This window comes from Adiantum capillus-veneris, chromosome 3 (genome assembly GCF_014529385.1).
Source record: "Adiantum capillus-veneris isolate H3 chromosome 3, ASM1452938v2, whole genome shotgun sequence".
NCBI classification, from domain to species: Eukaryota; Viridiplantae; Streptophyta; class Polypodiopsida; order Polypodiales; family Pteridaceae; genus Adiantum; species Adiantum capillus-veneris.
Window position 1 is genome coordinate 146243077 of NC_140933.1, and position 144179 is coordinate 146387255.

At 42.4% G+C, this 144179-nt stretch overlaps 3 protein-coding genes across 3 annotated transcripts; 2 read left to right on the top strand and 1 right to left on the bottom strand.

The window, feature by feature from the left end:
• Window positions 1–13747: 13747 nt before the first annotated feature.
• On the bottom strand, window positions 13748–28541 carry LOC147461873 (protein DEHYDRATION-INDUCED 19-like). The gene is made up of 5 exons (XM_086509343.1): window positions 28149–28541; window positions 27438–27577; window positions 27200–27279; window positions 26594–26884; window positions 13748–14043 (listed from the first exon to the last, which is right to left on the bottom strand). The coding sequence occupies exons 1-5, from the start codon at window positions 28228–28230 to the stop codon at window positions 13929–13931; spliced, it is 708 nt and encodes a 235-aa protein (XP_086365469.1). The 5' UTR covers window positions 28231–28541; the 3' UTR covers window positions 13748–13928.
• Window positions 28542–57250: 28709 nt separating this feature from the next.
• LOC147461874 (magnesium transporter MRS2-4-like) lies at window positions 57251–96752 on the top strand. Its single transcript, XM_086509344.1, has 4 exons — window positions 57251–57659; window positions 94744–95174; window positions 95269–95535; window positions 96377–96752. The coding sequence occupies exons 1-4, from the start codon at window positions 57389–57391 to the stop codon at window positions 96653–96655; spliced, it is 1248 nt and encodes a 415-aa protein (XP_086365470.1). The 5' UTR covers window positions 57251–57388; the 3' UTR covers window positions 96656–96752.
• Window positions 89063–91063, top strand: LOC147461875 (uncharacterized). Its single transcript, XM_086509654.1, has 3 exons — window positions 89063–89652; window positions 89734–89956; window positions 90783–91063. The coding sequence occupies exons 1-3, from the start codon at window positions 89242–89244 to the stop codon at window positions 91061–91063; spliced, it is 915 nt and encodes a 304-aa protein (XP_086365780.1). The 5' UTR covers window positions 89063–89241.
• Window positions 96753–144179: the final 47427 nt, after the last annotated feature.

Genomic DNA, 144179 nt, shown 5'->3' on the forward strand with positions numbered 1-144179 from the left:
TGTAAGAAATCTTTGTATGGGTTGAAGCAATCTCCTCGTGCTTGATAGAAGATAGCTAACACTCATTTGGTCAAAGGAGGATTTTGTAACAGTCCAACAGAAAGCACATTGTATGTAAAGCGTGAGGGTGATGTACTTCTCATTGTGGTTCTTTATGTGGATGATTTGTTGATCATTGGACCAAATGAGAGACATATTGCTGAATTTAGAGCTGATTTGAATGCTACTTTCAAGATCAAAGATTTGGGGTATACAGTTTAAGAAGTGTGATGGTGGTATTACCTTGTGTAATAAAACTTACATAGAGACATTCTATGTAAGTTTGGACTTGAGGATTGCAAAACTATTGCCACTCCCATGGAAACAGGTTTGAAACTGAGTCTTCATAATGTTGATGATCCTGTTGATGTCACTCTTTACCAAACTGTTGTTGGTTGCCCCATTTATGTATGCAACACGAGGCTGGATATTCAGTTTGCAGTCTCACAGAGCTTAGTAGATTTATGCATAGCCCAAGGTCTAAGCATTGGAAGACTGCCAAGAGGATTTTCCAATACTTGAGTGGAACTTTACATCTTGGCTTGTTTTATCCCAAGGGGGGAACATTGCCACCAGACTTGCATGCTTTTCTGGACTGAGATTGGGCTGGTTGTTTTGACATGCAAGTGTCCACAAGTGGTGTTTGTTTCATCCTTGGCAGTTCATGTATATCATGGTTGAGCAAGAAGCAACCTACTGTGGCCAGTTCTAGTTATGAGGCTTAGTACGAGCAGTCTTCATAGCTACAGTTGAGTGTGTATGGCTCAAATGCCTTATGGCTTATTTGGGTGTTGGATAGGACACTGTCAACACTATCTACACTGACAGTCGCAGCGCATTGGTAGTTGCGAGGAACCCAATTTTTCATGCTCACGAAAAGCATATTGAGGTGCATTACCACTATGTCAGGGAGAGGCTCTCAGCAGGAGAAATCAGCTCAGCTTATGTGCCAGCACAGGACAACCTTGCAGATCTTTTCACAAAGGCATTGTCTCATGAGAAGTTCAAAGCTTTCCAAATAGCTTTAGGCCTACTCCCCTTTTTGAACTGATCATGTCCTCTAGGCATGGCACTTCCCTTTACTCTATGTGCCAGCAATTTTTCACCGCATCACTCTAGGGGGGATGTGTTACCATATACATGGGGTAGTGATGTGTGTGAACACATCACTACCACATGTCCTTAGTGTGTTCACACACTAAGGACCGCCAGGGCATTTTTTCCCTCACTATGAGTTTTTTCCCCCATGCATTGTATATATGCCCATCATTCTAGGGCTATCTATCTTTCCATTGCACACTAAGTAATACACTCTTTGTTGTGTGCCTTGAGCTTCCTTCATCTTCTCCAAGTTGTGTGTGTTTTCTTGCAGCCCTAATTCCAACATGAAGCCCTTTGTTTCCACAAACTAAAGGATCAATTTATATATTTCTATATCTATGATGTTCAAAAGATTTCTCTAAAGGTTGCAATAAATATGATGAGAGAGAGCAACCATGGGATACATGGTGCAAGCTGTAATTATGAGTGTCAAATATGCAAGCCTAAGATAGCCTCTCATACATGCAAAGCCACAAGCCATCCTAGTACTAGCACAATCACCACTTTATGGGAGTCAATGCTTTGCAAAAGCATCCACGTGCAATCTTTCATTTGGTAACATGTCTCGTAGAGGATTGTGATCAATGTAGGTCCAAAAAACTAATGATATGTCAAAAGGAAGTGACATCAAATAACATGCATACCTCAATCAAATTGTTTAAAGACATCCAAATAGGCAATGCCAATGACGAGAAAAGCATGAAGAAGTGCAAGGATATGGTGACAAAGCAACTCAGTTACAAGGGTTTTGCATCCTTGCCACAAAGACACCTAATATGTTTTAACAAACACAATTATTTTGCTAGATGGCCGTCTCAACAATTCAAGGACTACTTGGCAAAGTTTCCAAGTGATGTTATCATCTCTATTATTGACTTTGCTAAGAATTACAATTTCAAACAAGAGAATCAGTCCATGCAGTGGTACTCTTCCCAATTCAGTTCTTGTGCACATCGTATACATTTGATGGCCATTAGGTGAGATTGAAAATTTTACACACTTCTACGTTTTAAATGATAAGGAACATAAGACCCTATTTTTGCAACACTAATTTCTCTTGCATAATGCATAGTTGAAAGATCGATGGTTTAGCTTCTTGAAAAAACATTGGGTTTGTTTAGATGGTTGTGCTCCTCAATATCAAGGCGACCCTCTTACGTCCAAGCACTATTAACAACCTAGCCTTGATATCCAATGGAATTACTTCAATATGCAAAGGAAAGCATGGTGGTGTAGGAGCAGTCATACAGAGGATATTGATACATGAGAAATTAATGCCATGCATGGAGCATGAAGTGTGCATCAAATGTTGTAGAGTATGTGAGGCATCATTTTTAGAATGTTGATTCTTAGAACAATGTGGATAGAGTTTTTTGGGAAATTCAAGAGAAAGATGTGCAAAGAGAGAGAATATGAATCTATACACTCTCTTGCTTTTGTAATTTGTGCAGTATGCAACGTTGACATAGGTGCCCAAACAAGAACCATGTAGCAACATGGGCATAGTGTCCTCTTCACCCACTCGATGATAATGGTTCTAATTTTGATGTCCCAAGTGATGAAGAAGGGGATTTGATTCCAATGTATGCAAGCCATCATGATGCATTGAGTGATGCTCTCTGTGTGGGAGACAACTTTTCTAATTTTAACGAAGAGGGAGTAGATTTCTATTTGTTGTGTTGCTCTGTGGCCTAGTACAACACTAGCAAGGCATTGAAATATGCATGGGGAAATTGTGTGGCACGTGTTTTGTATCTGGTGGAAGGTTATTACTATAAACAAGTGGAAGGAAAGGGTGATGTCCACAATATTCCTACAACCAAGTCACGTGTTATTTTGGCATCACACTTAGTTAGGGCCATCAACTTCAGTTCGAGTCAGTACATGGAGAGAGTAACCAGCCTAGATTGTATTTAGAGTTCTATGAGAATATCTTCAAGAGCCTGCCATTGGAATTTTAGCTATGTACTCTATGTAAGTGCTATGAAGGATAAACCATTGTGGCATTCATGGTTGTGTAGACACCATAGCAATAGAATGTGTAGATTAGAGAGAGCTCAATACGCAATGTAGCCTAATGATAACTTGCTTGATTTATTGTAGAATGTAATAGGGATTACAAGCTTTAAATGGTGACTTTCTATAGATAGGCTCGAGGTAAAGGAATGGAAGAAATGAGTGGATGGATATGCACCATATATGGTAATGGCAAGGGTCATGTGAGCTACCTTCCAATAGCATGTTCTCTACTTTTGGCATGGCCCCCATGCTCAGTGTTGCCTCAATGGCCAAATCTTTAACCTAGAACCTGTTATAAGAAGCATGAAATGATAATGAGCCTAGCACTATGATTGTTGTAAAGTGCAAAAATCTTCTAAAATTAGCACACACATTCATGAAAGAAGCATGAACTTAGCATTGATGGCATACCAGTGGGGACAAGTAGCAAAGGGATGGACTCTAGCACAATCTCCCCAATTTCATTGTAAGCACATATCGAATCCACTTCCACCTAAAAGGCAAAACAAAGTGGACGGTAGTGATGACAGCATCCTAACATATGCATTTTGCATAGCGAGGAATAGACAAAGCTTCACAACATGCAACATAGGATCTTGGTGTCAGAGCTATGCCTTCCATATCATATGAGGATGCAAGAAAACCTTGCCTCCCTTCTTTACTTGTTGCACCATAGTTTCACAAAACAAGGTTTGTATAATGGTAACATTTTCTTAGAGCTACAAATTGGATATTTCACTATCTATGCAAAGATGAAAATACAGAGTCAGCCATGGTTGGAATCCATCAGCAAATGCAATCTAAATTACCACTTTATTCTTGCAAATAATGAATCAAATTGAAGTAGGCAATTTCCATTTATTGGTATACACTTCACATTAGCTGGCATGATGGCTTCACATACCATGCAACATACATTGGTTTAGCTAGCTCAAAGGCACGTTCATATCAACGTTTTGTAAACCCTAAACTTCATGTCAACAATTACTTAAAACTTGCAATAACAAGAAATATTTCACGAACCCGTATCAGCCAAGTCTCTTTCATAGATACAAATAACTTAGGTGAAGAGGGACACCATAGTTATATCTAAAGTATTTATGGATATAGCTCCTATAAAGTACGCAAGTACCTATGGAAATTCTATGCACTCCTAGAGTGCCTATGGAGATTAACAAACGTACCTATGGACATAGGCTCTCTTGGAGCACCTATGGATATTAACAAAAGTACATATGGAAATTATATGCCCTCATAGAGTACCTATGGATATCAAAAAGACCTCTTAAGTATACCTTGTAAAAGTACCTATGTAATTAAAGAGTACCTATGAAGGTAGAAAAGTTCTTTTGACACCACATTGTATTGCAGTAGCTATGGGCACCATGTGTACTTATACACATCATAGGTATCTGAGGATTATATAAAGTACACAAGTACTTATGGACATGATAGGAACTCTTGAAGTACATATGGAGATGAACAAAAGTACCTATAAACATTATAGGTTATCTTGGAGTACCTATGGATATCAACAAAAGTACCTATGGGCAGTATAGGCACTCTTGGGATACCTTGGAGATCAACAATTACTCTTAAGAACACCCTATAAAAGTATGTATGTACCTAAGGAGTACCTATGAAGGTAGAAAAGTACCTTTGACACCACATTGTACTGTGCAGTAGCTATGTCAACAAAAGTATTACCAATGAAAATTCCTTTCATAGTACACAAGTATCTAGAGACACTATAGGTATTCCTGAAATACCTATGGACATAATAAAAAATCATATCTTAGTACATAAGTACCTATGGACACCAAAGATACTTGTGGGCATCATTAGTAACAAATACTTCTTATGGACATCGTAGGTACTTCAAGGAACCTATGCACATCACAAGACTCCTACAAAGGAAAGTATGTATGCCAAGTCAAAAGTACCTATGAAGGCACCTCGTGTCCCTCAAAATGCAACTTATGTATTGCAAAATTTTCTCAAAACTTCCATCATCGTTAATCTAGGAGATGATATTCTTGATAGATTGATGTGTGTAGTTGTGAAAGCGCAAAAAGCCTTCTTTTGTGGATTTTTACATCCGTTGGATTTGTATGCCTTGCATAGTGCATGTAGCAGTAGTTGGTTGCAGTCGTAGATCCATTCGATAATGATTTATAGCAGTTATAGAGCTCTGCTTGATGCCTAGAATCCTCGTCGACTTGGTCACCCGCTTTGTTGGCAATCAATCCCTTCATGTAAACTGGCTCCTTTGAGAGGTCTAATGAAGCTAGAAAGTAGTTAGGCAATCCCTAACATTTAGAATGCACTTTGCATGGATATAGAGGATCGTAGATTGGCCTTGCCAAAAATTCATAATCTGAAGAACATCAACTTTGTCGATTCATAAGGATATAATTTTGTTTTGAATAAAAATCCAAACAAATTTTGAGTAAAAGTATAAATGTTTTGCAAGATTAATTCAAAACATCAAGATACTTGATAGAAGTTGTATCATCCATGTCATAGTAGCAGCAAAGAAAAAGTAATTGGCTCATAACCAAAGAGTCCTTGTATGCAAAAAGCTTGAATTACATACCATACCTTGCACCTACAACCATATTTTTCATGTACATGCACAAACTTGAAATTTCAGAAAAGATTAGCATTGTAGCTTAGGTACTAAAAGTTGCAAAACGTGAAAAATTACGTCATCCAAGCAAACTAGTCTTGCTTGGTGGGCCTCGCTATGTAACATCTATAGAATATAGCAGAGCATTTCAAAATTGGCATTTAACATCGCTCATTGAATGGAACAGAAGCATGACTAATTTGGCAATGGCGGCACTACGTGGAAGGCATTTATACATTTGGAAGATACTGTTGGTTTTTTTTTACAGGAGACAAAGTTTAGTGCTTAAATCAATAGAGATTTTTATTATTTTTTTTTTAATGGGAGGATACAAAATTTTTCTGTTCTGCACAGCAAAAGCAAAAAAAGAGGAAATAGGATTAGTGCAAGATTGCATGCTAGAACCTGAGAATATTAGACTATATATTTGAGTGAGATATTTGGTGAACTTTTTTGTCACACTGATCGATACAATTATAATGCTAAGCAATTGTGTATGTAGTTGTCGAGCAGAGAGAATACGTTGTATGTAGTCAGGTGCATGGATGACAATATATCTTTGATTGGAATTAGCTGTTTTACTAGAACTACAAGCCGTCCATGAGTATCTGACTTCTACATGTTCCAAAGCGCCCAATAATAATACTGAAGTGAGTTCAGCAGGACTGTCTATTTCATTTGGCTCATGACCTTGTTTGTCATTGTACATGAGATTTGCCACCGCGCAAGAGGGACACAATTCTAGATTGTGAGAAAAGATGTCACATTGCATGATCCAATCTTTATATAGTGAAGTAATTTCAAACCATGACCTAGCATACCGGTGAGCTATTTTCAACTTGTTGGTTGCAGTTCGCTCCCTGGATTTTTGACGCTTGGGGTGTAACCGTGTAAGCCTTGAGAACTTCATATTGATACCTAGTATGCGAGAAACGAGGACAAATATAGTATGACATCAACTGTTTAGGTCTAATTAGCATATACATATGTTGATTGACATCGAGTGCATAGTTCTGAAAGCATCATGCATGTAAAGCAAACTGAAGAAACACTGTACAAAATTATGAAACAAGCAAATTAATAAAGCATCAATGGATTACAAATTGAAATGAAGTGCTTTACTGACCTGAAATGTTGTACAGATGGTTTTGGATTGTCCAAGCTACATGCTGATCTTTGACTCAAGCTACAAAAAAGGAATGTGAATAGTTAAACATTTTATCTTGCAATGAAGCGCTAAAATTTGAAGATGCTAAGTATACAGTGTACGTCATGCAGAAGTGCCATACAAAAGTATGGTGGAGAGTTGGCACTGTGGTCTCTCCAAAAATTATAAGAAACGAAAGCCATGCCCTGCCCCGTAGCATTTATGTGTTGCGCCAAGCAAACACATAGTCATGGAGAGTTGGATAGAGATAACGAACCTCGCAGTGTAGTCGAGTGTGAGTTACGCTTGTGCAATCAAAACGTCCAGTGTTTTGAGTATATGATCTCCCTGCCATACACAAAATACGCATCAGGATAAATATAGGGCATGCAATATACTGATTAAGCTTAAAGAGAAATAGATCTAATTTTATTGCATGCTCAATAGCTGTCTGATAAGAACATTGCCAAAGAGAAACTCGAAAAAAAAACAACACTGATGAAAAACCGCTATCATTGAAGAGCGCTTCCAAGGTTTCACTTGTTGTTATCAACCCATCAATCTGTGGGGCTAGCATACTCGCCAATCATCCATAGATTTGTATACCTCAAGCTTGCCTTCAGATGGAGCAGGAGGCACTTCAAGTACGGTCGCTGTCACACAAGCAGCATGGTCACCTTGCCCGCATTCGAAGCACACATAGCTATGGACCACATTCTCCATCACGTCAACGACGTAAACCAGTGATTTTTGACGCTATCTCTATATAAACGGTACTGTGCATCTAGATTCCAATCAACCTCCTCTGCCTAGCGAGATAACCTCCTTGCAGAACGCACGGTTCTCAAGCTCCTCTCCCTATCAACATTATCTCCTTGCTTTAGTGTGCAACCATCCTTCCGACAGCAAATACGAGGCTTCTTTCTGATCTCTCTCTCTCTCTCTCTCTCTCTCTCTCTCTCTCTCTCTCTCTCTCTCTCTCTCTCTCTCTCTCTCTCTCCGATGGTCACCTTGCACCGTGCTCGACAACCACTCTCTCTCACACGCACTTCTCAAGTCTCTGATGGCCACCCTGCACCATGCTCTGACAGCCATTCTACACCATGCATTTCTCGGCGGTTGTTCGTCTTGCAGTGCCATGCTCCTCCACCCTGCAGCATGCCCTCATCGAGCTACTTCAACATCTGCAGCCCCAAATCTCGTTGCACCACCTTGCAGCAAGCCCGTCCTAATTTTCCAAATCTTTGATTCTCCCTTTGTCATTAAGATAGAAGGCCCGTGTTTCTCGATGCATGTCTGCAATCTTGCTTTTAGGGGGGAGAACAATTACATGAGTGCTGGTGAGCAAAACTTTCGAAGCACTCAGGAATCTTAGCGCCATCCTCGCTCATACTTTTGAAAAGCGTTTCATGCTTGATGAACGCTGCTAACACCTTGTCAAAATAGATGATATTGGCTTCAAACTATGTGCAGACCAAGGACAAGCACTTTCAATCAACCATAGAAAAAGTCTGGCACATGAAAATCTCTCACACTATTGAGATGGAGATTTCTTGCCCAAGCACGTGAGCTCTCTCTGTGCTATAGCTCTCTCCTCTCCCCTGACATGGTTGCCCGATTGAGCATGGTCTTTGCTTGGCACGACAAGGTAGTAGGGTCTCTCTCTCTCTCTCTCTCTCTCTCTCTCTCTCTCTCTCTCTCTCTCTCTCTCTCTCTCTCTCTCTCTCTCTCTCTCTCTCTCAAGTTCAAAGTAGCTATGGAACCAACCCTGCTCCTGCTACTGTCTGATCTCTTTCAATGCTGCAACAGAGGCACTCAAAAGCTACTAGGTGGCTGATAAGGCTTCAACTCTCTCTCTCTCTTCTCTCTCTCTCTCTCTCTCTCTCTCTCTCTCTCTCTCTCTCTCTCTCTCTCTCTCTCTCTCTCTCTCTCTCTCTCTCTCAGTAGCTATGGAAACAACACTACTCGTGCTACTGTCTGGTCTGTTTTAATGCTGCAACGGAGGCACTCAAAAGCTACTAGGTGACTGACAAGGCTCCAACTCTCTCTCTCTCTCTCTCTCTCTCTCTCTCTCTCTCTCTCTCTCTCTCTCTCTCTCTCTCTCTCTCAAGTTCAAAGTAGCTATGGAACCAACCCTGCTTGTGCTACTGTCTGATCTCTTTTAATGCTGCAACAGAGGCACTCAAAAGCTACTAGGTGGCTGACAAGGCTTCAACTCTCTCTCTCTCTCTCTCTCTCTCTCTCTCTCTCTCTCTCTCTCTCTCTCAGTAGCTATGGAACCAACCCTACTCGTGCTACTGTCTGGTCTGTTTTAATGCTGCAACGGAGGCACTCAAAAGCTACTAGGTGACTGACAAGGCTCCAACTCTCTCTCTCTCTCTCTCTCTCTCTCTCTCTCTCTCTCTCTCTCTCTCTCTCTCTCTCTCTCTCTCTCTCTCTCTCTCTCTCTCTCTCTCTCAAAGAGTACATAGAGTGAAACCTGCTGCGTCTGGGGAACCTACGAACTGCTTCTCAGCGCAATTCAGCAAAGCAGCAACGGAGAGATTTGAACTGCTTATGGCAAACCAGCGATGGCTGTCGATCTGCTTCTGAGCGCAATTGAGGAAAGTAGCAACCTTACGCTTTATTTAAATTCGATTAAGCTGGTAGAGCTTTTCATGGCAACGCAACGTTTTCTTTTTAAGAGTTTTTCAGGCGCGCATAGCCCTTTTTTTTTAGTTTCTATTTAAGTGAAATCTAATGCCACGTGGTGGCGTGTGCGTTCAGATACCGGAAAGAGGACCTTGGGCTCACCAAGTAAAAAGGAACAAAACATAAATTTGTCACCTAAACTTCGCTTGAAGAAGTTCGACATTGATGTACATATTGCAACCTTTCCATAAACATAGAGTTGCATGCGACGTGAATATTTTACAACCAGTCAGTCTACACTAAATAACTCAAACTAGGGTCCTAAGGAAAGGGCAACCATCCCATATGGCATAATGGCTAGCGGACTCCCACATAGGCAATGTATGGGCCAAATAGTGCCCCCGATTGTGATGCAATGGCCATGATAAGACCTTTCTGCACATGGGTTGGCTAACAATTACGTTGCAAGGGCTCTAAAATACTTGATGATGCTCCATAAAAGAAATCCAATAATTGAGACGTTTGACATCTAAACAAAGGCGATAAAATAAGGTTTGTAAGTATGTTACTTGTCCTCCAAAGGACTATGTAAGCATGCCAACAACAAACATTTCAACAAACAATGTTTTAGAGAAAAAGGGAGATAGGTGTAATCTAGGGACATTTTGAAGGCATGAGATCGTTAAGTACACACCAAGATGATGTGCCTAGGCTTTAGCTTGTTTGAAATAAAGCCTTCCTAGTCCTAGATTAAGCTGTTGAGAAGTACATTTTCACTTTTTTTGCAACATATGGGGCTTCTTTTAGGGACTAGGGATTCATACTTTTACTTTTGAGTTTTAGTATATATATAGCATTACTTTCAATACATGGCTTCAAAAAGGTGGATGCCTATGTCGTTTGAAAACCCTCGAAAATGTGATCAGGTTGAGCTACCAACATGTGAATTTTGTCCTCCATCAAGAGAGATCTATGTGAGCATCTCTAGTTTGTCTAGAATATTAGGCATAACACAATTGTAGGTGACCATAACAAGTTCCATGCAACACACACATGAGGGTAATGATTATAGCATAACTAAATTATGGATATTCAATAGTATACTTAATGTGCCTTGAACAAAAGAGTTAAAACATATTTGGAATCATATAATTTTGTTAATACAATGAAATGTACTAATGATTAAGCCCTGTTTTAAAACGACACTTCTTCATTGTGAAAATGAATGTTTCCATTTAATTACTTGTTTTGCAATTTGTTTGTCTTTTTGTTGATGCATGCATCCCAACTTGATGATAATTAAACTTTAAATCAATTTTATTGAAAAGAGTAGCTCTTCTAAGTTTATCAAGCTACTCAGCTATCCCCATTTTAAGGACGATGGAAGGAGATTGGAACATGTCTCATGTATGAAGCATCATTTTTTACGAACCCAGGTGCAAACAACAGGGCAACACCTCTAATTTTAGGCAATGTCGGCATGTATTTGTCTAGCAATCTGTTCACAAAACACAATTCACTTAATGTGATATTGTACAACATTATGTGGTGAAACACAATCTTGAATGTGGTGCTCCACAGTGTCAAATTGGTACTTGATAGTACCAAAATTGGTAGTGTACAAATTCTCCTCCTTAGAGGGGGATAAAACTAGACATTCAATACATGCTAAACGTCTTCAAGCATATGCAGTATGATTTTCCAACAGCTATATGTGAGAAGTGTGCTTTGATTGAACACAACCATTGCACGCATGCAACGCACAATATGACAGAGTACAATGCAATAAAATGGTACAATGCCCAGCAAAACCACAACGCTCATATTTTCTAACACCAGAACACAAGAGATTGCATGACATTGTGTGTGTTTCAAATGTTGAGAAGTGGCTACTTTCCAACCCCACCCAAAACCATTTCTAAACTAAAAAATATAATTAAAAAATGGATACTACCCACATGATCCACAAGATCATGACTTCTACATGAAGATTTGCATTGTTGAAACCCAATAACAGCACATGACAGAAACCCATGCCTAGCACCATATGCGAAGTGCAAGGAACTTCACTCAAGTGCTTTGTGCTGCTGATCATCAAAAAGGACAAAGGTTCTCTCATGGTGTTCCACAAAGACGCCCCCCCGTGGCAGTTGACCTCATGTTAGGTGAAATGTGGTTTATTCTCTCCCTCAGCCACGTTGTCTTGTTCATACTACGGTTCGATTTGGGCTGCTTCTCAAGTGCACATTAGCGGCAAGGTTTTGTATTGACGTCCTGACAGCCACAACAAACGATGCGAGAATCGCTCTCATGCCAATCTTAAGTTGTTACTCCTTTCCTCTCCATAATGCCTCCTAAAATCACATCTTTTCACAAGCATGGGCCATAGATTTTGAACTTGACCCAAGAAGTAACATCGAGGCAGAATTAAAAATTAATCCTTTTGTTTCACCACCAAACCGTGCTTTGAACCTATGATGACAATCACCATGCTTGCAATGCAACTCCGGAAAACAAGAGGATAATAAATTAATTCACTGTACGATCAAAATGGGCATGTCCAGAATAGATGCATATGAAGTAGCCTATTTCTCTGAGGAGAAAGTAAAGATGGTCTTGAACCCTAAGGTGTTTAGTCTAGGAGAGATCCTAATAAAAGCATGTGGGCAACGGAGATGCGGTTTATTCCTTGGCTTTCAATCTTTTCAATTTCTTACCAAAAAATGAATTGTAGCCGCCATTCTTTCATGTTAATGCTACTGGTAGATACCATGGTATGAATATATGCAGCAAAGCAAGAGGCATAACATAGCCCACTTGTCACAGACAATAGATGTTTGTGCAACGGTGGGGAGTGGAGATGTGAACAACAATTCCAAAAAAGCACCAAACTTTAGCCTTATCATACTCTTAAACAAATCCACTCCCGTCTTTCCTTCCCTCACACAATACTGCACACATTTGTCATCAGGCAAAAGCACAGTAATCACTTGTTTGTAGATCTGAAAATGCACCAAAACCTTACTTTTTACTTTCACGGGCTACAGCCAGCGAGCCAGCAAGGGGAGGAATCGAGTTTCCCACGGGGGGTAGTAAAAACTCTTTTCATTCCATGTCATTTATTCCATGCCCCCTTCTTAGTCACGCCACCTGGAGGCAGCAGCAGGGAATCATTGGAGTCACCCCACATAGTGATGAAAACGTGGCAAAAGACACTGATTCGCACCACTTGCCCGCAGTGACTTCCCTTGCACTAACTAGTTAACAACGAGTGTTCCTCTGCAGGTCCAAGTCAGAAAAACCTCATCCTGATTAGAGCTGAAGAAATTGTCCTAAATAGGATAAAGAGAACTAACATAAACATTTCTGTCACAGAGCCCCAAGAAACCATACTACCCCCATGAAATATCATAAGCGACTCTGCATTCATAGTAGCGATCAAAGAATCAGCATTGAGATGAGCTTAAGCTACAAAAGAGTAATCACCCGGCTGCACTCTAGCTACAAAAGACTTAACTGTGTAGCTTGAGCTCATTGCAATTCTTACTCTCTAATCGAGTCTGTAAGTCACAAACACACAGCCAAAGACAAAATAAGGACAAACGTATATACAATAGTTAAGCCATCAGTGAAGTAATTCAGACAAAAAATTCAAGGTGCATATTCAGGATATATTCAACCCTATTGTTTCAAAAGGTGACCACTGACATCTGCATGCTTTTTGTAGCTTCAACTTGACTGTACCAATCAAAAGTAGCCATTGTTCATATCATAGCTAATGCTTTTACCGTCACACAGACATAGATTAAACAAACATTGTTAGATGTCCAAATGTCATCAAGCATGCGCATGTTGCTTCAAAATCACTTGAAGAGCTATAGATAAGGCTTAAAATCAGCCATAGACATTCCCAAATATTGCCCATCAACTAGTTGAAGATGGAGGAGAATAAAGCACTCACAACAAAAGCATCACTGACATCATTTTCCAAGAGCTTCAATTCACCATTAACATCGACATTCTCATTAGCACAATATTTTCACATGTATGAAACTTAAGTTGCTGCATGTCCAGACACAAACTCAAGAATCATAACACTGAGCAAGTCACATACACAAATCAAATATCTAACTTAGTTTTCAATATAGAACCACAACACATTAACAGACTTCGCTAAAAACTTTTCCAGGAGAACATGTAGCGAAATTTTATTGCATTCCAGAATTTACATACTTTTGGAGAAATGTTATAAGGCATGATTCTACATGGACAACATTACTCCACATTTAAAACATAGGGCAGGAACTGCCATGTAAAAGTGTAGGCCCCTCCCTTGCCACATACAGATGCTTCCATAGCTAATCAATGGCTGTCCCCTAAAATGGTAGAAAGAACCAATTGTTGAGCGAACTTTGCCTGCAGAGTTGCGTGCTTTAGCTTTTGCTCTCGCTCCTCTGCTGTTAGACCCGTTTCAAGACTGGAAAAATAGCTCAGAAATCTCTCTCTCTCTCTCTCTCTCTCTCTCTCTCTCTCTCTCTCTCTATATATATATATATATATATATATATATATATATATATATATATATATATATATATATATATATATATATATATATATATATATAAAGAAAAGAGGCTGATTTCTATTACTTGAGAAATCCGTCAGAACGGTCGATGGTGCCAATTCTGACTGCAAGTACATCGTCAGTTACAAAGCAGGCCCGAAGACAATAATCTGAAAACTATTAAAACTGAAAGCCAGAGTAAAAATCCTCTCCTAAAGAGAATAAAAAGTGCCCTGGTATGCTAAGTGGAGAGCGGATGACGACAGCCTCTGAAAGATAGCCACTTCCACCAAAAGCGTACTCGTGCTAGGGTAAAGGGGCCATATTAAAGACATTTAACGAGCTCCAGGCACGTTTTGTGAGTACTGCTCTATTTTGAGCGTGGAGGGGCCCAATCGGTAGCTGCAAGCAAGAGCTATCTGCAGCATAAGCGATGGCGCAATTGTTAGTTCATAGGCTGAGATCGGCCTCACTCTTCCTCTTCCCGTGTATCAAAAACTAGGCCAGTACCGCTTCAGCACGGGGCCATTTCGCGAACGTTATTGCCAGCGTGCCTCGAGCACTGATCCTGCAGACACGATGCAGCCTCAGCCACTCTAACCACAAAACCTCTCCCTTTTCGCTGTCCGAGAAGTGGTGCTTTCAAATATCATTTTTTGGGGTCGATGGGTCCACAAACAGGGACCCGCCCCATTAATGGCCTATTTTACCCTACTGTATATCAAAAGTGTGAGCCACCAAAAGCCTCCAGCGGTGAAGGGGACAAGGAACCTCTGTAAGAGCTCGGACGTCAGGCATTGCCCGCCAACTAGGATAATCTGATAGCAAAAGGCAATAGATAACCAAGAGGTGTGTGTGTGTGTGTGTGTGTGTGTGTGTGTGTGGTGTGTGTGTGTGTGTGTGTGTGAGAGAGAGAGAGAGAGAGAGAGAGAGAGAGAGAGAGAGAGATGGAAAAGGCTGGCAAGCCCCAATAACTCCAGATGGCAAAAAACTGTTGTGTACAAGACAAGATATGAATGGGAGAGTGCATCCCCCCTCTCCTATATATAGGAGAATAGGGAGTAGGTAGGGTAGACCAGAAGCCCCAACGACAATGCACAAAAAACCCATAAATGAGGAAAAAATGGAAAAGGACCAGAATAAGTCCAGCCGGGCAAAGTGCTGAGCAAAACGCTAAATGTCCCTGAAGATCCATGTCGAGCAGGTGTCCGAGTGGCCAACCCACAACCAAGGGCCAGTGCACGTGATGTGTGTGAAGCCTGTAGGCAGGGTGGGAAGCATCTGGAGACGAAGAATCTAACACCCCCCCTCAACGACAGTCGCGGAGTTGCGTCGCGGAGGAAGAAGATGAAACACGCCTAGCAAATCTGGAGTGTGAAAAGAAGAATCGCCAACCAAACAAAAAACGACGAACCATCCAGCACCAATGTGATGTGATGACCGAAGCTAGGTCAAGCAGATCAAGTCGCACAAGGAAGCTGATGGAGAGGCTAAACAACAAAACAAGTCGCTGAAGAGGATATATATGAGGGAAAGATGGAAGACGAGCAGGGAGCTCATCGGTGGAGGTCGGCAGAAGAGAGAGGCGGAAGAGAGAGAACCCCCCCTGCAACAGAGCACTCTTAACACGAAAGGATAGAAGGCCAAGGTGGTAAACCGGCAAACTCCAAGCCAAAAAATGATCTCGATCATAAGAGGGAAGAAGGAGGTGGATGAAACTAGAGGGTGAAGCCATCGGCCTGTGAAGGGCTAGAGATGGCGGTGGCAAACGTCAGTCGAGAAGCCGTCCCATCCTCAGGATCTGAATCCTTCTTGCGGTCCCACCGTTGTTTATAACATTTTGCTGCATAATGACCTTTCTGACCACAAAAGGTACAAGTAATACCAAGGCGAGAAGGTGTACAACCCGGGTCCAGACTGTTCGGGAGTACTACCACCCCTACTGGATGTAGAAACCAATGCAATAGAACCCGCAGAGGCGTCTGAGGTGGCTCTGTCCTGAATGCACGAAGCTATCTGCTGCACAACGGGTAAGAACTCCTCCCAAGTGATAGGAGTAGGACGCGTAGAGGTAGTAAGTGACTGGAACAAGGAATCATAAGTGTTAAGAAGCTTGAGCAGCAATCGAGTTGCCATGCCCTTGAAGGCCGGGACACACGACATTTGCAGGATCGGTAAGCCAGTCGCAAAGGTCAAATTGCATAAGCATCACCATGATCTTCATCTTCCAAACGACAAAGTTGGAGCCGTCAAGCTTTTCGCCAAGAGGAAAGATGGGCATGGCTTGGCTGGGAGTGTTGCCATAGATACAGACAAAAAATCAACAGAGAAGTCTCGTGTGTAAAATCAGAAGCAAAGGTGAGGATAGGATCGGAAAACCACGCCAGATAGAACGCCAAAAGACCAAGGGGAAAGGAGGGGGGCTCCGGCTGTCTAGATCGGCAAGCAAGAAAACGCTGAAGCAGAGGGTAAAAAAAACTGGTCGAATGGTGTCCTGGCTGCCACAAAAAACACTAGGAATGTTGGCTGCTGTCCTGCCCAAAAACGCTAGGGATTAGGGCTGAAAAACACAGATCAGTGGGCTGCCATCCTGCAAAAAAGCTAGATCCACAGGCTAGCTGAAAAACGCAGATGCAAGGGAGTATCTCCTGCAAAAAACGCTAGGCCAAGGATGGGGAAAAACGCTGGAGCAAGGAGAGGGCAAGTGGTGGCGACGAGGCAAAGGGAGGGAGGGCACGAGCAGAGGGTGCAGAATTAGATGCACATCCACAAAACTCTAGGACTAAAGTAAAATCGTTGGTCCCCAAAAAAACGATGATGGAGATGAAACAGTTCTTCACGATGAAATTCTGTGTGTTGACCACCCAGGGATAGGCGATGGCTGATCCAAAATCCTCTGTGTTGACCTCCCAGGGATAGGCGATGGCTGATCCAAGCCTAGAGCTCTGATACCATGTCAGAGTGAGTAGCGGAAGAGAGAGAGAGAGAGAGAGAGAGAGAGAGAGAATGGGGATGGACACACAAGAGACAGATGGAAAAGGCTAGCAAGCCCCAATAACTCCAGATGGCAAAAAACGGTTGTGTACAAGACAAGATATGAAAGGGAGAGTGCATCCCCCCCTCCTATATATAGGAGAATAGGGAGTAGGTAGGGCAGACCAGAAGCCCCAACGACAAAGGCACAAAAAACCCATAAATGAGGAAAAAATGGAAAAGGACCAGAATAGGTCCGGTCGGGTAAAGTGTTGAGCAAAACCCTAAATGTGCCTGAAGATCCCTATCCAGCAGATGTACGGGTGGCCAACCCACAACCAAGGGCCAATGCACGTGGTGTGTGTGAAGCCTGTAGGCAGGGTGCGAAGCATCTTGAGATGAAGAATCTAACAAGAGGGAGAAAGCAATTGATGAGCGAGAAGAGGCAACTAACATCACTAAGAATCTACAGGAGGATGCCAGAAAATGAGCAACAAAGCACTGCACTCGAGCTAACAAGGAGCTCCAAAAGAGCTGCAGAGGGAACTCCAAGAAGACAATGAAGGAGGCTCTGATGGCAGACACCATTCGGAAACCTGATGTAGCAACCAACAAGCATTGGAGCTAACAAGGAGCTATCAGCCAGGATAGAAACAAGTCCACTTGCTGATGGTGGCTCCAAAAGACCACAGCAGTGGAGGGAATTCCAAGAAGACAATGAAGGAGGCTTTGATGGCAACCACCATTCAGAAACCTGATGTAGCAGCCAGTATGCCAACAAACAGCAAACAAAAGCACTGCACTTGAGCTAACAAGGAGCTATCAGCCAGGATAGAAACCAATCCACTTGTTGATGGTGGCTCCAAAATATCAGAGCTGCGGAGAGAACTCCAAGAAGACAATGAAGGAGGCTTTGATGGCAACCACCATTCAAAAAACTGATGTAGCAACCAGCAAGCCAACAAACAGCGAACCCCAACAACCAAAGTGGAGAACGGAGGGAATCAAGGAAGACAAGGAAACAAGGAAAGAAACAGAAAATAAGGAAACTAATGAAATCGAACGAAAAACATGCTCTCAAAATAGACTTCACCTACACCCCCCCATACCCCCGAAAGTCAGTTTAAAGAGCACAAGGGAATACAAAGCAAGTAAAACCACTCCACACACACCCCCTGCGCACACACACAAACTAGAGTAAGGAGATGCAAGCTTAAAGAAACCAGAAAACAAACAAACAAGGAGGAAAATAAAGAAAGGCAAACCCGTTAATTAACGAAGATCGGAGAATCGCCGGCTTGGTTGAAGCAAGACTCCAAGAGGTTTCATCTACACTGCACGGATAAGGCCATCGACGCAACCTAATGCATTGGATGTTCGGGCACCTACCAAAACGGTAGAGGCATGAGTTAGAGATGAAAGGCACCATTGCATGTGTTGAGGGACAAAGGCCACCCAAACGAGTTCGAAATTCGGGTAGCTAGAATGAGCAAGGGCGGGCAACGGCCAAGTGATGGGCGGTCCCACAAGGCAAGCACGCTACGGGTAGGCCAGGCAAAGCGGGCCAGGTTGCAGGCAAGCAGCCAAATCGTTCCTTAGCATGTTACATAAGTCTCTGAATAGAGGCGGCAGACTTCTGATTCAGACAATAGTCTTGAATCTATTTTGGCAAACCACAACAAAACCGCTCAATCCGGTCTTTCAAAGTAATCTTCCGAAACGAAGACACTGGCAAATAAGTATCCCAAAAGCTCTGACAATAGTCATCCAATGTATCTTTCTCAATCATTTTCAAGTGATGCCAAGCCATGATGACATCTGTTGCATATTCATCCGATATCCAAGTTAACATGAAAATTGTCTTGAATTATAATCACGTCGCAGGTGCTTCTTTGCGTAACAACAGAATAGACCACCATGTCTGTACAGTTCCTTTCAAGTAAGATGCCGCCTTTCGCACCCTGGAATGTGCTGAGAACCGTCCTCCAGAGAAGGCGACATCAAACTATTGTACAAACTCAAGGGCTCGATGGGTGTCCTGGTAGTCTAAAAACGTCTCAAATATGAGAGCTCGACTCCCTTCCTTGAACTCCTTGGTTTTTCTTGTTGATTTGGTCACTGTCAAAAGAGGACGAATTCTGCTCCTCTCAACGGCTACATGGCCTTCCATGCCTTCTAGACTTTTTTTTTCCAAAAAAATTTACTTCAAAAGATTCTCGTCTTTGGTGCTTAGAAATTGAGGAGCCTTCTTAACATCCTTAAATACTTCAAAATGGCGCCAACCCCAATGACTGTCCGTGGCGTACTGATCAACCATATCCTTGAAGCTTCTGTGATGAATCACGAAAATAGCCACAACCAAGCAAAGAAGGATCCGGACGTACGTACGGATCCGTACGGTACCGTACGTCCATACCATACGGTACAATACGGTACGGATCCGTAGTGTACGGAATTTTTTTGGCTTTTTTTTAAAAAACCTACGCGAGTGGCCTTTTATTTTCGCCTAACTGGGTTTAGTTTGGGCGCCTTATTTTACTGGGGATTGTCTGCAACAGCGACCTGCAACCTGCAAAGTCCCTGCAAAGTACATCTGTAGAGCCTTTTCGCGCGTGTTTACCAGTAAGAAAACAAATCTTCTGTCTCTCCCTCGCACATTTCTTTGTGATTCTCTCGCGATAGCACATGCGTTTTAGTCACAATATCGTGTTCCTACTGCATGTGTAGGTCTACCATGCCTCGCAAACCCAACCCAATCTGGAGCGCACACACCAATGTCATTGCGGTGGTAAATACAGGAGGGCAAGCAGGATCAGGAACACGCACTTGGACTTGCAAATATTGTGGAAAGCAAAAGACAAGTACGGTGACGGGTGTGTTGAGGCACCTTACTGGCATCGGCACTACTGGCCAATGCAGAGGATGCAAGCTTGTTCCGCGAGAGATCAAGGATGCTTTGATTCTAGAGCACTTTTCGGGAGGGGGTCTTCCCTCGTCCAAGGGTAAGAAAGCAGATGAGGCAACATAAGATGCCCTGCAAGATGCATTGTTTGCAGATTTTCCAGATGCACCTACTCAGCAGGAAAAGGGCTCGTTGTTCTCAGGATGTAGATGAGAATACGGATCAAGGGACACGCATGTATACGCAGTCTACTTTGCCTTCATGTGTCCATGCACAGTCCTAGGTAAAAGCGAGGCAAAAAATTGCAGAAACAGAGATTGCTCGCACTCTCATAAAGAGTGCAACATTGCATTTAATGTCTTGCAGACAGAGCAATGGAAGCGAATGGTCCGAGCCATTGCACAAGTCGGCGCCACGTATAATGGTCACTGGTTTTGCAGGTTGTTACGGACAATGCGTCCAACTGCAAGGCCATGGGGGAGATGGTTTAGCCTCGCATAGTTTGGACTCCATGTGCTGCACATTGCCTCGACTTACTCATGGAGGATATTGGCAAGTTGACTTGGGTACATCCTATTGTCTCTGATACGTCGAAGATGACTACTTTCTTTCGCAAGAAAATCAAGCACTTGCCATATTCAGGAGTCACAGCACACTAGACATGGTGCGTCCCTCGAAGACTAGGTTTGCATACATGTACCTAGTACTTCAGAGGCTTTACAGGTTGAGGGATCCACTGTTGCAGACAATTGTGGACCCTAAGTGGCGGTTGATGCACCATGCGCAGACGGAACCTACCAACTACATACACAGGAAAGTGCTTGATGAGAGCTTTTGGGTAGAGGTACACTCTTTGGCAGTGGCTCTCCAGCCTCTCTATGTTCTCTTGCGTGTGACAGACATGGAGGGGTCGACTCTTTGCCTTGTGTATCATCTATTCATGCAGATGAGGCAGCACATAGCAACATGTACCTCCGTGACATCAGGGCGGTAAGTCCTTAGTCAATGCATTTGAAAATTGGTATTGTATTTTGGTTTGGCCTTCTCGCTTGATCGGTGGAAAGTTGGATATTATATTTGTTTTAAGTCTTGACTATGCAGTCTTGTGAATTGCACGCGGGATGACATCCTCACTATTGTGGAGAGTAGATGGACGTATATGAGTCGTCCTATTCATAGGATGGTTGCTATACTCCATCCTCTCTACAAGACTCCAGAGCTTTTTGTAGAGAGCGGTTTGCTCAACTTGCGATCGGAGTACCTAGACAGGATGTTCACTAAGGATGAGCAACTGGACCTTGACAACGAGATGAGCAGCTACATGAAAAATCTGGGACCGTCTTTCTTGAGGAGTGTGTCTTTGAGGTAGGAAGCTACCAAGCTTCCCCTCACTTGGTGGCAGAACTATGGCAAAGCCGAGCTTCCAAATTTGTGCAATCTTCCACTACGTATTCTCTCACAGGTATTCTAATTTCTCGCATAAACCAAGCAGTGTGTACTACGCTCAGGGTGTTTCGTGGATCTCATTCATTCCTTTATCTTGTGTGCACTGTGTATGTCATATGACATATGTCTATAGGATTGCTCAACTGGTGCTTGTGAGCGCAATTGGAGCGCCTACTCTTTGATACACAAGAAGATTCGAAACCGCTTGAGTACTATGCAATTGGAGAAGTTGGTCTATTGTTGAGCGAACATGAAGCTCATGCGTAGTTTTCATGTTTTGGGGTCACCCAAGCAGGTAAGTCTTAATAATAGATCATTGCTACATGAGTCTTGGATATGAGAGACTCGATGTTGAAAATTAATACTTGGCTACTTAAACTTTTGAGTAGGTAGATCCGACTCAAGTGAAGATGGTTCCAGATCCTACTGCACAGGAGAGAGATTGTCGGATCAGAGATGAGCAGGAGAAGATTCTTCGAGAGCTTCATAGAGAGCTTGAGAGAGTGGATCGGCAAGTCACTAGATCACGAGCACGAGCCCTGGCCATCCCTCTTCGCCAAGAGGTTGCAGATCCAGAGGGAGCACGACGGGAGAGCATTCGCAGAGGCAAGTTGCATGTGTGCAGTAGTCGTGGTCGAGCGAATGAGGCAGTGCGTCTCATTCTGGCTGAGGAGGAGGATGACCCATTTGAGCTGCTGGGGCAGGTGCTTCAGGAGATCCCACCATCGTTGAGCCAGAGTTTGATGAGGAGGGCAATGTCTTTGACAGAAGGAGACATGGCCTCCTCATCTTCAGAGTCCGATAGGGATGTTTGAGTATCTTGATTGCCATGTAGTATGTAGTATGTACTTTGCGGCTGCTATCATCATAGCTTGCTTCCTAGTTTACTTTTTTATTGAGTAGGGACTCGTGCTTTCCACCTTTGTTTATTGTGGATGAATTATCATTGGATGTACCTTTTGTTTGATGAGATTATGGTTTACCATTTATGAAGTATGTCATGCAAGTACTTTAAACTTTTCGAGTCTCGTCTGTCGTGTAGTGTGCAATCATGCAATGTGTAAATCAAGATCACTATGAAGCTCTTTGTAGTTTGTTATACTTATGAATATGAATACACTATCAAGTACAGATTGTATTGTAGGTTTTTGGCTTTCAAAAAAAAAAACATTCGAATTTTACACACCTAACAACTTAATCCATTCGGTACTACGTACAGGACGTACCAAATACGTACCGTACCTTATGTACCTTTCCACCTTGCAACCAAGGGCTTCCAAGACAATGCATCTCCCACTAAATTCTTATGTCCTTGAACATAAACAATCTCAAAGTGAAACTGTGACAGGAGGGTAGTCTCAAAGGTTGGACTCTCTGTCAGTCCCCAAGTAAAACGAAACTCCTTTCTGAGTCAGCATATGCAAAGGAGAAGCTATCTCTGCAAATTTCCACATGAATCATCGTTAATATGAGCACAAGCCCAGATAAGCTTCAAATCAGGCCAATAACAAAGTGTGTCAATTTTGGCCGGGTCCATCTTCACCCCTGCAATTGAGACGATATGTCCCAGGAAGTGCATCTCAGGGTAGAAAAAAAAATTCGCTCTTTTTCGCATTTATAACCAATTTATGCTTCCGCAGTGTTTGTAAAACTCTCTAAAAATCCCAAAAGTCGTCTTGAAAGCTGTCTAGTAGACATCTCCAAGAGCAATTCAAATCTAATGATAGCCACTCTTCATATCAATTTGGCAAGTAGAACCTTGAAGTCTGTCGAGTATATCATCGATCCTTGTACTGTGGAAATTTGTTGTGATTCATTGTTTCCTTATTTTGGCCTCGGCTAACTCTATTAGGTGGCCGGTTCGTTGGTGTACTAACAAAAATCAATCATGTGATCTTCAGGACATGAAGGAGGCAACTCGCCTGGTACACCCTCAAAGAAACAATCAACCTCAGCTTGCAAAAAATCTTGTCGTTCCTTTTTTAAAACAAACATATTCGACCTTTCAGTTTTTTTTTTCCATAAGTACAATCTCTTTGCCCTTCTCATTCATCAAAGTCGCTTTCTTAGCCCGATAATCAACCACAGCGATGTTCTTGTAATTCCTAGGAGGACATCACACCCTTCCAAAGGCATGATATAAAGTCCTCGTGCCCTAAATACCCCTGACAATGCAAACGAAGTTTGCCAATGACAGGTGTAATGGCAACATCCCGTTTGGGTGCCCCTAGAACTGCCTTCGCCTGTGACCTTAGCCTATCAAGCGTAATTCCAAGTCGAGCTGCCAAAGAAGTTGGCCTTGGCTCCTCCATCAAAGAAAATGAGGGCATCCTGATCTTTCGCTTTGCCCCATGTGCGACAAAGTTTTGTGCTTCCGATCATCTGATTCGAGACGATCCGCACGCAATGTGGTGTCAATCCTGTTTTCATCTTTCCTTTTCTACACTCGACTGTTGCTTTGCAACTTTCTAACTTATCTTCTGGTGGTCCTATGGTTCGTCTTCTCCTCAAGACTTCGGCCCCCGGCTCTTCCTACGAGCACAGGTTCTGCTTTTCTACACTCGTCTGTCCTTTCAACTTTCCTCCCAACCTGAGAGGAGAAGCAATGGCCTTACACCATCTCGAGTAAATCTCATCAATCAGGTAATCCTTCAGGTGTTTCGCAAGTCTCTGGTCTCTGGAGTACTTGATCAATCTTTTCACACATGTCAACCTACAGTTGACGTTTGTACTCCGCTCAGGTAATATTTTCCACCAAGAATCTTTCCAAATCTTCATTCTTTTCTTCAGTTCCCGCACCAAATTTCAATTTTCTTTTGTCTGCCCACCTAAAGGTATTATCTCTGTTAGATTCTTCGAGAGAACCCATGAATAATCTGGAATTCTTTATGGCTTATGCCCTATAAGACAGAGCGATGAAGACGGGAACGCGCCCGATGCGCAATGTACAAAGGGCGGGAGTGGCTAATAAGTCCGAGGTCAAGGCACGAAGATTCTTTCAAAAAAACCTACAGGTGCTGCAAAAATTTATGTGCTCTAATACCACTATAAAAGATATTATCTCTGTCAGATCCTTCGAGAGAATCCATGAATAATCTGGAATTCTTTATGGCTTATGCCCTATAAGACAGAGCGATGAAGACGGGAACGCGCCCGATGCGCGATGTACGAAGGAGGGGGGTGGCTAATAAGTCCGAGGTCGGGGCACGAAGATTCTTTCAAAAAAACCTACGGGTGCTGCAAAAATTTATGTGCTCTGATACCACTGTAACATGCTTGGATACTCCAAGCGAGAAATCGATAGCAACACACGAACAAAAACTTCATAATCACTAAACTTTAATAGAGAGAGAGAGAGAGTCAACACGGCCCGACGGAATTCCGTGCCCATAGATATTGGCCCCATAGTCTGGCACCCCTTTCGATATTTCTTTTTCATTAATCATTGCAAAGTACAACTCCCGAGGGACCTTTGCTCTCAAACTTTGCATCCACATGCCCTTTCAGAGTAAGGCCCCAAGGACTCTTATAAAGTTTACAAGGGCAAAAGCAGTTAACTCAAAAGCATCTTGTCCAAAAATTGTCCAAAAAGCAGTCAGTGCGATTAGCGAAAATCCGTACAACTTGCCACGTCAGCAATTGTCAGCGCAAAAAGCGAAAATTAGTACTATCTGCTACGTCAGTATGCCAACGCAAATTCAAGAAAATTTGTACAACTTTCCACGTCACCCTGTCAATACAGCACACTGCCACGTCATCATTTTTTGTCTGCGGGTGGTCATGCCACATCATCAGGCTGTGTATTTGGGCAATACCGCCACATCATCAGTTTGTGACACACATGGGGATGTGAAGGTCACATGTATAGTATGCATCATGCGTTGGAGAATTATAAATGCACTTTAATTTGTGGTAAAGCTTAGTTAAAATGTTAACAAATATTGGCTAAAAGCTTTACTCCATGCACGTCACACTTGGTAAGAAGACACAAACTCCTCTCAACAACCTCCAGCAAATAAGGCCAGCCAATTTCAGCCGATACCACTCTCAACCCCCATCAGTTTTGAGTGTTGAAAACATCTCCTTGCTCCTCTCTTCCTCCTCTACCTGTTAGCACTAAGTGGGTTATCGTAATGGATTTTCAAACCCAACTACTTGTTTTTTTTTTAAATCTTTTCAAATCTTGGTGAGAAAGGAGTACATTGGATTTTCAAACCTAACTACCTTCTTTCAATTATTAAGCTCTGATCATACATGTAAGAGCATATTAATATGGCATGTAGAACCAAGCATGGGAATAGTTACTGTTAAGAGCAAAGAAAAATGAAATAGAAGCCTGGTGACATTTTGGGCTTGAAGGGGTCGCTTCCCTAGGCTACGACTAACTTGCCTGAGACTACTACCCAAGAGAGAATGAAGGTCAGGCGTGGTGAATAGTTTTTTGCTCTGCCAAGTTGCCAACAATGCACAAGAAAGGGAAGTGCTGTAAGGACTTGTCTACTGTTCTTGCACATGATATGCAAAAGAAAAGGGGGCACTCTTCAAAAACTCCCCTAGACAATCTTCTTCGCCACCTTCTTGCATATCATAATGTTACTGGAATCCTATTCGGAACTTGTAAAATAAATTCTGAGAGTTGGAAAATATTGATTATGTTAAATGCATCGGATGTCTGTGAGTCTACTTTACTTTGTAGCAGTTATATTTTCAGCATTTTTGTCCCTTTTTTTTTTATTACCTAGAGGCGACAAATGTACATAGTTTTGTCTCAAAGGCTGACTTCGCCTCTAGAAGCCATTTATAATCTTTCTTTTTTTTTCCTTGTCTGACTCATATAGGGCTAGAGATCTCACTTTGAAGCACTTTGGCATTGTCGTGAGTTACTCATCTAGTACTGAGGTCTTGAGCATTCCAAGTTGCTCGTAAACACTCACAACTCTCAATATGAGTTGGCCAAGATTGGGCCATATCTGAGGTTAAATGCAGCTGCTATGAAGAAGGATGATTTTAGTCCTATATAACTCTACGAGTGGAACATTATCATGATTTGAATTAAAGATCAGAATATACATGCCTTCAAAATTAACAGCAGAAGCAATGTCTACGATACAGCCAATAGAACGTGCAGAGTAATCTTACTTCAGCTTGTGCTGCTTTGAGGAAGCCGATACCACCTTGGGCACCGTGTCATCAATACATTGGGTTTGCTTTGCCAAATCATCACACTCTGCCGATGCTGGGAAGCTGTAAGCTAAACTGGAGAGAAGAGAGTCAGTGGTGTTGGTCAAAGAGCCAGAGGCACCGGTGGTGTTTCCAAATGCAACACCTCCAAGTAAAGCTTGCAGATGCGCTTCCCTTAGCTCCTTGCCCAATAAGGAAAAAGATGAGCCCGGTGGTACTCCAGACCTCCTATACCTGCGGCGACGCTGAATGTAACATGACGTCAAAGGTGAACATTCCGATCAAAGCTAGGGTAGAACATATGTTGTGCACCATTATCCGATCTAAATCACAAAGATGACTGCAAGCATAATCTAATATCTTTTTTGGCACAATGTACCAATCACACTCCAACTACAAGTGTAGCTCCAGCTCTTCTGAATTGTGCATCAAATGTTGATAAGTTGTCCTATAACAAACTAAGCAAATGTCTCTACAATTAAGCACAAATGCTACATAATGAAAACAAGTGTGCTGAGACCTGATAACTGCAAAAAGCATGCAAACGAAATTCACATTGAGGATATTTTAAACAGATGTGCATGCTGATAAGTCATGTGTCCCACCACATCCTTAGTGATCCTTGCAGCGCACACTGGGCAAGCCTGCAGAAATCAGAATCAGACATCATTCAAAGCCTCTTAACCAAATCATACAGAGAATTTCCTCTCACTAGCACTATATCCCTGGTGGCATTTGAAGCCAAAGGAATGGGCACATCCTTCTTCTAAAGAATCCATAATTAATAAGCAAAGATGCTTACCACGCCTCTGGACTCATACATGTGCTCCTCTTCCAAGTGACTGCATAAAGCCGATATCTCAAAGTCTTCATAACAGTAAGGACAAACGAACTCTGGTCGAACCTCGTCATCAACTTCAAAGTCATCCGCGCTCAAACGATCTGTATCAAAACTATCATTTGTATAAAATAAAACTCAAAGGAAACAGAAATAGGCAAGGGTCTAAAATGTTAAAATGGAAGTAAAATGCCTATGCATGCACCAATATAGTCGAACATCACGCCTCCAAATTGATATACCACACCGATGAAGGATACTTACCAGTTTTAGCATGTCTGTTTTACTTTCTGTAACTCAAGAAATGCAGCATGCAAAGGCTTACATTTTCAAAATGTTAGCTTGGGCATATGACTCCCCATGCTATGTAACAAGCTCATTGAGCAATGCATAAATGTACCAATAGTTCTCAGCACACATATTGTTATGTCAAATTGATCTTTGAGACAACAAGTGTCTATGTGAGTGCCAATAAGCCTGCATTCGCAATGAATGTGTGTGAAAAGCAAGTGCATGTCTGCCTGTGGGTGCATATATGTGTAAAAAGTAATGTGGATGTATGTGCACAATTGCTGCTGTAAATTTGTAGGTTAAAAAAAGGGTAAGTGAGCAAAAAGTGTCAGAAAATGAATGCTCTCCAAAATCGATATGAATGCTGAATGAGAAAGGGCTTACCCCACTGATAGTGCTGCGACTGCTGAAGAGCATGATGACGTTTAGCAGCAGCAAGACGGGATGACCACAGATCAGCGTCCATGTTAAAGGAAGATGGGGAAAAGGCCAATGCTCTCTCGCTCTGTCTCTCTCTCTCTCTTCTCGCGACTGTGCCGCCCACTAATCAAGGGGGAAGGTACAAAATGAGACAATGGATACAGAATGAGGCAGCTGAATACGCCTGAATGAACAGAGAGTACACGAACAAAGCGCCCACATACACACGCAGACGTACTTCCCCTGCTTCGATCCGACTCAGGTCGGCTACTCCTCTCCCCTATTCTCTCTCTCTCTCTCTCTCTCTCTCGGCTTCGTTGTTCTCCTCGTAAAATGTCAATTCTTGTGGTTCTTATGGGGAGAAGAGCATGGCTTAATTCGACTCAAGAGAGCTTGAAAATGAGACTGGCCACACTCGCAACAACAAAGTTGTTGTCTATTCTACTCTATTATGGGAAAGACAATTCCGACTCCCACGTGTCTATATATCCGGCCATGGGCTTGGAGGAGGTGGGAGAGGGCTATTATGGGAAAGACAATTCCGACTGCCACGTGTCTATATATCCGGCCATGGGCTTGGAGGAGGTGGGAGAGGGCGATGCAGTCGGAGATTACCAAGAAAAGGTTGCCGTCGTTATCGTGCGCATGTGGCATTGCCCATTGCCCACCCTAAAGGGTCGCCCCTTGCATGCAACAAGCCAACGTCTCTTTCCTCGTGCTCCCCTTTTTTGCCCTTTTCTGTTAATGAATCTGAGAGAGAGAGAGAGAGAGAGAGAGAGAGAAGGTAGGCTACAAGCAAGGGTGCTCTGGAGTGTGGAAGTCTCTCTCTCTCTCTCTCTCTCTCTCTCTCTCTCTCTCTCTCTCTCATGCACGCCCACACACAGTCTTGCACCAAAACATGCAACAATACACCCCTCTCCATCTTTCAACAGAAAAAGGGAAGTAAGTTGATAGTAGTTTGCTAATGTCCTCTCTCTCTCTCTCTCTCTCTCTCTCTCTCTCTCTCTCTCTCTCTCTCTCTCTCTCTCTCTCTCTCTGTGTGTGTGTGTGTGTGTGTGTGTGTGTGTGTGTGTGTGTGTGTGTGTGCACGCACACGTGCGTGCATGAGAGAGAGACATTTTAAGTATATTGGAGGTCTTGGTTTAGGAGCACTGTACGTGAACTAACTATGATTAGAGAAATTGAGGCTCAGGTTTATTTGCCCTTTGCTAGCGGCCTTGCAATTTTGCGCTATTCTTAATTGGTCTTTCTCTTTGGAGGTGTTTCATCGTGCACCGCTCACAGACAAGGCTTTGCATCCATTGTGGATTGAGATGTGATCGCCAGTTCTAAAGAGCATGAGGGGAGGAACTTCCAACATTGAAGCCAAAGGAGATAGAAGCTCGGATCTATAGCTATGTCAACTCTTCATCGTCCTCCTCACTTTTATTTGCTTAAGAGAGAGAAAGCTCTCACCTTCTATGTGTGTAGGGAACTTCTTCTTTCTTCCCTAACTTGCTCAAAAACATAGGGTATGGCCACGATGGGAAGGGTTGGAATAGCTTTTGTGCATCCAACGATAATTTGTGAGTCTTTGCATGTAACACTCAATCAAGACACATTTTGCAAATTGTTGTTTTGAAATAGGTTTCTGTGTCATGTACAATGACTCTCTTTTTTTTTGGTAGCAACATGAGCATTCCCGCTTGCAATGATACAATGAATATTCGTGAGCGATATCAAGGTCGTCTAGCCATACTTGAAACCGTGGGCCGAGTCACGGAAGATAACTACTCAACCAACCAAGCTAGCCTTTGGACTTCTCAATAAAAGGTGGTGCAACATGGTTTCCTTAGCATTATGAAAATACTCTTTGCAGCTATATATAGTTTGTTTGCTCCTTAAGCCTGTACCCTCTTCCTCTTCAAAGGGTCCTTTTGCAATGATTCAATCTGTTGCATACTGTTCTCCAAGCTTCTTCGGGTGAGAGCCTTGATAGGTGTTAAATGTGTTTGTAATGAGAATGTTATTGATCTCAGAACTCCAATTTGTTAAGTATGTAAGAGCTTTTCATTTAAAATACGATCTTTGCTGAAAACATTCTGAAAAGGTACATTGGAGCATAGTAGATAGGAGGGACGGCTATTCTTCTCATTTGAATGGTCCTTGCATGTATGGCAATGTCTCTCCCCCCCAATCTTAGCCCTATGTCAGACATGAGCATCTAACAACGCTCACTTTATCCATTTTGGGCATCGCCATGACTCGTTGAATAGTGGGCAGGGATGGCCGGGTGATTTTGTTGACCAACCGACCATCCTCAACCATGTCAGCATGTGAGGTGGGAACCGAAGAGCTATCCAAGAGATTAGAGAGGGAGAGATGCCAATCATGTATATTATCCTATAATGGAGAGCCATGATCCTATAATGGAGAGCCTTTATTAGGCTTGCCATGTGGCATTAAAAAAACCTTTGAGCCCTTTCAGAGTCAGCACCTCCTGCATGTCAGCTGCTAGGTGAATAGGGGGTGTGGGAGGTGAACCATCCATATTTGTCCATAGGATGCAATAGGTGAATCATGTATAGTGGAGAGCTAAGAAAGAGAGCCTCTAGGCACCCGGGTGCGGGGGGGAAGAAATATTTTTAACGCCTATGTGAGGCCAATCGGTCTATGAGACAAATTAAGTATACATGTGTGTATGTGTTGTATCTATTGAAAAAGATAAAATAGTTCAGACTGGTAGAGAGAGAGAGAGAGTGAGAGAGAGAGAGAGAGAGAGAGAGAGAGAGATGTCCATTACCAATGCCACATTGGCACCTTCACGGATGAGCATAGCCTGCAGCAGTTGAGAGGAGCGGACTAGCCTGTTATCCCGAGAGGAAGGGACATACCGGCGAGGAGAGCGGCCACATGACAGAAAATTCTAATGTCAGCAATGACTCTCTAGCTTGAATGCAGGCTACAATTGTGAGGGCGCGATTGAGAGCTTAAAGTGATGATGGGCTTGAACTATGAGAATAGCCTGCAGCAGTTAGAGGAGAGCGGACTACCTGTTATCCCCTGCAGCAGTTGAGAGGAGCGGACTAGCCTGTTTATCCGAGAGGAAGGGACATACCGGCGAGGAGAGCGGCCACATGACAGAAAATTCTAATGTCAGCAATGACTCTCTAGCTTGAATGCAGGCTACAATTGTGAGGGCGCGATTGAGAGCTTAAAGTGATGATGGGCTTGAACTATGAGATTCATGGCTTTCAACTCTCTCTCTCTCTCTCTCTCTCTCTCTCTCTCTCTCTCTCTCTCTCTCTCTCTCTCTCTCTCTCTCCTCTCATCTCTCCTCTCTCTCTCTCTCTCTCTCTCTCTCTCTCTCTCTCTCTCCCTAGATTGTGAGGTAAACGCTCATGGATGAGAGGATTGGTGCAAAAAATGTTGCTCGTTTGTCTGGACCCATAGTTCTTTGTGTGACATCTCCACCCTAGGACATACCATGTCCAGGCACCTTTGCAACACGAAATGCAAGGCATCCTTGATCTCACGACCACGGTATAGTAGCCATGCGATCTATCCAGGAAGCCTTTGTTGATTTGCTGCATGCACTATGTCAATTTCAATTTTTGATATGTTTTGTGCATCTATGATGTATTTTTAAAAGCACAAACAAATGACTGATTACCATTCTGTATAGCTTTTAATAGCTTCTTTTTTCTTGATGTTACAAGCAGTGTCGCCATCATGCAAGAAAAGAAGCAAGGAAAATCTTATTTAATTGTCAGGAGGGTGGCAAGGGTGGAGTAGAAGCGCATAGCATGCATACCACCACACCATGTAGAATCCGAGGTGGAAGTGACTACACATGCATTACTTAACAATATGAGTACCCTTTTGGCTATGATTATATCCGCTGAAGTCATCATATAGAGAGAAGCTATGGTAGACCTGTGTCAATGTTATTGATTGATTACATTACATGTTTGTATTTTTGTATTTTTAGGCTTGCCACATGGTTCAAATAGGGTAGCAGGACGGGAACTCGACGTGCAATAGGTTGAAGAGGATGGCAATTGGTGATTATACGGGTTGGAGAGCCGAAAGGCAAGTGAAGAGGCATCATAGAGAGAGGGAAGAGTTTTTAGGGATGGAACATGACTACAATGAATTCTTTCTTATTTTCACACTCACACACTCACAGATGGAAGCTTGTTGTGATAATCTCCTCTCACTGGCAAAACTCTCTCTCTCTCTCTCTCTCTCTCTCTCTCTCTCTCTCTCTCTCTCTCTCTCTCTCTCTCTCTCTCTCTCTCTCTCTCTCTCTCTCACACACACACACACACACACACACAACACTCCCAATTTGGAGTTAGTGGCAACTGTTTTGAACTTGCATGTTCGTGTGTTTCTTGATACAATAGGGCAACATACCAAGTAATAGTCACAATCACTAGGAAAATTTCCCTTTCAGGTTCCTCCCCCGCCCCTTCCCTCCTTGATTTAATGTAAGGTTACCGAGTCTCGCAGGATGCATCTTGCACGCATGTAAGGGTAATGATTCAACACTATCGGTAGGCCTCGCAACTCTACAAGGGGTTAGCGGCTCACACTAGCAATGCAGGTTGTAAAGAAACAGAGTAGGATTCAATGGTGGAAAGCGCCAAGGACGGTGAAGAACCGTTGCAAGATTAAACCCAAATTCACACCCATCAAGGATTAAACCCAAATTCAAGGTTTTTACTTGAGAAGCAAACCAAAATTTATCAAACTTAGCAAAAACATTCACTCTCTCTCGCGAAAGAATGCAAAATATATAAAAAATTTGTGCACATGCTATGTTTATGCAATGAATACCACTATCTGTGTGCAAGTTTACTATGATGGTATGCAAAAAGAAGTCGAGGAATGGAATGTGCATTTCTTAATTTATTGACTATTAGTTTGGAATATATATCGAGTCTTCATTCTTTTGTAAGTTTTTGACTATTTTATTTTCTAGGATAAGCTCACATGTGTAAACTCTCTCTCTCTCTCTCTCTCTCTCTCTCTCTCTCACACACACACACACACACACACACTCACACACACATATACGCCTACATGCATACATAGATACATTCAAAAGTGAAATAGAGAAATGAGAGAGACATAGTGTGTCTCTACGTGTGCTCATTAGAGAGCTAGAGAAAATGTATAACATTGTCGATTTGAAGCCATTGGTAAGAGCGAGCAAGACCCGCCGTAAGCGGGTCGCGCGAGCTCGTGAACTTACAAAGACTAGATGTTCTTTAGCTAGAGGGCTATTTCAACATCTAAGAGGGTCAGGTTACAAAAGCAATACTAGAGTTTGACATTTAAAAGCTACCAAGATTAACACGACTAACAAGAGTGCTTCGTTAGCTATGTCCGTTTGCATTGAAGAAGACAATTGAAGTTGAAAAGTATTAAGTAAATCATTACATTTTTCACTATTAAGAAGTCGCCATCTTTAATTGCTTTCTTTTCTAGACTTTAATCCAGTACTATATTTGTAATCATATCAAACTTAACGCATGTTTCTAATATCTCTGACACCCTTGCTTATTTAGGTTGGATACACACCCGAAACCCCCTTGTACATATCCTATTGAGATAGACGAGGGAGTTTACACACTAAGCAGTCCAACTATTTTGATATACTTGAAATCGGAACCACGGTTCATCAAAATGTAAACGTATTGGTTCAGTGCTCGCATTTTGGTGATTGGGATCATCGCTCAAACCGTGCCCATCTTTGGATAGGGAGCGAAGTTTTCCAAGGCAATGTCTAGCTGGAAATCTATGGAGCCTATCTCTTTTTTCCATGCAATCACCATGTTCAGTTGCGCACTTGTTGCCTTCTTTGGGCAATCGTTGTGTAAGCAACCTTACACATTTTTATGTTTCACAAAACAAAAAGAGAAAATTTGCAAGTTTTTTTAGCATGGGAGAGTTTGCACAAGCCCCTCCGGATAGGCATGGGAATCAACCATTGTTGAAAAAATAGGTCATGCTTGGCAATGATTTGATCATCAAAAATGTAAAATATAGGATATTTTTGAAATCGTCATGTTTTTTCCTAGAGTTTCCTATGTGGGATCATCTTGTGGATTGCATCGATCATAAGAAATATCAATAGGAGGAGAGCAAAAGGCTTTATACTATTTTTAGTAAATGTGAAGTGAGGAAGTGACTTTGATAGATACTCTCATCTGATCACATATGCTTGCATTTTGCAAGTATGTGGAATTATGCTAGGATTTGACATGGCCAAACAATTCTATGATTAGTTTTTTAGCCATGAATTATCAACAAAATAGTTTTGGTTATTAGCAATCCTTTGATCGACATGAATGCCAATTAGTGTGTACTTTTTATGGCACCAAAGATCTTGACAAGCTTATTGTCAAAGGGGCACTCTTGTTGGATACATTGATTGAAATATATAGTCAACGAGGGAAGAAGACTAGGAAGCCTTGGGCTGCGTTCAGCACAAATGCGAAGCATAGGTGTCCAGGGGTTACACTGTCATCACCTATCACATCTCATGATGAGATGGACCCGAGACTATAATGTCAATCCTAGGAAGCAAGTGACGGCATGCCAAGAGGTTGGCAATCTCTCGTCTGAACACAATTCACTCCATTAAAACTATCTATGTGCATTCTAATCACAAAAAACCCTGGCTTTTATCTCTATGATCCATTCACGCATCAACAAGCAAAATCAATAGCAATCCACTCCAAACAACACCAAACTTAATAGGCATTGTCCATGCATGGTTAGAAACACTTATAGGTCAGTAAACCTAAAATCTACACATTGAAAAAAAACGTGTTTTTTTATAGAAGCAAACTTGTAGGTCATCAAATCTGATGTCGGACACACTTACTAGGTGCTCCATAGTTCCAAGAATCTGATGCAATCGAGAGAATCTCAAAACAACACTCAGATAGTGAGATATGTCAAATGGAAGGTTGTGGGAGTCAACGTTCAGATCTTGTGAAACGCTTGCAATGCAAATATCCACGCGTAGAGCTCCTTGAGGCTACACAATGGTGCTCTCAGAAATTCGATACGATGATCGTGCAGTGAGGTGCAAAGAGATAAAGACACAATAGTAAGAGAAGACACATGACATACAAGGAAACCTTATCTTCTTACTTCCATTAATAATAATGATGATCAAAATTTTACAAAAGTTGCCTTCTATACCCCGGTTCGGGGTCTCATGTACAAGGGGTGGACTTGCTTCAAAAATAGCAAAAATCAAAACTTCAAGGCTCATAGTTCCGAATTCTTCATAATTGATGAGTGAACAAATAGCTATTGGTTTTCTAGCAAGATAATTACAACTATTTTTTGTTACAAGGGCTAAAAGATCTTCTTGAGCATCTCTTTTTCTGCAACAGGTTATGTTGTTGTTGTTACACTCCCCCCCTCCTATTTCATGTCGTCCTTGACATGAGTCAATGCCACGGTCGTTGTCAAAATGCAAGTTGACATTGCAAATGATGATTTGTTATCCACCTAAGTCCTCATCCATATTCTCTTGCTAGTTGGATATTTTATTGGGCATGAGGCTTGAAGGTGTTTTGATGATGGAGCTCTATGGCATGGTCACTGACAAAGCCCGCTCTTAGATCATTGAAATCTGGCCCAAAAATGGTTGTATCTAGCAAGAAAAATAATGTGTAAAAAGCCTCTTCAAAAGTCCTCGTGTAGTATGAAGGCATAAACATTAGATGTGCAAAGAATCCATGCAAAATATGCTCATCAGGCTGCTTTCTGAGATTGTATACAAGGACTTTATTCCCCTCCAAAAAGGACATCCATGGAGTCTATGTAACATGCACTTTGTGGTACATATATGATGCAGGCTGCTAACATTCAACATATTTTTGTAGCATTTGGCAGGACAGATCTACCAAGCCTTCATATTGCTTATTTACCATTGTGAGAGTGCATAGCATGTATTTTTCATCTAACCTTTTGTTATCATCCAGACCTGGTAATGCTTGATAATTTAGCCAATTGTGGTGTCTTCTTTGCATGATAGCTCTAGGTTCTCACTCTAGGCTGCCATTGTGGCATCTTGTCTCATGTGCTCCTGTACCGCGATAGCTTTTTCTTGGACTAGTATCTCTACAGTAACCACTCCTTTAATGTTTTCAATAGCTTGCTTTCCTTTCCATGTCACACCATAAATATGCATGATTTGCTCAATCTATGCTAGATGGGATCATGTTGGTTGAAGCATTGCCAAGTAGACATTTTGTTTCAACAATCCTTGACTAATAATTGTGATGCTTTGCTTATGAGAATACTTAGTGTAATGCCCTTGACATGCCAAACACATGCATGCAAGCATAGGTGGAGGCATTGGGAGGGAGGTCCTCCCTTTGCATTTGATGAAAACATCCTGCCTTTCCATTTCACCCCATAAATATGCATGATTTGCTCAACCTATGTTAGTTGGGTAGTATCGGGTTGTTTGAAGCATTGCCAAGTAAACATTTTCTTTCAACAATCCTTCACTAATAGTTGTGATGCTTTGAGAATACTTAGCGTAATGCCATTGACGTGCCAAACACATACATGCAAGCATAGGTGGAGGCATAGGGAGGGAGGCCCTCCCTTTGCATCTGATGAAAACAACATGCTTCTTTGTTCCATCCATCTTGGACATACCCTGCAAAATGCTATGTTTTTGTCTACCAGAGCATTTGAAGCCCAAAGACAATCCCTATGCATAATCATACATGTCATTGGTTGATGAGAAACTATAATTAAACATGTCATACACAACCCAAAATATAGTTGCAAACAAAAACTAACCATTACAATCTGATTTTTAGGCACAAATCAAACCCATAGTTAAAAAATGATTGCAACGTCAACAAAACCAAGGTGCAAATGAAGCGCCACACTAGCCAACAACACAAAGACACTTGAGAGATTTATCAAACTCGGATAGAGATAACACCTTAATAGCCAACAATGAAAGACTTCACAATGTATGCAAGAGACACTCGTGCCTACTATCGTGAATGTCAACATGTGTAGCTTGTGTCCTCTTTGTTTAGGCATCAATAGCTCAATCTTGCAAAATCTGGCATGTGTCTACTGTCTTGGCATCACATTGCATGCACCTTGGTTCAAGAGAACATAGGAGATGCCTAGATGCATGCATCACTTGCTTTTATGGCATTTAGCACCCTTACTCGCACAAGGGTGGGATTTCTTTCAATACGCCCTCATTAACAATGACAGATCTCATAGATTTTTATTGCGTGTCAATATCTTGTATAATGTCACATCCCTTCATGGTGCAAGCATGGTTGGATGCCTGGAGTAAAACCCATTGTTGGAACATTTCAATGACAACAAATGCCAACTTTGGAGAAGGAGATTCCCAAGAAGATCTTTTAGCCCTTGTAGCAAATAATATTTGTAATTATCTTGTCAAAAAACCATTAGCTCTTTGTTCCCTCTATAATTATGAAGAATTCGGGACTATGAACTCTCAATTTTTATTTTATGATAATTTTGAAGCAAGTCTAGCCCTTGTACATGAGACCCTGAGTCAGGATATAAAAGGAAACTTTTGTAAAGTTCTCATCATCATTAATATTAGTGGAAGTGAGCATATAAGGATTCTCTGTACATTGTGTGTCTTCTCTTACTATTGTGTCTTTATCTATTTGCACCACATTGCACAATCATCATATCAGAATTTTGAGAGCACTATTGTATTCGTCTCAAGGAGCTCTACGCATGGATATTTACATTGCAAGTGTTTCGTGAGATCTAAGTGCCGAATCCCACAACCTTCAAGGTGACATGTCTCACTATACCAGTGTTGTTTTGGTCACCTCGACAAATTTTTGTGACAAAAATGGTTTGGACTTGATTCCGTTTTGCATGATGAACGGAATTCAAGAACAAGACAATCATGAAGGAAAAATGGATAATGGTGTAGCACTCGAGTTAGAGTGTGCAGTGTCTGCGCGTACATGACGAGATTTCTATTAGGGATTTTACCATAAATAATGACACAGAAAGCATGAGCAAGATGATGAGTGTTTTTATGAAACGATGGATGCTCTAGAAAATATGGACTTTTGTGCGGATGATGAGATCAAACGGTTACGAAAGTGAGCCTGAAACAATATTTGAGAAATTTTTAGATTTTTCAAGACCTCAACAACAACAATGATACAAGGAAAAACGAACTAAAAGAGGAATAAGAAGAAACCAAATACCACGTATAGAAGAAAAGATTTCTTATTTGATGCTTGTTGCAATCTACGATTTCATAGAGGACAAGGTGTTAGGGAAACTCTCTACACTTCCTCAAAAGAATAGCTCAAAGCCAAAAAAAAAAAATGAAAGGCCGCTAGACCACCCACGGACCTATCTAAGATAGTTGATGACTTTGGTGAGCCTTGATGGACAAAATTTGAGCCAAGAAAGAAATATAGCAAGTATAAATAGACCTTGAAAGAGGCGTAGACAACGGAGATGGAAAGTGAGAACTAAAAAAAGTTAGAGAAGGATGGAATGAGTATACCCTCCCATTACAAAAAGTACACTATTCAGGACCGCAAGATTATTGTTGAGCAACCCATTAGGGAAAAGGCAGAGCAGCGAGGGAAATCTTATGATGGACATGAGGATGCTAAAACGTATAGATCTAGTAGAGCCAAGTAAGGAGCCCAAGCCGGCATATATTGCTATTGATCTATCTCTTGATGATAAAAATTATTGATCAAGGAGTATAAGGATGTATTCGCATGGTCTTATCAAGTTATCACGACTTGAAGGGGGTTGATCTACAATTTGTCAACACATAATTCCCCTTTAGCCAGATGGTAAGCCAAGCAGACAACGTCCATATACTTATGACGAAACCTTTGCAGAGAAGATCAAGGAAGAGATTGATAATGTGAAAGAAGTTGAGTTTATATATGAGATAGAGCACATTGATTGGGTATCTCCAATTATTGTAGTACCCAACAAGAATGGTAAGTTGAGAGTGTGTGTGAATCTCAAAGAAGTGAACGTGACAACTTTTGCAATCGAGTGGGGAGTTTTTGCATATCATGTGATGCCACTTGGGTTGACAAATGCACATGCCACTTTCTAAAGATTGATGGCTCATGCTTTGAGGGAATACTTGTGCGTATTTTTAGAAAGTCTATATGGATGATTTGTGTGTACATTTAATGTTGTGCAAAAACCATATAGGATATCTAAAAAAAGTATTTGAGAAATGTCACACCTATCAAATTTGTCTTAACCCAAAGAAGTGTGTTTTCATGGTTAGGTAGGGAAAGACCTTAGGACATAACGTATCAACGAACAAAATTTCCACGGATATGGATAAAATCAAGGTGATTAGTGGAAATGCCACGTCCAAAATCAATTAGAGAGTTTCAATCGTTTATGGGACATTGTGGATATTATAAAAAAAATTATCTACATGTATGCGATAATTGCCAAACGTCTTTATAGCTAGATAGTGGCCTTTGATTGAACAAAAGACTGTGAGGAACTATTTCAACACCTGTCCTTAAGGCACTATATTGGAATAAGATCTTCCTTGTGCATGCAGATGCCTTTGCTTTTGCCATTGGATGTATATTGGCACAACTTGGAGAAGGCAATATGGATTTCCCGATTTGCTATGCCAGTTGCCAACAATTAAATAGTGCTGAACAAAATTACACAACCACTGAAATGGAAGGATTGGGAATGGTTTATGCAGTGAATAAATTCAGGCCTTACCTCCTTGCAAATAATTTCATTTTCTTTATTGATCATAAAGCACTATTGTATCTTGCTAACAAGCCATGCAACACATGCAGAATATTAAGGTGGTTCATCATCTTACTAGAATTTGATTTTACACTCGTGATAAAGAAGGTTACTACCTATAAAAAGGGTCAATCACCTTTCTAGACTCGTAAACAATGAGAATCCTAAGGGAATTGAAGATGATTTGCTAGATGCATATCTCTTCAACATTGAGATGGTACTAAATGGAGTGAAAGCATAATCTAGATTTTATTGAAGATGATTTGTTGATGCATATCTCTTTAACATTGAGATGGTACCTAAATGGAGCGAAAGCATATTCTAGATTTTAACTAGAGGACAATTGACCATAAATCATGAAAAAATGGCTAACAAAAGAATGGTTGAGCAAAGCAGACCTTTTCAACTGCTTAGTGGGAGATTGTATCACAGAGGCTCTGATGGCATATTAAGGTTATGTATAGAAGCCTTTGATATCCCTTTATACTCAATGGATGCCATTATGGGCTGTATGCACCATAGGAAGACCCAAACCTATCAAAATTTGACGAGACTGGGAGTTTCCTTGCCTAGCACGAAGTTTGTTGCCCACATGTGCGTTAAGAATTTCATTTCATGTTTAGCTAGATCCCCTGTAGAACATGCTACATTGTTTTAAGTGATCATAGCACCCAAGTGGAGTAGGTACTTTGTAAATTGTTTGGACTAAATTCCCTTTCCATTAGATATGTAAAAAACAAGCATAAAATTGATCCAAATTGAACGTCAATCAATTGTACAAGTGATGTAAAGATAATCAGCTTAGACTCTATGTATCAAAAAGTGAATACTTGCCTATTTTGCAAGAAGCACATTTAGAGCAAGCGGGAGGTCATTTTTTGGCCAAAAAGAAGACTTAAGCTATAATGTTTGTCAAAATATGGTGGCCAACACTCTTCATAGATGTTGACACATACGTGAAGTGGTGCTTTTACTTTAGAAGGATGAAATGCATATGAGACCAATGATGGGAGCACGTGCGTTTTCCAAGTGGGTCTTATACTTTCTAGGTCCCATAGCAGTGTCGGCTTATAGCACTCATGCGTAATATATAATAGTAGCCATAGATTACCTAACCAATTGAGTTGAGGCAAAAGCTACACAAAACAATGATGCAAGAACCACAACACACTTCTTGTATTAAAGTGTTTTTACATGGTATGGCTTACCTATTGAAATTGTTAGTGATTGAGGAACTCATTTTGTCAATGAATTCATCAAGTATTTACTTGATGATTTCATGGTCATACATAGAAATTCCGCTCCTTATCACCCGTAGGCTAATGGTCAAGCCAAAAGTACTAACAAAGTTCTATGTATGATTTTCACCAAGACTGTGAACAACAATAGATCAGATTGGGATCAAAAGTTGCACTCTACAATTTGGGCCTATAGAGTTGCATACAAATATGTCTTAGGGACAACATTGTATAACATGGTGTTTGTGCTTAGCGCTATTTTACCCATAGATTTTTTAATTCCAACTTTGCGAGTAGCAAAAAAAACTTGATTGGACTAGACATGAACGGTATGACCGTTTGGATGACCTAGAAAAGGATGAGACTAGGCTAACAGTAGTAGCATTAATATATGCTCATGAAAGAGTTTCACGATAAGCACGTGAAATCCAAAGACTTTGCATCAGGAGATTATGTAATTGTTTATGCTTTTAACAAAAGACAAAGAAATTGGACAAGCATGAGGTATGGGACCATTTGTGATTCATTCTATATCACCAAGTGTGGACATAAAACTTGCTACATTGGATGGATAGGAAATTCCCAATTGGATTAGTGACTGCCAATTTAAAAAATATCACTTGCTAATGACTCAGAAGATGCTTGAAAGGGAACATACAGCTAAAAATAGAAAGGACAAGCATGACAAAGTTATCAACAAGCACAATAGGAAGCCAAAGAATGAGCTGCAAAGAGAAAACAAATGTTGGAGGACTTCAAGAAGCAAAAAGCTATTCGGATTTATCAGCTAACAAGCATAGATGAGGACAAAGAAAGTCTAGATCCTTACATTTCTACAGAGTTTGGAGCCAACATGTTACTTAATCATGTGTTAGTCGATTCCAGTGCGCATTTGAATGCAATTAGTTGGGATTTATATCAAAAAATACCATATTTGGTCCTACAACCATTGAAAAGAATGTTCACAGGATTCGATGGGAATGTTTGTATTGTCCCAGGTTACGTGGGCCTCATGCTATACATCAAAGGATTACCATGTTCTCATAACTTCTTCAAGCATCAAAGAAGGGAGCTGTATACAAGCATCAAAGAAGGGAGCTTTGCTGCAATTACCACATTGGACAATGATAAAATTCAAGTGCTAATCATCATAGGATGACAACTGAGGCATTACACTTGTCATACGAAGGTGCTTCCATGAAGGGCAAAAAAGAACTAGAAGTTGAAGTCTTTATAAGGAAAGGAGCAGCGGCCGCATTTGCTTGCATGATTATGCCGAGAAGCTAAGCTACCTACTCGAATGTTCATGCTATTATTCTTGATTAATGATAAGAGACCAAGACGCTACACAACGCCCAACCATACGGTGTCTATGACATATACATGGGCCTACGAGTAAACACAGCTAGTGATGATTAATTATGCCTAGTATATCCTAGAGCTACTAACCAAGAAGAAGAAGCATGCAAAGCTAACATATCTTGGAGCTCCAAAATACTTACAAGAATTGTGTATTAGGTTATTGCAACTGCCCAAAAACTGCTTGAAGCACCTACCCAAAACACCTAGATTTAATACTAGGGAGAGAGAAGTGACGAATATACCACAAAATTTGGATGTAATCAAACTAAAACTCACAAAGGTCAAAAAAGAAATTGCAAGCATTTGAGTCAACTGAAGAAAAACATACAAACAAGAAGGGTAAGAAGTTGATGATAGCTAGCAGATCCGCTAAGGAGGAGAAATCTTAGAAGCAAGTTGAACCCAAGACCGTCGATGCATTTTTTCCCTCACTAAGAATTTTTTTCCTCGTGAATTAAACATACGCCCATCATTCAAGGGCTAACTTATCTTTCATTTTTGGCAACTTAGGATGGCACAAAGGTTAGAGAATATGAAGGGTATATGTAGACAGCACACAAGAATAGTATCCATACTGCCATGTCTTATTTACACGCGGTCTACATTGTGCAAGGGTTGCTCACACATGCACACTAGCATACTCACATAATTAGCATAAGAAACGTAGTATAAGGACATCTTGGGAATATTAGTTTGCATGATCCATTCACCAGAGGTTTGTGCCATTCAAGGCTTCTAAACACGCAAAATGCAGAAGTTGAGGGTTTAGTGTAGACGTTGTCGTGAAATTGGAAAGTCCACTTTGTACTCTATATACATGGATTGTTTTTGGAGGGGGTGTGCAATGTGTTGTTCTTCACCTTTCCATCAAGTTCTTAGTCAACATGTTGACAAATGTTTTGGGAGAACTTGTAGAGCTCGGTCTATTCAAAATTTCCCTTCGCGCTCATTTCGGTCTCCGTTTTTGTAGAATTTTGTGTTTTTGTAGAATGTACGACCAAATTCTGTGGATACAGACTCTGTTGAGGATGTTGCAGGTTTTGGTGGTAGGATTGCTGCTACTAGAGCTGTTTTGCCTATGACTGAGTAGTCTTGTTGAGATGTTAGAGATGCACAAGATCATGCATTAATTGCATTATCTATGAAGTGCACTATTACTCCTCACATTCGCTCATCCAAATCAGCTAAACAGGCTTGGGATATTTTGGCTAGTCTTTATGCAAGTCTCAATGAGGCTAAAATTGCATTGTTGCATAAAGGAGAAAGAAAATGTTGTTTCTTACCTTGAAAATATGCGATCTTGCAAAGATGATCTCATCTTGTCCCTCAATTACATATGCAAAAGGATATTAGAATGACAATGTGCCATTTCTTGTAGCTAATGTTGGAGAGCAAGATCCCTTCTACATGATCAAGGGGATTTGTGAGGGAGGGAGGAAGAGAGAGGGAGAGATATTGCATGTAAAATATTTAGCTGGAGGTATATTAAAAGAGCACAATTTTTTTCGTTTGAAAAGAGTTTCCACGTGGATGAAGTAGTTGCAAGGGATTTGTTAAACAAGGATCGATAACTAGCGAAGTAAAAATTGAAGGGTAAAGAGAAGGAAACAAACACACAAGATGACATGGTAAACATTGGACATATTTGCCACCTTTCTTATCCATAGCTGGTGTTGAACCCATACCTAGTAGGTAGAATCCTCCCACATGCTCCCCCCCTAAGTTTCCTACTCCCTTAGATTTTACAACTTCTTCGCTTCCTTTATTCCCTCCTATAAACCTCATCTCTTTAGCCAAATCTTCATGTTTCCATTGCACCAACCCAAACACATATGTCCACATCATCATTTCAAGTTTATAGCCTCAATCTATGAATTATGGTAGCCACACCAACCTCCTCATCTTGCAATTCCCCTCTAGGTGGTGATATTGTCAACACGTCCTCTTACCACTATCATAGTTTTGTGATCCTTGTATTGCTCCATGTCCTCTATAGGTCCTAGCACCACCAATGCCATCAATGTCCTCTACAAGCTCTTACAAAAATGTCATCAATGGTGGAACTTCCATGTTACTGAATTGAGAGAGAATATGAATTCTTTGATTGCAAGAATAACCCCTTGAGGACACAACTTCAAGGTGCATCATTCACAAAGTTTTGTTGTTGTTTTTTGGCAATCTAAGAACGATTTTCTAAAAACTAGAGAATCCATATAATTTGTTCAAAAGGGTGTATGCTCTGAGCTAGAGATGTGTATGCCTACATTGTTCAACTCCACACTTCTACCTGAAACATGCACACACTATTTTTGTTGATGGAATCTCCTTCAATCATACCAATAAGGTGCAAGATCACTTCAATTAGGCAACCCGCCATGCCCTTTTTGTATTTCTAAATCTCCTTCAATCATACCACTAAGGTGCTATCTTACTTCAATTAGGAAACTAAGTCTCCTTCAACCACCCTTGCAAAGCCCTTCTCCTTCAATCATACCAATAAGGTGCAAACTCACTTCAATTAGGTAGCTATGTCTCCTTCAACCAACTCGCCAAGCCCTTTTTGTAGTTCTACCAATGCAAAGTTCTACATCCTATCGCTTGGTTTTTGCTATTATTGTGTTATTTTCAAGGTATTTGTGTTTATCTCCAATACCCCCTTGTTTGCATGAGTTAACATTAGCAAACTAAACCAATATCATTCCTTAGTATAGAGTTTTGGCACATCCATGCTTGTGTAAAGCTACATCAACTAGAGTTGGAAGATACATGAAAATTATGAAAGGCCCACCTTAAACAATGCTTTATTAAGTCCATTGTCTTAGTTACCATCCAAAAATTATATCCCATACTAGTTATTTACTTCAATAGCTTAACCTGGTACAATCACAACCACTCTTTGCATTGTGAGGGCCCAGTTTGTATGTTTATTGTGAGAAAAATAGAATCTTTTTCCTTTATGATGTCATTCTATCCATATTATATGGGTTGTGAGAGATCTCATAAATAAACGGTGTGCAACATTCACTCACCATTCATTCATTTTCACAAGTAGACAAAAACCTAGGCTCCATTGCTTAAAATGATGCAAAGTTAGAGGTTAGTGTTTGAAATGCTCAAAGATAATCCTCTACAAGTTCGTGCTCATGCTTGTGGGATACGCCCAACTTTTTTTCGAGAGCAAAGTGAAGGCTTCTCTTTGGATGTGACTACCTATGCTTTCATTTCGCGAGCATCAAGCATTATGAAAGAGGTTGACATAAGCAAACAAATTCCTAATAATATTGTTTCTTAGCGTGTTGAAGAAAGACCTCACAAGCATGGTATGCCTTTGACAAGAAGAATTTCCTAGCGAGCTTCTTATATGGGATGCATTTGCTTGGACTATATTGAGAGCATCATATGCTCAAGGAAGACTAGGAATCTCTAAGCTATTTTCAGCTATGGCAAAGATATAATAGTCTTTACTTATGCTTTGCATTTGGAAGGCATGTGCAATTATGCAAGGTGGTGGCATGGAACAAATGCATGATAATATTATTATTCAAGGTTGTTGAAAAAAGATATGGTGCTTGGCAAGTGTCATTTACTCACCAAATTATGATAAGTGCTAGACGATATTGTGGTCTCTTGGAATGCATTCATTACATGATATGCCAAGATGTTTATCTAAGAAGCTCTTAGCTTCTGTTAGGAGGAATTTTCTCCAAATGCAATCAAGAATGTTGAAGTTTGAAGTTATGTGGAACTTTGCAAGACATCGACGTGGCAAATAAATCAATCACATCCCATTTCTTTACCACATTGTCATTTGTTAGTGAAGAATTTAAAGATGTCTACCTACCTTCATGTTCTTGTAAACTAGAGTTTTAAAATAGAGATTGCATCTTTTGAACGACAACCTTATTTTGCACCAACAACTATATTTTTGACCGCGAGATCTTTATGAGAAGCTCTTGGATGCAAATACAACCTTTGATGAGTGGAGGTGAGCCAAGATGGAGACACGGATAGGGTAGGTGAGCCGAGATGGAGACATGTATGAGTAATGAAGTAGTTGTGGCCCATCGTAATGCACATCATGTACCATTAGTTATGCAAATTCTAAAAGCTCATTGGTATACATAACAACCTTTTTACCTTATTTTGGCACACAAGTGCTTCGTAGCGATACTTTCAAAATTTGGAAACAACTACTTGCACAAATTTTAAAATATATATCAAACTTGGTTTTGAAAAGCCGTCATGAGAGAGGTATCCAGCAATATCTTCATATGTCAACATTTCACGACTATACACTTTTGAACCGCCAATTCTTCTTCTATGCTTTCTAATTGCACTTTTGTAATTGCTAAGTTGCCTTCTAGTGTGTTTGAATGCTCTGTAATGTCATTGATCATTGCTTTTAGATCATCAATGAAATCTTTATGCAGATTGGTGGACATTTTAGCCTTTTATGAAAGCATGTTGGGTTTTTGTCAATTCCTGTTGTTGACGGATCATCTGGCTTTGGAGAGCTTCTGCATTCTGCCAAGCTATTTGAGCTTCGACCATGCCCCTCCTCATGCTTGTTTCTTAATGTGTGTAGCTCAGCATAGGCTTCTATTAAATCACTTTGTAGGGCTAAGACGATATTCTTATCCTGCATGTGTTCTTGCATTGCGACATTATACATATCTTCAGTAATCCATTGTAGTGTTTGATAGTAGGAGTTTGTCATACTCCATTATGGATTAGGGAAGCAGCTCTAATCTTTGGGACCGTCTTGTGCATGTGAGGCCTTCGGTTGACATACCTCTTCTTAAGCAACTCACTACTATGTACACCAAAAGAGTGTTCACTTTACGGGGAGTTTCAACTCTTTGACGTCTTGTCAGACCCTGGTCTTCCTTTTGTAGCTTTGGCAATTTTTGCCTCCTTAGTGTCCCTTTCCTCCTTTTCCTTCTCTATTTGAGCATAAAATTCTTCCAATTCTTCCGCCTTTATGATTGGACCATGGGATTCTTTGTCCATGTTGGAAATAGGGTTGCAAGAGAAACACACATAACTTGGAGAAGATGAAGAAGCTCAAGGCACACAATAGAGAGTATATTGCTTAGTGCACAAAATGAAAGATAGGTTAGCCCTAGAATGATGGGCATAAGGAGTCGTAGAGTGCAAAGCTTTTGTAGGACAACTATCAAGTACATAGGTAGCACACATGATGGCCTCAAACCAGAACAAATGTGGCAAAGCTTGACTCTTGACCATACACCATGCCATTTCTGTAAGAGACCTACTTTTTCTTTCAACAACACCATTTTGCTGAGGTGTATATGGCATTGTACATTGGTGTTTTATCCCACAACTAGCCAGAAATGCATTAAACTCATGAGACATATACTCCCCCCCTAGATCTGAATAGAGGGTGCCCATAGTACCTTTAGAGACATTTTTGGCCATAGCCAAAAATTATGTAAAGCACATAAACACTTTGGTCTTAGCTTCAACCGATACACCCATGCATGCATGGAGTAATCATCAATGAAAGCCATGAAGTAAAGGTAGCTTCCCGAGGATGGATTTTGCTTGGGCCCACAAACATCACTATGCACAAGTTTCAATCTGCACGTAGAGCTAACTGAACCGTCCTTTGAAAACTTTGAACGATGCATCTCACCCAAAATACAGCCTTCACAAATATGCTTCAAGAGGTGGAAAAGAAGCAACCATATCAGATTTCTCCAAACAAAGCTAACTGGAAAAATTTAGATGCCCAAAATGTGCATGCCAAAGTTTCGCATCTGAAACAACGTTTGAATCCACAGTTACAATGGAAAAATTTTGCCCACACTTATCATACAAGTGAGCTTATATAGCCCACATCACAAAATGCCAAATGCAACAATTTCATCACCAAAATTGAGATCATGGAGTGTACATCTGTCATACGCAAATTTCACAACAAGACCAAGTCTAACAAGTGTAGATATAGACAAAGGTTCTTTTTTATCCCAGGTGCATAAAGTGCATGATCGAGTGTGAAAGAACTATTATTCACAGCAGTCAACACAATCTTTCCAACTCCTTGGACCGGATAAGAGGCATTGAAGGCACAAGTGACTGTATTCCCAATGAGGGATAGTTTTGAGAGAGGTAAACAAGTCACGATATGAGGTAATGTGCTTTATGGCACCACTGTCAAAAGACCACATATGTGAATCTACAGCAACTGACATACATGCATCATGGACAAAAGGATCATAAGTGCATTCTGCACTAAATGGCCACTCTGCATCTCTTTTGCCTTCAATTTAGGGCACTGCTTGATCAAGTGATCATTAGCTTTGCAATAATGGCAATGCATCTTATTCTTGCCCTTTTCACCAAAATTCCCAGAGGAGGTGCTTCTAGAAGAAGCACTAGGAAAAGGTGATTTGCCACTCGTTGAAGAACCATGAGAAGTGGCCAATTACTATTACCACCTTTTCTTTGAGCAGCAATAAAAGCCTTTTCAACTCCACACTATTTAGCCTTGGTCTTTTTCAAAAGTGACTCTTGCAATAGCAATGTGCAGAATGCATCAAACTTGACAACATCAGGATCTCCTTGGGGCATAAGTTTCTAAGTACCAACAAAAGTCTGATAAGAATCTAGCAATGCATCAAAACATTCTGCACAAGTGAACAATCAGAAATGACTTCAACTGCAAAAATGAGTTGATCATTAATATCCTTGACACTAGCAAGGAAAATGTCCATGTCATCTTCCTCATGCACCCCTTATGCATAATGTTTGACTCTCTCTCTCTCTCTCACACACACACACACACACACACACACACACACACACACATTGCTACTTGTCTTTATGTTTATGGTTTAAACAAAACTAAACTACCCCCTACTGTTGTCATCTTGGCTATAAGAAAATGGCTTCTCTAAGATAAACCATGTTGGTATCCACCGTGGGAAGAAACCCCTAAAGGGTTAATGATGATTATAAGTCCTTAGCTGGATGCTATTAACATAGTAAAATTTTTGTCGCACTCTTTGACTAGGCCTCACCTAACCTACCTTGGACGCAGTGGCTGCTCTGCTATGACGGACAACATCAGAGGCGGCTACAATTTTTGGCTTCCCCAGAAGCAGTAGCACCTGGCATACTTAGTGCGTGGGGTGATACCGATTGTGCACGCAACTCATCATAAGTGATCGTGCTCTACCTTCTCCTATTTGAAGAGGTGAGGGTGCATTTTGCCCCTCACTTAGCCCTGTGTTTGTTTTTTACTTGCATAAAAAGTTAGGACTCTGTGTTTGTTCACTCGCTGTTGTACCAATCATGGAGCTTGCTACTCAACCAACATAGGTTGGCTATTGTTCACTGAGCTTGAAATTATGGTTTTTCTCTTTTTTTTTTAATAACTTGTCATAGGTTATTGAAAACAACCTAGCTTACTGGTTAGCATACCCTGTCGCTTAGCCTGGTAAGGACCACTATGTGGTTGGATTTGCGTGACGGTAAGAGGCACTATTGGGGAACCTTGATCCCCGGCGCTGAGCCTAGTAAGGCCCATGATTTGGGTTGGCTATGCTTGACATTATGTGGTGATGGTTGAATGGGCTAACTCTCTTGGGCAAAGCTATGAACCTGCAACTGGTTTTCGGTTTCTCTGCATAAACTATTCATTTGTTTGTTTGAAGTTATTACGGGGCGTTATAGCGACTGCTACCACTTGGCTTGACATTACAATACTTTGTTAATTATATGCATGGTCACATAACGTACTGTTGATGCATACTGTTCAAAAAAAATCTCTTGATGGGGGGTATACCCGGGTGTGTACTAGTTTTTTACTTATTACTGGTAAAAGTTGTTTTCTCTAAACTTGACACAAGTCGTGCAAAATACTGGCTAAATTGGAAATTGGGGGTTTAGCCCGACTGTGTACTAATGTTGGATTTTGGTACTAGTTGTTTGGGGCTATGCCACGATTGCATACTGACGTTGGACTTGTTTGTTACTGGTTATTTCAATGAGGTGATACAATACATTTCTTTTGCATTCATATGGTCAAGTATAGTTTGAAAAAATCCCGTAAAGGCATCTATTCCTTTTTTGGTGCGACATTTGGCCTGGCTGGGTACCGCGGCTACTTTAAGGATTCTCTGCCACTTGGTGTGCTTAGAGATGTATAAATGACATACAAACTTGGGAAGGTTGGATTCCATGAACCCTAAATGGGTGTAAACTATATCTGTCCTAAGTAAACAAAAACAAGTTTGATATTCTTGAACTATTAATGGAATCTTTTCTTAGGCTTCTTTACATGAAAAAAAGCATGAGGAATTAGAGATTCACTGATCTGACAAAAAGAAAAAACTCAAAAGACTAATAAAGTTGTTGATGATGGGATGAAACACTTGGTTTAGACGTGGTTTTGGCCTTCTAATCAGAATAGTATTTATGATAAAATATAAAAACTTTGGGATAATAAAACTTTTTAAAATATATATGGAAACATAAATACTTTGGAATAAGCTTGTAAGTTTTTTAAAAAGTTGTAAGTTGGACATGGACAACAACTGGTATAGTCCATTAATACCTATAAAACACATCCAAGGCTAACGTATCTATTGTCTTGTTTGGATGGATGCAGGTAAGGACTCTATCTTATCTTGGAAGTTTTTTTTTGGCTTAAAGCAATTGTCTACACATGATTACACTTACACCTACTAGTGGAGAAGTACTTCTGATATCTGTATACTGGAATGAAGCTTCATTCTTATAAGCATTGTACAAAGATAATTCTAAGACTGAGTTGTTTTTGTACTTATCGTTTTCCTTTCTCTAGAGCCAACTATCTTTTGAATGTAAAAGTTCAATTATGTCTTATTATTTATGTTAAAATAGCTACACACACACACACACACACACACACACACACACACACAAGACACACATAGCTCTTCTCTTGCTTGATGAATATCATGCAAGAGTCATTGGTATTGTGTACACAGAGCTGCAACATTTCCAAGGAAGAACCAATAATCGTTACACAAATCAAGCATAGATAAGAAGATCATGTGGAGGAGTTGAAAATGTGACTGCAATCAGGAAGCTCTAAGCCACTTTAACCAAATACAAAGGGAAGGCCTTTCTCCAAACGCATTTACCCATGCTTGCACCTTGAAGGAATGTGACCTTATGCACGACATTGACATGGGTGAGAAAATTCTCAACGAGATTGCTAGTTAGAGACTGTTGTTGTGCTTGGTAGTGCTTTGATTGATATGTATGCATAATGTCATTCCCTCACATGAAATCATGAAAAGTTGGTGACGGTCATCCTCTCCCCAATGTCATCACTTGTCCTATGTTGATTGCCATATATGCCCGCATGGGAATGGCACTAAAGCTTTGGGTTGTTTTAACCAAATGAGAAGGGAAGGCCTTTCTCTATTTGCATTCACATATGCTTGCACCTTGAAGGCATGTGACCTTACACAAGACCCTTTACATGGGTGTGAGCATCGAGATTTCTAGTCATGGATTTTTGGAGAAAGGTGTCATGCTTGGCGGTGCTTTGATTGATATGTATGCCAAATGTGGTGCCATCATAAAGCTGAAAAATTCTTGATGGGCATCTTTTCTAGGATGTTGCCTCTTGGAGCGCGTTGGTTGCAGTAGATGCCAAACATGGTTGTGGCAAGGAAGCTCTGGGTTGTTTAAACTAGATTGGAAGGGAAGGCCTTTCTCCAAATGCAAGCACCTATGCTTGCATTTTGAAAGCATATGGCCTTAGACAAGACCTTCACATGGGTGAGAGAATTTATGAATAAATTGCTAGTCAAGGGCAATTGGAGAAACATGTCAATGCTTTGATCAATATACATGCCAAGTAGGGCCCCCAATCTCAGAAAAATAAAAAATCTTTCAAGACATTTTAAATGCATAAGTGAAGGGTAAGTATAAAAAACAAAAAGCCCCATGAAAATGAAACTTCATAGGAAATGAAAAGCCCATTCAAATGGCAAGTCAAAAGACATTTCATCTCCATATAAAAGAAGTGGTCGAGTGCATTCCTTCTCCATTAACTTTCTTTTAGCATTTCCTTGCACTATGTAGGTAGAGTTTCCTTGGGCTATGTAAGGTCATAAAATCATATCATTAGGACTCTTCTATGTAGGTTTAGTGCGATCCCACCATTTGTAGGTGGGATTACACTAAATCTAGGTTTTTTGAATTTTTTGGAATCTTTGAGTATTTGACATTTTAATTTTTTAAAGCCATTAGGAATACCTTTTAATTGTGGTGCGCTTTCAAAACCTGTAAAAGTTCTTTTTGAGTTTTCTATGTGAAATGTTGTCTCTTGGAGCACGTTGATTGTAGGATATGCCTAATGTGGTCGTGGCAAGGAATCTCTAGCTGCTTTAAGCAAATGCAAATGGAGGGTTTCTTGCCAATTGTGGTGCGCTTTCAAAACCTCGAAAAGTTGTTTGTGGCTTTTTTGTGTGAAATGTTGTCTCTTGGAGCACATTGATTGTAGGATATGCCCAATGTGGTCGTGGGCAAGGAATCTCTAGCTGCTTTAATCACATGCAAATGGAGGGTTTCTTGCCAAGAAAAGTGTCTTGAAGTTCTCGTGAAGGCTATGACCAACAAGGGCTAGCTGTGAAAGCTCTAAATTATTTTTGTTCGTTGTTGCAACACAAGGACACCTCCCAAATTGCAGTCACTTTTGTTAGTATGCTCAATGCATGTAGTCACTCATGTCTATTGAATGCGGGTCAAATTATTTTTGATAGCTCGAGGGAATAATATGCACTTCACTTGCATGGTTGACATTTTCAGCCATGTAAGGCATTTTGACAAAGCTATGAGAGTAATCAAGATGATGCCATCATCTGATTATCCTCCATTGTGGTTGGCTCTTCTAGGAACTTGTTGGAAATGGGAGAATGTGGAGCTTGGATGATTGGTCTTTGAGCATGCAACAATTTTTGAGAAATGTAATGCTTCAACACATTTGTAAATAAGTACTGTTTATGCAGCTCTCGGTATACATGAGGCGGCACAAACATTGAATGCATGAGAATCAAAGCTACTGCTTAGAAGCAATCATGATGTAGCTGTTGGAAATACAAAGCATCTGCAAAGCAGCCAGATCTAGTTGAAGTTACAAGATCTTGAACTCAAATTATCCCTACGAGGTTCCGCAAAAGATTTGGATTAGGTCTCACGCAATGTCCCTTGATTTGAAGAAGATTTTTCTTTTTGTCGTTGTTGTGGGAACGGCTCCTTCCTACGTATTGTAAAAATTAGGGAGGATATGCAAACTCTCAAAACCTGCATGCTTTTTTTTTCTCAAATATAAAAAGGAAACAATGGAATTGGAGCTGATCTCTTGAGACAACTAATTCCAGTGTTGAAGGATTTCAGCTACTTAGAGTAGGAAGAGTTCAGACAACAGACTAGACAGAAATCAGTGATTAGACTGAAATATGAATACTGAAATGAGAATCAGACTTAAAGACTGGAATAAAGTTCAGATTCAGATTCCGAAGACTGTTGAGAAGTCACTATCACTGGAATATATATATATATATATATATATATCATGATTGAGATTACAGTGAATATGATTACAGAGAGAGAAAGTGTAGCCAATAATACTGCCACTGATGCTCAAGTGCAATTATAGCTCAAAGCGCTAATACAAGTGGTAACAATTGCCAACCCGATATCAAAGTAATGGGCCCTATTTATATGCTTCGGGTTTACCGTAGTAATTACTAAGTGATTCATTGCCCATCTTCTAAGAACACGTTCCCACATGGTGACGCGCCAGCCATCTACAAACAACATTCAAAAAGAAAATCATATGAGAAATGATCAAGATCATCAATTTAGATGAGTTCTAACCCTTCTTATGGTTCTTTTTTGAGATACACATATCAAAGTTGGGCATCACAATCACAATAGAATAGAGACGGTACCAAGTTAAAAAAGTAGCCCCCCTCCCATCCCCTGTCCTTTTTATACTTGATCACCTCAATATTTAAAGTTCACCTTGTTATTTTTGTTGAGGTTTTGTCTCACTTGATTGTTGTAAGGGCCACCAAAGTCAAGCAAAGAAGGGCAAAAACCACGCCTTTTTTATTATCACAAGCACACCTTATGGGAGTTCATGTGAAGGACTTGATTTCTCCCTCTCCCTTCCCCATCCTTCTTACCCCCTACTCCCTTTATTGAAGTGTTCACACATAACAAAACACATTTGGTGTTTTCCTAATCACACAATAACAAAACACCATAATCCTCTCCTTCCTTGTAACACACCTACAACCTCATAGTTAAGACACCCCCCCCCCCCCCCCCCCCCCCCCTTTCCCCCCTTTTAGAGAGCCATCTTGCATGCTTGCATTGTTTTTATTATTTAAGCTCTTAAGCTAGTGCTGTCACTCTCTCTCATTGCTATCTCTCTCTCTCTCTCTCTCTCTCTCTCTCTCTCTCTCTCTCTCTCTCTCTCTCTCTCTCTCTCTCTCTCTCTACTATTTTAAGTGTCGTCAAGAACGATAGCTAAGAGTGATATCATCGCTCAAAACTCTACTGCAATATCATGCAAAAATGCTCCAAACCACATCAATAACAATTTCTATGGCAAGAACAACCAAGCAAGACTAGTCAAAAGCAAATCTATTGCATGTTGAAAAGCAAAGTGCCATGTGGCAAGCTTGATTTTCTTGTTTTGAAAAATTCTCGAGTTTTTTTTTGGCAGCCAACTTGTGATGATAGTGAGGAGAGGGAAATTAATGCACTCTCCCCCCTCTCTCCTTGTGTCTTTGTTTGTGACTATGGTCCCTCACCAAGTTGTTGGACACTCTCTCTACCTCTCTCCCCACATCACCGCTTTGTCCACACCACTCTCCCCACGTGGTGCATTCATGGGCGTAAGTCCACCCTAGCCGTTATGCTACAAGACATGTGTGGTGATTATCAAGGTTGATGGCTTGATGCTCAAGATGATGTAGACCATTTAGACGTTGGCAAAAGGTGGCATCAAACGAAAAAAATTATATCCCTTCTCTTCTAAGCTTGGAAAAGTACATCTATATCCATTGGATGGATGGCATTGAGAAGTTGGGGATACTGGCATACGACTTTGACTCGGTGGATGAGAAGACACTGCAAGACTCACTCATCTAAGCAGTTCAAACCATGACATGCAACTATAGTTGTTGGGCAATGATATTTTTTGAGCGCTAGTGCTCACGTGGCACTAGGGGATGCCTTTCAAAATCCAAGATTAAGAATGTCAAGGGCAAGCGCTAGTGCCGCACAAGCACTAGAGCTCTAAATTTAATGATGTGGATAGTTGCTATGGCTCAATAACATGCTCGCCTTCTATTGGGAATGCCACAACATGACTATATCAGTCTGTTGGCCATGTTGCTAAGCTGGAGCAGTGCACTCCTTGAGGGGCATCCATCATTGGGTTGACTAGGCAGCTCAGAGAGGTGCTTGAAGGAGGGGTAAGGAACTGCAGTAGCATTCAGAAGCTCAGAGAGGTGCTTGAAGGAGGGGTAAGGACTGTAGAGGATTTACCAAGGGAGCTCGCCGTTTGCAGGGGCCAATAGTGTAGTAGGACACAAACAAAGGGGTTTAGAGGCAAACGAGCCCGACAACGAATGACATAAGGAGGTGTAGAAAAAGGCGATCACGACATTGAACGACAATGAAACACATAGTGATGTCCGAGACGATGCTCTTTGCGTGCACGAGGTGGTAGCAAACTACATTCACAATAGAGGGTCAAGATCGACAAAGGCTGCACCGGGTTGACCACTGAGTCTAGAAGTCCATGCCATACAAAGGGCGCACACGAGACGAGGCATACAATAGGCGGGGTGGAGATGCTAGGTAGCTCGAGGTTGGAACATGCGACAACGAAGGTGACGGTGGAAATTGAGGCTATGACAGGGGAAAGGTGCACAAGTGGAGAGAGAGAGAGAGAGAGAGAGAGAGAGAGAGAGAGAGAGAGAGAGAGAGAGAGAGAGATGGGATACAACTCACCAAAAACATTCTTCCTAGCCAAGAAAACAAGGGCACGCATAAAACTCTTCCAATTTTTAGGTCAAAATTTTAAGCATTTGTTGGACATTGAAACTTGTAAAACTTTGCCAATTTTCTCCAAGGCGATCATGAAATCTAGTCAGGATTGTGAAATTCTAGCTGGTAAAAAAATTACACTAAACATCGGTTTTTTTGTGAACACTCTACTTGGGATTTGAGGCATGTGGGTGAGCTATATTAATGGTCCTCTTAGAGATGTACATTGTTCTTACCACCATCAACCTAAGTCTTTGACTAGAAAGTTCCTCTAGGTGCACCACTCTTAGGCTATGGTCAGGCAAGGTTTAGTTATGCGTAAGCCTCGACAATTCCTTATAGGAGCTCAAAGTGTCACCGGGAGCAATAGGAGACACAAACAGGAGAGAGAAAGCTCGAGATGCCCGGCAATAGAAAGGATTACTTTTGCAATTATGCCTTTTTAGGCACAGTTACACTCCAAAGTCAGTGGAAAGCTGTCTGATGGTCGGCACTTCTAACGGGGAACTAAGCCTCGCGTGACCATAGCCTTACTCCATTATTTTTAGGGTCTCTGGTTACCCTACAGAAGAATCATGCAGGAGCTCTGGGCTTCTATTAAGGCCAGAACGTAATGTAATGCCATGCTACGCTGACGGTGTGACAGAGACTCTCGTGGGCTTTTGATTCTCATGTCGATCGTCGAGACCTGGCCTTCGAGAAACGTTAGAGATGGGCAAGGTTGGGGCTTTGCGCGATCGCATCACAGACAGGGCTCTACACCTGGTCCTTGATGGGAAGCCAGATTCTCAAGCTTTACAGATGAATTTGTTTGTCAAGAAAAAGAAGAAGCCAGACACCCGGCTATGGATGCGGCTTCGTTTAGATGGAGAATCCGAGCTTCTTGAGCTGGACAGGCACACCCTCACCCAGCTCGTCTCCATACCTGCCAGAGACCTTCGAATTTTGGGTCCTGTTTTCTCGCAATCTTCCACAATTCTAGGTGAGATGCTTGTGTGTGTGTGTGTGTGTGAGAGAGAGAGAGAGAGAGAGAGAGAGAGAGAGAGAGAGAGAGAGAGAGAGAGAGAGAGCACATGCAAGCCCCTGTCCGGCAACTTTATCCTGTGAATTGCCTCATCAAATAGCAACTGCCGCATATTCTGGATCAAACTCCCAGAACTTGTCCCCATGCTCTGCATAATTCTCGAGACTCGTCATGTGTAAGAGTACCATGTCAACATTAAGACCCACAGCTGGTTTATTGCGTGGAGGGTTTACTGGATTCGGGCAAATTAAACATTGATTATGTTGTCCTAAATATTTCCTTCGTACTGATGTAAGGTGAATAGATTGAAAGTCTTGCTGAAAGTTCCTTGTCTGGGGAGGACTCGCATCTACCATTGCGGTGTTTTGATGCCAACCCTCTACAACATGTAGTTTTTGCGGTATTCCAATCTTTTGGAGCTTAAGGTGCACCTAGCCCCAAATGGTACAAAATTATGTCTGTCTGTTTCTATATAGTTGTGCGAGCATGGTGTTAATCGGTTGGATAAGACCCTTTTCCAAAAGGTCTTTCACTTGGTTCTTAATCTCTTCATTTTGGGCTCGGCTAACATGGTAAGGTGACTAGTTCGATGATGTGCTTCCAGGTATCAGATCCATATTATGATCCTCGGGACGAGATGGTGGCAACTCGCCTGGTAGGCCCTCAAAAAAGCAATCGGCATGAGTGTGGAGAAAATCTTGGCATTCTTTATCTAGTTCATAAATATTCGTTCTGTGTTCATCATTCAACTCTTTCAAATAGATCGAGTAAACAAATAGACTCGATTTCATTAATTTGGAAACGGCCGAAGCCGATACAATAGGGACAGACTTGCCCTTCAGTTTTATATCAAGTACAATTTTTCGGCCCTTTTCATTTGTCAAAGTTGCTTTCTTCGCCCGATAATTGACTACGGCGTTGTTCTTATGGTACCAAAGGACTCCAAGGAGGACGTCACAACCTTCCAAGGGTATTATGTAAAAGTCCTCGTGTCCCAAATACCCCTGACAATGCAACCGAAGTTTGCCAATGACAGGTGTAATAGCTATGTGTCGTCTGGGTGCCTCTAGAACTGCCTCTGCGGGTGGTCCCATCCAATCGGGTGTAATCTCGAACCACGCCGCCAATTCAGGTGAAATGAAGTTGGCCTTGGCTACTCTATCAAAGAAAATCAAGGCTTCTTGATCTTTCACTTTGCCCCAAGCTCGGCAAAGTTCTGTACTTTCATCAATCGTGCTTGTGTCAGTATCCATGCAATGTGGAATCAATCTTGCTTTCATCTTGCCTTTTCTGCCACGTTCCTCAGCTTCTCTCGAACACTCTGGCTTGTCCTCATGTTGTTCTTGCTGTGCCTTTTTGGGGCACTTTGCGGAGACGTGCCCATGATCCCCACATCCAAAACACTTCCCTTCTTTGATGTAATTAGCTCTCTCTCAAAGAGTGAGCCGGGGTCGTGTATCCTTGTCTTTGTTTTCTTAAGAACTCTTTCTCTTTCTTCTTTCGTTGTTAGAAGTCTGTTGGGATCTCCGAGTCAAGATCTTATCAGCGAGATAAGTCAAATTTCTCGAATGTATCGCAAAACCCCGTTTCGCACGACCCATCAATTCTTGAATAGAATTTGACTTTTGTTCCAAGCAGTAGTCTCGGATCTTTGTAGGAAGTCCGCAACAAAACTGCTCAATCTGTTCCTTAAAAGAGACCTTCTTAAATGAAGAGGTTGATAGAAAAGAGTTCCAAAATCTCTCGCAATAAGCGTCTAGAGATTCTTCCTTGGTCATCCGAAGATGATTCCAAGCGGTTCGTATGTCTCTTTCATACTCCCGAGTCAGCGAGGAAGAAATAAATAGCCTTTTGAATTTCAACCATTTAACTAGAGCTTCCTGCCTCAGAAGAAGAGTGGACCACCATGTTCGAGCATTTTCCTTGAAGAAAGATGTAGCCCTCCTAATCTTGGAGTGCTCTGAGTAATTCCCTCCAGAGAAAGCTATATCAAACTGCTGAATGAAGGCCAAAGCCCTCGGTGTAACAGACTTGGACACTCCAAGTCAAGAATCAACCGCGACAGCACCAAATAACCACTTCAAAACAATTCACAGATCACAATAGATTTGCACTGGCCCGGCGGAGTTCCGTGCCTAGAGATATTGGCCCCAAAGACTGGCGCCCCTTTCGGTATTTCTTTTTATATTAATCAATCATTAAAGTACAAGAGAGCGGTTAGGGTTTCACTCTCAGACTCTGCGTCCAGATGCTCTGAGAAGTGAGGCCCTCACCACTAATTTAAAGGTTACAAGGGATGCCCAAAAGCAGAGCCCCAAAAGCTTCAAATCAAAAGCAATTGCTCTCTCTCTCTCTCTCTCATAGAGAGTCAAAACATGAAAGCAAAAGCATTCTCTCTCTCTTTCTCATTTAAGTAGAGAAAAAGCGAAATTTGCGTCGCTCATCATTTTCCAATTTTTATTTTTTTATTTTTTAATAATCCGCCTCCGCGATTTCCGGAAATTAGGGTTTTTGGCAAAATTTAGGGTTTGTAGGAATTTTAGGGTTTTTGGCAGAAATTAGGGTTTTTGCTGTCCGCCACGTCATCACTTTGTGACATACCCCCCTCTTGAAAGCATTGTAATCGACCGTGATTACGCTTGCAAAACCGACAAAAGCCATAAATCGTCTTAGCAGACACTGACTGTTAGTACCTACGTACTAGGAACACACATCTAGCACATGTACAAAATCGACAGTCACATCACACGACATCACAAGACATCACCAGACATCACAGGACATCACATGACATTCAACATTCATTCGGATCTTAGACCATGATTTATCGGCAATGTAGCTAGCAATCACATCTAGGTCCAATCGGGACCTCATCGATGTCCGATTGACTAACCCCTATTGCAACCATGTCTATTCGAGGTCAATCAGACCAAAATGCTGCAGTCATTTCGGCATTAGTTCCTGCACTCACAAGAAGTCAAGAACAAATCAGTATCATTATCAGGAATTCCATTTCATAAAGTCATCCAGCAGAATACTGTCAGCTCTCAGTATCCCTGAAGCTCAAAGAGACATCAGTGACTTTAGTATCAAAATCGAGGTATCTGTTGACAAAGGAGTGGAGTGACTCCCCTCTTGTGCATCCCACTGCACCAGATCTCCGGCCAAGCTGAATTCTGGGTTCCGTTTGGAGTAGACTATGCTAAACCAAAACATCGAGGTAAAGTTTCACAATCCGAGGAGTATCTGCTAGGTCCTCCTCCTTCATCCACTTCGCATCAAATGCAGGAAAGTTCTTGAACTTAACCAAGAACCGCCTTCGGACTTTACCTTTCTTCGTATCATTATGTGCCAAAATCTGTTCAGGAACAAGGATCTCCTCGTTTTCTTCCACTTTGGGTTGCTCATCAGGCTCCCCATCATCAGACACATCACCCTTAACAGGTTTCAAGAGACTCACATGCAATGCATTGTGAATCCTCCAAGTATCTGGCAGTTTCAATCGGAAGGAGACATCATTTATCTTGTCAGTAATCTGGAAAGGTCCGTAGTATCACATACTAAGCTTTGGAAAAAGCCTCTCCTTTCCCTTTTTCTTTCTTAGGCGTGCCTTCTCAAAAGTAAGAGCACCCAATCATCCTCCTTTAGTTTCAAGTCGCGACGATGGCGATCCGCTGTCTTTTTCTGTCGTTCTTGAGACTCCTGCAAAGTCTCGCGAACCTTGGCAAAAGCCGTATCCAAATCTCCCGAATATTCATCCGCTTCAAATTTCTAATCTTTCGTGCTCAAGAAGGATGGAACCTTCGCAGTAGTTTCAACAATCTCTCATGGCGTCTTCCCCGTCGAAGAGTGTATCGTGTTATTGTAGGCAAATTCCACCAAAGGTAAGTTCTTTTCCCATTGAGTCTTCTGATGCGAGATACAAGACTTCAATAAATCTAAAATCACTGAATTGGCAATCTCAGATTGCCCGTCAGTCTGCAAGTGGAACGATGACGAGAACTGCAACCGCGTGCCAATGTTCTCCCAAATTGCCTTCCAAAACAAACTCATAAATCTGGGGTCTCTGTCGGAGACAATCGTCTCAGGCGTGCCATGTAATCGGAAAATCATCGTGATCATTCTGTATTCTCGGGAGATAAAAAAAAATGAAATCCATTTCAATATTTTCCTAGGGGCGGGTGGGTATGGGTAAAGGCTGTAACAATCCCTGTGCCTTATGCCTGTCAAACTTGACCTTCTGGCATACCAAGCAATTGCGCACAAACTCTTCCACATCCTTCTTCAGTCTCCGCCAAAAGAAATCTCTCTCTACCCCTTTCATGGTGGTAGCAATGCCGCGGTGACCTGTAAAAGGTGGACAGTGGCAATCAGTCATAACCTTTTCCCTCAACGGCTGTGTAACGCACAACATAGTCTTTTTCATCAAGTAGCCTTCCCGAAGGGAGTATCCAGCTACTGTCTCCCCATCCCGTATCCGTGTGAAAATATCTGCAAAATCTGTATCTGTGGCATACTGATCGACCATATCCTTCAAGCTCCTATGATGTATCGCGGAAATAGCCAGAACCAACGGTTTTCGAGACAAAGCATCTGCCACCACATTCTTCTGTCCCTGCACATGGACAATCTGGAAGTGGAACTGTGACAAGATGTTCACCCACTGCATCTGCTTTTCCGAAAGCTGCTTCTGTGACAAGTAGCGCAAACTCTGATGGTTTGTAAAGACAGTAAAATCCGCTCCGAGTAGGTAATGCCGCCACTGAGTAAGAGCGTGGATAACCGCCAAAAGCTCTTTCCCATAGATCTGTGCTGTCATCTCCGGCCTAGAGAACAAACGGCTCTCGTAAGCTATGACATGGCCTTCTTGCATCAAGACCGTACCCACACTACGACCACAAGCATCACAAAATACTTCAAATGACTTCTGCAAGTCCGGCAAAGTCAAATCTGGTCCTGTAGTGAATTTCTCTTTCAATGTCTGAAAGGCAGTCACCTCTGTGGGTCCCCACGAAAAAGGTACTCCTTTCTGTGTCAAGGTATGCAAAGGGGAAGCAACCTCTGCAAACTTTCGTATGAACCTCCTGTAGTACGAACACAGTCCCAAGAAGCTTCTAACTTCATGGGCATTCCTCAAATCGGGCCAATCACGGATAGTCTCTATCTTGGCCGGGTTCATTTGCACTTCTGCTGTTGACACAATGTGTCCCAAAAAAATGTATCTCTGGTAGGAAAAATTCACTTTTCGTAGCATTAATCACTAATGTGTGATCTCGTAATGCCTGAAAGACTTGAAGCAGATGTTCTCTGTGTTTTGCCTCATTCTTGGAGAAAACAATGATGTCGTCAAAGAAAGTGCCAACAAATAGCCTGTACTCTCGAAAAATCCTATCCATCATCCGGTTAAATGTCGCAGGAGCATTGGTTAAGCCAAAAGGCATCACCCAAAACTCAAATAACCCAAAAGTCGTCCGAAAAGCTGTCTTGTAGACATCTCCTGGCGCTATCCTGATCTGATGATATCCACTCTTCAAGTCAATCCTGCTAAAGCATGAGGATCCCTGTAACTTTTCAAGTATATCATCGATCCTAGGAATCGAAAATCTGTTCTTGATGGTGATTTCGTTGAGAGTGCTATAATCGATGCACATTCTCCAAGATCCGTCTTTCTTCAAAACCAACAACACTGGAGAGCAATACGGTGAAGTACTAGGCTGGACAAGACCCTTTTCCAAGAGGTCTTTCACTGAGTTCATAATCTTTTCATTCTGTACTCGGCTCACACGATAAGGTGGCCGATTCGGTGGCGTGCTTCCAGATATCAGATCAATGGTATGATCTTCAGGCCCTCTCAAAAGCAATCGGCATGAGCGTGGAGAAAAAAAATCTTGGCGTTCTTTTCTTCAGGTCAAAACATATTCAACTTTTATCCATCGTTCAGTTCTCCCAAAAGAATGAGTAAGGAAACTGAAGTTCATCAAGTACAATCTCTAAGCCCTTCATTTATCAAAGTCGCTTTCTCGGCCCGGTAGTCAACCACGGCGTAGTTCTTGTGGTACCAAGGGATCCCGAGTAGAACGTCACTCGCGTGCCCTGAACACCCTTGTCATTGCAAACGAAGTTTGCCAATGCTCGGTGTAATGGCAACATCCCATCCGGGTGCCAGTCGAACTACCTCCGCCTGTGGCGTCAGTCTGTCGGGCGTAGTTCCAAATAGAGCCGCCAATTCCAAGTGAAAAGAAGTTGGCCTTGGCTCCTTCAAAAGAGCTTCCTGATCCTTCACTTTGCCCCGAGAGCAGCAAAGTTTGTACTTTCATTCATTAGATTCGGTGCAGGTCCCACGCCATGTGGTACCAGTTCTGCTTTTCTATCTGCCTTTTCTGCCACATTCCTCAGTTGCTCTCGAACTCTCAGACCTGTCGTCGTCTTTATCATTCTGTTCTTTCTGTGCCTTATCAGGGCACTTTGCGAAAATATGTCCATGTTCCCCGCATCCAAAGCACTTCCTCTCTCTGATGAAGCGAGCTCTCTCCTCAGAAGCAAGCTTTGGGTCGTGCATCCTTTTTTTTCTCTGGGTTGCTCTTTTTCATTCTACTTTCATTCCCAGAAGTTTGTTCGGCTCGTTGTGTCATGGCCTCATCTGTGGGGTAGGTCAGACTGCCAGAGTGAATGGCAAAGCCCCGCTTCGCATGACTCATCAACTCCTGAATAGAAGCTGACTTCTGTTCCAAGCAGTGATTTCGGATCTCTGCAGGCAGACCCAAGGTAAACCGCTCAATCTGTTCTCTGAACGAGATCTTCTTGAATGAAGAGGCGGGTAGAAAAGAGCTCCAGAATCTTTCACAATAAGAATTCACTGTATCGCTCTTGGTCATCCGGAGATGGTTCCAAGTAGCTCGTATATCTCGCTCAAACTCTTGAGTCAACCAAGAAGAAATAAAAAGCCTCTTGAATTTCAGCCATGTAATTGGCACAGTCTTGCTTAATAGAAGCGTGGACCACCAAGTACGAGCATTCCCCTTAAAGTAAGAGGCAGCTCTCCGAATCTTGGAGTGCTCTGAATAGCGTCCTCCCGCGAAAGCGATGTCAAACTGCTGTATAAAAGACAGAGTTTTCGAAGCATCTGAGTCTCCTGAAAAGTATCAAACTTGATCGAGTGGCCACCTTCCTTAAACTCTCGGACTTTCTTGCTTTTATCTTCGAGAAAGTCATACTGGTTGGCTTTGTAAAAATTCTTCTTGTTCGCATAAAACTTTCCGTCATCGGAATCTGAGCTGTCTGTAGACGAGTCCTCAGTAGAACTGTCAGTCTCTGGGCGAGATGTAGCCTTCTTTGCCTTTTTCTTGCCCTTTTCGAAGCTTTGTGTCTTGCTTCGCTTTTTGCTTTTTCTGTCTTCTTCGCTCTAATCCGAGGAGCTAGAAGAACTGTCAGAAGAAGAAGAAGAAGAATTGGGTACTCCTTCAAATCGAACACGCTTCTTCCGTTTCTTTGCCTTGTCAAATGTCAACCGACGACCCAAATATCCCGGGAAGTCAGTGCTTTTCTTTTGCTTTTTGCCGTGCTTTTTGGCTTTCTTTTGCATGTCAAAAAGCTGAGCAATCCGTGCATCAACCACGTTCTCCAGTTCCTTCTCCGTATATTTCTTGGAGGCAGAAGGTTTCTTGAGAGCGGGTTTCGGGAGTGGTGTTGTGGTTCTCTGCCACTCCGTCTGTACCTCTTCCAAAGAGATCTGGTTCATATATTTTGCCATCTTCGGGTCCTTGGCAAAATTGAGCATTATCTTTGTTGCATCGCTGATCAACTGGCGACGCTCTATCTCTCGCCGCTCCGCCTAAGTAGGCCAAGGCGGGCCATACTCTTATCCTGAATCTTCGTTGTGATCCCAGCCCGCATCTCCAGATGCAGAGGGAGTCGACTGATCATTGCCTGAAGCCATAGGTGCCGCGGAAAAAAAAAAATATTCGGGGATCGGATTTCCCGTAGAAGAGAAATCGGCCTTGCTCTGATACCACTGTAACAGACTTGGACACTCCAAGTCAAGAATCAACCGCGACAGCACCAAATAACCACTTCAAAACAATTCACAGATCACAATAGATTTGCACTGGCCCGGCGGAGTTCCGTGCCTAGAGATATTGGCCCCAAAGACTGGCGCCCCTTTCGGTATTTCTTTTTATATTAATCAATCATCAAAGTATAAGAGAGCGGTTAGGGTTTCACTCTCAGACTCTGCGTCCAGATGCTCTGAGAAGTGAGGCACTCACCACTAATTTAAAGGTTACAAGGGATGGCCAAAAGCAGAGTCCCAAAAGCTTCAAATCAAAAGCAATTGCTCTCTCTCTCTCTGTCTCATAGAGAGTCAAAACATGAAAGCAAAAGCATTCTCTCTCTCTTTCTCATTTAAGTAGAGAAAAAGCGAAATTTGCGTCGCTCATCATTTTCCAATTTTTATTTTTTTATTTTTTAATAATCCGCCTCCGCGATTTCCGAAAATTAGGGTTTTTGGCAAAATTTAGGGTTTGTAGGAATTTTAGGGTTTCTGGCAGAAATTAGGGTTTCTGCTGTCCGCCACGTCATCACTTTGTGACACTCGGAGCATCTTGGAACCAAGAAAAGAACTCAAACTTAATCAACTGTCCACCTTCTTTGAATTCTTTTACTTCCTTGCTTTTGTCTTCAAGAAAGTCATATTGGTTTGCTTTGTAAAAATGCTTCTTTGCATAAAACATGTGATCGTCGGAGTTTGAATTGACAGCGGACTACTCCTCTATTGAACTGTGAGAAATTGGGCGAAATCTGGCTTTCTTTGCCTTTTTCTTGCCCTTTCCGAAGCTTTGCTTTTGACTTCGCTTTTTACCTTTTCTGTCTTCCTCACTCTAGTCAGAAGTTCTAGAAGAACTGTCATAAGAAGAAGAAGAAGAAGAAGAAGAAGAAGAAGCAGAAGAACTGGGTAGTCCTTCAAATCGTACACGCTTCTTCTGCTTTCATGCCGATGCAAAAGAAGATTGACGACCCAAATGAAGTCAGTCCCTCTTGTGCTTTTTTTTCTCTTGCTTTTGGATTTGTTGTTAGCGTCCAAAAGCCTGCTGATCTATGTCTGAACCACCTCTTGTAATTCTTGCTGTGTAAATATCCTCGGAGAAGGAGGTTTTTTGATTGCCGGTTTGATGGGTGGTTCTGTGGCTTTCTGCCACTCGGTGTGCACTTCGGCGATGGATTGCTGAGATTTTTTTTTTGGCAAATTTTGGATCCTTCGCAATTTTAATCATCTGCTTTGTTGCCTCGTCAACGTGCTGTCGACATTCCATCTCTTCAAGTTCAAACTGAGTAGGCCAAGGTGGCTCGTACTCTTCCTCTGTTAAATCATGTAAATCTTCTCCGTGATCTCCTCCTGCATTAGCAGATGCAGAAGAAGTCGACCGAGTCTTGTTGGAATCTATAAGTGTCGCGAGAAAAGGATTGGATTTCGCGGTAGAAGAGAAATCGGCCGGGCTCTGATACCACTGTAACAAACTTGGACACCCCAAGTCAAGATTCTACCGTGACACAATAGAGATTGACTTCAAAACAGTTCACTAAGATGACATGGCTTGGCGTAGTTCCGTGCCTAGAGGTATTGGCCTTAAAGATTGGCGCCTCTTTCTGTATTTCTTTTTATATTAATCTTTGTTCAAAGTTCAAGAGAGTAGGCAAGCGCTCACTCTCAGACTCTACGTCCATATGCTCTGAGTAATGAGGCCTAGCCCACTTATTTATGGTACAAGGGATGCCCAAAAGCAGAGCCCTAAAAGCATTTAATTTAAAAGCTTCTCACTCAAAAGCAGAGGGCCCAAAATCAGTAGCGCGATCTGCAGAAATCCGTACAGCAGCTCTGCCAGCGGAAATCATGGAAAGCCGTACACTTTGCTACGTCAGCAGCCAACGTAAATTACGGCATGATTTCTGGGCTCACTTCTTGAGGAAAAAGTGATTCTGTCCAGACGATGGAGCCATTAAACCTGCCCGTAGGGCGGTGGACTTTGGCTTTCATGCGAAACTTTACTTTAAGCTTTAACACACAAAGAAACCTTGCAAAAGGAACCTATAACGGGAATTAACACTTTAAAGCCCACACAACTCGGAAGCTAGAATGCTACGAGCAAACGCCGACAACCTGTAGGCCCCAAAAACTGGCGCCCCTTTCGGTATTTCTTTATTCCTTTAGAGGGTAAAGTTACAAAACTAGAGTCCTGTGGATCTTCACCTGTATCCAACTAGATTACACCTATTCTGGCAAAATTTCGGCAGCATAACGGCCCCAAAACTCGCCCTAAACAAATCCCCCTGTTGGAATCCACTTCCAAGGACTTAAACCCTCTGTTTTCAGCCCAAAAACAGCAATTGCAGCTCGCTGTATTTACTGGTTTTTTGTCACAAACGGGAGCGCACACGAATAATCAACAAGATGAAAATAAATAATCTTTCAACTAAACAAAGTTGAGGGAGAAGTTCGACACAGTATTTGGGACCAGAAGATGGGCTGGTCCCCCCCCTTAGAGAGAATCCTTTATTAGGGAGAATCTTTTTACAAGCACAAGAAACGGAGAAAAACCCCTCTGTTCTATATCTCTGACTCAATGGTCGTTCCTTCCCGTAAGGGAAATCCGAGAGACGAGCTCTCAATCCTTTTTCCGTCGATACTCGGAGTCGAGACTCCGTAGACAATTTCCGAATTCCGTTCCCGGAATTCCCAAGCGTAGGGCCGAAGCCTTCTCGCTTCTCCTTCGCGATGAAGTACCTGCAAACACACACACAAACACGCGACAACAATTTGTATGGCGAATCCACAATACATACCTGTCGCTCTTGCACGGGAAAAGCGACTTCCGTGCTTCGTAGTCTCGCGATCTCTTGCGGTAGAGTCTTCTCTTGCTGATGTTGGTAACCTTCCTTTCACCCAAAATAGGGAGAGAGAATTCGCTGGCTGGTTTTGTTGCTTTATTTTCTAAGTGGCTGCCCACTTATTAAGTGGGCGGCCGGCATATTTTTAAAATTGTAATAAGTGGGCAGTCGGCATATTTTAAAAATTGGTCTGAACCTTTTCAAAAACTCAATAAAACCTTATAAGTTAAAAACAATGCCTTGCACAACATTTCCCAGGCGTCCCTGGATGCAACCACATGCACGAATGCAATGCAAACATAGATTCCTTGCGGGAAAGCGTTTGCTCTTCCCGGAAAACTCGTTAAAATATTCCGCTTTTTAAGAAAAGCTTCTCTGAACCCATCTTTATTCTTGTGCTTGGGTCTTTACGCGTATTCCTCTTTCCAGTTCGGGTTTCTTGCCAGACCCACGAGATATTCCCTTTCCGATGCTCCCGTCACCCCATCACGTGACGCATCAAGAATATTCGTTTCCCGGTCTCTCCCACCGAACTAACGGTAAAACCCCTTCGCGATGCTTAATGTCACCCATCATATGACGCATCAGAGTTTTCCGTTCCTGATGGCTTTTAATAATTCCAGTAGATCTACAGTTCCTAACCTTACGGTTCAAGTGCACATCTCTAAATATACTAATTTCAATAAAGAGAAATTACTCGAGAAAATAAGAAAATAAGAAAATAGTCTATTTAGCAACATCCCTCTGGCTTCTAAACAGTTGTCCTCAACTGTAGTGCTTGTACATATCCTTCTAGAACCTCGGGATAGGGTGCTAATTCTTGCTCGGTCATCCACTAAGCATCTAGAGTTGAATAATTCTTAAACTTTACCAAATACTTCCGTGTAATCTTCCCGGACTTAAGTGGCCGCTCCTGATGATGAATACTGTGTTCCGGTTGGAGTATTTCTTTCGTTTTCTCAACCTCAGGAGGTTTCTCAGCAATAGGCTGACTTGGAGGCGGTCCGACATATGGCCGGAGTAAACTAACATGGAAAGCATTGTGGATCTTCCAATTAGATGGTAAGTCTAATTGGAACGTCACATCGTTCACTTGGTCAATTATCTTAAACGGCCCATAATAGCGATTGGAAAGTTTTACCACTTTCCCTTTATGAGTCGCTTGTTTCTTTAGTCTTGCCTTCTCAAACTTGAATAAGACTAATTGATCGACTGTTAAGTCCAGATTCCTTCTGTGCTTGTCCGCAGCTTTCTTATGTTTTTCCTGAGAGCGTAAAAATGCTCTCTTAACTTGCCCGTAGGCCGTGTCCAAATCTCGGACAAACTTATCTGCTGCGAAAATCTTATCCTTAGTGACAAGGATCGGTGGAAGCAAAGGCTTACCATAAAGAATCTCAAAAGGTGCTTTTCCCGTAGACGAATGTACGGTATTGTTATACGCGTACTCAACAAGGGGCAAATTCTTCTCCCAGTCAAACTGTCTTTTTGACACATAAGATTTCAACATATCCAATACTGTGGAATTAGCGATCTCACTCTGCCCATCCGTTTGAGGATGATATGCAGAAGAAAAATTCAACTTTGTGTCAAGGTTATCAAACAAGGGACGCCAAAAGTTGCCTGTCATGCGAGGATCTCGATCACTCACAATAGACTTGGGCAGCCCATGATGCTTAAAGATCTGTGCTAGAAAAATTCTAGCCATATGGTCTGCTTTGATTGTTTTCTTAACTGGAATAAAGTGAGCTTGCTTGCTAAATCTGTCCACGATAGTCTAGATCGCATCATTTCCAGTTTGAGTCTTTGGGAGATCCATAATAAAATCCATGGCAATACTCTCCCAGGGTTGATCAGGCACAGGTAAAGGTTGGAGTAACCCAGGCGTCCTATGCCGATCATACTTTACTTTTTGGCAAACCAAGCATTCCCTGACATATTGATCAATGTCTGCTTTAAGGCTTGGCCAAAAGAAATATCTTTCCAATGCTAAGGTCGTAGGGAGAATTCCCCGATGACCTGCATATGGTGAAGCATTTGCTTCTTCCATGATGTTCTTTCGCAATGGTTCTGCCACGCAAATTGCTTGGTGGTGATAGAGGTAACCATCCCGAATAGAATAGGGATATTCATTCTCTCCGTTCTGTAATTTATTCCAAGTGGAGGAGAAGTCTGGGTCATTCGGATACAACTCTGGAAGTGATTCCAATTCTTGGTGATACACAGAAGTAACTGCGTTCACCCTAGGCCGTCTAGACAATGCGTCTGCAGCCACATTCTTACTCCCAGCCGTATGGAGGATCTGGAAGTGAAACATGGACAAAAAGTTGGCCCATCTCATTTGCTTCTCAGATAATTTCCGTTGCGTAAGAAAATACCGCAAGCTCTGGTGATCGGTTTTGATCACAAAATCCGCTCCTAGAAGATAATGCTTCTAGGTAGACAAGGCGTGGATCACAGCCATAAGTTCCTTCTCGTAGATCGAGGCATGCAATTCTGCATCCTTAAGTCGTCTACTTTCATAAGCCACTGCATGGGCTTCTTGGTTAAGCACTGCATCGATGCAATCACCTCAAGCATCGCAGTGAACCTCGAATGGTTTCCTTAAGTCTGGCACTATCAAAATAGGTCCATGGCTTAATAGGTACTTTAGCCTACCAAAGGCACCTTGTTGTCTCGATCCCCACCTGAAAGGGATCTTTTTCCTTGTTAGGCCATGAAGTGGTCCTGCTACTTCCGCAAAGCCTCGGATAAACCTTCGATAGTAAGAACACAATCCCAGAAAACTTCGTACATCATGTACCGTAGTGGGAGTTGGCCAATCTTGCACGACTTGGATCTTTGCGGGATCCATTTTCACTTGGTTGTGTGAGACTATATGGCCGAGATAGTGAATCTCAGTGAGGAAGAACTCACTCTTCTTTGCATTCACATGCAACTCATGCTTTCGCAATTCCTGAAACACTATATCCAAGTGCTTCCGATGTTCCTCCTCGGTCTTTGAAAAGACGAGTATGTCATCAAAGAACACTCCTGTGAAAGCTCGGTGTGGGCTGAAAATTCGGTCCATCATTCGATTGAATGTGGCAGGAGCATTGGTCAAGCCAAACGGCATTACCAAAAAGTCATAAAGTCCAAAAGTGGTGCGAAAGGAAGTCTTATGGACATCTTCAGGGGCTATGCGTATCTGATGATACCTGCTTTTTAAGTCAATGCGACTAAAGATACTTGCTCCCTGCAGCTTATTGAGAATATCATCAATCCGGGGTATTGGAAAGCGATTCTTGATAGTGATCTTGTTTAGAGATCGATAATCTATGCACATTCGAAACATGCGGTCTTTCTTTTGCACCAGTAGAACTGGAGAGCAGTAAGGCGAAGTACTTGGTCGTACTAGAACTTTTTCTAGAAGCTCGTTGACTTGCTTCAAAATTTCCTCTTGCTGAGCAAGACTAACCCGATATGGGGGTAGGTTTGGGGGAGAGTTACCTGGTACAAGATCAATGCGATGATCTTCCGGACGTTCCGGAGGTAGCTTGTCTGGTAGAGTATCCGTGAAACAATCTTTATACTTTTCAAGAAATTGAAAACGTTTAATTTCCAAACTAGAGAGCGAACCCTCATTAGTTTTATCTCTTTCACGTGCGAAAATCAAGTAAGCAAAAACACACTTCTTTATTTCCTTCTTAATGGAGATATGGCTTACAATAGGGAATAGCCAATCCCCTGCATCAGCAAAAATTTTAATTTTCTTGCCCTCATGCTCAAAAGCGAGGGTCTTTTCTACATAATCTGGGACCGGTTGCATATGGTAATGCCATGGCATATCCAAGATGACATCACATCCCTCGATAGGTGCCATCAAAAAGCATTCGCGGTCCTTGTATTCACCAATCCGGAGATTGAGTTGTCCTTGCACGGGAGTTGCATTGGTGGTCAACCCCTCAAATGCCGATCCGGAAGTGACTGGAGTTCCAAGCTGAGCCGGTGTAAGGCCCAAACGTTCTGCAGTTTCCAGTGAAATGAAGTTGTCCGTCGATCCAGGGTCGTAGAGGATCAACACCCGCTGGTTATTCACAGATCCCCAGCCTTTAAGGAGCTGACGCTTCCCTTTCTCGGTTTCTGTATTCCCTTGCACATCAGGAATGGAATTCAAGCTCGGTGGAGCGGGCTCCTTCTTCGATTGTTTCCTCTTCGAAGATGCTTGTTCCTGCCGTTGCTGCCGAACAAGGCAGTCGGGCTTCATATGTCCTTTTTCACCACAATAGAAGCACCTTCCTTGCTCTTTGAAGGTTTGTACTTGGTTTGGTGTGAGATACTTGAGCCGTTTTCCAGTACCCTCTGGCTACTTAGGCTCATCCGGATCCTCTGGGGAACGCTTTTTACCTTGGTTGCCATGGTCATCATAGACCGCTCTTTGCCTTGCACGGTATGTGCTATGTTCCATCCGTCTGGGGGTACCAGTGGAATGTAATACCTCGGCAATGATTGCCGACTCCATCATCCGCTAAAGGGTGTCATGTGGGTACACCTTCATGCTCTTCCGAAGTGGTGGTTGAAGACCTGCTTCAAACTTTCGCATCTTCTCTTCGTCGGAAATCTTCATAAAAGACGTAACTTTTAGAAGAACCGACCAAAACTTGTCAACATAAGCCGTGACTTTCTCTTGTTCCTTCTGGGCGAGCCAGTCCCATTCCTTCCGAATGTCCTTCTCGAAATCCGGTGGAAGAAATTGTTCATAGAATTCAGCTTCGAATTGAGCCCAGGTTCTAGCTTGAGTACCTTCCAGAATTTTGGCTAGCCACCAGTTGCTTGCAGTCTCCTTGAGATGTATCCCAACATGACGCAACTTGGATTTTTCTGTGAAGTTTCCGTTGGCAAAAGCAACTTCGAACTGCTTGATGAAAGACAGTGTCTTGGAGATATCTCTCCGTCCTGTGTAGTTATCAAACTTCACATCCTTGTCACCGGATTTGAAAATCCGCATCTTGCGGTGACGTCTGCGGTTATCCCTCTTGAACTAGGGCTTCTCTTTAGTAGCATGTAGGGAAGTAGTAGGAGTTTTCTTCTTGGGAGAAGATTTAGATACTATATGAGAAGTAGATGTAGTAGTATAATCAGGAGAGTATGATGGAGAAGAGAGAGAGAGATATCCTTGCTTTCATTAAGCAGAGAGAGTTGTTTTTCTTAGCCCTTGCTCTTAGAAGGCCGTTTGTCCTGATCCGGAGATCCCTTGTTCGTTTCGGCACCTTTTCTTGCACCATCCACCTGTTGGTTGCTTCCATTAACAGGATTTTCCTGACGCCCATCGGCATCCGTTCCTTGTGGCTTCTTGATTCCGTCCAAAGCCTTTTGGACAGCCGGCAACGAAATGAGTTGTTGCAATTCCGCGAGTTGGGGTCGCACTTGCTGAAGTTCGTCTTCAACGGTTCTTCCGTGGCTTGTCATGGTTCTTCCCGTTCCTTCCCGGAATCGTCCTTCTTTGCAGAGAAAGAGAGGAATCCGAGCTCTGATACCACTGTCACAAACGGGAGCGCACACGAATAATCAACAAGATGAAAATAAATAATCTTTCAACTAAACAAAGTTGAGGGAGAAGTTCGACACAGTATTTGGGACCAGAAGATGGGCTGGTCCCCCCCCTTAAAGAGAATCCTTTATTAGGGAGAATCTTTTTACAAGCACAAGAATCGGAGAAAAACCCCTTCGTTCTATATCTCTGACTCAATGGTCGTTCCTTAATCCGAGAGACGAGCTCTCAATCCTTTTTCCGTCTGTACTCGGAGTCGAGACTTCGCAGACAATTTCCGAATTCCGTTCCTGGAATTCCCAAGCGTAGGGCCGAAGCCTTCTCGCTTCTCCTTCGCGATGAAGTACCTGCAAACACACACACAAACATGCGACAACAATTTGTATGGCGAATCCATAATAGATACCTGTCGCTCTTGCACGGGAAAAGCGACTTCCGTGCTTCGTAGTCTCGCGATCTCTTGCGGTAGAGTCTTCTCTTGCTGACGTTGGTAACCTCCCTTTCAGTGAGGGCATGTGGTGCTTTTATAGCTCCTTGGCCACGGCACGAATAGCTGCTCGCGTAGAGATCGCGGCCGTTTTTTTTTTTTTTTTTGGTGCGCTGCTTTACCCGAAATAGGGAGAGAGAATTCGTTGGCTGGTTTTGTTGCTTTATTTTCTAAGTGGCTGCCCACTTATTAAGTGGGCGGCCGGCATATTTTTAAAATTGGTCGGAACCTGTTCAAAAACTCAATAAAACCTTATAAGTTAAAAACAATGCCTTGCACAACATTTCCCAGGCGTCCCTGGATGCAACCACATGCACGAATGCAATGCAAACATAGATTCCTTGCGGGAAAGCGTCTGCTCTTCCGAGAAAACTCGTTAAAATATTCCGCTTTTTAAGAAAAGCTTCTCTGAACCCATCTTTATTCTTGTGCTTGCGTCTTTACGCGTATTCCTCTTTCCAGTTCGGGTTTCTTGCCAGACCCACGAGATATTCCCTTTCCGATGCTCCCGTCACCCCATCACGTGACGCATCAGGAATATTCGTTTCCCGGTCTCTCCCACCGAACTAACGGTAAAACCCCTTCGCGATGCTTAATGTCACCCATCATATGACGCATCAGAGTTTTCCGTTCCTGATGGCTTTTAATAATTCCAGTAGATCTACAGTTCCTAACCTTACGGTTCAAGTGCACATCTCTAAATATCCTAATTTCAATAAAAAGAAATTACTCGAGAAAATAAGAAAATAGTCTATTTAGCAACATTTTTACCTTGTTTTCAGCCCTAAACAGTGCCGGAACTGTCTTCCATCAGTGGGGCACTGTTCCCAATGCTTCTGGCATCCATAGGGCAGCAAACCAGTGTTGAAAATGCACCTGTAAGGTGAGGTTATCACCCTCATCGGTGCCTGCTTTTGGAGTAGCAGAGTTAGCTACTCCTGTTCCTGCTCAAAGAGGCTCTTGCCTCGGCACAAAAGCATAAGACCACACAACTGTACATAGGTCAAATGAAGAGCCCTCTTGTGGGGCATCACGTTACTGCACGTAGAGGGGGGGGGGGAGAGCTGTGTAGAGTATGCAGGACATCACTTCTTGCACTACACTGTACATGAGAGGGAAAGCTTGCACACAATAGCTCTTAACCCGTGACAGGTTCTCAATGAAGCATCTCCCCAGCATAAATCGAGTGCCCCCTCTTTTGCGCTTGACCTGTAATGCATCTGTGAACATTTAAATAGATGCCAAAGGGGAAGAGTTCCATGGCTGCCAAAACTTGCGTATCATTGAAGCAAAACAGCTTTGTAAACACGCATTTGATGCCTTCCAATGTTGAAAATGAGCTCCTTGGTCCTAGGTAAAGTCATGGGAAGCTCAAAATTGTAGAGAAAATTGAAATGATTGAAAATCAGAGTTATTAGCCTCCAAAACTACTCCAAAAAGTCAGTTTCGAGTTCTGTTCTCCCAGACTTGGTAAATTGGCCAAAAAGTGGCACTTGGCACTCATGTATGCAATTTCCCCGCATTGGGCTTCTCGCTTAAAAATCTCTCACTTAATGCATCACTTGACTTTGCAACAAAGTAATAAAATGTTCTCCTTGTCATTTTGAAGCTAATGATGCAAACAAATTTCGTGGACCAAAATAGCAGTTCCCTAAATTTTAGGAAATGCTTCCATTGGACTTTTACTGGTCATCTGACCATATTTCACCATTGGGACCACGTCCATAAATGCAAATGTAGCCTAGTTCTCGGGTGATTTTCTCTGGGTGACCCCACCTTGTCACTGTGCCTCTATGGAGTTAATTTCCTAGTATCCACCAACTTATTAAGTGTGGCGAGTGGACTTAGATGACTTTGAACCAAGCCTAGATACCCTTTTACTATTGGAATTCCAGTGCCGACCAACTTCCCCTCTGCGGGTGAAACTACTATTTCAGACTGGCCATGCAATGTCCAGCCATTTGCAACTTCAAAAGGAGAGTCTCAACAATTAAACAAAAATCATCAGAAAGAAACCAATAACTCGAGTTAGCAATTGCCACGTCTTCGTGACACTAGAATACTTGCAATGCCAAACACATGAACAAGGCACACTTGTGGAGAGGAGAGATTTGAGGTAGAAAGAGACCGGACTTCTGAGAATGAGAGAGAGAGATTTTTGGGAAGGCTCTCCATGCTGATAACAATCCGCTCATACAAGTGACCAAGGGTGGTCCGGCATAGAACCGACATGCCAACTGGATAGACCCGAGGTACACGCAACTGCTGATACTGCCAACTACTCTTGCACACGAGACCAGTGACACGGTCTTTACATGGGTATCACCTCCAACATGCTCTTGAGAGCATAGATCCGGTGCACTTCTCGTGGCTAAATCTAGATGTGGATCTAGAGCTGGAGTGAGGAAGCCTGCCACTACATGGTCACAAGGCCTGTGAAAGGTTTCCCTGAGGAGGTATTGCACCGTAGAAAGGAAGTCCCGACACTCACCTGCTCCCCACCAAAAATGCTAGGGCTAATGTGAGAAAACGTGGATCAGTTGGCCAAAAATGCTAGGTGAAAGGCCTCCACTGACTGCAAGCCAAGTCGAGATCTGCCCCAAGGGCTGCCCCCTAGGGGCACTCCCTCCTGCAGGCTCAACTATTGTGTCTCTGAGGTGACCCCCTCCCCCCCCGCTAGATATATAGGTCCCTAGGTTGGCTACCCGACCCAACCCTTAGCCCCCACCACCATGCATAAATGGGAAAAAATTGGGAGGGTGGAAACTAGAAAGGGGCACCAGATGCCCATGGGACTTAGGAGAAAAATATCACAAGGCTTGGGAATAATAATCCCAGCGTGCAGGAGCACAAATGTCCATAGAATCAAGCCAAAACCCAAGACTAAACATGGCTAGACACAACCCGACATGAGAAACCTACCTCACACTAGCCGGGCACATCCACAAAAGAGCCCACTCCCTAACACGTCTCTCGGAGAAACTGGGACCGACTGTACGAATCCGAACTCTTAACATCCCTCCCAGCTCCTGGAGAGGACGTCGGATCAGGGAGCTGGAGTGAGCAATCTGCTATTGTAAATAGAGGGTTTCGTGGACGAGGATATTTGCTAATGAACTCCGAGGTTGAACAATACAATGCGCCATAGTATCATCCAACCACTACTCCCGAAAGGCGTCTGGGAAGTAACATGCTGTTCGCTGAAAGTGAATCAAGTTCTATCAAGAGTCTCCTCAAGCCAACCGACTCACAAGTCGCACAACCAGCATCTGCTCAAGGTATTGCTGCTGACCGCTCTAAGAGAATGTATCCCAACTCTAAAGTGCTCCACCCTCAAGGAAAGAGTCAGAAATCTGCAACCAGAGAAAAATCTGCACCTCTGGTTGTAATCGGCTTGGACACTCCAGACCTGAAAATCTAGCAACACACAAAGAGATACTTCAAAATTACTAAACTTCAATTGAGAGAGAGAGAGAGAGAGAGAGAGAGAGAGAGAGAGAGAGAGAGAGAGAGAGAGAGAGAGAGAGAGAGAGAGAGAGAGAGAGAGAGTCGACACGGCCTGGTGTAGTTCCGTGCCTAGAGGTATTGGCCCCAAAGTCTGGCGCCCCTTTCGGTATTTATTTTACATTAATCGTTGCAAAGTACAACTCCCGAGGGAGCTCTGCTCTCAGACTCTGCGTCCATTCCACCAGCAGACAGATGGCAATCTGAGATTGCAAATTCAGTCGTACTCGATTTATTAAAGTCTTACATTTTGGATCAGAAGGCTCAATGGGAAAAGTATTTGCCCTTGGTGGAAATTGCCTACAATAACACGATGCACTCTTCGACGGGGAAGGCGCCATTTGAGATTATTGAAGGTGCTCCGAAGGTTCCACCCTTCTAAAGTACGAACGATAAGATTTTTGAAGCCGACCAATACACGAGGGACTTGGACACAGCTTAAGGAAAAAACATCTTGCGGTAGATCGTCCTCTAAGTCCGGTTCATACCTCTCAAGTTATTTATGTTATTTATAATATTCACGATAGTTCTATGATGTATGTTGGCCAAACCTTTCGAACAGCTTTTGTTCGTTTTCAGGAACATGTAAGAGAAGCGAGAAAAGTTCAAAGTAAGAGCACCGTACGTGAAAGTGTGAAACCCTTGTATGCGGCAATAGAAAAACATGGGTTTGAGTCTTTCCGTTGTTTTCCCATTGAGCACATAGAAGGTAATTTTAGAAACTCTAAAGAGTTCTATAAATCAGCGTGGCCTCGAGAGTTGTTTTGGATGAGAACCTTGCATACTTTTTTCCCTAAAGGTTTCAACTTGGAAGGAAAGTCTTCTTTATGTAAAAATAAGACAATTTACCATAAGAAACCTATGCTTTGGTGAAGGCATCCCAAACCCGAGTTAGTTCTCCCTTCAAGTCAGTTTAAAAGAACTTGGATTCCTAAAGGTTCTCGTTCAGATCCGCCTTCTATCCCTGAAATCAATCCAGTTGTTTTGCACAACACTATTTCTAGTAGAGTACAAGGTCTCCCTAGGGCTTCAATCTTTAGAGCTGAGAGTGATGACCCTTCTAACCATAGAATTTTTGCTTATAGAGATTTCAAACGGAGATTGATTTACCTATCTAGAGCCATGGAATTGGGTTCTTTTTCTTATAAAATATTTGAAAGGTATAATATAAGGATCCTATTTAAGCTCTTGTATACCCTTGAGAACTACTCTTATGAAGATTTGGAGCTAAGAGAGTCTCATAGTACTCAACTTCGAGTACTGTTAGGCAAATTTTTGAAGTCCAAATGTCCTAGTATGAAAAATCCCTTGGTTGGAAAGAAAGATTTGTTGATAACTATCTTTACCTCCCCCGACTTAGACAAGATTGGATTAAGCTCTATTTTGAGATCTCAAGAAGCTTTGGATGCTCTCCCTCCTTGTGTGAGAAAGGTATGGAACCATCCTGTCGTAGCTTTCAAATATGTGAAAACTTTAGGACAAAAAGCTTTCAACTATAGTGACATAGGACGTAATCTTAAAAAGCAAGAGAGGCTTGCAATCTCAAGTATTGATTGCCCTTGTAGTAAATCTGCCTTTTCTTCTTACGTAAATGGAGCTTTGGGTCATGTAGTTACTGCCGATTGTTCTATCCTTCCTTCGGACGCGTATTGCGAGAGATTTTGGACGCGTATTGCGAGAGATGAAGGTACTGAGACTGAGAGATGGAGAGAGCAGAATACGACTCTAGACAAGTTGCCAAACCCTCCTCCGAAGGTCCCACTCTCTATGGCGAGAGCGGTCTACTTATGATTGCACAAATCTCTACAATGCTTGGACTTGCTGACTATGTCGACGACGACGAGACGGGCTGAAATCTGAAAATGCTAATGGCTGAAATCTGCAAATCTTTATCTGCTGAATTCTGACTCTTATGTCGGTGACGATGTCGATGGCGACGATGCGCCGACGACGCGCTGAAAATGCAGATGCTGAAATCTGCGTTTTCCGGGCTGAAACTGCAAACTTCGCGGGAATTGACCGTGCGGCGAGGATCTGCTGCGGGAAGGTGAGATATGCGAGGTTCGGGACTTGTTCTGCGGAGTGTCTATGCTGAAAACTGAAAACGTTGGTCTTCTTGTTGGTTTTGTCGCGAAGATCTGCAAAAACGCTGGTTGGTCTTGCTGATCCAAAAATGCTAGGCTGAATTCTGTGCTTGCAGTGGAAATCTTCTAATGCTAGGTCTGATTTGCTGTCATGCGGTGGAATCTGCTAACGCTGGGGCTGATCTGCAATGCAAAAACGCCGAGCCTTCTAATGGCTGAAAACGCTAGGTTTACCGCCGGAGGGGGATCTTGCTGAGAAGTTACCCGTTCAACGCGAAGTTCCTGCTGTCTCTTCTGCCAGAAAGTGCTAGTAGCTCTGATTTGCTTATATATTTCATTAGCAAAATTGCCCTACCTAGTTCCCAACAAAAGTCACTTACTAAATAAGTGAAAAATGTCAAAAATAGGGAAAATGCATTGGAAAATTCCCCCTGATGGATTTTGATGGATTCTGATGGTAATGCTGATGATCATGCTGTGTGCAACCAGAGGATATGCATCTAAATTAAGTGTCTGGACATGCACGGTCTGCGAATAGATTCACAAAAGTGCCAGAACACTTCTTATTCTAGACTGACTGAATTGGACTGAACCCTTGTCATGAAGTAGCTTGTCGACATACACATAGGGTTAGATGTGTCACGTGACAGTACAGTTCCTAACCTTATGGTTCAAGTGCGCGTCTTTAAATATCCTAATTTCAATAAAAAGAAATTACTCGAGAAAATAAGAAAGTAAGAAAATAGTCCATTTAGCAACATCTCTCTGACTTCTAAACAGTTGTCCTCAAGTGTAGTGCTTGTACATATCCTTCCAGAATCTCGGGATAGGATGCTAATTCTTGCTCGGCCATCCACTGAGCATCTAGAGTAGAATAATTCTTAAACTCATCCAAATACTTCCGTGTAATCTTCCCGGATGATGAATGATCTGCTCCGGTTGGAGTATTTTTTCCGTTTCCTCAACCTCAAGAGGTTCCTCAGCAATAGGCTTGGAGGCGGTGCCACATATGGCCGGAGTAAACTAAATGGAAAGCATTGTGGATTTTCCAATTAGATGGTAAGTATAATCGGAACGTCACATCGTTCACTTGGTCAAGTATCTTAAACGGCCCATAATAGCGATTGGAAAGTTTTACCACTTTCCCTTTATGAGTCACTTGTTTCTTTAGTCTCGCCTTCTCAAACTTGAGTAAGACTAATTGACTGACTGTTAAGTCCAAATTCTTTCTGTGCTCGTCTTCTGCTTTCTTACGTTTTTCCTGAGAGCGCAAAATTGCTCTCTTAACTTGCCTGCAGGCCGTGTCCAAATCCCGGACAAACTCATCTGCTGCGAAAATCTTATCCTTAGTGACAAGGATTGGTGGAAGAAAACTTAAAAGGCTTACCATAGAGAATCTCAAAAGGTGCTTTTCCCGTAGACGAATGCACGGTATTGTTATACGCGTACTCAGACTGTCTTTCTGACACAAAAGATTTCAGCATATCCAATACTGTGGAATTAGCGATCTCACTCTGCCCATCCGTTTGAGGATGATATGCAGAAGAAAAATTCAACTTTGTGCCAAGGTTATCAAACAAGGCACGCCAAAAGTTGCCTATCATGCGAGGATCTCGATCACTCACAATAGACTTGGACAACCCATGATGCTTAAAGATCTGTGTTAGAAAAATTCTAGCCATATGGTCTGCTTTGATTGTTTTCTTGACTGGAATAAAGTGAGCTTGCTTGCTAAATCTGTCCACGATGGTCCAGATCGCATCATTTCCAGTTTGAGTCTTTGGGAGATCCATAATAAAATCCATGGCAATACTCTCCAAGGGTTGATCAGGCACATGGAAAGGTTGGAGTAACCCAGGTGTCTTATGCCGATCATACTTTACTTTTTGGCAAACGAAGCATTCCTTGACATATTGATCAATGTCTGCTTTGAGGCTTGGCCAAAAGAAATATCTTTCCAATGCTAAGGTCGTAGGGAGAATTCCCCGATGACCTGCATATGGTGAAGCATGTGCTTCTTCCATGATTTTTTTTCTCGATGGTTTTGCCACGCAAATTGCTTGATGGTGATAGAGGTAACCATCCCGAATAGAATTCGTACATCATGTACTGTAGTGGGAGTTGGCCAATCTTGCACGACTTGGATCTTTGCGGGATCCATTTTCACTTGGTTTTGTGAGACTATATGGTTGAGATAGTGTATCTGAGTGAGTAAGAACTCACTCTTCTTTTCATTCACATGCAACTCATCCTTTCGTGATTCTTGAAACACTATATCCAAGTGCTTCCGATGTTTCTCCTTAGTCTTTGGAAAGACGAGTATGTCATCAAAGAACACTCCTGTGAAAGCTCGGTGTGGGCTGAAAATTCGATCCATCATTCGATTGAATGTGGGAGGAGCATTGGTCAAGCCAAACGGCATTACCAAAAATTATGAAGTCCAAAAGTTGTGTGAAAGGCAGTCTTATGGACATCTTTAGGGGCTATGCGTATTTGATGATACTCGCTTTTTAAGTCAATGCGACTAAAGATGCTTGCTCCCTGCAACTTATCGAGAATATCATCAATCCAGAGTATCGGAAAGCGATTCTTGATAGTGATCTTGTTTAAGGATGATAATCTATGCACATTCCAAATGTGCGGTCTTTCTTCTGCACCAGTGGAATTGGAGAGCAGTAAGGCGAAGTACTTGATCGTACTAGACCTTTTTCCAGAAGTTCGTTGACTTGCTTCATCTTCCGGACGTTCCGGAGGTAGCTTGTCTGGTAGTATATTCGTGAAACAATCTTTATACTTTTCAAGAAATTGAAAACGTTTAATTTCCAAACTAAAGAGCGAACCCTCATTAGTTTTATCTCTTTGACGTGCAAAAATCAAGTAAGCAGAAACGCACTTCTTTATTTCCTTCTTAATGGAGATATGGCTTACAATAGGGAATAGCCAATCCCCTGTTGTTGCTAAATTGGCTTTATCTGACAGGAAAATAATTCTAAATGATTTATTGGATTTATAAGTGAGAGGATTTTCTCGCTTGGAACACCAAGAAAAATAATTCTAAATGAATTATTGGAATTTTAAGTGAGAGGGTTTTCTCACTGGAGACATCCGAGCACAGAGCATTCCTAGTGCGTCATTCCGAGTAATGACGGTAGCACTGTGAACGGGAATATTTGTAAGGCCACTTGGAACGGGTACTTTTGATGCGTCACATCGGATGGTGGTACAAGCTGAAAGTGTACACCTCAGTGTACATAGAATCTAATCCTCACAGTGGGACGGGAACCATTGAACACAGAAACAATGAATTTTTGTTACCTCTCTTCAAAGGATACGTTGCTATCCGGAGAAAGTTTGGAGTAAGGGAATTCAATCTAACTCCTGAGTTTTGAATAGAAGACCCTCAAACGTCAAGTGAGAGGGCAGTTCTGATCAATGTTACATCTTTGAGGAAGTTACAAAGTTCGTTTTCTTTTTCGCACGAGGAAGGCATAAGTCTAACCAGGACTGATCACTCTTGAGTGCTTATGAGAGTAGGGTTGAGTCAGAACATTGTTTTATACGATTTAACCATCCGGAAGGTCCATGATTGATCTGGTATTCGGTAATTCTCGAACAAATTACGTGCTAGTGCGGGTAGGAAATTATGAAGGAACCATTCTGAGCTTACAAGCAAAGAAAAGCTTTCATTAAGCTTGAGTACTCTTTAAGCCTACACCCCTTACCCGATAATGGAAGATATGGTAGTGCTTTTTGCACAAGTGAAGGAATACGGGAAGGAACAAGCGACGACTACAGTCTATGATCGAGGAATCCAAGGATTAAAATCCTAGTTTATTTGATGAGCGGGTTTTGCTCTAAGATTGAGCCAAGGGATCGTTAGGTTGAGCGTCTTTGCTCTAAGGATCTTATGAAGGGAAGGTAATTTCCCAGGCCCACTGAAACTTATGTACACCTTTGGGTACATGGATAACACACAAAGATGCAGACCTATGCTAAGGAGGGCCATCTACCAATCGAATATTTTTTCTGCTGAACGGAATGAGATGAACCAACTTGCTTTTCAGGAACTGGACGGGAGTGTTATACTCTCTTGAGTGCCTTTTTGCGCGCAAGGATATTCCGACACAAGAATCTCTATTTGAAATGTGTTCGGTAGAATGACTTTGAGTCTCTATGGAGAAGAGGTTTTCTGATGATCGTTGATCATTGAGTACGCTATGTGCTTTAAACATTATATATAGAAGCAACTTTTGGTTGCGGTATATGTTTCTCCATGAGCAGGACAAGTAGCATTTACACGCTGGTGGAATAATTTCGAACAATTATGTTTGTAAGAGTATAATTTGCCAACCGTTTTAAAATGGTAAGAATTACCTTAACCACATATAGGAGAACATCATTGAGATCTAAAGTGGGTTCGCCCATAAGTGGGCCGAGTTTGAACTTATGTTCACAGAACGGTATGGCTAGAATTTTATTTACCTAAGATTTTGCAAGTCATCATTGATGCTTGCAAGGTGAATCATTTTTTATGATTTTGCAAGGGAGAGACGGTAATGCGCGTCGGGAAAACACTGCTGGTGGTAATAACTCGCAAGAGGAAAATTTGGAAAGAAGTGCTGACGTATACAAGAAATCTTCGGATTGGAACCATCTGCCTACGTTGAGTAGCGGCCCGGAGAAAGAAACTTCTTTAAGGTGATCGCAGACTTTGTTTGTGAAAGAAAGACATTGAGATTAGTACTCTATGATGTGGGCATTCCCTATGTGGAAGGACACAAGAGGTTTAATACCCTCTGGAGTAACAACGCATGGTTATGCGCAAGGACAGAGACCTAGATTGATTTCTAGAGGATTATTCTTCTCGGGATTGAGAAGGTGGAATTGAGTTAACAGATTCTTGGAAAGACGCGAATGACGACTTCTTACATGGCTCCTAAGTTTGATGATTGGTGAAGGATATTCTCAAGGTACTAGAGGAAGGACATGAAACGGTAAGGTAAGTATTGAATTTTTGAATTTTTGTTTAATTTAATTTCTAAGTTCTCTTTTGAGAAAGGACTAGCTCAACAGATATGGACTCTTTCCGGTTTCTCCCCGGTAGTTCAGTTGGATCTCTACAGTTGAGGACAACTGTTTATAAGTGAGAGGGATGTTGCTAAATTGGCTTAATCTGACAGGAAAATAATTCTAAATGAATTATTGGATTTATAAGTAAGAGGGTTTTCTCGCTCGGAACACCAAGAAAAATAATTCTAAATGAATTTTTGGAATTTTAAGTGAGAGGGTTTTTCTCACTGGAGACATTCGAGTACAGAGTATTCCTAGTGCGTCATTTAGAGTAATGACAGGAGCACTGTGAACGGGAATATCTGTAAGGCCACCAGGAACGGGTACTTTTGATGCGTCACATCGGATGGGTGACAGGGAGCATCGGGAAGAAGTATCCGACCATCCGGGAACGGACATCTCTGATGCGTCATAGGATGGGTGACATAGAGCATCGTGAAGGAGATTGTACAGTAAGTTCGGTAGGAAAGGACTAGGTGATGGGTATTCCTGATGCGTTAATAAATGAGGGTACATAGAGTGGGTAGGTGTTGGGTTAAAGGCCCAAATGGCCAGCCCAAATGACCCCTTTTGTGTATAGTTTTTAAAGGTTACTAACCTTTGGCCAAGTTCACATTGAACTTGGCCACTAACTTAAAAATGGTCCTATACTTTAATAAAGGGAATGAGAGCCCAATTCACTCTCAACTTATTCCCCTTACAAGAATCGTGTAGTCTCTCTCTCTCTCTCTCTCCTACTTCGACCTCTCACGCCCCCATCTATGCACACCAACGCCTCCTCTCCAATGCTTAAGTCTTGCACATCTCCTCGTGCTCTATCACTTGCACACATTGCTGCGCACTCATCAACTGGTATCAGAGTAAGTTTAGGGTTTGCTTCCAAACCTGCAAACGTTGATTTTCAGCCAAGGAGGTTAACTTTCACGCGAGGTTTTGCAATTTTATCGCTAAAGGACTCGTCCCCGGACACTGGAGGGCTCCCGGCTACTCAAATTGACCTAAAACATGCTAAAATTAGGTCAAAATCAGCAAATTACAGGTTATGACAGGAAAATACAGGTTTTGCAAATCATGTATTAAGGTAAGAGAACATCTTTACTAGGTCCCCGCTACCCGAAAACAAAGAAATTGCTGAAAAACAGGTATTTTCAGCAAATTTCAGATTTACGCAGGTTTTTGCAAGTGTATTTTTGATGCATCTACATTGAGGAAAGTGCAAATTGATGCAATTTATGCAGATTTGACAAGTTTTGGCTATGTATGACCATTTGTGGCTCACTTTTCTGCAATTTGATGTTACAAACTGGGGCTTTTGCTCATACATGCTTCTAAAGGCTGTGCATTAGCCTTATGTATGTCCTGTGAGGTTAAAAACAACTAAAATTGTTGTTTTTGAGCACAAATTCACTTGTTGAAATTTCTTGCGCAGAAATTTTAGAAATTGTTTTTTGTGCCTAAGGTGACCCATTTTGCCCCAAATTGCTCCTGTTACCATTTGGAGCTGTAGTGCACACTTCTGTGAGGTTATACTCCAGTTTTGGTGCATTTTGCCCAAAAATTCAGCGTATTAGCCCTCTTATTCGTGCATCTATGGCCTCATCTTCTTCGGATGTGAAGAATCTCTTCGAGATTAGGAGGTTCGATGGAATAGGTTTCGACCTTTGGAAAGACAGGATCCAGGGAATCCTATTTCTTAAGGATTGTGAAGGGGCACTTGAATAAGTAAAGCCACAGGATATGTTGAATGAAGCATGGGTTAGCCTGAACAGGAAGGCAGTTACATACATCAAAATGGCCATGACCGATGAGACAGTCATTGATTTGAAAGGTCTCACAAATGCTTTTGATGTGTGGGAGAAGTGAAAGGCGATGTATGAGAATACGACGCTTGTCAACCAAGTGCATTTGATGCGAAAACTTGTTGGCATGCAGCTAGTTGAGTCCAAGAGCACTGCAGAGCACTTGTCGTTGTTTACAGGTACTTTGTCGCAGTTATAGGATTCATGTTTGCCTCCTTTTGATGACAAGCTGAAAGCTGTCTTCTTGCTTATGACCTTACCTGATTCATGGGAAACATTGGTGGTTTCATTGTCGAATAACCCCAATTTGACCTTTGATGGTGTTAGGGGTTCTATCTTGAATGAGGAAATGAGGAGGAAAGTAGGTGGAGAGGGAGGCAGCTTTGCCAACATGGTTAGAGGCAGGACCGAGAAGAAGAATGTCTATGCACAAAGGAGTAAGAGTAAGAGTAAGAGTAAGGAAAGGGGAAATGCCAGCAAAGGCAAGGGTGATGTGACTTGCTATCAGTGTGGCAGGAAAGGTCACAAGAAACCCGATTGCAGGTACTACAAAGCCGAGTTAGAATGGAAAAAGAATGGCGGAGACAAAAAGAAAGAGAAGAAGGAAGTCAAGACAGATGCACATGACAACTCAAAGGACAAAGAGAAGGCCAATGTGGCTTCTAGTGTTGTGATTGAGGAGCTGTCAGATGTAGAGGACATCTTGTGTGCCACTTTGTCAGATGATTATGCTTATGACCTTGATGTCTCTCTTAATGTTCATTCACAAGACATACAGATCACCAAGAGTGATCTTATTGATGCTTTGTTGACTGTCAATGATGCATTATCCCAGACTTGGATAGTTGATTCTGGTGCTTCATTTCATGTGACTCCTATCAAGGAGTGTATCTCTACTTTTGATGCAGGCAAGCATGGCCATGTATACCTTGGAAACAATCATGCATGTTCCATTGAGGGTATTGGCACTGTGTATCTCTCCATAGATGACACAAATGAGCTTGTTTTGCATGATGTTAGATATGTGCCAGGAATCAAGAAGAGTCTGCTTTCTGTTGGTCAGATGGATATGCATGGTTACAGCATCTTGTTTGAGAGAGGATCATGGAAAATGACTAAAGGCTTAAGGTTGATTGTAAAGGGCACAAAGAAAGAGACACTTTACTACATGCATGGAAAGGCCATGTTGGGCAAGTTTATTGCGTTGGTTGAAATTAACTATCACATGGAGTTATGGCACAAGAGGCTTGGCCATATGAGCCAAAAGAGCCTTTCTAAGCTTTGTACTTTGAACAAGCTTGATGCTAAAGGCACAAAGCTTGACTTTTGTCATGAATGTCAATATGCCAAGTAAGTAAAGCGTTCTTATTACTCCGGTGTCTCTCGTAAATCTTGTGTGCTTGATCTTGTACATTCTGATGTATGTAGTATGCCTACTAAGTCTATGGGAGGTGTATGCTATTTTGTCTCCTTTGTTGATGATCATTCTAGGAAAATTTGGGTTTATTTGCTTAAATCTAAGGATGAAGCCTTTGCTGGGATTAAGAAATTTCATGCATTTGTGACCACCCAAACAGGTAGAAAGCTGAAATGCTTGTGTACGGACAATGGGGGAGAGTTCACAAGTGCTGAATTTAACAAATTTTGTGAAAATTTGGGTATTAAGAGGGAGCTTACTGTGCCATACAACCCCTCTTCTAATGGTGTGGTTGAAAGATTCAATAGGACACTTTGTGAGAGGGTGAGATACATGCTGTCCACAACTAATCTCTCTCATGGATTTTGAGGAGAAGCTTTGAAAACTGCAGTGCATATATGCAATCGATTCCCTCACTTGTCTTTGAAAGGTAACATCCCTGAAGAGGTTTGGTCTGGCAAGCTTGCTTCATATGATCACTTACGCATTTTTGGTTGCGAAGCTTTTGTGCATATTAGACCTGATTTGAGAAGCAAACTAGATGCCAAGTCCATTAAAGGCCTCTTCATGGGATATGGTGAAGAAGGCAAAATGGGTTACAGGATTTGGTTGCCTCAGCTCAAAAGGGTTGTACGCAGCCGGGATGTTGTTTTTAATGAGGCAAGGTTGCTTCAAAACAATCGTGCCTCAAAGCATAACCATAAAAGGGTCAAATTTCAGCATGACCAGCCACCTGTTAGGCCTATTCTTGACCCTTAGGATGCACCACATATGGCTGAAAATGTAGATGATCCAGTGGTGTTTAAGCCAGATGATGTTGGGCAGCAAATTGAGGCTCCTGAACGGCATTTGCAGCCACATTTGCTGCCACAAAACAATGCTAAAAATGGTGCCGAAAATGATGTACAGCAGCCCATTGTTGATGATTTTATCATGCCACCTGATGGAGACCCATTATCGGATAATGTGGATCATTGGGTGAGGCAGTCTACTCGTCCAAGACGGACTATGAGTAGATATGATCCCTCTTTGCATTACATTATGTTGACAAATGAGGGAGAGCCTCTTACGTATAAAGAGGCAAAGACATGTGAGCACAACGACAAGTGGGAGCTTGCTATGCAGGAAGAGATTAAAGCTTTGTATGCTAATCATACTTTGGATTTGGTGGAATTGCCCAAAAGTAGGAAGCCTATTCCTAACAAATGGGTGTATAAAATCAAGACAGGTGATGCAAAACCCAAGTATAAGGCAAGGCTGGTTGCAAAGGGATATGTTCAAACCAAGGGCATAGACTTTCAGGAAGTGTTCTCTCCTATAGTGAAGATGACCACTTTGCGTGTATTGTTTGCCATAGTGGCTGCCCTTGATTTGGAATTGGACCAAATGGATGTACATACCGCTTTCTTGCATGGTGATGTGGAGGAAGAGCTTTACATGAAGCAACCCGAGGGTTTTGTTATTCCTGGCAAGGAACATTTGGTATGTATGCTCAATAGAAGCTTGTATGGGTTGAAACAATCATGTAGACAATGGTACAAGAAGTTTGACCGCTTCATGCTCTAACATGGTTACAAAAGAAGCCATGCAAACCATTGTTTGTATACCAATGCAGCCCTATCATTCTTGTGCTCTATGTGGATGATATATTGATAGCTGCAAAGAAAAGTACTGTTGATGCTCTTAAAGAGCAACTGAAATCTGCATTTTCAATGAAAGACCTTGGGGCAACTGAACATATACTTTGAGTGATGGTTAGAAGACAAAGGAACCAGCGCATATTGTATTTGTCGCAAGAAAAGTACATTGAAAAGGTGCTGGACAGATTTAACATGGCTGAAGCAAAGCCTCTTGGCGTGCCATTACAGTCATATGTCAAAATCTCCAAGGATGATTGCCCCAAGTCAAAGGAAGAAGCCAATGACATGCAAAGTGTGCCTTACGCTTCATCTTGTGGTTCACTTATGTATGCTATGGTTGCTACTAGGCCTGACATAGCACATGCAGTGGGAGTTGTGAGCCGGTTTATGGCTAATCCAGGCAGGTTGCATTGGGATGGAGTGAAGTCCATTATGAGGTACTTGAAAGGGACTAAAAACAAATGCCTTTGCTATGGTAAAGGACCATTAAAGTTGAAGGGATTTTGTGACTCTGACATGGCTGGTGACGTGGATACACGGAAATCCACAAGTGGTTATGTGTTTACTCTTGCAGGAGGTGCTGTTTCATGGTGTTCTAGATTGCAAAAGATAGTTGCATTGTCTACTACAGAGGCTGAATATATATTTCAGCCATTGAGGCTTCCAAAGAAGCCATTTGGTTAGCACGTCTATGCAGTGATTTTGGTTTGCTTGACAAGGCACCTATGCTTGGTTGTGATAGCCAGAGTCCCATATGTCTGGCAGAGAATGCCATGTTTTATGCACGCACAAAGCATATTGATGTGCGTTATCACTTCATTCGAGAAGTGCTTGAGGATGGCCTTATTGCATTGGTTAAAATCCATACATCACAAAATCCAGCAGATGCTCTCACTAAGTGCTTACCCAAAGCACAACATCAACTATGTATACAGATGGTGGGAGTCATGTAGCTTAAAGGCGCCATTTATGCCTTTAAGTGGGAGGTTGTTGGGTTAAAGGCCCAAATGGCCAGCCCAAATGACCCCTTTTGTGTATAGTTTTTAAAGGTTACTAACCTTTGGCCAAGTTCACCTTGAACTTGGCCACTAACTTAAAAATGGTCCTATACTTTAATAAAGGGAATGAGAGCCCAATTCACTCAACTTATTCCCCTTACAAGAATCGTGTAGTCTCTCTCTCTCTCTCTTCCCTCTACTTCGACCTCACGCCCCCATCTCTGCACACCAACGCCTCCTCTCCAAGGCTCAAGTCTTGCACATCTCCTCGTGCTCTATCACTTGCACACATTGCTGCGCACTCATCTGTAGGTATGTAAGCCTAACCTACATCCTCATCACATGATATGAAACCGGCCCGTGGGATGGTAGGCTTTGGCTTTCACCTGAAATTCTTTACTTTAGTCTAGACACACAGTGAGAGAGAGTACTTTGCAAAGGGAACCTGCGACGGGAATTAACACTTAAGCACACACGGCTCGGGAGCTAGAATGCTCCGAGCAGACGCCGACAACCTGTAGGCCCAAAATTGTCGCCCCTTACGGTATTTCTTCATTCCTTAAGAGGGTAGATTACTAAGTAGAGTCCTGGGAATTCTTTACCTGTATCCAGCTAGATATTGTCTGTTTTGGCAAAATTTCAGCAGCATAATAGCCCTAAAACTTGCCCGAAACCAATTCCCTTGTTGGAACTCACCTCTATTGGCATAAACCCTCTGATTCCTGCTCAAAAACGGTAAATTCAGCTCGCTGTATTTACTGGTTTTTGCCTTGTTTTCAGCCCTAAACAGTCCCCGAACTGTCGTCTAGCAGTGGGGCACGGTTCCCAATGGTTCTGGTGTCATTGTGGTTGCAAAACAGTCCAAAAACAGCACGTACACAGCGCTGAAAATGCACCTGTTTGGTGAGGTTATGACCCTCACCGGTGCCTGCTTTGGAGTAGCAATTAGCTACTCCTGTTCCTGCTCAAGGAGGCTCTTGCCTTGTCACAAAAGCATGAAACCACACAACTGTACATCAGTTAAATGAAGAGCCCTCTTGTGGGGCATCACATAACTGCACGTAGGGGAGCGAGAGAGCAGTGTGTAGTGTGTAGGACATGACTTCTTGCACCACACTATACATGAGAGGGAAAGCTTGCAGTCAATAGCTCTTAACTCGTGGCAGGTTCTCAATGAAGCATCCCCCCAGCATAAATCGAGCGCCCCCTCTTCTGCGCTTGATCTGTAATGTATCTATGAACAAATAGATGCAAAAGGGGAAGATTTTCATGGCTCCCAAAACCTGCGTATCGTTGAAAACACAGCAAAACAGCCCTGTAAACACGCATCTGATGCCTTCCAATGCTGGAAATGAGCTCCTTGGTCCTAGGTAAAGTCATAGGAAGCTCAAAAATGGAGAGAAATGGCTGAAAATCAGAGTTATCAGCCTCCAAAACTGCTCCAAAAAGTCAATTACGAGTTTTGTTCTTTCAGACTTGATAAATTGGCCAAAAAGTGCCACTTGGCACTCATACTCCGCATTGGGCTTCTCGCTTAAAAATCTCTTAATTGGTGCATCAGTCGACTTTGCAGCAGAGTAATAAAATGTTCCCCTTGTCATTCTGAAGCTAATGACGTGAACAGATTTCATGGCCCAAAATAGTTAGGGGATGCTTCCGTTGGACTCCCATTGGTCATCTGACCATCAATGCTTACTGGTACTGCATCCAAAAATGCAATGTAGCCGAGCTTTCCTTTGGTGATCCCACCTTGACATTGTACCTTTATTGAGTTCACTTCCTAGTATCCACCACTTGCTTAGTGCGATGGAGGGAGCTACATGATCTTGAACTGAGCCTAGGCGTCCTTTTACTTTACGAGTTCCAGTGCCGACCAACTTCCCGTCTGCGGGTGAAACTACCGTTCACATTGGCCATACAATGTCCGACCATTTGCAACTTCAAAAAGAGGGTCTCAAAATGTAACAAAAATCACTGGAAAGAAACCAACAACTAAGGTTAGCAGTTGCCACTTCCTGGTGACATAGTTAACAGTTGCCACGTCCTTGTGACATGATACATCAGCTCAAAACATATGGGGAGGGGTACAATTACATGAGGGCTAATGATGTGCACAATGGGGAAAGTTCTGTAGTATGGCCTCAATGTCCTCCTAGGTCAGCTTTTGTGGTGTGGTGTGGGGTTGGTTTGGGGGGGGGTGGGGTGTTGCTCAATGATGCTCCATATCCTCCCCGATGTAGATCTCGTACTTTGGCCGGTCGGACCAGATTTGGTCCGTTGTCTCACCATTTCCTGGGCGCCCTGTTATGGGCTTTAATTTTTGCCATTTTCTTGAGGATGTCATGGGGCCTCTCCCGTGGCTGGCCGACCTGTCCCTTGGTGGGTATATAGGCAGCCAGGGGGGGTGCTCAAGCCTCAAAAGGCGTTTTCTCAGTGTGTGTATCTGTATGGTGCCACCCCTGTGAATGATGCACCTTCGTCTATAGATGAGCTGCATACCTTTGAGCATCTCTCTCTTTCCCCGCCCCCCCCCCCCCCCCCCCCCCCCCCCCCCCCCCAAATTCCTCCTTGCTTCCGTTGCCACTCTGACAGGTGCTATGTAAGCATACATTGATCTGCCAGAAGTGACCCCCTAGGCTCATTTTTAAAGGCACGTGGCCTGAAAACTGGCACTTCCAAAAGCTATCGTGCCCAAAAAATGAACAACTATCAATATTGGGCGGAAAAGCCGCCATGTTAGCACGTCTGTACGTTGTGCCACATCAGCCCGCGCTTTGTAGCAGGAATCACTGTGCGCTGGAAAATTCGCGTTCGTATGGCTTGCTTGTCCTTTGTCCTCTGTCCGGTCGGTTTGAGGTCATGCCATGTCATCAGTTTGTGACAACAAACCCACCTTTTTATGAGACAGAATGCTGAACTCTTTGCCCTGTTGCACTTCAGCATATCCAGTGCCACAGGCATTTGCAACAGCAGAGCCCCACCACAATTTGTCACCTTAGGAATGTTAGGTCATTAGCTTTGCCAAGTCTCTCCTATTGAGACACAAGTTGGGTGATCCTGTATACCCCATTCTTTATCTAGCTATGCAAATTTTTGTAATCCTTGTAGGAACCAAGCAGTTAATCAGCAATGATTTGCTAGATGGTGGCTACCAAAAATTGCTCCAGTTAACTACAAAAATACTCTTTATAAGCTTTCGATGGCTTTCAGGTCCATGTGTTGCCTGAATCAAGATGTGACTGCGATGTAAATCAAACTTGTCACAGTGATATGTAAAGATGCTTTCCTAACTAGAGTGAGCTAAATATTGTAGCCGAGTCTTTCATCAGCACCTAATGAGGCAGAAGTTGGGTGATCCTATATAGCCCATTCTTTATCTAGCTATGAAAATTTTAGTATTCTTGTAGGAACCAAGCAGTTAATCAGCAATGACAATTTGCTAGATGGTTGCTAGCGAAAATTGCTCCAATTTATGAGTTCAAACCTTCTATATTATGCTTTCAATTGTTGTCAGGTCCATGTGTTGCCTGAATTATTATGCGACTGTTATGTAAATTAAGCTTGTCACTGTGATATGTATTGATGCTTTCCTAACTAGAGTGAGCTAAATGTAGTAACGTAGTCTTTCATTGCAGCAAGAGAGAAAGCTATGGTAGTGAATCTAGAGTTTATCAAGGCTATTGTAACTGCCCAAGAAGTTCTGGTTCTTGATCCTACAAGTGCTGCAGTCCTTCCTTTCATAGAACAGCTGAAGGAAACACTCCTTGCCTCAAAAGCAGAGGGCAGCAATAAAACATTGACCTACAGAAAGGAAGCAGATGCACAGGAAACTCTCATGGGTTCAGAGTTTGTTGGTTCCACACAGGATGAACTTCCTTTTGAGTTTCGAGTGCTAGAGGTGGCACTTGAGACTGTGTGTGGTTTTTTGGAGATGAAAGTCAAAGAGCTAGAGTCTACTGCCACTCCAGTGTTGGATGAGCTTACACGCAATGTCAGCACTAGCAATTTGGAACTTGTTAGAAGCCTGAAAAGCGATCTCACTCGTCTCCTCGCGCGTGTGCAAAAGGTATGATATTTTTTTATCCTGTTGGATGTGCCTAGTAGATTTTAGTTTGTTAAGGGTTAACTCTGAAATACGGTATCTTCTTAGATTTTGACAGGTAAGGGATGAGATGGAGCATTTACTTGATGATGATGAGGACATGGCTGACTTATATCTAACACGTAAACTCATTCTCAGTCAGCAAGATGATTTTCACTCTTTTGCCAGTCCTCCAAGCTCTCCCAGGGTTTCACATTTCAGTTCCCGACGTTCTAGTAATGCCAGCTATGCTGGAACTGTCGAGGATCATAATGTAGAGCAGCTGGAAATGTTACTTGAGGCGTATTTCGTACAGGTAGATGGGACTCAGAAGAAATTACTAGCTGTAAGTTATTTCTCTTCCTCGGTACTACTTTTTTGTTGTCAGTGAAGGAAACAGTCCGCTTCCAAAGCATTCTAATTGATTGGTAGCGTTTTCGAAGCCATATATATTTGGACCATTGGTTTGGACTCTGGAGTAGGGTGTTGGAAACTTACTTAACTCAGATGGATGTGTGTCATGGGGTCATGAGAAGGGGCGAAAATTTTTCAAGAGATGAAACAAACTGTTGAATTATGAGCTCGCGAGAAGGGAATCGCTTAAACTTTGAACGCTCTTTCTGCTAGGTGTTTGTGAGAAGAATGACAATTAGCTTTGCTAGTACATGTGAAGTAAAGCAAAGTCACATTGAGCTCAATGTAAAGATGCTGGGATGGTCACAGCTTGAGAAGGGGATTGCCTCATGACTCGTTTAGTGACTGATTAAGAAGCCAAGTAGTTGATTCTGACCAAAGTTTGGTGGGGGTGGGTTGGGGGGGCAGGTGCTGAGGGCCATGTAGATGATTTTAGGCAGGATAAGGTTTATATTAATGTAGGCCATGCAATAACAAAGGGGGGTTCTTATATAAGAACATTAAAGATTTTCTGCAGTAAGGTAGTGGTTTCATGCGTGTTGATGGACAAAGCCTTTTGGATAAAATGTAAATAAGTGCACAAATGAAGTGAGGTCAAGTTCACCAGCCTAACTGGTCGTACAAGTGAAACCCATCGTTTCCTAGTTCTTCTTGCCATAGTTGTCAATGGAAGAGAGGAAAGAGGCGGAGCACTCTCTTGATTGAGGGATAGTACTTATTTTTTGTGACGTCTCCAACTATGTGTGCTCTTTTAAGAAGTGGTTTCTTTTCAGGTGCGAGAGTACATCGATGACACCGAGGACTATGTAAACATTCAACTTGACAGCCAACGCAATGACCTTATACAGCTGCATGTGACTCTGGGTATTCTGGCATTGACTGCTTCACTTGTGTCAGGTTGTGCTGGTGCTTTTGCCATCAATATCCCATGCCCATTATACAGCAAGGAGGGCGTTTTTGTGCCCGTTGTCACAGGCTTTGTATCTGCATCTGTAGCTCTTTTCTTCATTATTCTCGGATATGCTCGCTGGAGAGGACATTTCACCTCGTAGTGAATGAGGTCTCCTGGAAAGCATCTGTAATGTGCGTATTATTCAACCCAGTGGAGGGATTTATACATATATACAGTCTTTGCTTTTTAAGTTGAAATCAGCAATGAATTTAGAGACATGTAGGTCGATACTGGTATGAGGAGTTCCAGATTGCTTGCTCCAGCTGGACTTACTTTTTCAAGCTTACATGCATCTTAATCTGCCCACCATGTTTCCGTTTTAGCTGTTTTTTTTCAAGCATAGGAATCTATCCTTTGGTAGTACTGCCTTGTGAGAGCAGACACTGCTCCACTATAAAACAAAAAAACAAAGCAGACCTCTCTCTCTCTCTCTCTCTCTCTCTCTCTCTCTCTCTCTCTGTCTGTCTGTCTGACTCTCTCTCTCTCTGAGACACGAGTCCGCTTCCACTGTGTGTTTGAGAGGGTTTTGAACCATTTTCTAGAGTCATGAAATACGAAGATCAAAGATGTCTTGGATTGTTTCTACTAGAGCTGCGCAGACATAGAGAGAGCTTGCTGAGGACATCACAGGAGAGCCAGTCTCAGAGACACATCACAAATCTCTTTACACCAGCCAAGGGACAGCCAGAGGAGCAGTCATCACAGCAGATCTCAGGTCCCACACACCAAAGGTACGCGGATCGATCGAGCCATTGAGCTAGGTAGATGCAGGCGCCCATGACCACGGGGGGCCTCACATCATCGACTGAGGTGGCAGCAGAGGATCCAGACATGCGAGACGACCAGTCAGAGTATTGACCATGGAGGATATTGATGAGATTCGGCAGTGAGACCGATGAGGGATCTCATCTAATGATCTGTATCTCATTTGATCCATCTTTGTGTCAGCTTTGTATCAGCTAACCCATTATATCAGCCCTCACCTCCCCACCTATTTCGTTTCAGTTTTAGACTGAGTTCTTTGTACTTTTTTGTACTCAGACACTTTATCAGATTCACCAATTGTAACTTTTGGTCTCATAGGTCACTTTGGCCTCTTGAAGACGTTAATATAACATTTCATTTCATTTCATTTCATTTCTCTCAGTCACAAGGCTGTGGCAACCACTAACCTTAGTTGTTGGTTTCTTTCCCTTGATTTTTATTTAATTTCGGGACCCTCTTTTTGAAGTCATAAATGGCCGGACATTGTGTGGCGAGTATGAAACGGTCGACTGCGGAGAGTTTATGATGATGCATGGCAGATTATGTGTCACTAGGCCATTGCCACATAAGATTATGGTAGAAAGCCATGTCCCACCGTATGTCGGGCATCGTGGTATAGATGTGACAGTGAAAGCGGTCGAGACATTCTTTTATTGGCTTACTTTGAGGAGAGATGTGGATGGCTTTGTGTGAGTATGCGTGATTTGCCAAAAGGTCAAGTTTGACAGGCAAAAGGCACCAGCGTTGTTACAACCACTACCTATTCCAGATAAGCCATGGGAAAGCATTGTTTTGGATTTTATCCTTGATCTTTCAAGAACGTCGACAAGGAATGATGATATATGGACCATTATTGGTGTTGAGAAACCGCTTCCGCGTCCATTCTACCGGGGGAGGACTATTGCCTCAGACCTTGATCTCGCTCATCTTGCAGGTTGAGTAAGTAGGTTTTATTCATGTCAGGAAGAAGACAAAATTTGACCATATGGCATGTCTGTTTATGTACAATGTTTTCAAGTACGATGGTATGCCACAATCTATTGTCACTGATCGTGATCCTCGTATGAAGTGTCACAAATGGGAGCGCATAACAATATAAAATACATTCGGATAAATAGAATTTATCACTTATTACTGAAGCCAAAGGATAGAGAGAGAGAGAGAGAGAGAGAGAGAGAGAGAGAGAGAGAGAGAGAGAGAGAGTGTGCTGGGACCAGAAGATGGGCTGGTCCCCCCCGTAATAGTATCTTTATTACTGAGGAGAAGTCTATACAAGCACTTGAACCGAACGTATTACCACGTTCGTTCTAGAATAAGACTTGATGGTTGCCGGATGCCTCGGCTTCCGATTCCTAGGGCAAAACCCTATTTCAAGAAACTTCCGTTCCTTATTCCAAATCCTTGAGAACTAAGGTTCTCGCCTCTGGATCTCACCTTCCAGACTCAGGGAATGACATCCCTACAACTCTCTTTTCCAACTCTGTTTCCAGAGTCCTCTTCCCACAGAACAACTCTGCTTTCCCGGACACGAAGTCCTCACTTGGGAATCCCAACTTCCGGATCACAACTTGAGAGACTACGTCTCTCCGATCCGTGGATCCACTTCCCAAACTCGGGTACGAAACCCTTGAGCTGATCTGGCTCTAGTTCCTCAGAGCGCTTTTCTCCTGCAGAGGCTCAAGCCTTCCTCTGCTCCTACTCCCTCACGAAGAGGAAGTACACCTGCAGTCAAATACTCAAAGATCATAGCATGAAAATCGTTACCTTCAAAGTCTTGACACTCGAAACGCAACTCGGTTCTCGAAAAGCAATTCCAAGGAAGAGATCTCTACATAGAAAATCCTCTCTTCCAATCCTACACACAAAAGAGGTGTGTTCTTGGGTTTCTTCTCGTAAATCAGCCCCGTCTACAACGTTTATGGGCTGAAAACAGCGAAAAACAGCAGCTTGTTGCGATGGAAACACACTCCGTAGGCACTTCTTCGCAAGGGAACTCGCGCATTGGATCTTGGCTACATCAGGTACACTTAGGACAGTCATGGGCATCACCGGCAAACATCTTCTTTGCGGGTGAACTCTGCAGCAGCATCTCCTTCTTGCAAAACCTGATCCTCTCCTCTGAGTGAGGACGGCATGTGATGCTTTTATAGCTCCTAGCCACCGGCACGAATAGCTGCTCGCGTAGAGATCGCGGCCGTTATTTTTTTTCCTCCTGGTGTTCCGCCAAAAAAAGAGAGAGAAAATGCTGGTTGATCTGTTGCCTTATTTATTAGATGGTTGCCCACTTATTAAATGGGCGGCCGACGTATTTTAAAAATAGTCTGAATTTGCTCAAAAACTCATTAAAACCTTATAAGTTAAAAACAATGCCTTCACAGCACTTCCCAGGCGTCCCTGGATGCAAAGTTGCAGTGCAGACATAGACTTCCTCGCGGAAAAGCATCTGCTTTCCCGAAAGGCGATTAATCCCGCTTTCTCAAAAAGCATCTGTTTTTCCTCAAAGTATCCTCTGAACCCATCTTCATTCAAGTGCTTGCTTTTCCTTGTGCTCAATTCTAACACAGTTCGGAATTTCCTCCTGACTATGGATATTCCCTTTCCGATGCACCCGTCACCCACCTTAGAATACCCATCACCTAGTCCTTTCCTACCGAACTTACGGTACAATCTCCTTCACGATGCTCTATGTCACCCATCGTATGACGCATCAAAGATGCGTTCCCGGATGGTCGGATACTTCTTTCCGATGCTCCCTGTCACCCATCCGATGTGACGCATCAGAAGTACCCGTTCTTGGTGGCCTTACAAATATTCCCGTTCTCAGTGCTCCTGTCATTACTTTGAATGACGCACTAGGAATACTCTGTACTCGGATGTCTCTAGTGAGAAAAGCACTCACTTAAAATTCCAATAATTCATTTAGAATTATTTTTCCTTGGTGTTCCAAGCCAGAAAACCCTCTCACTTATAAATCCAATAATTCATTTAGAATTATTTTTCTGTAAGATAAAGCCAATTTAGCAACATGAAGAGCCTGTTTTGGAGAGGCTTGTTTGAAAACATGGGCACTACGCTCAAGTTTTCCTCCTCATTTCATCCACAAATTGATGGACAGTCAGAAGAGGCTAATTCTAATGTTCCTCCTCATTTCATCCACAAACTGATGGACAGTCGGAAGAGGCTAATTCTAATGTCTTATATCTGTTGAAATGTTATGTGTCAGGTAATAAGGGCAAGTGGAAAGAGTGTCTACCCATGCTTGAGACAATACGATGCATTCGTCAACATGCAAGGCACCTTTTGAGATTGTTGAGGGCGGCAAAAAGGTTCCCCGTTTTGCACACAGAGGACAAATTTTTTGAGGCAGATCCATATGCAGAGAACATGGATGAAATGTATAAGAAGTTCAAGCTTGCCTTCGAGAAAACTCAGTCAAAGCAAAAAAGGAATGCTGATCGTCACCGTCGTGAATTGTTATTTTCACTTGGTGATTGGGTACTTTTACGGTTTGAAAAGGCAAAGTTAAAGAAGATGCAAAGTTAAAGAAGATGAAGGGCAAGGAAAGGTTGTTTTCGAAGCTCAACATGCGTTATTATGGGCCTTTTCAAGTACTTGAGAAGATCATCGATGTTGCGTATAGGCTCAAATTGCCTGACACTTGGAAGATTCACGTGAGTCTTCTAAGACCCTTTGTGGGTGATGTGCCAGAAGATATGCGAGATAAAGATCAACCAAAAGTTAAAGAACTTGATGAGATCTTGGTACCTGAGTAGACCTTGGCACACAAGGAAAGAAAAGTTAAGGGACATGTTGCAAGACGCTATTTGGTGAAGTTCAAGAACTATCTGTCACAAAATGATGACGTGACAGGATTGCTTGGACACACACACAACATCAATAGATGATGTGATACGTCGGATTGATGACGTGTCAGACTGTACGGACTCTCCAGAAATTGTGTTGACTAGTTGATGATGTGGTAGCTGTACGGACGTGCGCAATTCGGGTTGACATGCTGACATGGTAGTTGTACGGAATGTCGTAATTTGTGTTGACTGCTTTTTGCCAGTTTTTGAGGACTAGTTGCTTCTGGGAGAGTTTGCTTTTGAGGACTGCTTTTGGGTCTCTGCTTTTGGCAACCTTTGTAAGACTAAAAGAAACCCAAGGGCCGCACTCTGCAGAGCATCTAGAAGTAGAGTCTGAGAGCGAGCACCCGCGGGCGTTGTACTTTGCTCAAAGATTAATATAAAAGAAATACCGAAAGGGGTGCCGGTCTTTTGGGCCAATCTCTCTTGGCAAGGAACTACTCCGGGCCGTGTCGACTCTCTTGATTTGTTGAATGTTTTGAAGTGAATCTCTGTTGTGTCGTGACAGAATTTAGACTTGGGGTGTCCAAGTTTGTGACAGTAGTATCAGAGCATCAGGCGTGTGCTTTTCTCAAAGCATACGGGTCCGATCAAAGAGCAGACATGGCACTTGGGCACTTTGTAGCCCCCAACCAACAATCTGATCGTTAATTCTCTCGCCCATATTAATGGCTATGTAAGGTCACTGGCCTCCAAGGTGCAAGTATAGGTGAATGCATTTGGAGACGCGACTTCCCTTCACATACGGGTAAAATAGCTCGGAGCTCTCTTGCCACAAAGAACAACAGTCTTCTCGAGGCCATCCAGATATAGTAAGCCAGTGCAAGGCCAAGAGATATTTAGGTCATAGCAAGCTCCCCAATACAGGTGTTCGTATTAGATAAGTTCTTACTAAATTTTCAGTACAAACACTACATCCTTAGAACTATATACATATAGCAATTACCAATGTCAGTAGTAAGCAACATCAGTAAAACACTATTCAGCCTGGACTTAGTAAAACAACCAGTAGCAACCGGACATGTTTAATGTCAGTTTGGCAAAACCCCATTCAACCTTCATCAAAAAGTGTTTGAAGAACCAAGCTATTCAGTTCAGATAATTCAAACCAACTGGTTTAGTTTTGCTCATACTTTGAAGTAGTATTTTAGGACATTATCTAGTCTAATAAATTTTTAGTTTGACATGGATAACAACTGATAGGTTCTTTGAAGTGTGCCATATGTAGCCAAGTCTAACATATATGTTGACTTGTCTATATGGATGCAATTGAGAGTTCTATCTTGACTTAAAAAGGTTTAGCATCTTGCAGTCCGACGTTGAAGACCCTTGATGATTCAACCCGGATGACCTCAATTGTTCTGGTATTTTTTCATAAAATCATTGGACTCGTACTTCATTCTTATTATGTTGTACATTAATGAATCAAAGACTGAGTCATTTCTGTACAAATCCTTGCCTAGTTTCTAAAGCCATCTTGCAATCCGACGTTGAAGACCCTTGATGATTCAACCGGGATGACCTCAATTGTTTTGCTATTTGTTCATAAAATCATTGGACTAATACTTCATTCTTATTATGTTGTACATTAATGAATCAAACACTGAGTCATTTTTGTACAAATCCTTGCTTAGTTTCTAAAGCCAGTTGTCTTTTGAACGTCATGTTCTTTTGTGTATATGTATTTAATTTAATACCGCAACACACACACAAACCAGCTTATTCTTCAAATTTTGATGTAACAAGCGGGTGAGTTTTAAGTATGCCCTTTTTCTCTCTAATTGATAAGAAGTGTTTGGTGAGCCGTGCTCCATGTGTAGGTACTCTGCCACATGTGGCCTATTTAATAACCCCATTATTTCTCTCTCTAGACCCCGACCCCTCACAGAATGCCGTTTTCTCTATTTGGAACCTTACGAGCAGTTTTGTTGGGGTATAAAGCCCAATGTGGTCGCCCAGGTAAGTTGGCGGGCCGCCAGGTATGTACACATATTCTTTTGTAAAAACCTAATAAGAACTCACTATGCTCTACACATTACAGTAGAGCGAGTTCACCATATCGTCGTGCTCTTCTTCTCGCACTCTCTCTCGCATCGCACTTCCGCTCGTACTCTTTCAACTGGTATCAGAGCTCAGATCGAGGCTCGAGGCAGCACTGCAGGAGGCCAGAGTCACCAACTCATATTGGAGTGAAATTCGATAGGCGAAGACACGGCCCCAAATCTTGTGGGATAGCCCGAACGTCTCGGTGTTGTCAGAATTTCATTCTGAGGTCATCTCGGCCACCGTTCGACTTCAACAAAGGTCTGCGCAGGCCATTTTCGACTACGTGGTCTCGACGGGTGCAGATCCAACTCTGCAAATTTGGGGTTTTCGGCCTACGATTGCAGGTGCTGAGGATATCGACACTCCCAGAGTGTTGATTTGTGGCTGTCTACACATCGAAGGACGGCTCACAGTTCTTGGAGGCGTATCACATACGACACGGGCGCATCTACACACAGACTGTAGGCGACATCCACTAGTTCATCAGGTAGCTTGTGTTTGCTGCTTGATATTCCAGATTTCATCCTGACATTGCAGGTACTTCCACATGGGATGTATTGTCAGAGATGATGTATGTCTGTTGAGGGTTTGCTGGCTGTGAGTCACGCAGCAAACAACCGCCGCAGCGGTTACAACCTATAGTGGGAAATTTGTGGATGTATGACTTTGTGGGAAGTCTATGTACTGTCAAATTTACTGCAGCCTTTGTTGAGGGTCGAGTGAGGTTTTATTGAGCTGGGGGATTCTCGAATGTTGAGATCCTTTCGGTGATATAGGTCTTGGAGTGATCCCTCGAGCACCCTTAGATAGGCAGCTAGGATGTATTGACTGTGAGTTAGACAGTTGGGATTGCATCTTTGCTTTACTGCCGTTGAGGCATTGTCGCAGTCTATGCTTACAGGACAGTGACAGGACAATGAGAGACAGTACAGGTGTAGGACAAGTTTACCCGCAGCTTATAGTGTCAGAGAGACTGTTTTTTGAGCTGTTTTTTGGTATGTTTTTAGTACACCAGAGCCATTTGACAAAGGAGACTGTCGAAATTTATGCAGAATCTGAAGCTTTCTTGGTTCATTTGACAGGTTGATATTGGTTCAGAGGTCAGTTTACAGGGGAAACTCTGACGAATTTTTCCCAGGAAAGTAAACCACTGTGAAGCGTAGCTATGGCTGGATCACAGGACACTGCTCTTTACAATATCAAGAAGCTGGATGGAACCAATTTCCCATTGTGGAAGAAGCAGATTTGGCACGTGTTGGTACAAAAGAAGCAGATAAAACCTATAAAGCTCTAGGGGATAAAACCAGAAGATATGGACAAAGATGAATGGAGCGAAATGGATGAATTGGCACTTTCTACCATTATGCTGACTTTGGCAGAAAGCGTTTACTTCAATGTAGCAGACGAGATGTCGGCTTATCAAGCATGGTTAAAGCTGAGTGATCTTTATGAGAAGCAGAGTGCAGCTTCACAGGTATACTGGCTTAAGAAGCTTGTTGACTTGAAGATGAAAGAAGGGACACCTATGTCCAATCATCTGAATGAATTCAACACAATCTAGAGTCAGTTGTCAGCTCAAGGTGTCAAGTTTGATGAACCTGTTAGAGCTATGTTCCTGTTGATCACATTGCCGGAAAGTTGGGACACTTTTCGCATAGCTTTGAGTAATTCTGCACCTCCAGATGGTTTGAACATAGCAGGTGTAGAAGGAAGTCTGCTTACTGAAGAAACCAATAGAAAGACAATGAACAAAGGCAAAGGAACGGCCTTAGTTGTCAGGGGAAGGACCAAAGAAAAGTACAAAGGTGGAAAGAGGAATCAGTCTCGTAGCAAGTCCCACAGTGCTAAAGGCAAGAGTGACATAGAATGCTACCATTGTGGCAAGAAGGGTCACATGAAAAGAGACTGTAGAGAATGGAAAGCAGAAAAAGGCAAAGAGAAAGCTGAAGACCCTGGTGAGAAGAATAAGTCCTCAGTGAAGATTCAAGAAATAAATGTGACAAACACTATTGCAGAGGATGACAGTCTAGTGTCAGGAGACATCTACTTCTTGAAGAATACAATGGACTCAGCTCTTCTTACATCATCTGATGGAAATGCACTGAGTGACTGGATTATAGACTCAGGGGCATCACTTCATGTGTCTCCAAACAAGGAGTGGTTTACCTCTTATGTGACCACTAAAGATCATGTTCGGCTAGGCAATGGGCAGACATGTGAGATCTTAGGTGTTGGAGATGTTCAATTGAAGTTTCAGAATGGCTCTTCTTTCACTCTTAAGAATGTGAGACATGTTCCCGCAATTACAAAGAGCTTGATCAGCACAGGTTTACTTGATGCTGCTGGCTACGTCACCACTTTTGGACAGAACATGTGGAAGATATCCAAGGGTTCTATGACAGTAGCACATGGAGTAAAGTCTGGAGGACTTTACATGATTTATGTATCAAATGTCTCTAAAAATGTAATCAATGTAACCGAGCAGCCGAACGTTTCTTTGTGGCATAGCCGGTTAGGACATATGTCCAAGAAGGGAATGAAAATCTTGTCTCGTTCTGGTTATTTACCTGGCTTTTCATTTAATGATTTTGAATTCTGTGAACATTGTCTGTATGGTAAGCAAACACAGCAGCCACATAAACATAGAAGCAGTAGAAGAGATACACAGTTGGCACTTGTTCATAGTGATTTGAGTGGACCTATGCCTAACCTATCTCTAGGGGGAGCTTCTTACTTTATGACATTTATAAATGATTACTCAAGGAAAGTATGGGTTTACTTTCTCAAGCACAAGGATGAAGCGTTTAGTGTTTTCAAAACGTTTGTGACACTTGTGGAGAATCAGAGTGGCAAGAAGCTTAAATGCTTACGCACTGACAATGGTGGAGAGTATGTTTCAAAGGCCTTTTAGGACTTTTGTGAGTCAAAAAGTATAAAACGTGAACTTACTTCTCCTTACAATCCTCCTCAAAATGGTGTTGCTAAGAGAATGAATAGGACCATACAAGAGAAGGTTAGAAGTATGTTGTCTAATGCACAGCTGCCAAATGGGTTTTGGGCTGAAGCTGTATCAACAGCTGTTCATCTTGTAAATAGATCTCCTAGCAAGGTTTTGCAGAAGGATTCAGTGCGAGAGATGGTATGGTCATGCAAAATGCCCTCATACAAGCATCTCAGAGTCTTTGGCTGTGAGGCATATACTCACGTTCCAAAGGAATTTAGGAACAAACTTGAGCCAAAGAGTAGAAAGTGCATCTTTCTAGGCTATGGTAATTCTGGTGAGATGGGGTACAGACTTTGGGATCCCGAATCCAGAAAGGTTGTCCGCAGCAATGATGTTCACTTTAATGAATCCAAATATCATTCTAAACCAGAGAGGGTTGAGGAGATTAGAAGAGTTGTCTTCCAAGAAGATGGACTTGCACGTGCAAGACAAAATGTCAGGGCTCAAGAGGAGCAAGGACAGGATAGAGTGGAACCACAGGTTGTGGCTGAGCCTGAGCCACCTATTGTGCGTAGATCTGGACGTGTCATGCGACCTCCTGATAGGTTTGTTCCATCTATGAACTATGTCATGTTGACTGATTGCAATGAGCCTTCATGTTACAAGGAAGCAGTGCAAATGAAGGACTCCGAGAATTGGCAATTGGCCATGCAGTCAGAGATGACAGCTCTGCATAAAAACAAGACATGGAAGCTAGTTAAATTACCACATGGCAAAAAGGCTCTACCTTGTAAATGGGTTTACAGGTATAAGATCACAGCTCATGATAGTCAACCAAAGTACAAAGCAAGGCTTGTTGCCAAGGGCTTTAAGCAAGAACAAGGCATTGACTTTGATGAAGTCTTCTCTCCGGTGGTCAAGATGATTCCATTGAGATGCTTTCTTGCATTGGTTGCCATATTAGATTTGGTGTTGCACCAAATGGATGTCAAGACAACGTTCTTGTATGGTGATTTAGATGTGGAAATTTACATGCAGCAGCCAGAAGGGTTTGTTGAGAAAGGCAAGGAAGATTGGGTATGCCAATTGTTAAAGAGTCTTTATGGCTTAAAACAATCACCGAGGGCATGGTATCATAAATTCCACAAGTTTATGCTTTCTCAAGGCTACAAACGTAGTGAGTTCGATCACTGTCTATATACAAAGAAGGCTAAGGATGGTCGTTGGCTGATCCCTATTTTGTATGTGGATGACATGTTGATTGCTGGCAAGCACTTGGAAGAAATTTCAGCTTTGAAGTCAAAGATGGCAAAATCGTTTGACATGAAAGACATGGGTGAGGCAAGTCATATACTTGGTATGCGCATTGAGAGAGACAGATCATAGAAGTTGATTTGGTTATCTCAAACAAAGTATATTGACAAGGTTTTGCAACGTTTCAATATGGAGAAGGGAAAGGCACTGAGTGTTCCATTGCCACCATATGTAAAACTTAGCAAACAAGATTGTTCTGTGTCTAAGGAAGAACAGGTTGAAATGGATAAGATTCCATATGCGTCTGCAGTGGGTAGTTTGATGTATGCAATGATTGCTACTCGCCCAGACATTGCATTTGCAGTGGGAGTAGTAAGTCGATACATGTCAAACCCAGGCAAGACATTGGGAGGCAGTGAAAGGAATATTGAGATACCTGAAAGCTACAAAGAGTATGCGTACATGCTATGGGAGTCAGGAGCTAAGTGTAAAGGGTTTTACAGACTCAGATTATACAGGTGACTTAGACAACCAAAGGTCTACGTCAAGGTATGTCTTTACATTGGCTGGTGGAGCAGTATCATGGCGTTCTAGATTACAAGATTATGTTACTCAGTCTACTACAGAGGCTGAATATGTTGCAGCATCAGAGGCATGCAAAGAATCAATTTGGCTTAATCGACTAGTAACAGATTTGGGAATCAAAAAAGAGATGCCTGTGTTATATTGTGATAGTCAAAGTGCTATACAATTGGCTCGCAATCCAGTTTATCACTCAAAGACAAAGCATGTGGATGTGAAGTATCATTTCATCAGGGAAATGCTCGAGGATAAGCCACTTCAGCTTGTCAAAGTTCACACCACAGAAAATCCTGCTGATCTACTTACAAAAGGACTTCCCTCAGAGAGCTTTGCGCATTTTCGCAAGCAGTTAGGTGTAGGGTAGTACATCACTTCTCTACATCTTTTGTATAGTTTCTTGTATAATAGCTTCTCTCACACTTAAAGTACCACATTGGACTTTAAGTGGGAGGTTGTTGGGGTATAAAGCCCAATGTGGTCGCCCAGGTAGGTTGGCGGGCCGCCAGGTATGTACACATATTCTTTTGTAAAAACCTAATAAGAACTCACTATGCTCTACACATTACAATAGAGTGAGTTCACCATATCGTCGTCCTCTTCTTCTCGCACTCTCTCGCGTCGCACTTCCGCTCGTACTCCTTCAAGTTCAATTGGTCGATTCTCTTTTTTTAAAAATCTCTTAGCTCATGTGCCACTTTGAGGGTTGATCTCTCCTTTTCTAATTATATACTTGTTATCGGATCTGTTCTCTTCAACCTTTAGCATAGTTTTACTACTCACTCTCCTTTTTGAAACTTCTCAACCTGACGAATTTGTGCACAAGGAACCGTTCCCAATACACTTGTACACATACCTAAGGCACCTAGATTAAATCCTACTTAGTAGGGGCTACATGGTTTGCCAATCCCTAGATAAGGTGACAATATATTGAAGCATGTGATATGATCGTATGTTAGCCAAATATTACTCTACAAATCCTAGGTATTCTCATCTATTGGAATGGAGAAACATGGATAAATACATACTGTTCGAGGACGTTTAAGGCACCACACACGTTTTGATGTGAGTACATGCCAAGCATTAAAATATCCAGAAACTCTTTTTATTGATGAATGGCTTTAGGAGCTGGTAATGGGTATCGACTTTTCTCCAGTAAAACTGAACCGCATTCTCTTTTTGTTTGTTTATACAACTCTTAGCTAACATATGATAATACTCAAAATGCCGGAACTCTCTCTTTTTCTCTCCTCCTTGCTTACCCATTCGTTGCCTACCTGCATAGGAGAGTTCCCTGCTAGCTCACATCGATTCTCCATCTAGGAACATCCATCTATTGAATGCAACTTGCACTCCCTGTCTCCTTTTCCCAATACACCCTTCTTGTGCCTCTTTTCTTCTTGTATATTCCTCTTCTCGGCACTCCCCTTGGTGCTTTTCCTTGCTTGTCAGTAGCACTTCCAACATACCTCTTTTACCACACCCTAGTGGGTTTGTAGGTTGATATGTGCGCTCCTTTTGGGTGTTTCCCTACTCGGCAACCCTTCAAAATTGGTAGCTTGCATATCCAACTGGGTTCATCGTATACTAATTTACTTTGCATGCGTGGACGCACGCACGCGCGCGCGCACACACACACACACACACACACACACACACATGGAATTTATAGCAAGGATAAGCAAGTACAACACTTCTGACATCATCAACTATACGTATGGCTACCCGCACGATGTATGCTACAACAACCTATATATTCAAGATACATTGCCTACCAATTTAACAAGCGGGTAGGTGCTCATGCAACTACTTAGAAACTGACTGTGACATGTTTATGTGATATTGTTGCATGATAACTTGGTTGATTTGGTTGGTTTGCATAAATAAATAAATCGTAAATTTTCAAAAAAACTCCAAAAGTTTATGCTATCTCATGGAGAGACCCTCACAGGAGGATTAAGGTCAAACCATAAAAAAACATTTACTCCCTTTTTAGTGATCATGTCATCCGGTTCAACATTTGTGTTTGATGCCCAAAATCACCTTACCATAATGCTTTAGAGGTCCATTTACTCAAATTGAAACAATGAAATTAAAAAATGTGAATAAATCATTCTTCCATATTATTACTTATATTTACTTGGATATTCCACCATCAATCTACTTGTAATATTCAATCAGTAATGAGTAATTAATTTCAATACTTAGGAAACAAAATCAGTGCTCAATAAGCATTTGACACATAAGCAACAATAGAATACATAAAAGTTACTTTTCAAATGTATCAAATCAGCATGTCACAACTATTTTCATATGACTACCAATTATTTATTTATTCAAACCAACCAAATCAACCAAGTTATTGTGCAACAATATTAGAAAAACATGTCATAGTCAGTTTCTAAGTAGGTGCATGAGCACCTACTTGCTTGTTAATTTGGTAGCCAATGTATCTTGGATATACAGGTGGTTGTAGCGTACATCGTGCGGTACCCCATATGTATGGTTGATGGTGTTATAAGTGTTGTACTTGCTCATCTTTGCTATAAATTCACTATGTCTGTGTGAGCGTCCACACATGTTGAGTAAATTAGTATGCGATAAACCGAGCTGGACATGCAAGCTACCAATTTTGAAGGGCTGTCGAGTAGGGAAACACCCAAAGGGAGCGCACATATCAAACTACGAACCCACTAGGGTGTGCTAAAAGAGGTATGTTGGAAGCGCTATTGACAAGCAAGGAAAAGCACCAAGGGAGTGACGAGAAGAGGGATATACAAGAAGAAAAGAAGAAAAGACGCACAAGATGGGTGTAGTGGAAAAAGGAGACGGGGAGTGCAAGTTGCATTCAATAGATGGATGTTCCTAGATGGAGAATCGATGTGAGCTAGCAGGGAACTCTCCTTTGCAGGTAAGCAATGAATGGGTAAGTGAGGAGGAGAGAAAGAGAGAGACATATATGACATTTTAACTACTATCATATGTTAGGTAAGAGTTGTATAAACAAAAAAAAACTCGATTCATTAATTATTGGAGAAAAGTCGATATTCATTACCAACTCATGTTAGGTTGTACTAAAGCCATTCCTCGATAAAAACAGTTACATAGTTTAATGCTTGGCATGTATTCACATCAAAACGTGTGTGGTGCCTTTAACTTCCCCGAATAGTATGTCTTCATCCATGTTCCTCCATTCCGGTAGATGAGCATACCTAGGATTTGTAGAGTAACGTTTGGCTAACATAGGTTCGTATCATGTGCTTCAATATATTGTCACCTTATCTAGGGATCGGCTAACCATGTAGCCCCTACTAGGTAGGATATAATATAGGTGCCTTAGGTATGTGCGTGTATTGGATATGGCTCCTTATGCACAGATTCACCAGGTTGAGAAGTTCCAAAAAAGGAGAGTGAGTAGTAAAACTATGCTAGAGGTTGAAGAGAACAGGCCCGACAACAAGTATATAATTAGAAAAGGAGAGATCAACCCTCCGAGTGGCACTTGACGTGAGAGAGAAAAAAGAAAAGAGGATCGGCCAATTGAATTGCATGGGTGAGAGAATTCATGAGTGATGAGAGTTATTTAGAAAGATGTCATTCTTGGTAGGGCGTTGCTTGATACGTATGCCAAATGTGGTGCCTTTGCAAAAGTAGACAAATTTCTCGATAAGCTTTTGTGTAAAATGTCATCTCTTGGAGAACGTTAATTGCAAGATTTTCCGAACATGGATGTGGCAAGGAAGCTCGGTGTTGTTTCAACCAGATGCAAAGTGAGGGTTTCTCTTCATAGAAAGTATCTTAGAGTGCTCTTATAGGTGGATATGCCCAACAAGGGCATGCCGAAGAAGCCCTGAACTATTTTTATTGGATGCAATTCCTAGACACCTTTCCAATTGTAATCACTTTTCTTAGTGTGCTCAATGCATGTAATCACTCAGATAAGAACCAAGGATAAGAACCGAGTGCTTTTTGATAGTATGAGGAAAGAATATGGAATTATCTCAGACAGACACCATGGTTGCATGCTTGACCAACAAGGCATTTTGACAACACTATGAAAGTAATCATGACGATACCGTCATCTTACCATCCTCCATGTTCAGCTTCTTGAAAGCCTGTGGCATCACACAAGACCTTCACATAGATGAGAATGCATGATGATCAAGGGCTGTTGGAGATACATGTGGTGCTTGGCAATGCTTTAGTCAATACGTATGCCCAAATGTGGTGCCCTCACAAAAGCACAAGAAGTTCTTGATGAGTTTTTAGTTTAATGTTGTCATCTGGAACGCATTAATTGTAGCATAGGCCCAACACGCGGTCCTCAGCTGCTCTCGAAGTCTCACGCCTTTCGGCGTCCTTGTCGTAAGAAAATGCAAGATGAAAACAGGACTAGTTCCAGATTGTGTGGGTATCGATCCCAGCACGATGGACGAGAGTTCAGAACTTTGCCTAGCTTGAGGCAAAGTGAAAGACCAAGAAGCCGTGATCTTCTTTGATGGAGGAGCCAAGACCAACTTCATTTCACCGGAATTGGCGACGCGGCTCGAGATCACTCCCGATCGGATGGGACCACTTGCACAGGCAGTTCTAGCGGCACCCGACACCTAGCCATTACACTTGTCATTGGCAAATTTTGGTTGCATTGTCAGGGGTATTTGAAACATGAGGACTTTTGCATAATGCCTTTGGAAGGTTGTGATGTCCTCTTGGGAATTCCCTGGTACCACAAGAACAACGCCGTGGTCGACCAGCGGACGAGGAAAGCGAATTTGACCACAGAGAAAGGCAGAACCATTGTACTTGATGTAAAACTTAAGGGCGAGTCTGTCCCTATTGTATCGGCTTCGGCCATTTCTAAATTAATGAAATCCAATATGTTTGTTTACTCGATCTTTATGAAAGAGTTGATTGATGAGGATATGACAAATATGTCTGAACTTGATAAAGAACGCAAGATTTTCTCCACGCTCATGCCAATTGCTTCTCAGAGAGCCTGCTACGCGAGTTACCACCCGCCAATCCTGAAGATCATACCATTGATCTGATACTTGGAAGCACACCACCGAACCAGCCACCTTACTGTGTGAGCCGAGCCCAGAACGAAAACCACCCGCTCGTCCTGAAGATGATACCATTGATCTGATACTTGGAAGCACACCATCGAACCGGCCACCTTACCGTGTGAGCCGAGCCCAGAACGAAAAGATTATGAACCAAGTGAAAGACCTCTTGAAAAAGGGTCTTGTCCAGCCTAGTACTTCACTGTATTCCTCTCCAATGTTGTTTGTATTGAAGAAAGACGGATCTTAAAGAATGTGCATCGATTATAGAGCTCTCAACAAAATCACCATCAAGAACAGTTTTGTGATTCCTAGGATCGATGATATACTCAACAGATTACAGGGATCCCTCGTGCTTTAGCAGGATCAAATCGAAGAATGGATATCATCAGATCCGAATCCCATCGAGAGACGTCTACAAGACAACCTTTTGGATGACTTTTGGGTTACTTGAGTGTTTGGTGATGCCGTTTGGATGCTCCTGGGACATTTAACCGGATAATGGATAGGATTTTTCAAGAGTATAGACTATTTGTTGGCACTTTCTTTGAGGACATCGTTGTTTTCTCCAAGGATGAGGCATAGCATAGAGCACATTTGCTTCAGGATAGACTTTTTGGGACACATTGTGTTAGCAGCAAGAGTGCAAATGGATCCGGCCAAGATAGAGACTATCCGTGATTGGCCCGATTTGAAGAATGTCCATGGATTTCGAAGCTTCTTGGGATTGTGTTCGTACTACATGCGGTTCATTAGAAAGTTTGCAGAGGTTGCTTCCCCTTTGCATATCTTGACACTGAAAGGAGTCTCTTTCTCGTGGGGACCCACAGAGGTGACTGCCTTTCAGACTTTGAAAGAGAAATTGACTACGAGACTAGTTTTGACTTTGCCGCACTTGCAAAAGTCATTTGAAGTATATTGTGATGCTTGTGGTTGTAGTTTGGGTGCGGTCTTAATGCAAGAAAGCCATGTCATTGCCTACCAGAGCCGATTGTTCTCAAGGCCTTGTTCTCACGACCGGAATTGCCAGCACAAATTTATGAGAAAGAGCTTTTGACGGTTATCCATGCTTTTACTCTGTGGCGGAATTACCTACTCGGAGCGGATTTTACTGTCTTTATAGACTATCAGCGTTTACGCTGCTTCTTTGCTATCGGAAAAGCAGACGCGGTGGGCAAACATCTTGTCACAGTTTCACTTCCAGATTGCGATGTGCAGGGACATAAGAATTTGGTGGCAGATGCTTTGTCTCGGAAGCCGTTGGTTTTGGCTATTTTCGCGATACACCATAGGAGCTTCGAGGATATGGTCGATCAATATGCCACGGATACAGATTTTGTAGACATTCTCACACGAATACGGGATGGGGAGACAATAGCGGGATATTCCATTCGGGATGGCTACTTGATGAGGAAAACGATGTTGTGCTTTACACAACCGTTGAGGGAAAAGGTTATGACCGAATTCCACTATCCACCTTTTATGAGTCATCGCGGCATTGCTACCACCTTGAAAGGGGTAGAGAGATACTTCTTTTGGCCGAGACTCAAGAAGGATGTGGACAAGCTTGTGCGCAGTTGCTTTGTATGCCGGAAGGTCAAGTTTGACAGGCATAAAGCACAGGGATTGTTACAACCTTTGCCCAAACCCACCCATCCCTGGGAAAGTATTGCAAAGGATTTCATTTTTGATCTCCCGAGAATACAGAGTGGTCACGATGGTATCTGGACTGTTATCAACAGATTTTGCAAGCAGGCTCATTTCATTCCAGTGAAGAAAACAGTCAAGCCAGACCACTTAGTGAGACTGTTTGTGGCCTAGATTTTGAGATTACATGGCATTCCCCAGACAATTGTCTCCGACAGGGACCAAAGATTCGCTGTTGCAGTTCTCTTCATCTTTCCACCTGCATACTGACGGGCAATCTGAGATTGCAAATTCAGTGGTTTTAGATTTATTGAAGTCTTACATCTCAGATCAGAAGACTCAATGGGAAAAGTATCTACCTTTGGTGGAATTTGCCTACAACAACACGATACACTCTTCAACGGGGAAGGCAGCATTTGAGATTATTGAAGGTGTTGTGAAGGTTCCACCCTTCCTAAGCACGAAAGATAAGATTTTTGAAGCCGATAGAGTATACGACACGGCTTTTGCCAAGGTCCGCAAGGCTTTGCAAAAATCTCAGGAAAGACAGAAAAAGGAAGCAGATCGCCATCGTCGCCATTTAAAATTGCAGGAGGATGATTGGGTGCTCTTACGTTTTGAGAAGGCACGCCTGAGAAAGAAAAAGGGAAAGGAGAGGCTTTTTCCAAATCTTAGTATGAGATACTACGGACCTTTCCAGATCTCCGAAAAGATCAATGATGTCTCCTTCTGACTGAAACTGTCTGACACTTGGAGGATTCACAATGCATTTCATGTGAGTCTCTTGAAACCTTTTAAAGGTGATGTGCCCAGAGATGGGGAACCCGATGAGCAACCCGAAGTGGAAGAAAACGAGAAGTTCCTTGTTCTTGCAAAAAGAATAAGGGTAAAGTAAGAAGGCGGTTTTTGGTTAAATTCAAGAACTATCCTGCATTGGATGGAGGAGGAGGACCTAGTAGATACTCCTCAGATTGTGAAACTTTACCTTGAAGCTTTTGGTTTAGCATAGTCTACTCCAAATGGAACCCCGAATTCAGCTTGGTCGGAGATCTGGTGCAATGGGTTTGCACAAGAGGGGAGTTACTCCGCTCCTTTGTCAACAGATGCCTCGATACTAGAGTCATTGATGTCTCTTTGAGCTTCAGGGATATTGAGAGCTGACAGTATTCTGTTGTATGACTTTATGAAATGGAATTCCCGAATATGAAAATGATTTGTTCTTGACTTGTTTTTAAGTGCAGGAACTGATAGACGAAATGACTGCAGCATTTTGGTCTAAATGATCTCAATAGACATGGTTGCAATAGGGATTAGTCAATCGGGCATCTATGAGGTCTTGAGTCGATCTAGATGCGATTGCTAATTGCATTTCCGATAAATCATGGTTTGAGATCCAAATGAATGTTGAATGTGATCTACACTCGTCTATCCTTTCAACTTTCCTCACGTCCAAAGAGGAGAATCAATGGCCTCACGCCATCTCCAATGAATCTAATCAATCCGGTGATCCTTCAGGTGTCTCAAATCTCTGGTGTACTTGATCCACCGTTTCACACCCTTGTCAACCTACAGTTAACGCTTGGACTTCGCTTGAACGATGTCATGCTTGACTAGTTTTGGTTGATATTTATACCAAATGTGGTACTATCACAAAAGCACAAAACGTTCTTGATGGGCATCCTCTCCGGAATGTTATCACTTGCAACAACGTGTTGATTGTAGGATGTGCCCAACATGGCTTTCACAAGAAATTTCCTGGCTGTTTTAGCGAGACGCGAAAGGAGGTCGTTCTCCAAATGCATTCACTTATGCTTGCACCTTGAAGGCATGTGGCCTTAGGAAATACTTTCACATAGTTATGAGAATTCAAGATGAGATTGCTACTTAAGGGTTGTTGAAGTAAGATGTCGTGCTTGGCAGTGCATTGATCAATATATATGCCAAATGTGGTGTCCTTATAATAGCATGAAAAATTCTTCAAGGACATCCTCTCTGAGATGTCTCTTGGAGCGCGTTGATTGCAGGAGATGCCTAACATGGTAATGCAAGGAAGCTCTGGGTTGTTTTAACTTTTCTCAGTGTGCTCAAGGCATGGATAGCTCCTCACAGGCTTTTCAAGAGAAACATCTTGTGCTTGGTAATTATTTGGTTGATATGTATGCCAAATGTGGTGCCCATACAAAAGCACAAAAGTTCTTGATGACTTATCTATGTGAAATATCATCTCTTGGAGTCCATTAATTTTAGGATATGTGCAACATGGATGTGGCAAGGAAGCTCTTAGCTTCTTTTACCAGATGCGAGTGAGGGACTCTCGCCATACAAAGTCTCTTGGAGTGCAACACGAAGCTCTAGGCTATTTTAAACGAATGTGAAGCGAGGGTTTCTCACCAAACAAAGTCTATTGATCTTGGAAAAACTCTAACCCTTCTTCTGGTTTTTTGTGAGATACATCCTAAAACACCATCATAAATACTCTAAGCACACTTTCATATAAAGAAAACTAACGTCTTTTGATCAATCTCTCTCTCTCTCTCTCTCTCATAACTCTTCATTTTGATGTCTCTCTTGGTTGCTCCCTTTTCCTCTTCCAGTAGACATAATTAATAACATCAATTAATTAAAATTGTCTTATTTTTTTTTCATTTTAAAAGTGTTAAAATGGCACAAACATTTACCACTACTTTGCAATTCCATGCGAACACTGCTAACGAAGCACTCTATTATGTGCCTACGATTTAAACAAAAACAAAATAAAATAGAATCTGTGAAGATGCAGTTTTCCCTCCAGACATCTCTCTCTCTCTCTCTCTCTCTCTCTCTCTCTCTCCGCGGCTGCTCTCGCTCATGCTTCTCTCTCACGAGCACGCCTTGCAAGGGCAAATACCTCTCTCCATGAGTGCATGCGTCTCTCTCTCTCTCTCTCTCTCTCTCTCTAAGTGGTTGCTCTCACTCATGCTTCTCTCTCACGTGCACGCCTTTCAAGGGCAAATACCTGTGTGTGTGTGTGTGTGTGCGCGCGCAATGGCAAAGGCCTCTATCGTTGAAGCCTGCTACACAAAGTTGTAGTGGAACCTTTGAAGGCCAAGGTTTCACGCAGACACGTCACGAGTGGTTTTTGTAGTAGGTCTTAGTAGGAGAGAGGACACGGTGCAGAGGGAAGGAGACATTCACGTAGGGAGGCAAGGTGCAGAGGGAAGGAGACATGCGTGTAGTGAGGCAAGGGGGGAGGGTATTGAAGGAAACTTATAGGTAATGATCTTGGAAAAATCGAACTCTCTCGGAGATCCTAAGCTGGAGATGGAAGGCAAGTTAAGAAAAAAACCCCGCGTATGGGCAGGATATCTACTGCCTCAGAAGGCCATGTCTCTCTCTCTCTCTCTCTCTCTCTCTCTCTCTCTCTCTCTCTTTGTGCGCATGCAATTGCTCCATAGCAAATGACATTGTCGACGTACTGCTTGCGACAGATGAGATCATTATGATAGACACATCTTAAGGTTTAAGCAGAGGAATCTCGAAGACAAATAGTAAAATATGAAACATATGTGCCAATGGTTAAGAGAAATTCCAATTAGTAGGAATCTTGAGACCATTCCAGTAAAGAAGATACTGGAATGGGGTTGCCCATTATTTCAAGGAATGGCCACTGCAGGGCCATTCCCGGCCTTCACAGTTGGGGGGGAGGGGGGCCATCTGATGCGAAAATCTGCAGGAGGTGCAGTGCACACTGACGACACAGTGCGACAATATTACAGCTGCTGAGGTGTCGTCACCTTAAGCCCATTCCGGTTGCTAATCTGGGAGCACCTGATTGGAGGAGCAACCTTTGGATTCCGCATGCTGACGTGGTGCCAATCTGATGATTGCAACATTGCTTTCTACGCAGGAATATCGTGGAGATGTACGGTGCAGATTCCACGCCCCCTGACCCCCGACTGTGAAGGAGAGAGAACAACACAAGGTCAAGGGTTCTCTCTCTCTCTCTCTCTCTCTCTCTCTCTCTCTCTCTCTCTCTCTCACCAAAGCATGCACAAACAACAAAAGAAGAGAGAAGAGCACAAGGCCAAGATTGTTGTGCTACAATTGCAACGGATCCAAGGATTGCGCTGGAGCAAACGATGAGGTGATGTAGAAGACAGAAGCTAAGTCCAGCTCAGTGATTCGTTCTCTCCCATCCATCTCAACAAAACTCACAGTCATGAGTATAATAAATTAGCAAAACTAGAAAATTTACATCAACAAGCCATGCTCGTATTGAGCCATGGGTACTGTCCACAAAGACATTCCTAGATCCAACATCAAGTACACTAGCTGACAAAGAGGGCCACCCATCAAAGGAGGAACAATCCCCGCAAGAGTGCCACAAAGGATACAACCTCTGCCACCACATACATCCTCCCCAAGTATAGATGTCCCCACATACAAATGAACCAAGACATTGCCGGCCTTTTCCTAATCTAGAAAAATTAAAAAGTCTTTCAGAACATCTTAAGTGCATAAGTGAAGGGTGAGTTTAGGAAACGAAAAGACCCATGGAAGTGCAAAGTCAAAACATTTTTCGTGTCTGTATAAATATGATGGCGATGGCCCGGGTGCACCTTGATACATTTTGTGTTTTTCATTCTCTTTCGAGTCCACCTACTCATTTTGTGTTTTTCATTCTATTTAGAGTTCACCTACTCGTGGCCTCCCTATTGGGTCCATTCTCACACACATTAATTAGACTAGTGTGGCCAGCGGCCGAAGGGCCACCTCTCCCTCCTTCTGCATGCGGTGTCGTTGAGTGTGCAAGGTTGCATGGCACACCACCGGGAGCTACCGCACAGAGGAGGTGCTGACGTGTGGCAGAGAGGGGGGGACCGAAATCCATCGCCCCATTATATATGTATAGATAGACGTTGAGATTTTGTCTGCCACTTTCATAAAAGTAAACCCTAAACCAATGCCCCAGTTCCCATGTGCATAAACACCCATCCTTCTCACTATCTCACACGGGCATGGGTTGGAAGGGAACTATGGCCCACACCCATTTCGGAGATCAGGTGCGATATGAGCCGTCCGATGCGACTTGTGTAAATCTGGAAAAACAGGTAAATTCGGTGCACCAAAACTTGTAAATTCGGGTGCCCCCCCTCCTGCTCCCGCCCTCGCCCCCCCTCCCCCTCTCATCCCCCAGACTTGAACCCCGGATGCAACCTTTGCAAGCCTATCATCTTAACCACCTCACCTACGCGTGCTCGTTAAAAGCAATGTGAGAAGGGTTTTTTTTATGATAAACCCGTTGCTGTGTAAATTCGGATCAGCTTTAGTAAAGAGGTAAAATCGGGACGCGCCGCGAGATCAACAGCCCATGATGCTCGTGTTCCCCAAAAAAGGAGTGGGCCATTGATCCCATCCAGCCCATGCCCGTGTGAGATAGTGTCCTCCTCCCCCTGGGGGCTACCCACATTTGCACCCCTGCTCTGGGCGAGCGCATGCAAAGAACGTGCAGGTTGCCCTGATTCTTGTTCCTCATTTGAGGTCACCCCTCCCTCTACAAATCGGCCCCACCTCTTCACTTCTCCCCACCGCAACCCCGCTTGCACTACAGTCATCCTTCGCTTCACTCTCTCATGCGTTCCCCGGCACAGATAGATGCAGGCCTGTACACGGGTCCTGCCTGTAGGTCATGAGGGCAACAACTTCCCGGGAGGTCACCCATCCCAGTACTGTTCCCGCGCATATGCGCTAAACTGTGACGTTCCACAAATTGGTCTAGCCATCCAGACCCCAAAACCTTAAGGTGTTAGGGACCTCCGGTCTAACCAATTTATGCAAGCCTCATAGATAGACACCACTTTGTCACCACAAGTTGGGCTTACCCCAACAATCGCCCCTTTAAGCCAAACTTGGGACTTTCCCGTCCCCTTGAGTACCAACGTGTTCTGCCTTTTTCTAGGCTCTGAGGTTGAGAGCTTCAACATGGTCGGGAGCTAGCTCAGAGGTTGAAGTCAACATCAACATGTCCTGTTCCACGGACTCAGAGGTTGGACTTTGAACCATGGCTCTGATACCAGTTTTTGGGATCGGAGAGCACACACACAGAGAGCCAACACGAAGAAGGAGATAGACACACTGTGTGGCGGGGCGGTACTCACACTACAATGTGTAGTTATGAGTATAGTTATTATGAATGAGTAAATGAATGGCTGTACATGGGCGGCTGAACAACGGGCAGCCGGACACACGGGCCTTTAACCCAACAATCTCCCACTTAAAGGCAGTGTGCCTTTAAAGTGGCCAAAGTACAGCAAAAGAAGTCAAGCCATACCCATCAGCGATCTGCAGTGTGCAAACCGCTGTGAGACTAATGACTTCGTGAGTAGATCAACAGGGTTATCGTCTTTGTGTACCTTGACAAGCTCTATGCGCTTGTCCTCTAGCACCTCTCGTATGAAGTGATACCTCACCTCAATGTGCTTTGTCTTTGCATGGAAGACAGGATTCCGTGCCAATGCTATGGCACTCTGGCTATCACAATGTAGAATCGGAGCATCACAAGCCATACCAAGATCTCCCACTAGTCGTGAGAGCCATACGGCCTCCTTGGCAGCCTCAGTGGCAGCCATATATTCAGCCTCTGTAGTGCTCAAAGCAACGCATGGCTGTAAACGTGATGCCCACAAAACCGGTCCACCTGCAACTGTGAACACATAGCCGCTAGTAGACTTCCTCGAGTCCACTGACCCTGCATAGTCTAGACATGTACCTGCTAACCACACCAACTGCATGAGCAAGATCTGGACGCGTAGCCACCATGGCATACATCAAGGAACCAACAGCTGACGCATAGGGAATCTGAGACATCTCTGTAGTCTCCAAATCTGTCTGAGGGCAGTCATCATGGCTGAGTTTTACATATGGAGGCAACGGGGTACTAATGGCCTTCCCCCCTTCCATATGAAAACGCTCAAGCACCCTGTCAATGTACTCTTTCTGACTAAGAAAGAGCATCTTGCGAGAACGATCACGAGTGATCCGCATACCCAAAATATGACTGGCATCCCCAAGATCCTTCATGGAAAAGGTCTCATGTAGCCTATGTTTCAAGGCATCCACATCAGAAATACACTTCCCTGCGATCAGCATGTCATCCACATACAAAACCAAAACAATAAGACTACCATCTGTAGCCTTGCGAGTATAGAGGCATGGGTCCTCATAACTGCGTACATAACCCAATGAACTCATGAATGCATCAAACTTACGATACCATTCACGAGATGATTGCTTCAGCCCATACAAGGTCTTAAGAAGCCGGCATACCATCTTCTTTGAACCATGAATAACAAACCCACTTGGTTGCTCCATGTACAAAGCCTCGTGCAAGTCCGGATGTAAGAAAGCTGTCTTTACATCCATTTGCTTCAACTCCATGTCTTCTGTAGCTACCAAGGCAAACAACATACGCAAAGTAGACATCTTCACCACTGGGGAGAAGATCTCATCAAAATCAATGCCCTTCTGTTGCTTGAATCCTTTAGCCACAAGCCTTGCTTTGTACCTAGGCTTTGCATCCATTGAACACAATTTTATCTTGTAAACCCACTTGCATGGTAGTGCCTTCTTACCCTTTGGCAAAGGAGTAAGCTCCCACGTTTTATTTTGGATCAACGAATCCATCTCTGACTGCATAGCCTGCTCCCACTTGAGCTTGTCAACACTAGACATGGCCTCATCATAACATGATGGCTCCCCGCAATCAGTCAACAATACATAATCCATAGAAGGCACAAAACGCTGAGGCTGTCTTGCACGCCGCTCTGAACGCCTCAAAGACTGTGCAGGAGGTGCATCTGGCTGTCCCACATCTACATGATCTCCCAACAAGGGCTGATCTGGCTGTCCCACATCTACATGATCCCCCAACAAGGGCTGATCTCCCACTTGAGCGTCAATGGGCTGCCCACGAGCAGCCATGGGACCATCATACCGATGACCATCCTCCTCAAATATCACACGCCGAACCTCAACCGTTCGCGGTGATGCTCTATACATAGAGTCCTCATGAAAAACAACATCATGGCTACGCACAATCTTCCTGTCAATAGGATCCCACAATCGATAACCCATCTCACCAGCGCTACCATAACCCAAGAAGATACATCTCTTGCTCTTTGGATCCAATTTGCTGCGTTTTGCCTTAGGTACATGTACATAAGCTTCACAGCCAAAAACACGAAGGTGACCATACGAAGGTGGCAAACCTGTCCATACCTCTTCAGGCACTTTGAAGCCCAAAGGAACACTAGGTGAACGATTTATCAAATGCACAGAAGTGGCAACAGCTTCAGCTCAAAATCCATTTGACAAACCAGCCATAGAAAGCATACTACGGACTTTTTCCTGTATAGTCCTGTTCATGTGCTCTGCCACACCATTTTGAGGAGGTGTATAGGGAGCACTAAGCTCGCGCCGTATACCCTTCTCAACACATAATGTTGTGAAAGCATGAGACATAAATTCACCCCCATTGTCCGTACGTAAGCACTTCAACTTACAACCTGATTGGTTCTCAACAAGAGCCAACCATTGCTTAAATATATCAAACACCATATCCTTCTTACGAATGGGGTATGCCCATACCTTCCTGCTAGCATCATCAATGAACGTAACAAAGTACATAGCACCTCCAAGAGAAGCATTGGGCATCGGCCCACATACATCACTATGCACCAAAGCTAGCTTTTCCAAAGATCTGTGTGGAACACCTTTCTTATGAGAAGAGCGAGCATGTCGACCATAAAGGCAATGCTCACAAAACTCAAAACCACCAAAATCTAAAACGGGAATGTAATCCGTCCGTGCCAACAACTTCAAACCTTTCAGTGACATATGCCCCAAACGCTGATGCCATAAAGAAGCAGGAGGTTGCTCAGTGATCCCCACAATGTGATCAGCCACACTAGCTACACAAAGGGAATACAACGTATTCCTCTTAGCACCTTTAACCAAAACAAGGCTGCCCTTAGTGATCTTCCAACCTCCATCACCAAAAGATACATTGAAACCAAGTGAATCCAACTGACCCACACTAATCAAGCTTTTTGCAAGAGCCGGCACATGACGCACACGCTGCAAGACAAACGTAGTAGAGTTTGGCATAGCCAAATGAATATCCCCAATGCCATGAATCTGCATAGAACGCCCATCGGCAATCCTGACAGTACCTGTGCTCGAAGCATCGTAGTCATGAAACCACGACCTATGAGGCGTAACGTGAAAAGAAGCACCACTGTCAATGACCCAATCCATAGGCATACTACGCTCATGAGTGAGAAGAAAAGCGTCATCAAAATAGGATGCAAGCAACACATCACCAAGCTCTTCACTAGTAGCACTAGTCGGAGCACATACATGGTCATGGTGAGAGCTACACTCTCCCTGTGTTGCATTTAACTCCTCAATCTTGACATTGGATTTAGGTTTGTCCTTAGCATCATGGTCTTTCTTCTTACCATCTCCATTTTCCCTTTTCCACTTGTAACAATCCTTTTTGAAATGGCTTTTTCTACCACAATGAAAACATTCCACATCCTTTTTACTTGTGCCTGCACGGGACCTGCTTCTAGATTTACCCCTGTTGGACTTATACTTGTCCATAGTCCTGCCTCTGACAACCATTGCACTAGAAGACTTACTACCTGCATTATTCTTTCGATTAATCTCTTCCGTGAGAAGACTAAACTCCACATTAGTACTTGTCAACTCATTCGCAGGAACCGAGTTACTTATGGCTGTCCTAAATGTGTCCCATGACTCAGGCAACGTGAGAAGTAAAAACATAGCTTTTACATTTTCCTCAAACGTAATTTCCTGCGTAGCAAGTTGGCTGAAAATTGTATTGAACTCATTCAAATGCGCATTCATGGAAGCACCTTCCTCCATTCGCAAATCAATAAGCTTTTTAATCCAATACACCATAGAAGCAGCCGAATGCTTATCATACATATCGCAAATCCGCTGCCATAGCTCATAAGCTCCACCCTGTGCATCTTTCACATTGTAATAAACAGACTTTGAAAGGGAAAGCCTAATGGTAGACCTGCACATCTCATCCAACTCCTCCCAATCATCCCTCTCCATGTTCTCTGGCTTAACTCCCTGCAACTTTAGAGGTCGAATCTGTTTCTTCTCCACCAAGACATCCCAAATCTGATCTTTCCAATATGAGAAGTTAGCACCATCCAACTTCTCAATATTGAAAACTGTGTCCTCTTTAGTGCCCATTACAACAAGAATGCAACAATGAGAAACCTGTAACCAACGAACAAACTGCCACAACAAAGTAGTGTTGCAAATCTGACAACACCTGCTGATCAATCAAAGAGCAAACGCATAGAGTATAAATCAGCCCATAATATGGTCAAAAAACGTACGTAGAAATCCACAAACAAATGCATAAACCCGTGACACCTGTAACTCAACCGGCCTAAGCAAACTGTGCCACAAAATGCATCAACAATGAGCTGTCATAGAGGCATAAACATACTCCATGTCTGAATAACCACAATAGAGACATAAGCTGACCAAGCTTACACAGATCCGTGAGCATAAATGGATCCAAGTGAGCATATAACCAATGCACAAGCTCAACGAAGTCCAATCTCTACTGTCAACCAAGTACCTATCCGTACTCAAACCGCAACACTGCAAGCAAGAGCAAACCCGCTCTATGTATAAGTGAACCAAATCTCCACAATATCATGCATAAAGAGTGTCTGTCAAACTGCAATATCCACATCCATCAACATACATAGATGATGTAAACCTGTAGCTCAAGAACACGCATAAACAGACTGCCGAGAAGAGTAGAAGCTCCCACTCAAACCACAACCATATACATGGCTGTCCCACAGTCAAAATACATGTTTTGTAACCACAGAAGAGACCTGTATCCAAAGCTCCCTGTAACCTGTAACCTGTACCCGTACCTGTACCTGTACCTGTACCTGTAGTCGAAGAAGACAATGTCGCCAAAACTCCCACTCTTTCTGTGTGTATGAGGCCACTCCAAGAAGAGGCTACACACTCTCAAATGAGCTGTGGGCTCACGTAAATGGAAGACACTACAACAATGGCACCTGTAATGGCTATGGAAGCTCTGGCAGCAGAAAACTACCAAAGAGAGCTGAAAAACGCAGCTCCTAGTCTGTAGCTCGGATGGGATTTCTGATGGCACGAATGGCTCCGAAAGGGGGGTTAAACCGCAGGACACCTGTTGAAAATACTCGCGGAGTGCTGAACCTTCCAATGCCAAGCTCAGAAAAACCTTCTGCTCTTTAGAAATGCGCGCGTGCACGAAATCGAAAAACGGCAATGAAACAGCAGCAAGTTTCAACACACTCAACAATGATGATGAAGCTCTCAATGCTCTCACTACCAAGCTCTGATACCACTTGTTGGGATCGGAGAGCACACACACAGAGCCAACACGAAGAAGGAGATAGACACAGTGTGTGGCGGGGCGGTACTCACACTACAATGTGTAGTTATGAGTATAGTTATTATGAATGAGTAAATGAATGGCTGTACATGGGCGGCTGAACAACGGGCAGCCGGACACACGGGCCTTTAACCCAACACTGCCGTCCAAAGAAACGAGACGGAGAGAGAGAGAGAGAGAGAGAGAGAGAGAGAGAGAGAGATGCATCGCATCCACCCCGTCCATGCCCTGCCACAGTGTAGGCTTGTGCCTTGCGCATCATTTCAAAACTCTTTGACTCCGGAGTGCAGCAAAGGAGGCGTAGAGACAGAGACAAAGAGAGAGGCAAATCACATCAATGGGCAAGGCGGAGCAGCGAGCCCCTACGGCATATGCAGTGGCAGGTAGGGTGGCAAGACTGCTGGTCGCCATCTCTACAAGACTAGAAAAATACATATGTTGGTTGGATTCTCTTCCTTTTTGACAATTGAAATCCGATTTTTAGTGCTTAGCATGTAATTTGTCACAAATTACCTCACAAAAAAGAGCAATTATGTTTCAAAATAAAGAAGGAGATCGTCTCCAAAGCCTGCATAACCAACTTTAATTCTAGTTTTATTAGCATCTTGTATTGATAGTAGACAATCAATCTTCTTATGACAAGCTACAAATTTTTTATCTTTGGAGAAATTTAATCTCAAAACCAAAACCAAGGGTGTTTTGACAATTTTGGAAAATTTGAAACAAAATGTCGGGGGTAATTTGGGAATTTTTGAAATTTGAGGGGTATTTTGGGAATTTTCAAAAATTAGAGGGGTATTTTGGTATTTTTTCCAAAAAAATAAGGGCAAACTTCAAGTTCTCCTGGTTTTCAAGTGAAATATTGAAGCTTTTTTGCCGGTAATCACACTAAAGCTCAAAATCTAACTGGGATTTTAGGATTCCATCCGGTTCAAATATATTGGGCTCGATTTTTTTCTAACACTACCTTTATCTCCATTGGTCCTCGTGCGAAAAAATCTTGCACTGACACATGCGTCAAGATCTCGCGATGGTCTCTGCTTCGAAAAAAATTGTCCTCTTTGCTATCCCTTAGCGTTCGAACACAGACACAATCTCTCTCTTTCCCTCTCCCTATCTTCTCCACGTGCCATGCTCAGTGCCCACGCGAAGACCCCCCCCCCTTTCTTTTCCACTTAGTTCAACTTTCATCCAAAGCATCACCGAAGATACCCCTTAAAACAAATGAAAAAAAGATAACATAGTCCTTAAAAAAATAAAATTAAAGGCTTTCCTAAATGGCTCTAAAAAAATTACATAAAATGCTTTCCTAATGGCTCGAAAACGCTAGAGGAAAGAACAATAAGAAAAAAAACACAAATGTGAAAGGTGCATTCGACCATCTCTATTTATATGCACATAAGAAGTCTTTTGACTGTCCACCTCGATGTCCAACGCAAGTTGCACTGCTACAAGGCTTCGCAAGGTGGAGATGGAAGGACATGGGAGATAAAAGACCGCACACATCTGATTTGTTGACTGCGTACAGAAAAATGCAGAGCGAGCTCTAGCCCCAAGAGTTGCCTTCTTGCCTTGATTGGCACTCGACGGAGGCCTTGTGTGATTGCCCACTAAACCTTTCCCAATTTTTTAGCCGTGCTCAAAATAAACTTGAAAAACCTAAAAATTATTAACCAATTTTAGAGATAAATTGACTATATTTGAAGGGTTTCCCTAAATTTTTTATATTTTTTCACTTTCAAATTAAAAATTTAGAGCTAATTTCCAACATTTTGAGTCGGGATTGCACTAAACCTAGGTCTTGTCTGAGCAATGGTTTTTAGGTTGAAATTTGAAGCATTTGCACAATATGTAAATTTTTACTCGTTTTCTTCAATGTAAGCTTGTAAACTAGTCAAGATTTTGCAATTACCTCTTAAAAATTGCAGTAGGCCTTCCCATAGCACCAAACTAGTTACCTCTTGTTCATTGTCTGCCAAAGTCTAGGGTCGAGGGGTGCATATCTTAGCCCTCCATTTACTATCATTTCTATGTCGGAATCCTCAGCTACAACCCTTGGATGGGCACCACATCAGCATGGAGAATGATTTTCAAGCTTTGCAGGATCGGGGGGCTGCAGATCTCAGCCCCCCATTTACTATTATTTCTATGTCGGAATCCTCAGTTGCATCCCTTGGATGGGCGCACATCATTATGGAGAATGATTTCAAGCTTTGCAAATGATTTGGTCGCACGTCAGCAATTGAAATATTAACCAACGTTCGCCATGTCAGCACTTAGAAAATTGACTCCATGTAGCGAATCATTGCATCCAAGCGTCTGAGCAATTGAGTATCCTCTATGTCGTCTGCGCAAGCTGCATCCCCTAGACATTTGATGGCTAAGAATGATCATTTACTGACTATTCCTTCAGAAATTGCTCCCACCATGGCTCTCAGCATTCGAGGTCGCCATGTGATCGCCCTTTGTTACAAAGAATGGTCAATGGATGACCATTCTGTACACCTTGTCCTCCCTATTGTCCACATAGCACCAAATTAAGTACCTCTTGTTATTTGTCAGCATAGCATCGTGCAAAGATATATATTACCTCTTGTTCTCGGTCCTGCTTCTCCCTATTGCCCTTGGCTAAGGTCCAGCACAATATGTAACCATTCTCCCTTTATGCGTTCATAGTCGTCCTATAGTCATTCTAAATGGATGACAGGCATTGGCATTTGCCTATGGTCCGTCATGTATCCATTAGAAAGGAGAATAAAGAAATCAATTTCTACTTGCTTGATTTTTGTAAGAGAGCGAGATGTCTCTAAGGAACCAAGTTAGGTCTCTAACTCACATAAAGAACATCTTGACTTTATGATGATTGTTTTCCATGTTTGTTCCCAAGACACTTACATCTGGAGCCACCGACGGATCACACTATGATCTTATACTAGGAAGTCCACGAGAAGTATGAGGTGTCGTAAACTGGTGACATGGTGCCCTTCTAGCCACAAGACGAGGGGCCCTTGATGAAATGCGCCGAAAGATTGAAATGCTGACATGGCGGAATGTTGACATAGCAACCCAAAAATTGCACCAGATTTTGCGTTGGCAGTTCGTACACAGTATGGAAATTATACTGATGACGTGGTAGTCGGTACGTTGAACGGATTTACACAAATTTCGTTGGTTGTTTTAATTAGCAGCTTTTGGGAACTTTGCTTTTGAGTTAAAAGATTTTGGGGCTCTGTTTTTGGGTATCCCTTGTACCAATAAATAAGTGGGTTGAGCCTCATTACTTAGGGCATCTGGGCGCAGAGTCTGAGAGTGAGCGTTTTCCGACTCTCTTGTACTTTGAACACAGATTAATATAAAAAGAAATACCAAAAGGGGCGCCAATCTTTGGGGCTAGTACCTCTTGGCACGGAACTACGCGGGCTGTGTTGTCTTTGTGAACTGTTTTGAAGTGAATCTTTGTTGTGTCGTGGTAGAATCTTGACTTGGGTTGTCCAAGTTTGTTACAGTGGTATCAGAGCAATAGTGTGTTTCTCTTCTATCGGGAAATCCGATCCTTTTCCTTGCGACACTTATGGATTCCAACAAGAATTAGTCGACTTCTTCTGCATCTGTTAATATGGGAGGAGATCACGAAGAAGATTTTAATGATCAAACAGAGGAAGAGTACGGGCCACCTCGGCCTACTCAGTACAAACTTGAAGAGATGAAACGTCAAGAGCAAGTTGACAAGTGCACAAAGCAGATGATTAAAATTGCGAAGGATACGCAATTTGTAAATTTTTTATCTTAACAATCCATCGCAGAAGTGCACACCCATTGGAACAAAGCCATAGAACCACCCATCAAACCGGAAATCAAGAACCCTCCTTCTCCGAGGATGTTTATAAAGCATGAATTACAAGAGGTGGTTTAGACACAGATTAGTCGGCTTTTGGATGCAAACAACAAATCCAAAAAGCAAGAGAAAAAGCACAAGAAAGGGACTGGCTTCCTGGGTTATTTGGGTCGTCAATCTTCTTTTGCAACCGCAAGAAAGTAGAAGAAGCGTGTACAATTTGAAGGACTACCCAGTTCTTCTTCTTCTTCTTCTTCTGACAGTTCTTCTAGGTCTTCTGACTCGAGCGACGAGGACAGAAAAGGCAAAAAACAAAGCAAAAAGCAAAGCTTCGGAAAGGGCAAGAAAAAGGTAAAGAAACCCAGATTTTGCCCTGCCCAATTTCTGACAGTTCGGACTCCGACGATCACATGTTTTATGCAAAGAAGAAGCATTTTTACAGAGCCAACCAATATGACTTTCTCGAAGATAAAAGCAAGAAAGTAAAAGAATTCAAAGAAGGTGGACAATCGATTAAATTTGAATCCTTTTATGGGTCCCAAGGTGCTCCGAGGACTTTGGCCTTCATTTAGTAGGTTGACATAGCTTTCTCTGGAGGGCATTAATCAGAGCACTCCAAGATACAGAGGGCTACATCTTTCTTCAAGGGAAATACTCGAACATGGTGGTCAACTCTTCTTTAGAGAAAGGAAGCTCCAATTAAATGGTTGAAATTCAAAAGCCTCTTTATTTCTTCTTGGCCGACTCGAGAGTACGAACGAGATATACGAACTGCTTGGAATCATCTACGTATGACCAAGGGAGATTCTTTGGACGTTTATTGTGAGAAATTTTGGAACTCTTTTCTACCAACCTCTTCATTTAAGAAGGTCTCATTTAAGGAACATATTGAGTGGTTTTGTTGCGGACTCCCTACAGAGATCCGAGACTACTGCCTGTAACAAAAGTCTAATTCTATTCAAGAATTGATGGGTCATGTGAAACAGGGTTTTGCGATACATTCAAAAATTTGACCTACCCCACTAATGAGATCTTGACTCAGAGAACCCAACAGACCTCTCGCAATGAAAGTAGAAAGAAAGAGAGTTTCCAAGAAAACAAAGACAAGGATACACGACTCCGGCTCACTCTTCGAGAGAGGTCCAGTCACATCAAAGAAGGAAAGTGTTTTGGATGCCGGGAACATGGGCACGTCTCTGCGAAGTGCCCCAAAACGCATATCAAGAACAACATAAAGACACGCCAAAGAGCTCGAGAGCAGGAGAGGAACGTGGCAGAAAAGGCAAGGTGAAAGCAGGACTGGTTCCAGATTGCATGGGTACCGACCCAAGCATGATTGATGAAAGTACAGAACTTTGCCGAGCTTGGGGCAAAGTGAAAGATGAAGAAGACCTGATTTACTTTGATGGAGGAGCCAAGGCCAACTTCATTTCACCTGAATTGGCGGCGCGGCTCGGGATTACACATGATAGGATGGGACCACCAACAGAGGCAGTTCTAGCGGCATCCGGACGGGACATAGCTATTTCACGTTATTGGCAAACTTCGGTTGCATTGTCAGGGGTATTTAGAGCACGAGGACTTTTACATAATGCCCTTGGAAGGTTCTGACGTCCTCCTTGGAGTCCTCGTCACCATAAGAACAACGCCGTGGTCGATTATCGGGCAAAGAAAGAGACTTTGACAAATGAAAAGGGCCAAAAAATTAACTTGATGTAAAACTGAATGATGACTTTGTCCCTATTGTATCGGCTTTGGCCGTTTCCAAATTAATGAAATCCAGTCTGTTTGTTTACTCGATCTACTTGAAAGAGTTAAATGATGAACACAGAACGACTATGTCTGAACTTGATAAAGAATGCCAAGATTTTCTCCACACTCATGCCGATTGCTTTTCTGAGGGTCTGCTAGGCGAGTTTCCACCATCTCGTCCTGAGGATCACACTATTGATCTGATACCTGGAAGCACACCACCGAACCGGCCACCTTAACGTGTTAGCCGAGCCCAGAATGAAGAGATTATGAACCAAGTAAAAGACCTTTTGGAAAAGGGTCTTATATAGCCGAGTACTTCACCCTAATGCACTCCGGTGTTCACTTCGGTGTTGTTGGCTTTAAAGAAAGACGGATCTTAGAGAATGTGCATTGATTACAGAGCTCTCAATAAAATCACCATCAAGAACAAATTTCTGATTTCGAGGATCGATGATATTCTTGACCGACTACAGGGATCCTCTTGTTTTAGCAGGATTGATTTGAAGAGCGGATATTATCAGATCATAATCACGCTGGGAGATGTCAACAAGACAGCCTTTTGGAAGAGCTTCGGTTTATATGAATTTTTGGTGATGCGTTTTGGCCTTACCAATGCTCCTGCGACTTTCAACCGAATGATGGATATGATTTTCAGAGAGTACAGATCTTTTGTCGGCACTTTCTTTGATGACACTATAGTCTTTTCCGAGGATGAACATAGACACCAGCTACTCCAGGTCTTTCAGGAATTGCGAGATCACAAGTTAGTTATCAATGCTAAGAAGAGTGAATTTTCTTGCCGGAGATGCACTTTTTGGGTCACATCGTCTCAGCAGCAGGAGTACAGATGGACCCGGCCAAGATTGACACTATACGTGATTGGCCCGATTTGAAGAGTGTTGATGAAGTTAGAATTTTCTTGGGTTTATGTTCTTACCACCGACGGTTCATTAGAAAGTTTGCAGAGGTAGCTTCCCCTTTGCACATTCTGACAAAGAAAGGAGTATGTTTCTCGTGGGGACCCACAGAGGTGACTGCCGTTCAGACAATGAAAGAGAAATTGACTACGGGACGAGTCTTGACTTTGCCGGATTTGCAAAATTCAAGACTTCTGGTCGTAGTCTAGGTGTGGTCTTAATACAAGAAGTATATTGTGATGCTTGTGGCCGTAGTCTTGGTGCGGTCTTAATGCAAGAAGGCCATGTCCTTGCCTATGAGAGCCGATTGTTTTCTAGGCCAGAATTGACACCATAGATTTATGAGAAAGAGCTTTTGGCGGTTATCCATGCTCTTACTCAGTGGCAACATTACATACTCGGAGCCGATTTTACGGTCTTCACTGATCATCAGAGTTTATGCTACTTCTTGTCACAAAAGCAGCTTTCTAAAAAGTTGTTGCGGTGGGCTAATATCTTGTCACAGTTTCACTTCTAGATTGTCCATGTTCAGGGATAGAAGAACTTGGTGGCAGATGCTTTGTCTTGGAAGCCGTTAGTCTTGGCTATTTCCACAATTCATTATAGAAGCTTCGAGGACATGGTCGATCAATACGCCACAAATCCCGATTTTTTTGGATGTATTCACTCAAATACAGAATGGGGAGGTAGTAGCGAGATATTCCATATGGGATGGCTACTTGATGAAGAAAACGATGTTTTGCATTACACAACCGTTGAGGGAAAAGGTTCTAACTGAATGCCAATGTCCACCTTTTACGGGTCACCGCGGCATTGATACCACCTTGAAAGGTGTGGAGCGTTTCTTCTTTTGTCCAAGACTCAAGAAGGATGTGGACAACTATGTACGTTGTTGCTTGGTATGCCAAAAGGTCAAGTTTGACAGGCATAAAGCACAGGGATTGTTACAGTTTTAACCCATTCCCACCCGCCCTTGAGAAAGTATTGCTCTGGATTTGATTTTTTATCTCCCAAAGACACAGAGTGGGCATGATGGTATTTGGACTGTCATTGATAGATTTAGCAAGCAAGCTCACTTCGTTCCAGTGAAGAAAACAATCAAGCCGAATCATTTAGCGAGACTTTTCAAATTTTTAAATTACATGGCATGCCTGAGACAATAGTCTCTGATAGAGATCTCCGATTCACAAGTTTGTTCTGGAAGGCTATTTGGGAGAACATTTGATTTTTTATCTCCCAAAGACACAGAGTGGGCATGATGGTATTTGGACTGTCATTGATAGATTTAGCAAGCAAGCTCACTTCGTTCCAGTGAAGAAAACAATCAAGCCGAATCATTTAGCGAGACTTTTCAAATTTTTAAATTACATGGCATGCCTAAGACAATAGTCTCTGATAGAGATCTCCGATTCACAAGTTTGTTCTGGAAGGCTATTTGGGAGAACATTGGCAGACGGTTGCAGTTCTCGTCATCTTTTCACTCGCAGGCAGATGGGCAATCTAAGATTTCCAATTCAGTCATACTGGATTTATTGAAGTCTTACATTTCTGAATGAGAAGACTCAATGGGAAAGAAAATTGCCCTTGGTAGAATTGGCCTACAATAACACGATCCACTCTTCCACGAGGAAGGCACCATTTGAGATTATGAAGGTGCTACGAAGGTTCCACCCTTCCTTAGTACGAAAGATAAGATTTTTGAAGCCGAAAAATACACAAGGAACTTGGACACTGCTTTTGCCAAGGTCTGGGAGGCTTTAGCGAAATCTTAGGAAAGACACAAGAAGGCAGCAGATCGACACCCTCCCGATTTGAAATTAAAGGAAGACAATTGGGTGCTCTTACGTTTTGAGAAGGCCTGCTTAAGAAAGAAAAAGGGAAAGGAGCGGCTTTTTCCAAAGCTTAGCATGAGATACTATGGACCTTTCTAGATAGAAGAAAAATGATGTCTCCTTTAGACTAAGCTGCTTACTTGGAAGATTCACAATGCCACCACCACAGCATGAGATGCAAGCCGAACACCAAAGAACCTCCACCGCCACCAGCACACCCCACCATCATGGATAAAAAAACACGTAAGATGGCGCATGAGTTCAACATAAGAGTTAATTGTTTCTTGCATAGTTACAGAAATGTACTGACATAAGAGGATTTTAATTGGAAATAATAAAAATTTAGATACATAAAGGATATTATTATTTAAAAAAATGTCACATAAAAAAGGAAGGGGGGGGGGGGGGGGGGGGGGGGGTAGGTATAGACTATTGTGATTCTTCAGGTATTGGAATGTGACTCTTAATGCTCCTACCTTACATCCAAACTTGTCTATGCTAAAGATTCCTTTCCAACCAAATCCTCCAATCTTTTTTTTTTCCGAGAACTCACAAATTGTGAGTGTTGATTGTCTTAAAACCACAAAATCTACAAAGCAGCCACGCTCACCGCAGAACCCCATAACACTCCCTACAACCATACATCCAAACCCTAATGCTCGTACCTTACATCAAAACTTGTCTATGCTAAAGATTCCTTTCCAATCAAATGCTCCAATCTTTTTTTTTTCCCCAGAATTCACAAATTGTGAGTGTTCATTTTATTAAAGCCACAAAATTTACAAAGCAGCCATGCTCACCGCAGAACCCCATAACACTCCCTACAACCATACATCCAAACCGTAATGCTCCTACCTTACATGAAAACTTGTCTATGCTAAAGATTCCTCTCCAACCAAATCCTCCAATTTTATTTTTTTCCAGAACTCACAAATTGTGAGTGTTGATTGTATTAAAAACCACAAAATCTACAAAGCGGCCACGCTCATGACGAGCCATGTCACCACAGAACCCCCATAACACTCCCTACAACCATACATCCAAACCCTAATGCTCCTACCTTACATCAAAACTTGTCTATGTTAAAGATTCCTTTCCAACCAAATTCTCCAATCTTTTTTTTTTCTCCAGAACTCACAAATTGTGAGTGTTGATTGTATTAAAACCACAAAATTTACAAAGAGGCCACACTCATGACAGGCCACGCTCATGACAAGCCATGTCACCGCAGAACCCCCATAACACTCCCTACAACAACCATACATCCAAACCCTAATGCTCCTACCTTACATCAAAACTTGTCTATGCTAAAGATTCCTTTCCAACAAAATCCTCCAATCTTTTTTTTTCCACAACTCACAAATTGTGAGTGTTGATTGTATTAAAACCACAAAATTTACAAAGCAACCACTTTCATGATGAGCCCTGTCACCGCAGAACCCCCATAACACTCCCTGCAACCATACATCCAAACCCTAAGGTTGCCACAGTAGCCCAGAGGATTTTCCACTCTCACAGGACCCCCCCCCCCCCCCCCCAAGGGACAAACACCAATTACATGACGGTTACATAGCTAGCAATACATTGACTGATAATGGGAGCCACCCGAAAACAACCAGACTAAGACTTGCACTAGGAGCAACTCATAGAAACCAAAGAGCACATAAATCCGCACATGAGGCATCAAGCCTGTTAAAGCCAGAAAAGAACGACGCAGGGATTCCACCAGATAAGAGAAGCTGTCACCTTCACCTTGCATGTCCGTGGCGAGTCGTCGAAGGAGCCAAAAAAAAAGAGACTTCCTAGACCACCACCCATCAGAGAAGAGCCACCATCCTCGAACCAAGACTACAAGCACCTCCGCAAACCTCCAAGGACAAACACCCCACTGAGGAGGGGCACATCAACACCATTTGCCGAAACAACCGCTTATTCAATCGTAAACCTAGCACAATGTCGACGAAGCCAGAGATGGATCTGAAGCCAAGAAGCCCTTCTTCAACATATAACGGGCCCTGCATTCTATGATAGCAGAACAATCTGGCATCAAGGACTTGACAAACGTGTGGTAGCCCCCAAACTTGTTGGTGGTGCCCGCTCCCCAGACCAAGCCAACAAACCTCGTGATTGGCTTCCCTGAAGCCGGAAAGACACGCCTCCATCCAAGCCGTAGCAGGGTTTCTTGCATCTCTGCGAGCAGCCCCCTTATAGCCGGAGAAGAAAGGGTTGTCTAGCCAAGACCCCCTCTCCCAGAGGCACCTCTGTAACAATTCTATGCATTTTTAAGAGTAAAGTTGGATTCCCATATGCATGTTTGATCATAATGTATGTTCTTTGTGGTATTGCTTATGCATAGTCATTGAGAGCTTCTCAAACAACTCTCAAATACAAATTTACATGCAGAGGGATAGTCACAGATTTTCTTGACATAGTATATCTGCAAGCATTTTTTACAGTTTACAGGTATTTAGTTCCATTGGGAGTTTCATGCATTTCTCGGCATGGATTTGTACTATGAGCTCCGTTGAGAACCTTTTACTCCCCACGAAGAGCCGAGTTCTATAATTCTTGCTTGCATATTTTTTGGCGCATGTTTGAGTGCATGCCCTGCACTTAGTAGTGCTTGTTACAATTTATGTACGCTCTATTGCGGCGGCCATTTTTGAGACTCAATCTAGAAGAGACCTTTCAGAGACTTTAGCTAGTCGTGTCTGCATAGACTTTAGTGAGGGTCATTGCGTGAGGTTTTTTGAATCCAAGCAATGGGGGTCGGGTTACCCAGTGCAAGGTGCGTTAGGTTAATGAAGATCCCCATTCATGACCTCGCCATAGGATATGTATAGAAGGGTATAGGTGCTTTAATGCCAAGTTGGCAATCTTTCCAACAAATGAGTAGTATATGCTAGTTCATGCTCTTTTAGCACTCTCTTTACAGTTTATGCATTAATTTGTTGAGTTTTTCCTTGAGATTTTGATCTATGTATAGAGGAGACACTGCTAAAAAAGAAAATTAGAAATTTCACAATGAATTCCTAGGCTCACTCTTTTGCTTTTGCTCTTGTCACCTATTGTTAGGCCCTCTGAGAAAGAAGAGTGCTATATCAAGAATTTTGATGACACAAAGTTCATGATATGGAAGCATTGTACGCTTGATGTTTTGGTCAATAAGGGCCTTGCAGTGCCATTGAAAGAGAATAAAGAGGGTGTTTGTACTGAAGATGAGTGAAAAGAGCTTGATACTCATACTATGGCAACCATTTGCCTATATTCTTTACCATTATGGATAAGACCACTGCAAAGGAATTATGGGAGTTGTTATACTTTGCTTGGGATGGCAAGAGTGCCTCAAACAAAAATTTTCTTATGAAAAAGCTGATGCTTTTGAACATAAAAGAGGGAAAGGCTATCAGTTCACACTTGAATGACTTCAACAATTTTTTTTGCAGCTTACATCTAATTTTGATGATGAAATGAACACCATTTTCTTCCTATGTTCTTTGCCTTCGTCGTGGGACACATCAAACAATGCCATTAGTAACTTCTCCCCTAGGGGCAAGCTTGTTTTGAATGATGTTACTAGTGATTTGCTCACGGAAGAGATTAGACTTTAGTCTCTTAACACTAGTGGGCATGATGATGCATATACAATTGGTGATGATCGTCCAAGGCAAAGAGGTCACAGTCTAGTTACGGTCAATCACGATATCGTAAGAATGCTTGTAGCAAGAGTCGTGGACATGACGTGCACAATTTTGAATTTCTATCATTGCCCCAGGAAAGACCATTGGAAGAAAGATTGTCGCATTTTGCAGCACGAAAGGCATAAACCATTGTCAGGTTTGAACCTCCTGAAAGCAGTGTGAAGGTCGAAGAGCTTAATGTAGTTGAGTATCCACCATCTAATATTGTCCATGCTATACTATTGTTTTCGGCAATGGTTCCTAAATGATTTGCAAGGGGGATTTGGTCATCTTGAAAGGCCAAAAGTCTCGCTCATTGTACTCTTTGTATGTTTAGTGTGAAAGAGAATTCCATCTATGTTGTCGAGATGTCTTCTACTAAGTTGTGGCATAGCCAGCTTGGTCATATTAGTTAGAAAGGAATGAAACAACTTTCACGTTTGGGATACTTACTCGTCTTAAAGTATTCTATTTTTAGTTTGTGTGAGCATTGTATTTATAGAAAATAGATTAGGGTTACCACTTTTCCATTGAATCCAGAGTTAGAGTATCCTCTAGACTTGGTACATAGTGATCTATGTGGGTTCTGTGCCGCATACATCTCTAGGGGACATTATATTTTGGAGCATTTATAGATGACTCTATTTGAAAGGTATGGGTCTACCTCTTGAAGAGGAAAGATGAAGTTTTTGCTATGTTTCCGAACTTCCTTGCAATGATACAAAACCAATCAAGCAAGAAATTGAAGGCTTTGCGCACTGACAACGAAGGAGAGGACGTCTCTAGTGAGTTCAAGAGTTTCTATAGAAAAAGTGGCATTAGATGTTAGTTTACTATGCCATATATACCTGTTCAAAATGGTATTGCTGAGTGTATGAATAGAACAATCCAAGAGAGAGTCACGGCCATGTTGTCTATGGTGAAAAGTTTTGGGGAGAGATTGTTATGACAATTGTGTACATCATAAATTTTTCACCTAGGCTCCCAACACTTTACCTTTAAAGATTCATTTATCCAATAGGTGAACCCTAATATCATTCACCTTTTCCATGGATCTTAGCATGGTGTAGCACCCCTTCCCATGTGGAGGTCACATTTGTATCAAAAGTTGTAGCAAAATTAACTCACATCCCTTAGAAAACCAACACCCACGTCTTATTCTTTTTCTTGAATTTTGTTGGGTTTCTAAAAGTCTTAAGAAAACCAAAAGCACCATATCTAGCTCCTGGGGCATAAGATTAGTTCTTGTTGCTTCTTTATTTATAGCTCAAAAGACATGCATCATATTACAGTGCTTCAAGATCATCCCTCAAAGGCTTTAAGAATGTTCTAAAGACATCTTTATAAGTCTTAATAGTCTTCTCGTAGTTTTTTGGAATAAATAAAACGAGCATGGTGTCTATGGAGTTGTGTTCTCTAGCATTTAACAGCATAATCTCCATATCTCTTCAAGTCTTTTTTGTGATCCACGATGTCTGAAAACCATTCCAGTGGTGTATGAGGATCTTCCTATCATGGAACAACAAAGAAGAATATGAGAGCTGCATCCATCAAAACCTATGCACAAAAGAAGTCACACATTTTCACACTACCTAAGTTACCTTGAAAAGTTTTATTCTCACACGAAATTTCTCCTTTTCACTTTGATTAGATTAACATATGCACTACTCTCACATCCTTTTTCAAGTATTGGAGAGCAAGTAGAAAAGTGGTGCAAGACTTCTTGCAATAGGGGTTAGCACAAAATACAAGCAGCTCATATGATGATATTGGGTCCCAAAAGTCCTTCAATTTTTGGCACTTTGTCCCATCCCAAAAATCGTGGATAGGCTTCTCGGCACTCATTACATCTCCATGTAGCCAAAAATTGTTTGTCTCACTGTAAATTCAATAGTTCAAGATGAAAGTTTTGACTCTTTGTTAGAAGTTTGATTTGAGGACCAATGGGAATATGACCAGCATCTTTTTTTGGGGGGGGGGGGGGGGGGGGCGGGGGGGGGGGGGGCGAAACCCCATCAGTCCCTGTGCTTAAACTCTCAAAATTAGGGTTACAGTAAAACACACACAGCTTGGAGAAAACGAAGGAAGCTCAAGGCACACAACAAAGAGTGATTTACTTAGTGTGCAATGGAAAGATAGATATCCCTAGAATGATGGGTGTATATACAATGCACGGGGGAAAATACCTCCTAGTGAGGGAAAAATGCCCCGTTGGTCTTAAGTGTGTTCACACACATCACTACCACATGTATATGGTAACCAATTCCCCCTGGGAGTGATGCGGTGAACGCGAGCTGGCACATGAAGTAAAGGGAAGTGCCATGCCTTGAGGACATGATCAGTCCGCAAAGGGGAGTAAGCCCAAAGCTTTGCGGAAAGCTTCTCACTTATCATGAGAAAATGCCTTTGTGAAAAGATTCGCAAGGTTGTCATGTGTTGGCACATAAGCCAAGCTCATCTCTCATGCTGAGAGCCTCTCCCTGACAGAGTGGTAATGCATCTCAATGTGCTTTGTGCTAGCATGAAAAATTGGGTTCCTCGCAACTACCAATACGCTCTGACTGCCACTGTAGATAGTGTTGGTAGTGTCCTGTCCAACACCCAAATTAGCAATAAGGCGTGTGAGCCATACACACTCAACTGTAGCTATGAAGACTGCCATGTACTCAGCCTCACAACTAGAAGTGGCCACATTAGAGTTCTATTTGCTCAAGCATGAAACAAAACCACTCGCGGACACTCACATATGAAAACAACGAGCCCAATTTAAGTAAAAAAAAGCATGTAAATTTGGCGGCAATGATCTTCCCTTGGGATAAAACAACCCAAGATATAAAGTGCCACTCAAGTAGCAGAAAATCCTCTTGACAGTATGCAAATGCTTAGACCCTGGGCTATGCATAAATCTGTTGACCTGTGAGAATGCCAACTAAATATCCTGCCTCATGTTGCATACATAAATGAGGCAGTCAATAGTAGTTTGGTAAAGAGTGGCATCGACAGGATCACCAACATCATGAAGACTCAATTTCAAACCTATTTCCACTGGCAATAGGTTTACAATCCTCAAGTCCAAACTTACATAGCAATGTCTCTATGTAACTTTTCTAACACAAGGCAATACCACCATCACACTGCTTAAACTGTATACCCAAGTAATGATGCAACAACCCCAAAGCTTTCATCTTGAAAGTAGCATTTAAATCATCCTTAAACTCAGCAATATGTCTCTCATTTGGTCCAGTGATCAACAAATCATCCACATAGAGAACCACAATGAGAAGTACATCACCCTCACGCTTTACATACAATGTGCTTTTTGTTGGACTATTACAAAAGCCTTGTTTGACCATATGAGTGTCAGCCTTCTCATACCAAGCACGAGGAGATTGCTTCAACCCATACAAATCTTTCTTACATTTGCACACTTTATCCTCTTTCTCTCTTGACAAAACTGCGAGGCTATGTTACATAAACTTCCTTAAATATGTCACCATTCAAGAAAGCAGTAACAATGTTTGACGACTGATGTACATCCCAAGCAAAATGAGCTGCCAATGCACATAGAAAATGCACAATAGTCATATGACAAGTGGGAGCAAAAGTCTCTTCATAATCTATGCCTTTCTGTTGTGTACAAACTTTTGCAACAAGTCGAGCCTTATAGCAATCAATCTCACCATCCGGCTTGCGTTTCAACTTGTAAACCCACTTTGTACCAATGACCTTTTTTCCAGGAGGCAAATCACATAAAGTGCATGTGTCATTTTCTATAAGTGCATTACATTTTGATTGCATGGCAGTCATCCAATTTTTTGAATTCTATGCTTCATCAAAAGATAGAGGCTCCTCAATATCATGTAAGCTAGACACAGCCAAAGCATAACAATCTGATGGATAAGGTGCATGGCGAGAACCTGAATGAGTACAACTAGACAAAGGTGCATCCAATTTACTGTCACGCAAAGTATGCACCAGTCATTTTGGCATACCTCTAGCCTTCTCATTCTCGGTCCTTTCCTCATCAAGTACATCATGTACATCTGCATCAGTATCAGACTGATCTGTAACATTTTCATAAACCCTCATAGTTTGTACATTTGCCTCATTGGAATTTACATTTGAACTTCCACCACTGAAAAGAGGCAGCAAAGTGTCAAAATGTCGTGTGAGCTTACGTCACTGTCTCTAGTACATGACAACAAGGGCTGAACAAAATCTTCCACAAACACAACATCCTGTGAAACTAGAATATGCTTTGTTTGCGGATGATACAACTTGTAACCTTTGCGTTTAGCACTATAACCAACAAAAATACATTTGATAGCCTTATCATCCAATTTTCTATGCTATGTTTGTGGCACCAAAGAATGTGCCCAACAACCAAAAACACGCATGTGCTCAATAGAAGGCTTTCTAGCATGCCATGCTTCATATGGAGTAACAAACTGCAAAGCTTTTCTAGGACACATGTTTAGTATATAAGTGGCACACATGATGGCCTCAAGCCAAAACGAATGCGGCAAAGCTTGACCTTTGACCATACATCGTTCCATTTTTTAAAGTGCCAAAAATGCATTAAGTTCAGGAGACATATACTCCCCCCCTCGGTCGGAATAGAGGGTGCCCATAGCACATTTCGAGACATTTTCAGTTATAGCCAGAAATTGTTTGAAGTACATGAAAACTTCGGACTTCGCTTTAAGCAGATATACCCATGCATGCCTAGAGTAATCATCAATGAAAGTCATAAAGTAAAGGTAATTTCCCAAGGACGGAGTTTGCATGGGCCCACAAACCTCACTCTGTATAAGCTGTAACTTGCATGTGGCCCTAATTGAACCAGCCTTTGGAAACTTCGAACGTTGCATCTTTGTAATGGAAATGGCCTATGAACTTTGAGAATAGCGGAACTAGGAGAATTAGAAAGAGCATTTTTGTGAGACTACTTTGAGAATATAGAGAGTGAACTTATTTAGCGGTAGCAACTTAACCATAATACTTAATTAACGCAGCATGAACAATACTTTTGCAAGAGAGAGAGTTTAGAGAACTTGATAACATTTGAGGACCGGTTTTATGTGGAGCCGGTCCCCCTCCAATAGGCTTTTGTATTATAGATTCTCCCATCAAGAGAGACTTGATACAATACAATCTTTGTGCTCATTGTGACCTAGGTGATGCCATGAAGATGGAAAGATCCATGCATTACGAGCATAACATAGTCTTTGTAAAAAGCATTAACCATCCCCAACCTCAATTCCAAGGCCTCAAATACCTTCAAAGGTGGAGAGAGCTAGTGGGGAATGAGGGTAGGGAAGAGTAAGAAGAAACATTCATAAGAGAAAGAAATAGTTTCTCACTTATCATCACTCTTCTTGCTTAGCATACACAATAGCATACTAATGAAGATGGAGAATTTGGCAAGCTTAAGAATTGGAGCATTGTTCTTGGTTGGATTTGCATTCCATAGCCAAGTGTTGGTGTAGGCTCTCATCTTCTCTACAAGCTTGGAGAAGGATATAGAGCTCTTGCACTTTGCAACCCACACAATCAATATGTGTGTGTGTGTGTGGGGGGGGGGGGGGGGGGGGGGGGGGAGTATACCCCCCAAGCTAGCCCCCTCCTTGCTTTGGTCGACCCCCTCTTCTAGCACTTTCCGGCACCTGATTGGACCTCCTCAAGCTTGGCCAATCACATGCTTAGTGCATATCAAGCAACAAGGGTAGCCTTGGGACAAGTGTCATCTTTGGGAGAGAGGACTTGATAAATGCATAAACAATTAATTAAATTAGTTAAATTATCATTGGACCCCTTGGGAGGCCAACCGATAGGCTTTAGGCACACTATGAGGGCAACATGAAGAGGAGCTTGACAAGTGTCCTATTTGCTTTGTTTGTACCAAGCTTGCCTTGTGTGAGGGTGTGTGTATTCTCTCTCTAGCTCCTACAGAGAG

Excerpts from the sequence above, each read along its gene's own strand:
- LOC147461873 (XM_086509343.1), bottom strand. The coding sequence starts at position 28,230 with ATGGACGCTGATCTGTGGTCATCCCGTCTTGCTGCTGCTAAACGTCAT. Across the intron at positions 27,578-28,148 it reads GTCGCAGCACTATCAGTGGG|ATCGTTTGAGCGCGGATGAC; the intron begins GTAAGCCCTTTC and ends GTTTTGATACAG. Across the intron at positions 27,280-27,437 it reads TGTATGAGTCCAGAGGCGTG|GCTTGCCCAGTGTGCGCTGC; the intron begins GTAAGCATCTTT and ends TGATTTCTGCAG.
- LOC147461874 (XM_086509344.1), top strand. The coding sequence starts at position 57,389 with ATGGGCAAGGTTGGGGCTTTGCGCGATCGCATCACAGACAGGGCTCTA. Across the intron at positions 95,175-95,268 it reads TCCTCGCGCGTGTGCAAAAG|GTAAGGGATGAGATGGAGCA; the intron begins GTATGATATTTT and ends AGATTTTGACAG. Across the intron at positions 95,536-96,376 it reads CTCAGAAGAAATTACTAGCT|GTGCGAGAGTACATCGATGA; the intron begins GTAAGTTATTTC and ends GTTTCTTTTCAG.
- LOC147461875 (XM_086509654.1), top strand. The coding sequence starts at position 89,242 with ATGGCTGAAAATGTAGATGATCCAGTGGTGTTTAAGCCAGATGATGTT. Across the intron at positions 89,653-89,733 it reads ATTTGGTGGAATTGCCCAAA|GCAAAGGGATATGTTCAAAC; the intron begins AGTAGGAAGCCT and ends GCAAGGCTGGTT. Across the intron at positions 89,957-90,782 it reads TGGCAAGGAACATTTGGTAT|CCATTTGGTTAGCACGTCTA; the intron begins GTATGCTCAATA and ends CTTCCAAAGAAG.